Source organism: Mauremys mutica, chromosome 6 (assembly GCF_020497125.1).
Source record: "Mauremys mutica isolate MM-2020 ecotype Southern chromosome 6, ASM2049712v1, whole genome shotgun sequence".
Classification (NCBI taxonomy): Eukaryota; Metazoa; Chordata; order Testudines; family Geoemydidae; genus Mauremys; species Mauremys mutica.
Genome location: NC_059077.1, coordinates 128,550,622 through 128,694,800, shown reverse-complemented (window position 1 = coordinate 128,694,800; position 144,179 = coordinate 128,550,622). Strand labels below are relative to the sequence as shown.

The following is a 144,179-nucleotide window of genomic DNA, read 5'->3' as shown; positions in this document are numbered from 1 at the left end:
AGCTGATGTTGAGATGTTACAATCAGTCTAGCAGGCAGAGGGAATAAAGATTTGTTTTCCTTATATCATCCATTACAAAAGTCGCCAGTAGTGTTATATATGCCAATGCTCACATCAGAATGTGCCTATATGATATTTTATTGACAGTCCCAAAAATATGTTTGGATTTCAAACTTGTTGAGATGCCTGGGATGCAGGGAATACTTTCCCCCGAGGGTGCATGAACAAGACGGATGGGGTAAACTGTGAATTGCTTAATGATCAAAACGCAGGGAAAGCTGTCATAAAAAGGACTGCCCTCATCCTTGCTGACTGTATGAATTCTGCTGAATTACTTCTAGCTTTACTGATTCATGAACTAATTAGTCACTTGGTCCATGTATCTAGTTCTTTGATAGCTGTCTAACATCTACTAGTGGCAAGCTTGCTCCACAACAAAAGCTGGCCAGGAGCATCCTCAAGGAAGCACTAAATGTAATGAATACAGATATACCCAAACCATGGAGTTAGAATCTGGATTTGAATCCAAATCCACACTTCTCCTATGCTTGTGGGGAAAGAAGAAGATGGGATCCCATGCTCCAGCACAGGTCCCAACTGAAGAAGTTTTTATTCAGAGGGCCCAGTAGTTACCTCTATGGTTAGATCGCGGGATCACAATAAAGAATCCTGCCACCCTAGGACAAATGTTGTGTTGCATTTCCATTCATTATATACATCTCTTGCATACAGAATTATTTGGTATTTGTATTGGATATCCAGTGAATGGTAAGGTCAGTATTCCAGGTCCAAAGGCATCCAGAAAGAGATAATGTGTCACATTTCTAATGGTTTCCAGAGTTCTTCTTCAGTAATTCCTTTAGCAATATGCTGGGCAGTCTTGTTCCGCACATTATAGTATTACAGCTACAGTTGGAGTCCATTCCCTTTCAAACAGATGCCAGGTGATCAATTTTCACCTACAGCATTCACTGTAGAAAAAAGGGAAGATGAGATGGACCAGGATAATATCCAACAGCACCTTGATTCATCACTTCCAATGACACAAGGATGCATATATCTCACTCTCAGTGCCTTTTGGTTGTCATCCTCCCCCTCCGTTAAGCCATGCTTCTTCATGTCAGAAGTAAAATAGGTGTCCTTAACTAAAGATGTGATGATTAGGAGTAATAGCAATCTCACAGAGATGATTCTCAAACTATCCCATTTACAACCTGATTCTTCCACTCATTCACCTGGAGTACTTACGTATGAAAGTAATTTGTATTAGCCCTATGTCAGCAGGCCAATTTCTTCCATGAGTTTTTAAATCCCATTGTTTTACACAAATGCTTCCATGGTGAAATCTAGGGGCCAAGTTCTCCTCTCACTTACATCAGTACAACTCTACTGAAGTCAACAGAGTTACTATAGGTTTGCATTGCTGTAATGAGCTCAGAATCAGGACCTTTGAGAAAAATATCATTACTATAAATCTTAAATGAATCAAAACTTTACCATGGAATCTCTATGGATAGAAATTCTGTGCTTGAATAATAAGAGTCTAGCAGTCAGAATATATTACTAATAGGGCTGTCAATTAATCACAGTTAACTCACACAATTAATTTTTTTGAGTTAATCATGATTTAAAAAATTAATCACAATTAATCGCAGTTTTAGTGTCACTGTTAAACAATAGAATACCAACTGAAATTTATTAAATATTTTTGATGTTTTTCTACATTTTCTCATATATTGTATTCTGTGTTGTAACTGAAATCAAAGTGTATATTATTTTTATTACAAATATTTGCACTGTAAAAATGATAAAAGAAATTGTATTTTTCAATTCACCTCATACAAGTACTGTAGTGCAATCTCTTTGTCATGAAAGTGCAATTTACAATTGTAGATTTTTTTTGTTAAATAACTGCACTCAAAACCAAAACAATGTAAAGCTTTAGAGCCTACAAGTCCACTCAGTCCTACTTCTTGTTCAGCCAATCACGAAGACAAACAAGTTTGTTGTTTACATTTACAGGAGGTAATACTGCCCTCTTGCTATGTACAATGTCACCAGAAAGTGAGAACAGGCATTTGCATGGCACTTCTGTAACTGGCACTGCAAGGTATTTACATGCCTGTACCTACTGGGTTCCAGGAAGTGGGCGGGCATGTGCCTGTAGCAGGGTGGTTATATGCTCCTGCCCTGCAGGGCTTAAAACAGCCCAGGCAAGGGCTGGGGCTGGGGCAAGGAGCCTGGGCTGATTGGGGAAAGTAGGCTCAGCTGGGGTCCTGCCCCAATCAGGCCCAGCTGGCCCCTATAAATGGCTGTGAGCCAGAGGCCCAGACAGTCTCTTTCTGTTTGTGGACAGAGAAGGGCCTGGCTGCTTGGGAGTATACCTGGGTACCTAAGGTGGAGCAGGGCTGGAGGAAGGCAAGAGGAGCTGGGGAGCTCTGGCCTGGAAACCCCCCAGGCTGCAGGCCTAGGGTAAGGCCAGCTGGGTACTGGGGTTGCAAAAGGGGCAGCCCATGGGCCAAGGCAGCAGGTCCAAACCCCTTTGCCTGTGATGAGTGGCTGATACACTGCAGTTTGCCCCAGTGAATGGGGGCTAAGTGATGACTGGCAGTAGCCAAGACTGAGGCGAAGTGGGGATAGTGGGTGGGGGTTCTCCTGGGAGACTCAGATCGGTGGGGTACTGCCAGGGGGCAGGACCCCAGTTAAAGGGGCACCGGGGTCCAGGGAGGGACACAGGGGCCAGAGGACAGGTGGATCACCGGCCTACAGAGGGCGCTCCGGAGCTGGAACGAGCTAATTCCTGTAAGTCACCAGCAGAAGGCGCTGCAGGGGTGAGTCCGCACCTCTACAGTGCCTAATATGCTAAACATTCATCTGCCCCTTCATGCTTTGGCCACCATTTCAGAGGACATGCTTCCATGCTGATGACACTCATTAAAAAAATAATGTGTTAATTAAATTTGTGACTGAACTCCTTGGGGGAGAATTGTATGTCCCCTCCTCTGTTTTACCTGCATTCTGCCATATATTTCATGTTATAGTAGTCTTGGATGATGACCCAGCACATGTTGTTCATTTTAAGAACACTTTCATTCCAGATTTGACAAAACACAAAGAAAGTATCAATGTGAGATTTCTATAGATAGCTACACCACTTAACCCAAAGTTTAAGAATCTGAAGTGCCTTCCAAAATCTGAGAGGGAGGAGGTGTGGAACATGCTTTCAAAAATCTTAAAAGAGAACATTCCGATGCAGAAATTACAGAATCCAAGCCACCAAAAAAGAAAATCAAGCTTCTGCTGGTGCCATCTGACCCAGATAATGAAAATGAACATGCGTCGATCCACACAGCTATGGATTATTATTGAGCAGAACCTGTCATCAGCATGGATGCATGTCCACTGGAATGGTGGTTGAAGCATGAAGGGACATATGAATCTTTAGCACATCTGGCATATCAATATCTTGCGACACCGGCTACAATAGTGGCATGAGAATGCCTGTTCTCACTTTCAGGTGACATTATAAACAAGAAGCGGGCAGCATTATCTCCTGCAAATGTAAACAAACTTGTTTATCTGAGCAATTGGCTGAACAAGAAGTACGACTGAGTGGACTTTCAGGCTCTAACATTTTACATTGTTTTATTTTTGAATGCAGTTATTTTTCTACATAATTCTACATTTGTAAGTTCAACTTTCATGATAAAGAGATTGCACTACAGTACTTGTATTAGGTGAATTGAAAAATACTATTTATTTTGTTTTTTGTACAGTGCAAATACTTGTAATAACAAATAAATATAGAGTGAGCACTGTACACTTTGTATTCTGTGTTGTAATTGAAATCAATATATTTGAAAATGTAGAAAACATCCAAAAATATTTAAATAAATGGTATTCTATTATTGTTTAACAGTGCAATTATTTTTTTTAATCACGTAACGGCCCTAATTACTAACCACATGGTCAGGTTTGTGATGGTGACTGAAATGCTCAGGGAGATTAGAGAGGCTACAACAAACAGAAAACCCAGTAATAACTGAGGATTTCAACTGCCCAATATTGACTGGGTATATGTCACTTCAAGATGGGATGCAAAGATAAAATTTCTGTACACCATTAATGACTGCTTCTTGCAGCATCTAGTCCTGGAACCCACAAGGGGAGAGGCAATTCTTGATTTAGTCCTAAGTGGAACACAGAAGGTGGTCCAATGGGTGAATATAACTTAACCACTCCATAATTGTGACCATAATTTAATTAATGTAACATCCTTTTATGGCAGGGGGGGATGACCGGAGACTCAGGGGGCCACACTAGAGTTACTCAATTAGGTTGAACTGCAAAGAATGGAGCAGACAATCCCCAAAGCTGCCAGATATTCCAATACTTAAATTTACCAAACCAGCACCAAACAGCTCCTATAATACCTTACTGGTTACCCAGAAGCCAACAACACAGTTCCCTTAAAGGAACCCAGCCTTAGACCTCCACCCAGACAGCCAAGTCAAATAAGATTTTCAGTGATCCTCATCACAGTCATCATGTAAGAAAGTTCTACCAATCCCAAAGGATCAGACTTCTCAGGTTAATGAATATTCCAGATCTTACCCAAATACACGCTTACAGCCAATTCTTATTAACAAAACTAAAATTTATTAAAAAAAAGAAAAGAGCGAGAGTATTGGTTAAAAGATCAGTATACATACAGACATGAGTACAGTTCTAAGATTAGATTCATAGTAGAGATAGTGAGCTTCTGTGACGATGCGGTTCTGGCGAGACCCAACTGAGAGTGCCAATACAGGACAAATTGCTTAAACAGGGCAGTTACAGCCCAAGGCTGGGGGTTTTCCACCTCTAGGCAAACCAAACCAGCCAGTCAGAGAGGACTTAGGTCTCACCCCACTGGCTAACCACAAGTCACACAAGCAATTCCCTTAGACACTCCAGTTTCCCAGTATCCCCACCAGTGCCACTCGTCATGGGGATGAATGGTTATGAAAACCAAGACCCAAATAAAAGAAAAAGGTTCTCTTGATCCCAAAGAATCAAGCCCCAGACCCAGGTCAGTATACAAATCAGATCTTACCCACAAATCACGCTGTTGCAAATCCTTTAGAATCTAAAATCTAAAGGTTTATTCATAAAAGGAAAAAGATATAGATGAGAGCTAGAATTGGTTAAATGGAATCAATTACATACAGTAATGGCAAAGTTCTTAGTTCAGGCTTGTAGCAGTGATGGAGTAATCTGCAGGTTCAAATCAAGTCGCTGGAGTACATCCCCCGCTGGGATGGGTCATTCAGTCCTTTGTTCAGAACTTCAGTTTGTTGCAAAGTCCCTCCAGAGGTAAGAAGCAGGATTGAAGACCAGATGTAGATGAGGCATCAGCCTATTATAGTCTTTTCCAGGTGTAAGAACCTCTTTGTCCTTACTGTGGAAAATTACAGCAAAATGGAGTCTGGAGTCACATGGGCAAGTCCCTGCACACTTTGCTGAGTTACAAGGCGTAACTGCCTTCTCTCCATGGGTCAATGGTATAGCTGATGGTCCTTAATGGGCCATCAAGCAGGCTAGGCAGAGCTAACACCAACTTGTCTGGGATGTCACCCAGAAGCACAGCACACGTTTGAAGTACAGACAATACAGAGCCAATATTCATAACTTCAACTACAAAATGACACATGCATACAGACAGCATAATCATAACCAGCAACCCAGAACCTGGTCAGGGCCAGCTCTAACATTTTTGCTGCCCCAAGCAAAAAAAAAAAGAGCGCCGCCCTGCCGTAATACCCCCGCCCGGCGCGAGCGCCGTGCCGCCCAAGTCCCCGCCGCCCTGAGCGTCGCATCGCGCCACCCAATTCCCTGCCCCCCCAAGCGCCGCCCTCCACCCCCTCTGAGTGCCACACCGCCCAAGTCCCCGCCCCCGAGCACCGCACTGCGCCTCCCAAGCCCCCGCCCCCACCCCCAGAGCGCCATGCCGCCCAAGTCCCCACCCCCCCGAGCACTGCGTTGCACCACCCAAGTCCCTGCCCCCCTGAGCACCATGCTGCCAAATCCCGCCCCCTCGAGCGCCGCTCTGCCCAAGCTCCCACCCCCCCGAGTGCCTCACCACCCAAGCCCCCACCCCCCCAAGCACCACGCCGCCCAAGTCCCTGCCCCCCCGAGAACCACACCGCACCACCCAAGCCCCTGCTCCCCCCAAGCGCCACGCCGCCCATGTCCCCACCACCCCGAGTGTCGTGCCGCTGAAGCCCTCCCCCGCCGAGCGCCGCTCTGCCCAAGCTCCCACCCCCCCGAGTGCCTCACCACCCAAGCCCCCACTCCCCCAAGCACCGCACCGCCCAAGTCCCTGCCCCCCCGAGAACCACACCGTGCCACCCAAGCCCCCGCTCCCCCCAAGCGCCGCGCCGCCCATGTCCCCACCACCCCGAGTGTCGTGCCGCTGAAGCCCTCCCCCGCCGAGCGCCACGCTGCCCAAGTCTCCACCCCCCACCAGCGCCACACCGCTCAAGCCCTCCCATCCCCCAGCACCGCCCAGCCGAACCAAAAAACAAACAAATCCCGAGCACCGCCCCACCCCAAGGTGCCACCCCAAGCACGTGCTTGGTCAGCTGGTGTCTGGAGCCAGCCCTGAACCTGGTCTTAGACACCTTATGTGACCCCCTTTACATAAGATTTGGTGCCACTACAGGACCTTGGTTGCAACCCTGTTCTATATGGTCCCAGATTATATCAATAACGTCACAGCTTTGTAGTTGCAAGTTCTTTCAGAATTAGTCCATAGGTTATAGTGCAATGTTCATATTCAGGGTGATCCAGATGGGACTGGAGATCTCAGCCTTATGGCTTAAGCCTCCCCTGCATGAAGCATCAAGCAGATCTGAGATAAAAAGGATCAGGAGCCAAGGGATTTTTATACAGTTCCAGGTCTTCTTTGACAGCTCAGAGTCCTTTGGCAAACAATAGGCAATCATGGAGACTTTGAAGTAGACCTATTTCCTAAGCATCACCGGTAATTAGCTACACAGATTAACGTAAGGCAATTGCCCATTTTTCACCATTCTCAGGTAATTTGCTATACATTTCAAAGAGAGATGAATACAGCGATATCCTATGTTTACAGTTCATCTAAATGTTAATATGTCCTTTTGATCTCTGAATTAACAGAATACAGCATATACTGGGACTGTTTAATCACATTGTTAACCTCTACCAGTATATATGTAAACTCACGAAAACACAAACATTATCTACCAATATGTCCCTAAAGGTTGAATCTGGGTCAATTAGCCTGCAAGCTGCTTAACCCTTTCTGGCCATGCGTCACACTTTGTATAAGATTCGTTGCAATTATATAACAGTGGTAGCCACAATGATTTGCATGGTCAGACTCTAATCAGATAACATCACAGGGAGAAATGCCAAAATACTCACCATAGTAGCATTTAACTTCAAAAAGGTGAACTACACAAAAATGAGGAAGCCAGGTAAACAAAAATTAAAAAGAACAGTCACAACAGTGAAATGCCTGCAAGCTGCATGGAAACTATTTAAAAAACCCATAATAGAGGTTCAAACTAAATGTATAACCCCTAAGAAAGAAAAAAAACAGTAAAAAAGACAAAAAATGCCACTACAATGCCAGAGTAAAAGCGACCATTAGAGGTAAAAGGCATTCTTTAAAAATTGGAAGTCAAATCCTACTGCAGAAAATAAAAGGGAGCATAAACTCTGGCAAGTCAAGTGTAAAATATAATTAGGCAGCCCCAAAAGAATTTGAAGGGCAAATAGCAAAAGAAACTAACAGCAAAAAAATTAAGTACATCAGAAGCAGGAAGCCTGCCAAATAATCAGTGGGGCCACTGGATGATCAGGGTGCTAAAGGAGCACTCAAGGAAGACAACCCCATTGTGGAGAAGCTAAGTGAATTATTTGTGTCGGTCTTCACTTCAGAGGATGTGATGGAGATTCCCACACCTGAGCCTTTCTGTTTAAGGTGACAAATCTGAAGAATTGTCCCAGACTGAGGAGTCAGTAGAGGTGGTTTGGAATAAATTGATAAATTAAACAGTACTAAGTCACCAGGACCAGATGGGATTAACCCAAGAGTTCTGCAATTTCGTATTTGAGTTCTTTCAGAACTCCTAACTGTGATATGTAACCTATCACTTAAATCAGTCTCTGTACCAGATGACTGGAGGATAGCTAATTTAACAGATTTTTTTTAAAGGCTCCAGGGGTGATCCTAGCAAATACAGCATTACTAAGCCTAACTTCAGTACCAGACAAACTGGTTGAAACTATAATAAAGAACAGAACATGATATGTTGGGGAAGAGTGAAAACAGTTTTTGTAAAGGGAAATCATGGCTCACCAAATCTTTGAGGATGTCAAACATGTGATCAAGTATGATCCAGATCCTACAATGTACATGGATTTTTATTAAAACCTTTGACAAAGTCCCTCACCAAAGGCTCTTAAGCAAAGTAAGCAGTCCTGGGACGGTCCGCTCAGGGATCAGTAACTGGTTAAAAGACAGGAAATAAAGGGTAGAAATAAATGCTTGGTTTTCACAGAAGAGAAAGGTAAATGGTGCGGTCCTCCAAGAATCTGTACCGAGACCTGTGCTGTTCAGCATATTCATAAATGATCTGGGAAAGGGAGTAAAAGAGTGAGGTGGCAAAGTTTGGAGATAACACAAAATTACTCAAGATAGTTAAGTCTGAAGCTGAATAACAAGAGCTAAAAAGGGATCTCTCAAAACTGGGTGACTCGGCAACAAAATTGCAGATGAAATTCAATGTTGATAAGTTCAAAGTAATACACATTGGTAAACCATCTCAACTATACATATAAAATGATGGGGTCTAAATTAGCTGTTACCACTCAAGAAAGTTCTCAGAGTCGTCATGGATAGGTCTCTGAAAACATCTGTTCAATATGTAGCAGCAGTCAAAAAAGCTATCAGAGTGTTAGGAACCATTAGGATAGGGATAGATAATAAGACAGAAAATATTGTGCCACTATATAAACCCATGGTACGCCCACATCTTGAATACTATGTGCGGTTCCAGTTTCCCCATCTCAAAACAGATCTATTAGAACAGGAAAAAGTACAGAGAAGGGCAACAAAAATTATTAGGGGTATGGAACAGCTTCTGTACAAAGAGATTAATAAGACTGGGACTGTTCAGCATAGACAAGATACTAAGGGGAGATATGATCGAGGCAGGGCCAGCTCCAGGCACCAGCCAAGCAAGCTCGTGCTTGGGGTGGCAGATTCTAAGGGGCGGCTTCCGTCCAATCCTAGGGCCCTTTTTTTTTTTTTTTTTGCCTCTGGGTCCGGCCGCCCTGTGCCCTGGGGTTTATTTATTTATGTGCTTTGCCTCCGGGTCCAGGCGCCCTGCACCCAGGGTTTGGGGGGGGTTTTTTTGCTTTGCTTCCGGGTCCGGCCGCCCTGCGCCCTAGTTTTTTGTTGTTGCTTTTTTTTTTTCCTTGGGGTGGCAAAAAAGTCAGAGCCGGCCCTGGATCAAGGTCTATGAAATCATGCCTGTGGTGGAGAAAGTGAATAAGGAAGTGTTATTCACCCCTTCACCTAACACCAGAACCAGAGGCCACCCAATGGAATTAATAGGCAGCAGATTTAAAAACAAAGGGAAGCACTTTCCACAGGTTAACTGTGTGTTGGGTGAACCCATTGTGAGGGGATATTGTGAAGGACAACACTATAACTGCATTCAGAAAAGAATGAGATAAGTTCATAGAGGATCAGTCCATCAATGGCTGTTAGCCAAGATGGTCAAGAATGCAATTCCATGCTCCAGGTGTCCCCAAACCTCTGACTGCCAGAAGCTGAGACTGGATGACTGGGGATAGATCAGAACAGGGCAATCATCAAGTGGTCATTCCCTCTGAAGCACTTGGCAACGTTAACTGTCAGAAGACAGGATACAGGGCTCGAAGGACCATTGGTCTGACTCAGTATGGCCGTTCTTACATGCACTGGCTTTTCACATCTTTTGGGATGCTTGTTCAGATGTGTTGCTAAATCAAGCACAATTTGCTCTGTGTTTACTAGGAACAGTCCAGTGGAAGAAGTGTTCAGTATGAACAGTACTTAGACTGAAGAGAGCACACAAAAAAATCACAGTCACCGTCAGAGCTGTTTCTCTGCTCAAAGTAGGAAATGCTTCATGATAAACTCTTTGTAACCAATCTTGCCATGAGCTCTACATGGGCCCAGGTGGGCTGCCCACAAGAGGTCAGTGTAAGATGAAGTCCCAGGTTACTGGAAGGAATTCTCCCCTCTGGGCAATATGCACATGTTTTGAGCAGTCGTGACACCCGCACTCTTGGTTTTTTGCATTAGGACTTTCCAACCCTAAAAAAAAAAAAAAAGTTTCCACAAGAGCATCCTAGTTTTATATTTTGAAAACATGGTGGTTGTAACTTGTGGAATAACAGCAGGTGAGGTGGTTGCCACAATACATCCTTCCACTGCTACTGAGCATATTTCAACAGGGCTCAAGTAGGAGACTTTCTTTCCCCTTCCTTCATTCCACAAAAAGCAATTTTCTGTCCCTTTGGCCTGGAACCTCTGAGCAAGACATATTCCAGACAGCCAGCATATAACATTCTTCCCACCTATCCTAGTCACTTCTTAGTAGCCCAGCTTGAATGTTTGCGATATGTTCAGATCCTATGTTGATAAGGACCATATACACAGATAATAGACTGGAGAGGGGGAGTGAGAGAGCTTCCTTAACAGTTACTAGGTTACTCCTAGTAATTGGTAATCCAAGTAATTGGATTAAATCACATTTCAGAATGGCAGGGCACTAAGAGGAAATGGCCATGTGATACATTTCAAACACTGCAGTCAATGTTTTCAAACCAAAGCCTGTTCCAGTCACGCATCCGACGAAGTGGGTATTCACCCACGAAAGCTCATGCTCCAAAACGTCTGTTAATCTATAAGGTGCCACAGGAATCTTTGCTGCTTTTACAGATCCAGACTAACACGGCTCCCCCTCTGATACTTGATCCAGAGAGTGAGTGAAAGGGCCTCGTTTTGTGGGTTCCTGCTGCACTCAGCATAAATCACCCAGAACTCTGGCCAAGGATTCCAGACAGTGCATTCTGCAGCCCCACTATTGTTCTGCTCTGCTGGCCCAGTACAGATGGGTGCAGGGACATGGCCCAATCCTCTCCTCATCTATTTCTGCACACCGAGGGTGGCGGCTAAGCTGTATTCCCAAGGGGTTGTGTGTCCAGCCCCTACGTCAAGACACAAGGGGAAAGGAGGCACTTCCTGCTTCTCCTTGCTTTGGCCATGCACATAGCCAGGCACAACTGAGCCCTTAGTGACAACACAGAGCGGATCTCAGAAGCATTTTGTAAGTGTCTTAAACAGGACTGGGGAAGGGTAATTAGCATTCCATTAGCAAACAGCCATCTTAACAGGTTGACTGCATAGAGCCGGACTCAGGGCACTGGCTTGCTAGGTGAATCCAGGAGAACTCAGACTCTCGTGGTGGAATTGCCAGCCCTCAGCATTGACCTAACCGTTCACCAACTGAAGTCCAACATCTGAAAATCCCACCCATAAAGCTGTTGTAAGATCCTAATCTGTCATTTAACCACAGAAAATAAAGAGCAGAATGTACCTTAGGAGAGCTTTGGCAAATCAGTAAGAGACTCATTCTCAATTAATGTGCTGATTCTCCAACACCTACTCTACATAATCAGATTGGACTTCCTGCTGGGAAGTACAGAATGCCAGCTCCTACTAAGGCTGTCACGCACACACTCCTACCATCATTCACACTGACGGGAAAAGTTGAGACCGTGGCAGGTTTTTCTACAAACTGTTTTCAACATTCACTTTGCACACAGACAGGTATCTGGCAGTTTAGTTTAGCTCCCTAAGTGCTAGCTTCCCTCATCCTTGCTCATGCTGAGTAGTAGTTTATTCCATGACTAGGCCCACTGAGACAAACTGGCTAGATGAAGACTTCAGGCTCTGCTGCATGTAGGCCGTGGCACATAATAATTGTTCTCTCCCCCACCCCACCCCCAAAGAACAGCCCTGGGAAACAACTGAAGTTCAGAGTGTCATGATGTTTCCCCTGCTTCCCTCTTGCTCCGGGGAGCTAATAACTCCCTGCAGCCTTTTTAAGGGTGTCGCTCACTTTCCTTATTGCACCTGGCTAGCAAGCAGGGAGGTAGAGAGAGGCTACCCCTTGCCTTCCTCCACCCACTTGCTCAGAGAGAGGAGCAGGGTAAGGGACAGGGGGGGGGGTTGCCCCCCTTACTCTTCTGCTCAGATGAGTAAGACAAGGGCACAGTCTAGCCCACTAAGACTGCTCAAGGAGTAAGCCCCACTCACTGTAAGGATGGCAGAATCTAGCCCCTCAGATAGTACAAGGAACCAGTGAGGTTTCCCTTTCAGGTGGCACCTAAACCCCTTATCTGTCCAGAGCAAGTATTCTAAAGCCCACGCATTAACTCCTGAGAGAGAGAGCACGGCTGTTCAGCCTTAACTCTAGCAGCACGACTGGGGGTTGCTAGCATTGTTAGCTAGTTGTGGTAGCCTGATGCAACCAAATGGCTGTATCAGATCCGGATATCAAACTTCAGGCTAGTTAGCTTCCTCTTTGTGGTTTGTAGGGCTCATTGTGCCTATCTATGACACACAGTGACTGTTGGAAGGATCCATTTTGACAGCAAAGGGGGCGTCCATCCACTCCACATGAATAATTAGAAAAATCCGGGTGCGGGTAAGAAGATGGTTACATTGTTAAAGTGAAATAAATACATTTCTTAGCAGCCAATATGGTGCATTTACAAAAGGTCAAAGCAAAACCTGAAACAAATTAGCTAGCTGATTCTGCAAACATGTAGAGGGGGAATTATAGGATTCAGGGTAGGGAGCTCTGAGAATTAGAGACTAGTAGAGATATGCATTATTCAGCTCGGTTCTGTTCCGAATACTTGTTCAGCTTGATGGGTGTATTGCAAAAGGTAAACAGGTTTCTCGCCATAATCTTTTCTGTGAGCAGCAACCCATCTGTCTCTCATTTATAATATTGTCTGGTGGTGTCTCTTCTAGTCAGGTGACACCTCCTTCAGATACTATTTCAGCACCTTTGAAGAGCCTCTAAAAAACAGATTGGAACTCCAGCTTTGCCTAAATGAATTTGCAAACGCTATTTATAGATAAAGACACAGCAAACTTGAGGTAATATGGTGAAGATCCCTCAGGAGGTGTATCAATCTGAGAAATTATTGGGAAGGAAAATGATTCACTAGATTCCATATCAAAAGCACTAGCAGGTGATATGAAGGAGCAGCTCCTAGCCAGATGAATACAGTGATGGTTACAGACATATTCGGATACTTTGCTGTTTCAATTTTGTTTCTTAAAAAGTTTAAGCCCAATTATGGTCTATACAAGGCTTTATTGTAGTCTTATATAAGAATATAAAATGCCCAGTTTAGAACTGCCCAGGAGACTGAAGTTTGCTGTCATTACACTGAACAACAGCATGAAGTCCTTATACTTCATGAATGAGAGGGAGTGTTGTGTAATGAACAGGGCACTGGAGAGGGACTCAGGAGACCTGGGTACTAATCTTTGCTCTGCCACTGCCCTGCTGTGTGATGTGGAGCAGGTCTCGGTCACAAGACATCCTGGCAGGCAATGACCTGGCCTTAGTAATGCAGACCCTCCTCACCTCCCAGTAATGAAACATACCCGAGACAAAGTCATCAGCATTTAGGATACACCATCTAATGCAGAACACAGACGCACATCTCAGCAACACAGGCTACCTGAAGTACCTCAGACCTGTCCTCTGCTCTCTACAGTGGCTTCTCTTCTCACAGACTATTAAGTCAGATTCAAGGTCTCTGTCCTTATCTTCAAGGCAGCCAGTGGTCTGGGGCCAGGGTCTCTAACGGATTGCCTGACGCTCCAGGCTGAGGACCAGGGCCAACTTCACTCCTCCTCTTTGCAGGAGACAGAGCTCTCTGGAGCCAGCCACAGGTGATAGAACAAACTCCTACAGGGAGTAAAGACTGCCTCCAACCTCACCACTCCCCCTGCCACTGCCGGGCACACTTTTCTGACCTTGACTTCAACACACACACACCCTCCACAGTAATAACCAAATACATAAATACGTTTAAAAGCTAAACCAAACATCACATCATTTTCTCTTTGGAAAGAAAAAGAAGGCAGAGAGAGAGACTCATGCACAAAAAAATGAGTCATGTCCCAATGGATTTCTGGAGCATACCACAATGCATGAGGGCAGCATAAAAAACTGAACAGAATGAACCTCTGTGTTTGTTTCCCCTCCCACCCTTCGCCTGCTCTGTCTATTTAGACTGTAAGATCTTAGGGACAGGAAACATTTCTGCCGGCATCTTGTACAGCACCCAGCACAGTAGAACCCATATCTCCGTCAGAGCCACCTGGCACTACCACAATGCCAGTAACAACAATTTCACCAGGAGCTAGATATGTGAAACAGCCTATCATCCTTCCTCACAGACAATCTCAGTTCATTTTATTTTTATTTTGAAATGCCAATATGTGTTGAGCTTCCCTCACTGCAAAATTATATTGGCATTGCTTTTTAAAACAATTAAAGTGAAATGGAACAAACTAACCGTTTGTACCATGCTCTGGGGCAGCAACTGTGAGGTAATGGAACAATCATGCAGTGCTAAGAGGACTGACAAAGATTTTCAAAAGCGACTAGTAATTTGGGGTCCCCAAAGTGAGATTAGAGCTGGTCAGGAAAATTCCTGACAAAACGCTTTTTCATCAGAAAACGATGATTAGTCTAAACCAAATCTTTCTGCAGAAGTTTGTCTGTGATGCTGCAATTTTCATCAAAAAAGGTTTTTCAGCCTAGATGAGTGCCAAAACCACCAGACTATTTTGGGAACTCCTTTTCCTCACTAAAAATTTCTAATGGCCTTGTTTTCACTTTGATGGGGAACAAAACCAAATTACAAAACCTCAATATTATTCACAAAATGAAATTCTTGTTTCCCAACCAGCCCTACTTGATAGACCTTAAAAGGGCCTGATTTTCAGAGATCAGCTGCTCAGCAGTTTTAGAAAATCAGGCCCCTTTGGGGTGTCTGACATTTGACATCTCAAAACTGAGGTCCCCAAAATCACTAACTTTTGAAAGTCTTGGGCACTGTTTTCTGTTCTTTTGACCAATAAAACTGGAAGAGTAGACGAGGGTTTAAACCCATTTACACACAAGTAAATAACTGCAGATGTTTATTTTTAAAACAAACTATTATTTTGGAAGGCTTCATGCAACCTTAGAGAGGGTTAATTGCTTTTTTTTAAATATACCGTTCTCTGGGGGGTTGGACTACTCAAAAATGGGTATTTCTTTATAATCAGTCATTTTGTCCAGAGAAATCCCTTGCCATGAAGAATCACCCAGTTTTAGAACTGGCCACATGGATTGGCTGATGGCTCAATCTTCAACCATGTGGTGAAACAGAGGGGATGTTCTTCATTTTCTTTGGCTGGGGGCTAAGGAGGAAGAGTACATAGCCAGCAATGGAGTAGAACTGAAATCTTGGAGACATGTGTTTGCCCTCTAAATAGGGTAGATATGGAATTTGGAGACAGTATATGTGCAACTCTGATATATGAGAAGTGGACTAGGAGAAAAGGGACACACTAAATTCTCCATCACCTGGAGCTTTCACGTTAAAATTGGATGTCTTTCTAACAGATACTCTAGTTCAACCACTAATAGTTGGGCTAGATGCATGAATCACCAAGTGAAATGCTATGGCCTGTGTCATGGGGGGAGGCCAGACTAGAGGAGCAAAATGGCCCCTTCTGGCCTGGAACATCTATTAAATACTTGCAGTGTATGAACCATGGGAGTAAAAGGTGATCCAGAATAAATGGGGAGCATAACAGGTTTCACTACTCTCTGCTTGTGCCTCCACGTGGCTCATCTGGGGATTAACTCACCACTGGTCAGACACCCCTTCCTGCGGTCACTCAGCCTGTCATCTCCATCGCACCCTCCAGGACTCAGGGTAATCTTCTTCTTTGATGACTCAGCTCTCTGGTCAGGTCACTGTAGCTCTCCCCTTTCAGGGATCTGTCACTGTCTCTCAGGTCAAGCTGTCCGTCTGCTGGTCCAGGCAATCCTACTTCTATGTCCAAAGCTGTGTCACTTCCACAGGAACCCTCTACTGCAGCTTCCAGCCCAGAGGCCCTATGCTCCACAACTATGGCCTACTTACTCCCAGAGCTGGTTGATACTTCCCTAAGCTCTGTCCTTCTTCCTACTTCTGTCCTCTAGCACCGCAGGGTTTAGTGCAGGAGTTCTCGCAACAAATTTTTGGTAGCCTCAGAGTGTGGCCACCAACTCTTGCTGGTGGCTGCACTTACACTTTTTCCTAAAATTATTTATTTTTCCTAAAGTTAATAAAGTAACATGCACATATATACATCCAAATCATTGTAATTTATTTATGTAAGGTTTGGTCTTTTTTTGCAGACTCGATAATAAAAGTCATGCACAGTTATCTCTATTCTTTAATGGACCTAACAGAATAAAAACACAAATAAGGTGCTTTGCACATTCTTGTCTTTCTTATGATTGTTTCTTTTGCTTTTTTGGTAAAAGTGGTTGTCTGTATAACAATTCTGAAGTACATTTAAAAATGCTTTTAGTTAATAGAAGTCTAAATAATAATGAAAAACATCTCTGGGTAGCTTGAGTCTGAGGAGGGGAGGGGAAGGGAGGCACGGCTGTGGTTGTGGCTGGCCCGGGGCTCTTCCGGGCAGGTGTGGGGTTTCAGGGCTGTGGCCAACCCGGGGCTTCTCTGGATGAGGGGGCAGGGGGCACTCGGGGCTTCGGCCAGTCCGGGGCTCCTCCAGGCAGGTGGGTCTCACAGCTTTGGCCAGCCCAGGGCTCCTCTGGCCTTGAGGGGGTGCTAGGGGCTTCTCCGGGTGGGGGCTTGTGGCTCCAGACGCAGGGGATCTCGGGGCTCCAGCTGCCGGGGGCGGGAGCACAGGCAGAGAGGATGCAGTCGGGGGCTAACCTCCCCAAAGGGGAGCTCCACCCACTGCCCATGCGCCTGCCACTCGCCTCCTGTATTCCTCCTCACTCCCCCACCCACGGCTCACCTCCTCACTCCCCTGCCACAGACATCCCCCTGCCCGTCACGAGAACTCCTGCTCACTGGTGGCTCACCGACCACTCACCTCCTCAACCCCCCACTCGCAGCAAGACCCTCGCTGCTCGCCTCCTCCCCCCATCCGCCCGCCTCCTCACTCCACCCCGGCTCACCTCCCGCCTTCTCACCCCTGTCCGCCCCCTTACCCCCTGCTTCCACCTGCCGCTCAGCTCCTCACCCGCCCGCTCACCGCTCACCTCCTCACTCCACCCTGCTCACTGCTCGCCTCCTCACTCCCCCGCCTCCTCACCCCCCCTCCACCCCCTTACCCCCTGCCGCTCACCTCCTCACCACCCCTCACTCACTGCTCACCTCCTCACTCCCCCACTCACAGCAAGACCCTCAGTGCTCACCCGCCTCCTGCCTCCTCACCCCCCATCCGCCCGCTGCTTGCCTCCTCACTCCACCCTGGCTCGCCTCCTCACCCCCCATCCGCCTCCTTACCCACTGCTTCCGCCTGCCGCTCAGCTCCTCACCCGCCCGCTCACCGCTCGCCTCCCCCGCATCCGCCCGCCGCTCACCTCCTCACTCCACCCTGACTCACTTCCTCACCCCCCGTCTGCCCCCTTACCCCCTGCTTCCACGCACCTCCCGCCTCCTCAGTCCACCCTGGCTCACAGCCAGACCCCCACCCGCCCTCCTCACCCTGCTGCTGGCTCACCACTCACCTCCTTACTCCTCTGGCAGCCCCCCCCCACTGCTGATTGCCTCCAGTCCTCACCCCTCCCGCTTGTCTCCTCACCGCCCCCCCCCCACAACACCCTTGGAGGGTAGGGTTAGAGTCCAGAGGGACCTAGACAAATTACAGGATTGGGCCAAAAGAAACCTGATGAGGTTCAACAAGGACAAGTGCAGAGTCTTGCACTTAGGACGGAAGAATCCCATTCACTGTTACAGACTAGGGACCGAATGGCTGGGCAGCAGTTCTGCAGAAAAGGACCTAGGGGTTACAGTGGATGAGAAGCTGGATATGAATCAACAATGCATTCAGTTTTGGTCCCCCCCACTACAGTAAGGATGAGGAGAAATTGGAGAGAGTCCAGCGGCAACGAAAATGATTAGGGGGCTGGAGCACATTACTTACGAGGAGAGGATGAGGGAACTGAGGTTATTTAGTCAGCAGAAGAGAAGAGTGACAGGGGATTTGATAGCAGCCTTCAACTACCTGAAAGGGGGTTCCAAAGAGGATGGAGCTCGGCTGTTCTCAGTGGTAGCAGATGACAGAACAAGGAGCAATGGTCTCAAGTTGCAGTGGAAGAGGTCTAGGTTGGATATTAGGAAACACTATTTCACTAGAAGGGTGGTGAAGCACTGGAATGGGTTACCTAGGGAGGTGGTGGAATCTCCTTCCTTAGAGGTTTTTAAGGCCTTGCTTGACAAAGCCCTGGCTGGGATGATTTAGTTGGGGTTGGTCCTGCTTTGAGCAGGGGGTTGGACTAGATGACCTCCTGAGGTCCCTTCCAACCCTGAGATTCTATGATTCTGCCAGGTACTATAAAGAGCGCCATCCATTCCAGTAGAAATCAATGGGAGCTGAGGCCTCACACTACCTTGCAGGTTTGAGCATTGATTGGCTTAGCTTTCTTAACCTCCAGTTATGGTAGTGGCATATTGTGGGTGCAGGGAGGAAGTTATCATTACTTTTGCCTGTTCTGCAGATAAACAGAGAACTTAGTCTCCAATGCTGTCAGGCTAAAGCCTTTACAAGAAAAGAATTCAAGTGGGGTTTTTTCGACCTGTAGAAGAATTGTGGTTCCAAATTACTGTGATAACAACCTCGGTGCCTTCTAATGTCATTACAAGCAGGCCTGTACAATTTATCCTTTTCCAAGTGCTTATTAAGGAAAAAAAATACATAGGAGATTTTGATATATATACACATTCACAAAGACATACAGAATCAGATTTCTATAAGTATCACATTTTAATTTTATATTATTTGTATTTAAATACATAAGTAACTAATTATTAGGCAAAGGAAAAAATAAGTAACATAAATATCATAACACAAATATCATAAACCACAGTCAACCAAGGTTTTCCTAATGTCTAATTCTTAAAGAAAGTGTTACAGAATGCAGTTGTGGTTTAATATCTTCTCTCACAGTAGCTGTGGTTTAAATTCCTGAGTAGGAAAGGAATTTTTATGGACAGTTAATGCTTCCTGTAACATTTATCCTGGACAGTGAGGCTTCTCAAATAATTTTGTGGGCTTTATTGCCTGCATTGTTATAAAGCTTTATCTTTGCTGTAATAGCTTTACAAATACCACATCTTCTACCTATGTAAAGACAGCATTTATTTCTCAGTCCCACCGCACAAGTTAATTAAACACAAAATCTGTGTTAACATAACATTGTAGTAGAGACACCAAATCCAAAGAGCAAGGAAATGCCCCTCACAGGCTGTACTCACACAGCCAAACACTGCCCTCAGTTATACCAGTTAGATTTGGAGTAACACCCTTTATTCCAGGCCTGATTTTCCACTCACTTACATTACTGTAAATCAGTATTAACTCCACTGAAGTTAACAGCATTACACTGGTGTAAAATGTAAGTGGCTGGATTGTGAAGCACCACAGATTATATTGGGCCAAATTCACTTGTAGCATAAGTGGGGATGCCTAGTTCCACACTGGGCAGACATTGGTCAAAAACAGGTGTAAATGGTAAAGTGATGTAATTTGTACTACTTGGGGATTCAGGGGGTGTGTAAATAAGTACAGTGGACTGCTGAGAGGTCAGACGGGTGTAGCAAAAACAGTAACTAACAAGGGGGGTGTAAAATATAGCAGGAAATTGTAGAATCATAGAGTAGCAGGGTCGGAAGGGACCTCAGGAGGGGGACCTTGGAAGCAGGGGGCTCATAGCAGGGCCAATCCCCAACTAAATCATCCCAGCCAGGGCTTTGTCAAGCCTGACCTTAAAAACCTCTAAGGAAGGAGATTCCACCACCTCCCTAGGTAACCCACTCCAGTGCTTCACCACCTTCTATGCACAGAGACCATTCTATCTTCCATTGTCATGTTAGCTGCTATGGGAAGCTGGGTAAATAATTTGTAAAAGAATTCACCACCATTTTAACTAATAGAACTGACAACCTCAATTAGCTGTGGGGTCTTATTAGTCATAACGCCACAGGAAGTGCCATACCAGAACAGATCAAGTGTGCATCTAGTCCAACATCCATGTCTGACCAGATGCTTCAGAGGAAGGTGAAAAAAATGCCTATAATGGATCATTATGGAATAACCACCCTGTAGAGGAAATCTTTTGTCATGTGAATGATGGGAGGGTTCGGACAGTATGTTTAAATCAAATAAATAAGCAAGAGACACTTTGTGTCTACGTTCTAAAATGGTTTGCGGGAACTTAAGTGTTTCTCTATTTCCATTATTCCAGGGATTCCGATATTTCCCTAATATTTTTTGTCTTAATTCAAGTTTGGTTATTGAGAAGTTCCATACAGAAGGGATACCTTCCCCTCTCAAATTCACACAGTGAATATTAACTCTAATATTACAGTAGAAGCTCAGAGTTACAAACACCAGAGTTACGTACTGACCAGTCAACCACACACCTCATTTGGAAATGGAAGTGCACAGTCAGGCAGCAGCAGAGCCACACACACACACAAAACAACAAATCCAGTACAGTACTGTGTTAAACGTAAACTACTAAAAAAAGGGAAAGTTTAAAAAAAGTTTTGACAAGGTAAGGAAACTGTTTCTGCGCTTGTTTCATTTCATCAAATTAAGATGGTTAAAAGCAGCATTTTTCTTCTGCATAGTAAAGTTTCAAAGCTGTATTAAGTCAATGTTCAGTTGTAAACTTTTGTGAGAACAACCATAACATTTTGTTCAGAATTTTGAACATTTCAGAGTTATGAACAACCTCCATTCCCGAGGTATTTGTAATTCTGAGGTTCAGTGCATATTCAATCTACATCATTATTTAATGTTTACTGAGCACGGATCAGGGCCCTGTAGTCCTTGGGACTGTACAGACTGGAAGTAGGCTTAGTCCCTGACCCAATGCATTTACAATCAATGCCCCCACCCACACAATTTAGCAAAGCACCTAAGCGTCTGTTTAACTTTAAGCATGCACTTAAATTCCAATTACTTAAAATTAAGCGCACACACAAGTGTTTTTCTGAAAGAGGGCTTAAGGCTCTTAAGGCTTAAGGTTGGAGAAAGAGGGACGATCCATTTTATATACATCCAAATTTGTTTTGTAATTACATAAGTATAGACTTCCCTAACTGCCCCTAATCCTAGTCATAGTACATATGTTGATTTGTTTATTTATTTTGTAGGCAGAGCAGCAAAAGTTGGCCTTGAGAAGGGATTTGAGAGAGGATGGTACATATCAACTCATATATTAATAGGTAATAATTGGAGATATACCAATCTCCTAGAACTGGAAGGGACCTTGAAAGGTCATCAAGTCCAGCCCCCTGCCTTCACTAGCAGGACCAATTTTTGCCCCAGATCCCTAAGTGGCCCCCTCAAGGATTGAACTCACAACTCTGGGTTTAGCAAGCCAATGCTCAAACTACTGAGTTTTCCCTCCCCCCACTCCTCTTGCTGAAAAGAGCATCTGTTTTCCAGGGCTTTGGAGGCTGACCTGGATTGGTTGGAAAAAGCGGGAAACAAGAGGACAATGGATGTCCTGTGAGTACGACTGATTATCTCTCTGAATGTATCAAGAGATTGTATGTGATCCTGTATGTTGTAATGTACTGTCAGGGTGCCCAGAGTATGGGATGCTCGCCTATTATTATTATTCCCTAAATCCAAATAAATAAATACATGGAGTGCACTAGTTCTGCCCATGCGAGCGAAGCAGAATATTGGAGCTGAGCCCTGGCATATGGTTATTAGAGAAGAATTATGCCCATTAAAAATACATTTATACACTTACTGCTGTTAACTGGCAACAAAAAGAAAAAACCTGGGCCAAATTCTTTTCTTATTTACACTCATGCTGTACTCCTGGGATCCATAGAATCACACCAGTGTGACTGGGGGCAGAATTAGGCCTTCTCTATCTAATGCAGAAGTATAAGGGAAATCATTGTCCCATATATACAGCCGGATTTGGTGACAAATCTTGCAGACACTGGTCCTGCTTATTTTTCATGCTGTCCTGAGATTTCCAGATAACCTCAGCGTAGGCTAGCAGGTGACTCATCGGACCAGCATCCCAGGAAGGAAATATTGCTTCACATCAGGTTACAGTCACATTCCTAAGATTCACCACATTTCAAGCACTCCCCCCCTCATGTTTTAGATATTAGTCTCTTGTTAGAAGGGGGGAAGGAAACAGTCTGCTGTACCATTTTATAACAATCTCTGCAATAGCCTTAGCCAGCAGAGGTTTAATCTTTCGCTTCTATTAAGTCAAGAATGTTATTCTGCAAAGAACCCGGTTTTGACCCAGTTTCAGCAAACATAACAGCAACCTGTGTTGATTTAGATTAAACAAGAGGTCATTGTTTTGAAAGTAAAATGGCACAGCACAGCGGTGAGTAATGCCATGTATAGTGCCATAAAAGAGGAGTACAAATGACCTAATAGCAGCACAAAACAGGTGCCAGCTAAGGGGTGTCTCAATTTGTTGCCGTCAGTGATAGTGAAGACCCAAGGTTGCGGGAAGGGGCACCTCTTAGGGTTGCTACAAAGTCGGCTTTACTGCCAGTGCCTTTATGACAACAATATAAAGTAACTCCCACAACACGGCGAAGATAAGCTCTTTAAAGAAAATATAAAAGCATTAGCTTGGCAATTCATCCAAACCTCATCATGCACCGTAGACATTTTTGAAGTTTAACAAAGAAAAGCACATCATTAAAGAATACTGCTCTATCACCATTCTTATGCAAATCCTTCCAGATACTTGGGTGGAAAATTCCATCTAACACACAGTGAGAAATAAATGTTGCAGGGTAGAAATTTCAGCTATACCGAGTGCATCTATCACTTGTATAATCCAAACTACTGTATGTGCTCTGACTACAGAATTAGTATTGATCCATTCACCATGTAAACATCAAGTACTTTCTATTATTACTTGAAATAGCATGCTATCACAATTTCTATTTCCTCCCTCTATCTTAAATAGAAGTATTGCACATTAGCTCTTCTCTTCATGTACTTTTTTGCACAGCTATCTAACTACAGTGTTCAAGGCTATGCTGGGTTTCCTGCAGACATCTGCAGTATTACCATCAAAGCACTTTATTTTCAAGTCATCTCTGATGGAAGGCAATGTAAGTCTCATTTACACTGAAACCTGTTACTGTGACTTTCTCTTGGTAAAAACATACACAGGCCTTTGTTTTTAGACCTCTTCTGCTGTGACTACCATTAAAACAGCGTACATGAAACAGCTCTCCCAACACTCACAGGCCTCTCAAGATTACCACTAAAGTAAGAGCGGCCTGCAAGTGTCTACACACCTATTTCATCTGAGCACATATAGATGGACAAACTTATAGGGTTTGATTCATGTTTCTCAAAAAATTCTACGTGTGCTTAAAATGTTGCTTTGGAAAATGCAATGCAACATTTGGAAATATAAAATATATATGATTCATGCACTATAATTTTTCCCATCTCTTCGAGTACAATTAGATGCACTCAAGTGGGATGTACAGGGAAATTTGAACTTGGCTTCAGAAAAACTCCAAGAAATTTAGACATGGTATGAACATTTGATCTAGCACCTGGGGAGGCAAGCTAGAGACCAATATATTTAGTGCTGGATAGCGTATGCTGTGCATGTTTGGATGTGTGTGGTTATTTCTCCTGTTTCATATGCATCTTGCATTCTGTTGCTTGTGCCACGCTATCCACAGTATGCAGTCAATATTATTCAGTGTGAATTCAAGTGTGTTTAGTCCAAACAGCTGTTGCAGTCAAAACACCGAGTTCCATTTAAGTCAATAGTAGTTTATGTACTGCAGCTGGAACCATTTCCAAGAAAGCCTGAGGGACTTAGGCACCCAAATCTTATTGAAATGCAATGGGAGCTGGGTGTCTAATTCTCTTGGGCCCCTTTGAAAATCCCAGTCTACAGGCTTTGGCTCTTATCCGAGCCCTAACAATTAATCAAAATGGCAGAAAGCATGTAGGATTTCCACTGTTCATACCTCCTTCCCCCACTCTGCTCCCCCAGCACACTGCTCAGCCCTGGAGACCCCACTCACCAGCTCTCTCTTCTATTATTATTTTATTATCACAGCACATAGAACCACTAGTCAAGGACCAGGATCCCAAACACAGAACAAAAAGACTGTCGCTGCCCCAAAGAGCTTCCAGTCTAAGCATAAAGACAAGAGGGTGCTGGGGGGAGGACAAGGAAACCACGAGGCAGTATTGGTCTGCATGACAGGCTGTGGTCTCAGCACACCAGCAGCCCGGCCATTGTCAAGAATGGGGAAGCGTCCCTCAGACCCACCCGTTCCTTGCAAGGTACTCAGAGGATGCCAGCTGGTAGTGCACTACCACCCTTCAATAAACGACCCTGCAGTGGCATTATTGTAACGGCCAATGAAGGGCAGAGGTCCCCCATTCCCAGAGCTGAGCAACATGGTGATCTAAGCACAGAACTCCTCCTGAGCTGATTTCTCCCAAAGACAACATCAACATGATGAACCCTCTCTCCGAGCCGAGGCCCAGGGCCAAGTCTGTTTGTCTCTGCAGCCTGTACCAAACACGTGCCCAACAGCGCACAGCAGTCATTATTTATTATGTATGTCTGTGGATAAATACACCTAGCTGACCCTCCCACCACATGTATGAACTATATAGCATCACTCTGTCCACGCTAAACACACCAAAATTAAAATTTTCCCAGCTGCCTGAAGGAAAGCTTTGCAACAGGGCATGAAGGCCAACAAACACAAGATCTTTCAGTTGTGGCCCCTTCACTCATAACACCCTTTGAACCCTGGGGGACACCGCTTCAAGCACCTTGTCTGAGCTCAACTGCTGCAGTGTCATATGACTGAGAGGTGATCGCCAAGAAATCAGGACCATTTACAGCTTGATGTGTCAAAGCCAAAGCCTTAAATTGCATATGGAAACAAACAGGAAGCAAGTGCAAATTTACAGAGCAAAGGCTCAATGTGATGGGCGCCACTCACCACAATGGCCCCTCTTGTGGCCACCACGGGGATTAGCTCTGCCAGCCGGTGCACCCTCTCCTGGTAGTGCCTCTCCCGTCATCTTCTCTGCCTGCAGATCTGCCTAAGTCCAAGTACAGCAGCATCTCTTCATGACTCAGCCCTCTGGCCAGGTCACCATCAGCACTGTCCCTTTCCAGGGGTTAAGTATCACTGTCCACCTATCAAGCCACTTCCTCTGAGGCTAATGGGTGGGCTCAGGTCCCCCGATTACTCCAGGTCCTAAGCCAAGGACCCTGTAGATAGCAGCCTCCTGCTGCATCTCCTTAATTTCATTGAATGCTGCTTCAATTCCTTGGGCCACTTCCCCACAGCCCCAGCACCTTCTTTGCCCTCTTCTCAGTGCCTTTAGCCAGCAAGTCCCAGCAGCCAGCCTGCAGCCCCCCCTTGCTCCCCTGGTCCCTGCCAGCAGCTGCTCAGTCCAAGGTTCTACCCTTGCTGCAGCCTGCTAGGTACACAGTCCTCACTCCTTGGGCTTCCCGCAGCTACTGATCCTGCTCTGCCCTGCAGCTCCTTTTGTAGTAGCCCACTGGGCCATGATTGGCTGCTCCGTGCAGCATCTCCCCAAATGGCTACTTGGAGGACTCCCCTCTGCGCTCCTTTCTGGGACAAGGTGTGAAAGGCCCATGAGGCCTCTATTAACTCATTCCTCTCCGGTGTGGGGTAAACACCCCATCAAACTCAACAGATTCGGCAGAGGAAACACCCGTGGGAAAATCATGTCACTGCTCTGTGCCTCAGTTTCCCCATCTATAAAATGATAGTAATGATACTGCTCTCCTTTATAAAGCACTTTGAGATCTACTGATGAAAAGCACTATCTAAGAGCTAAGTGTTATTATATGAGCAAGCTGCCTCTTTCTGCACTAGCTGAAATTGCCAAATGGTTTTCAGATGTAGCCTCAAGTAGAGCACATATCAGCAATCCAAGCCTGAAGTACAAAAATCATAGATCACTGTGGTGAGGTCTGCACTGGGGAAGAATGGCTGCAGTCTTCTACTCAAATGCAGATAGAAAAAGCAATTTTGTGCACTGTCATTGGTCTAGATAGACATGGAGAAGGATGGAAATAGCTCTCTATTGAGCGTGAAGGCTCCCCCATTACTTCACTCCCCCAAAGTGGCAGCCAAGCTCTACCCTGTGTAAAAAGAGCCATACACAATATTAAGGGCAAGCAAAAAGGCAAAGCTCTTTATTGCACCCAAGTTTGACAGGCAGAATCATGCCCAGAGGATGAAAATCTTACCGGTATATTGAGGCCAAAGCCCATTCTCACTGGCAAGCGGGCATCACTGGAACACATATTTAGCACTGATAAAACTCTTTATTTTAAAGAGACCAACACTCGATCTTTGAGTTAGTCTCTCTCAAATCTCCCGCTGTCAGCACAAGGAGTCTCTCAGCCTTTTACTTCTCCAGCATTAGAGGTTACGTGACACTCTTTCCCCACATGCTGTTAAACTCTACAAGCCCCTTTCACTGCACAACAGTATCATCTGTAATCATCAGCATTCCACAGCATCTGAGTCCAGACGCATCAGGGCAGCCTCAAACCGCGTGAAAATGACAGAACAAGCCCAGGAGAAAGCAGAAGAGAGCCGGGATATTCACTGCTGCAACACATGCTAGCACCCTCCATTAGCCTGTTCACTTCGCTCAGCTAGCCTGTTACACGGGGTGAGTTGGCATTGACCTCAATGGAGTAACACAGATTTACACCAGCTGAGGATCTGGCCCAGCTTTTTCCAAAGCCAGGTAATAAGGAATCTGGGGCAAAGTACATTTGCTGTAATGCTCGGAGCACGGCACTTTTTTTTGTGTTTGTACAGCATTGCGTAAACCAATGGAGTTAAATGACTGTTGATGATCTTCAGCATTTGTTTCCCTATTGTTTCTTCTCAGGCAAGAATGAACACTTCACCTCAAGCAAACAAACCCAAACTAACAGAATTTAGGAGAGCATACAGTCCAGCATATATCATTATAGGTGAACCCAAATTAGCAGACTGAACCCAAACCAATCCAAATTTGGATTTTGGAGCTATTCATCTCTTGATATGAATTTCTCAACTTGAGCCTCCACATTTTACTACTGATATCTCAGGGATGGGTCCTTCAGCATCGTATCTGTGTACTACATACTCAGCTGCAATCCAGTCCATGTATTTTAGATAGAAATGCGGTGTTAAATACCTTCTACTTTCTCCAACAGACTCCATTGCAGCAGGTGACCACCATGCAAAGTAGGGAAGGTGAGGTTGGACCCCTGGAAATTCCACCCCACAACCCAGCAGGGGCATAGAGAGGAAAAACCCAGAGGCGCTTAACGACTTAGGCTGGGTTTTTCAAACACATTGAAATTCACTGGTAGCTGGGGTGCCTAATTCCCTTTAGGCTCCTTTGAAAATGCCCATGCTCAGGAAGGAGACGATCAGAGATAAAATGTTCTTAGAAGTGCAGCAGGAGATGAGGAAGGAGTTGGAAATGAAGCAGCAGCTGGAGGAGGAAAGAGTGCAGGAGAAGACGCTGAGCATGTAGAGGGAATTGTAGGATGCACAAGGGAGGCAAAGACTGAGGCTGCAGATGGACAAAAAGGCCCCAAACCAAAGCAAACATATGGAGCACAAGATCTGTATGAGGTGCATAACAGAGCTGGAATGCCAGATCAGCATCTCAGACAGAAAGCTCTGGGCTTCACTGCCATCAGACAAACACAAACAGAAAGACTAGACTAAGGCTTGGCAGCCTAACACCCCTTTATCCACTTCCCATCCTAGTATCCTCTCCCTAACCCGCTCCATACTATGCTACCCCATTGCTCTGCTAAATCAGATACTACGCACTGCAGTCTGCAGCCCTATCGACAGCGCCCTCAACTTACATTGGTTTGATTGTTTATTTAAAGCTTAGTTATAAAATATGCTGGAGTGGGGTTTTTTTATTAGGCAACGAAAAGAGGAAACTGTGCTGCCAGAAGTGATTTAATGAGTCTCTGTGTTAGAGAAATCTCACCCGACTGATAATTATACTTCATAAAATCATCCTCATTTCCCTCATCCCCCACCTCTCCACTTAGGATGAAATAATCAAGTACTGCACATAATCAGGAAGCAGGTATCTAAAAATCAATTAATACACAGCTTCATGTATAGTCCATCATTACCAATATTTGCTATTTGATTCCAGTTCAAGTTTCTCTCTCTTCCTGTTGCTGCACTTGCTGAGAAATGCCAGAGAGAACCTTGTACGACCAAGCTAGCACTCCGAACATCACTGCTAGACAATGGCACCCCACAAGCTAGGCGAGAAAACCTTCCCTCTCACAAACGTTGTGCAAACAATACTCTGGAATAAGATCAGAGATGCAATCAATGGGCTTCACTTTGCTATGATGGCCCACGTTCTTGGCTTGCTCACACTGAATACATGCTAGTGCTACATTATATTTGCCACCAGTTCCCATAACCACTGGCTATTACTCGCCCATGGAGAACTGAGCACTCTTCCAGATAGATTCTTGTTCTAATGTAGGGTCATCCTCCATACAGAGCTAATAACAGAGCTGTCCTCATTCAGACATTCTTTAGCTGCTCCCTGCAACCCACATTTCCTGCATAAGTGGATTTGGGGGCATGCTCCCAAATCTGTGCAACACTTGGACAAGAATGATAGCTGTAGAGCAGGCCAAATGGGTGATAACATCAGGCTGCTGGAATTGTTGCTTATCTCAGGGCTTGTCCTGAGACTGTGCCATAAGCCTCATGCCCTGAAATTCCATTCCCCCCGGCCCCACCTCTAGTGCCCTAGCAAACTCCACTCTCAGCAGCCAGGTGACTCTCTCCCTTGCCACCCAAGTGCATTTGAAATTGGAGGCCATTATACAAAGTATTCATGGCTGCATTGCAGTGATCTACTCACTTAGCCCTTGATCCTGCAAGCTATTCTGCAGTGAAAAAGAGAGACAGTGCACAGCTGTTCTGCTCCAGAGTCGGTGCAAGTGGAGGCCACACTGAACACAAGTAAGGTTAAACAGCAAGGCCCAGATCCTCAAAGGTATTTAGGCACTAATTCCCATTGAAATCAATGGGAGCTAGGTGCCTAAATGCCTTTGAGTAGCTGAGCCTAAGTGTAAGCCTCTGTACAGGGCAGATGTATCCAGGCTCTAATAAGCCTGCTCCTTGATGGAAAATGGTGTGCACGAGGATGCCTGGGTTTAAGCCATAGACTTAAAAAGGCCTTAGCTGTGCACTCCGCTCTTTAGCTTATAGGCAGTAATTATAGGCATTACAGCAGTTTTCTCCGTAAGTTCTCCAGTGCGCTCTACCCTGCTCTTCACTTTCTGCCTCATCTTTATACACACAGCACGCTGCACCTGTGCTCTGAAAATGTAAGCCTTTCCTGGAGATGGAGCCTATGGGTGAAATTGTGCTTCAACCCCCAAATCACTCAACCTTTCTTGACTACCAAATAATGGTCAGTGATGGTGACTTCTGTCACATGGATGCATGTCCACTAAGGGTATGTCTACACAATGGCTTCCCCTAGGGTTAACCTCAGACAGACAGATCAAGGCAGAAGGTGCATCTACACTAAGATAAAAGTCAGGATTAGGACAAGAATAGCTCTGACATGTTAGCTAACCTCAACCACTTTTCCTAGCATAGAAAAACCTTAAGAAATGCACTTTTGCCAATTTATTCCACAGAAGCCACTGAACAGTCAAAAGATAATAATTACATACTAGCCTGGGCTTTGGAGTCTTTAAAAAGTCACCAAAGAACAGATTTCATGTTAATGTCTAACCTCCTGCCAATTTTCATTAGTAAAAACAAAGCCAATAAGCCACATTCTTGCCTGGTGTTGCTCTGCCCATTGGTTAGTGTGAGTTATAGCATATGAAAGAAAACAAAAAAAGGTCTGGAGCCCCTCTAAATCCTATTTGCTTTAATCACCTCCAATTAAAAATGTCCAAATGGATTTCAATCAGATTTTAACAAAACTACTAATCTCAAGTAGTGACAAGCTTCAAACTGAAACAACTTTTAACAGCTAATGTATACTGTTGAAAACCCAATAAGCAAAATATTTGAGGATGAGGGAATGAGGGAAGGTTATATAAATGGCAATCACTGACACAGCCCTTGCTGTGGTCACCTTCATTCACAAATAACACAACAGTTTTCCCGTGGCGATTTAAGGCCTTGCCTGCACTGAAGTCCAATGACAAGTGGTCTTTGATAACACCAAAGCAAGCAACACTGGTGGGGTTAACCTTGATAATCACTGATGAGGATTTCTTTTTTTCCAAACAGAAGCATAATAATTTTCATTGCTGATTCTGCCACTCATTAAATTAATACCACATAGACAGATACTGGATCCGATGGAAGAAGAAAGTTATGCTTGGCACCCACTGCATTACAGATTGCTCTGGTGAAATGTACAGTTACGCGATAAGTCCAGAGAGCATGGTAAAAGCAGGCAGCTGCTGAGAGAAGATATTTAACTTTATTAATCATTTGGAATTAGGAATAAGCAAAGACTGCTCTGTGACTATCAGGGACCTCCTTCCTGAACAGCTGTGTTCATTGTGCACCATAAAAGCAGAACTCAGGGTATGAATACATTGCAAGCTCTTTGGGGCAGGTGCTGTCATTTACTATGTGTTCGTATAGTGCCTAGAACAGTGGCGGACAGCCTGATTGGCCTCTAGATGCTACCACAATATAAATGTTCAGTAATAATAAATTATTTACAGAGGGCTGTGTTGCTAGAGATGTGTAAAACCAGCAGTGGTTTTGTTTTTACTTTTGCAAAACATCAGCTGTCAAGTTTTGGTTTTGCAAAAAGAAAAATCATGAACATGGGTGGCCTGGAATGAGCTTCCTCCATCTGAACTCCCAGAAAGTTTAGGGAGCTTTGGACGTATGTTTACTGTTTTGTCCCTTCTCTATTTACTGCACAGAATTGCTTCCAAAATGTCTAATTACTGTATAGTTGAATGTCTATTACTATATTAAGTTGTTAGGACTATACATAGCTAACCAGAAGAACAGCGGGGTGAGGTGGGGGTGAGGTGGAAGGGGCTGGAGGGGAGAGAGAAAGTGATAATATCTATTGTTGGAAGCATGGGTGTGAGAGGCTTGTGTATGTAATGATTTACAAATTTCAAAACCTGCTCTTTTTGTGTGTAACTCAAATTTGTATAGCATATGATGCGATCAGATGGAAAAAGGACAACAGGCAGTATTTCAAGAAACTAAAAGCAAAATGAGTTAAAAAAAATCACCTCACAATGTTGTATTCAGTGTTACCAACTCTTGCCATAGCTTTTCCTTAAACACTGCAGTTCCTGGAGTCATGTGATTATGTGATAATATCAGCTTTTATTTTAAAAAGTAAGTTTCTTGTCTTCATGCTTGCAGAGAAAAGCTTGAAAACATGAACCCTCTGGTTCAGAAAGCAGAAGACAAATTTTTAAAAATGCAAATTTAATTATTTTGTAAAATCTATTGATATTTAAGCCAATCTCATGATGCTGGGGCTCAAACACGTGATTTTTTGAACATTTCAGATTGGCAATAATGTATACCAAAGAGTCATCAAGTCTAAGGCCAGAGGAGACCATTGGGATCATCTAGTCTGACCTCCTGTACAGCATAGGCCAGAGACCTGCCCCACAATAATTCTAGAGCAGAGCTCTTAGAAAAACATCCCAACCTGATTTAAAAACCGTCAGTGATGGAGAATCCACCATAACCCTTGGTAAATTGTTCCAATGCTTAATTATCCTGTCAAAAAATTACACCCTATTTCCAAACTGAATTTGTCTAGCTCCAATTTCCAGCCTTCTCTTCTGAACTGAAGAGCCTATTATTAGATATTTGTTCCCCGTGTAGGTACTTATAGACTGCAATTAAGTCACCCCTTAACCTTCTCTTTGTTAAACTTAAATAGATTGATTTATTTGAGTCTATCACTATACCGCATGTTTTCTAGTCCTTTGATCATTCTCGTGGCTCTTCTCTGAACCCTCTCCCATTTATCAACATCCTTCTTGAATTGTGGACATTGGATCTGGACTCCGTATTCCAGCAGTGGTCACATCAGTGCCAAATATAGAGACCAGAACATAAGAAAATAACTTCTTTATTCCTACTCAAGATTCCCCTCTTTAGCTCTATTCATTAGCTCATTTGGCTGCAGCATCACACTGGGAGCTCATGTTCAGTTGATTATCCACCATGACCCCCAAATCTTTTTCAAGTCATTCTTTGTTCTCAGATGCTATATTTACATCTAGCCATATTAAAACTCATATCGTTCACTTGTGCCCTGCAGATTGCTTCGAATCAGTGACCTGTCCTCTTCATTATTTGCCACTTCCCCCATTTGTCATGATATATGCAAACTTTTGCAATGATGATTTTATGTCTTCTTCCAGGTCATTGACAAAAATGTTAAATAGCGAAGGGCCCAGAACTGATCCCTGAGGGACCCCACTGGAAACACACCTGCTTGATGATGATTTGCCATTTACAATTACATTTTGAGACCTATCAATTAGCCAGTTTTTAATCCATTTAGTGTGTGCCATTTTAATTGTATATTGTAACAGTTTTTTAATCAAAACGTTGTAAGATAGCAAGTCCAAGCAGAAGTCTAAGTCATGACAAGACTATTATTTTTATCAACCAAACTCATAAGCTCATCAAAAAAGATACCAAGTTAGTTGACAGGATCAGTTTTCCACAAACTCATGTTGATTTGCATTAATTACATTTCCCTCCATTAGTTCTTAAAATAATCAAGTCCTCTAATAGCCACTCCATTTTCTAGCCCAGGTTTGATGTCAGGCTGACAGGCCTATAATTACCCAGGTCATCCCATTTACTCTTTTTAAAAATTGGCACATTAGCTTTGTTCCAGTCTTCTGGAACTTCTCCAGTGCTCCAAGGCTTATCCAAAATCAGCATTAACAGTCCAGTCAGCTCCTCAGACAGCTCTTGTAAACTCCTGGACCTGTTGATATTAAAATGTCTAACTTTAATAGCTGCTGTGTAACATCCTCCTAGGAAACACCATATGACACTATGGCATCTGATCCTTCCCGAAATCCAGAACAGAAATCTTTATGGAACACATCTGCCTTTTCTTTATTATTACTGGCAATTCTACCATTTCCAACTAGTAAAGGACCAGTACCATTGTCAGGATTCTGTTTGTTCCTGCATGTCTGTATCACAGTGCATGAGACTTTGCATAAGTATTGCTCCAAAACATACTTTTAATCTGATCAAATGCATTTTAGTAGCTCTTGATTGCTTATGGGGCATTAGGTAATAAAAAAGGAATGTGTCTTATCTACAAGATGGGTGGTCACCTGCTCGGAAGCCCGTGGGCATTTACAGTGATGTTCACGAATTGCCTGTGTAAGCCTATGTGCATGTACACAGTATTACCAACCCCTTGAGTTCAAAAACCAAGAATCAGGCTTCATAAAACACATGGGACTTGCTTTAAAACCATGAGATTTAAAAAAGATATAAATGTGGGGTTCTCTTTATTTGCTGTAGTGTTTGAACCTTCAGGGTGCACGAGTCACTTTTTCAAGCTTTTCTCCCCAACCAGGCGGGAAGGCTGGAAATTGTGTTTCCAAAGTACTCAATTGACCCCAGCAAATAGGGCTTTAAATAAAACAACTATCATGACACCCGTGACAGAAAGCGCAAGAGTTGGTTACACACTTGGGAGAGTGTGGGTGCACGTGTGTGTGTGTGTTCACACACCTGGACGCTTCCTGTGCGCAAGCCGCAGGTTCCCTGCCCGGCAGAGGGCGCTGTGGAGCGGACACCGCTGCGCACAGAATTAAAGCCGTGCAGAGGCCCGCAGAGGAACAAAGGGAGCAGGATCCATTCCTGAGCTCTTTGTGCAGCTGCAGCTGCTTCTCCAGGCCCTCGGAGAAGGGCCTGCGAGGGCTGCAGGTCTCAGCACCGCCCAGCCGGGGGGCTGCATTTGACACCTGCAAAACCCGCAGCAGCAGGAGCTCGGGAGCCGCCGGCCCCGCTCTCCGTTTGCATTGCAATGTGCAAGGTCGACCGGCTTTTGCAGCCGCCTGGCTGAGGCGGGGCGCGTGACGCTGCGGCGCGAGCTGCCGCCCGGGAGAACCAGCGACGCGCCGGGGCCGCCACCTGCCGGCAGACACCGGCCCGGCAGCTCCGGGGGAGGAAGTGGGAGGCCCGCGGGGAGCAGCCCGGCCACGTGGCTCCGTCCTGCTGCGGGGGAGAGCGCGGCCGGCAGCGCGCGCCTGGGTTGCTGCGCTGCTGCAAGGTGGATGCGCGGCCTGGCCGCTGCCTGGCCCCGTGCCCGGCCCCGTGCCCTGCCCGGCCTGAGCGCTGCTGGGTTCGTGCCCTGCCCGGCCCCGTGCCCTGCCCGGCCTGAGCGCTGCTGGGTTCGTGCCCTGCTCCGTGCCCTGCCCCGTGCCCTGCCCTGCCCCGTGCCCTGCCTCAGCGCTGCTGGGTTCGTGCCCTGCTCCGTGCCCTGCCTGGCCTGAGCGCTGCTGGGTTCGTGCCCTGCCCGGCCCCGTGCCCTGCCTGGCCTGAGCGCTGCTGGGTTCGTGCCCTGCCCGGCCCCGTGCCCTGCCCCGTGCCCTGCTCCGTGCCCTGCCTCAGCGCTGCTGGGTTCGTGCCCTGCTCCGTGCCCTGCCTCAGCGCTGCTGGGTTCGTGCCCTACCCGGCCCCGTGCCCTGCCTGGCCTGAGCGCTGCTGGGTTCGTGCCCTGCCTCAGCGCTGCTGGGTTCGTGCCCTACCCGGCCCCGTGCCCTGCCTGGCCTGAGCGCTGCTGGGTTCGTGCCCTGCCTGGCCCCGTGCCCAGCCCTGCTCCGTGTCCTGCCTGGCCTGAGCGCTGCTGGGTTCGTGCCCTGCCCGGCCCCGTGCCCTGCCCGGCCCCGTGCCCTGCCCGGCCTGAGCGCTGCTGGGTTCGTGCCCTGCCCGGCCCCGTGCCCTGCCTGGCCTGAGCGCTGCTGGGTTCGTGCCCTGCCCGGCCCCGTGCCCTGCCCGGCCTGAGCGCTGCTGGGTTCGTGCCCTGCCTGGCCCCGTGCCCAGCCCTGCTCCGTGTCCTGCCTGGCCCCAGCTCTGTTGGGTTCGTGCCCTGCCCGGCCCCGTGCCCTGCCTGGCCTGAGCGCTGCTGGGTTCGTGCCCTGCTCCGTGCCCTGCCTGGCCTGAGCGCTGCTGGGTTCGTGCCCTGCCTGGCCCCGTGCCCAGCCCTGCTCCGTGTCCTGCCTGGCCCCAGCTCTGTTGGGTTCGTGCCCTGCCCGGCCCCGTGCCCTGCCTGGCCTGAGCGCTGCTGGGTTCGTGCCCTGCTCCGTGCCCTGCCCTGCCCCGTGCCCTGCCTGGCCTGAGCGCTGCTGGGTTCGTGCCCGGCCCCGTGCCCTGCCTGGCCTGAGCGCTGCTGGGTTCGTGCCCTGCTCCGTGCCCAGCCCTGCTCCATGCCCTGCTCCGTGCCCTGCCCGGCCCCGTGCCTTGCCCGAGCGCTGCTGGGTTCGTGCCCTGCCCGGCCCCGTGCCCGGCCCCGTGCCCTGCCTGGCCTGAGCGCTGCTGGGTTCGTGCCCTGCCCCGTGCCCTGCCTCAGCGCTGCTGGGTTCGTGCCCTGCCCGGCCCCATGCCCTGCTCCGTGCCCTGCCTGGCCTGAGCGCTGCTGGGTTCGTGCCCGGCCCCGTGCCCTGCCTGGCCTGAGCGCTGCTGGGTTCGTGCCCGGCCCCGTGCCCTGCCTGGCCGCTGCTGGGTTCGTGCCCGGCCCCGTGCCCTGCCTGGCCTGAGCGCTGCTGGGTTCGTGCCCTGCTCGCTGCTCCGTGCCCTGCTCCGTGCCCTGCCTGGCCGCTGCTGGGTTCGTGCCCTGCTCCGTGCCCTGCCCTGCCCCGTGCCCTGCCTCAGCGCTGCTGGGTTCGTGCCCTGCCCGGCCCCATGCCCTGCTCCGTGCCCTGCCTGGCCTGAGCGCTGCTGGGTTCGTGCCATGCCTGGCCCTGTGCCCAGCCCTGCTCCGTGTCCTGCCTGGCCCCAGCTCTGTTGGGTTCGTGCCCTGCCTGGCCCCGTGCCCTGCCTGGCCTGAGCGCTGCTGGGTTCGTGCCCTGCCCGGCCCCGTGCCCTGCCCTGCTCCGTGTCCTGCCTGGCCCCAGCTCTGTTGGGTTCGTGCCCTGCCCGGCCCCGTGCCCTGCCTGGCCTGAGCGCTGCTGGGTTCGTGCCCTGCCCGGCCCCGTGCCCTGCCTGGCCTGAGCGCTGCTGGGTTCGTGCCCTGCTCCGTGCCCTGCCTGGCCTGAGCGCTGCTGGGTTCGTGCCCTGCTCCGTGCCCTGCCTGCCTGAGCGCTGCTGGGTTCGTGCCCTGCTCCGTGCCCTGCCTGGCCTGAGCGCTGCTGGGTTCGTGCCCGGCCCCGTGCCCTGCCTGGCCGCTGCTGGGTTCGTGCCCTGCTCCGTGCCCTGCTCCGTGCCCTGCCTGGCCTGAGCGCTGCTGGGTTCGTGCCCTGCTCGCTGCTCCGTGCCCTGCTCCGTGCCCTGCCTGGCCTGAGCGCTGCTGGGTTCGTGCCCTGCCCGGCCCCGTGCCCTGCCCGGCCTGAGCGCTGCTGGGTTCGTGCCCTGCCCGGCCCCGTGCCCTGCCTGGCCTTAGGTCTGCTGGGTCTCTCCCCTGCCTGGCCCCGTGCCCAGCCCTGCCCAGCCCCGTGCCCTGCCTGGCCTTAGCTCTGCTGGGTTCGTACCCTGCCCGGCCCTGGGCCCAGTACTGCTCCATGCCCGGCCTGGCCTTAGCTCTGCTGGATCTGTGCCCTGCCTGGTCATAGCTCTACTGGGTTCGTGCCCTGCCTGAGCCTGTGCCCACCCTGGCTCTGGGCCGTGCCTGGTCACAGCTCTGCTGGGTCTGTGAGCTCTCTGGCCCTTTACCCAGCCCTGCTCCGTGTTGTGCCTGGCCACGACCCTGCTGGGTTCATGCTCTGCCGGGCTCTATGCCCAGCCTTGCTCGGTTCCATGCCCAGGCTAGCCCATGCAGCTGGGTGTGTGCCCTGCCAGCTCCATGCCCTTGCTGGCCATAGTTCGGCTGGGCCCGTGCTCTAACTGGCTCCTGCTGCTGAATCTATTCCCTGCCCAGCCAGGGCTCTGCTAGGTCTCTATTGTAGCTGGTCCCTGCTGCTGCTGGGACAATGCCCTGCCTGGCCCCTGCTGCTACTGGAGGGACAGTGCTGTGCTCTGAGCTCAATTTCCACCTCAATTCTGCACTCATAGTTCCACATGGTGCTAGCCGGGGGAGGGGGGAGAGTTTACACTTGTCCCCATAGGCCACTTTGATTTTACCTTTGTGAAACATTTAAAAATAGATTTTTTTGTGTGGAACATTTTGGGGGTCTGTGCAAGGGCCATGAGGTCTGACGTAGCAGATCCTGATTCTGGATCAGGGCTGGTGCAGGTAGCAGCGGGCTCAAATGTAGGGCAGCTAGCCCCCGTCACTTAGTTTAAACCTACCCCAGAAAGGTCTAGTTTCCAAAATAAACTTAAGTGTTTCCCCCACCCTCTTCTCTTTGAGGAGGAGAGGCAGGAAGCCAGGCAATTACAGACCATATCATAGAATCATAGAATCTCAGGGTTGGAAGGGACCTCAGGAGGTCATCTAGTCCAACCCCCTGCTCAAAGCAGGACCAAACACAACTAAATCATCCCAGCCAGGGCTTTGTCAAGCCTGACCTTAAAAACCTCTAAGGAAGGAGATTCCACCAACTCCCTAGGTAACCCATTCCAGTGCTTCACCACCCTCCTAGTGAAACATTGTTTCCTAATATCCAACCTAAACCTCCCCCTCTGCAACTTGAGACCATTACTCCTTGTTCTGTCATCTTCTACCACTGAGAACAGTCTAGATCCATCCTCTTTGGAACCCCCTTTCAGGTAGTTGAAAGCAGCTATCAAATCCCCCCTCATTCTTCTCTTCTGCAGACTAAACAATCCCAGTTCCCTCAGCCTCTCCTCATAAGTCATGTGCTCCAGCCCCCTAATCATTTTTGTTGCCCTCCGCTGGACTCTCTTCAATTTATCCACATCCTTCTTGTAGTGTGGGGCCCAAAACTGGACACGGTACTCCAGATGAGGCCTCACCAGTGCTGAGTAGAGGGGAATGATCACATCCCTCGATCTGCTGGAAATGCCCCTACTTATACAACCCAAAATGCCATTAGCCTTCTTGGCAACAAGGGCACACTGTTGACTCGTATTCAGCTTTTCATCCACCGTAACCCCTAGGTCCTTTTCTGCAGAACTGCTGCCCAGCCATTCGGTCCCTAGTCTGTAGCAGTGCATGGGATTCTTCCGTCCTAAGTGCACAAAACACACAACAACCCACCAACTGGAATCCAAGAGGATAACTCGTTTTTCTAAACTCTCCTAGGGAGCTTGGAGTATAGGCATGCTCTGACAGATACAGTGGAATCTCCTCCTCTCCCCTCTGTTGCTTCCCTAGAACAACCCATATCAACCCTTGTGTTGGAATACACAGGCAGGAACAGCAAAACAGGAGTTGAGGAGAAAAGAACACGACTCAGGACTCCCTACAGCTCCACGGTTAGGACCCAATCCTCTAAAGTGCTGACGGAAACCAGTGCAAGTGGAGGCTTCTCAGAGCTATACAAGATCAGGCCCTAGAAGCAGCTTATCTGAGTCTACACCAGATGCCAAGCTCTGGCACAGATACCCCTGCCTCTGTCCAGCAAATCTTACTGCAGTGCTGAGTTCCAATCCCAGAAAAGAAAGGCTTGGGCCTAAATAGTCCTTTACATTAAGGTGCAAAGAGGCTTTAAAGTGCATGTAAATGTACCTTATACCCACTTTAAGGTTCCTTTAGTTGTTGAGCAGTACAAAGAAACCTTAGTGTACATGAGAATCAGACCCTTAATTGTCAGGTAGCACACAGTTTGGCCAAGGACAAGAGGAGAAATGTCCACACTTTCCGCTTGCTGTCACTTCTTCAAAGCAACATGCTCCCATCATCCTGTCTGTGGCCTAGTGCTAAGGTGAAGACAAATGTGTGTTTGCTCACCTTCATATCACAGATCACTTCCAGCCCCTTTCTGCTGCAACATTTTCTCCTTGTCTCGCATGCCAAAGAGCCACAATTAACGTGCCATTGTTTCCAGCAGTACATTGTCCCAGCCAGGAGAGAATTATGTAGACTTTTCCCATGAACAGAGGGATTTCTTGGTATTCAGGTGGATTAGCGTAGCCAAAAAAAAAAAAATATTCCAGAAAGTCCACAGGGGTCAGGAACTTTCTCCACCTCTCTCCCCCAAAGTTGCTTATATTCCAAACCCAAACTTGGTTTTCGAGTTGTTCTTTATGTTTTGTATTGCAACCTTGGCTAATGCTTTAATATGTGCTGCAATTTCTTTCATTCTTTTTCCCACGCTTTCTTTCTCTCGGAAAGTCTCTAATATATGTAGTCCCTTTTCATTCTTGGCCACCTAGGTTTCCAGTTCAGCTTTGCCATCCAGGGTCATCAAAGCCTTTGCCAGCCTGTTCTACTGAGGCTATCTTCAAACATTTGTAATCACAGGGTCCTTAGTTTCAGCATCTGAAATCAGGTTGATAGACCAAAGATGGCATTGGTTGTACTCTAAAATCCTCTCCTCATTGGCTTTGGGTTTATTTTCTGGCACTGGTTTTTCTTTGTAGGTGTAAGCTCTGGGCTTCAAAAGTACATAAATCCTGAAGTCTCTCTTTACTTTTTCTTTTCTTCAAGTATTAAATGATCACTGAGCATGAGCAGGTCTGGAGCAGATCCTCCTCCATGGCAGATGTTGAGCTCTCTCTCTCTTTTAGTAATAAACATTTTGGACTTACTTTTAAACAAACAAAACAAATATTTAAAGCATTTTGTTTTCATTCCAGTGATTTATAATCAAACCAAATTCTATAAAACTAAGCCAAAACTAGGTGAGAACTAAGCATGAGGAAATTTCAGCAAAAATAGATTATTTCTGCCAAATTTATAACTGACTGATAGAAACGCCATCTATGAAGAACCTCTGTAAAGCCTTAGCCTTAATTACTGTAGCACTAGTGCAATGCCAAAACAAATAAGAAATTAATTTAATGGGGGGGGGGGCAGATTCTCAACTGGTGTCAATCAGCCTAGCTCCTTCATCAGCTAAGGATCTGGCCTTATGAATTTTAGAGCACATCCTTCATTATTCTGTTAACACTTTATTTTTATGTTTTATACTATTCTTCCTGATAGTACAGTATAGGCTTTTGAGATCCCTCCTACATGCTGGTTTGGCAGTAATACATTACAAAATATTCCAGTGCAGAATCATTTCTAGAAACAATTATTTCATGCCACCATCTACATTCTTGGAACTTATAATGTGTATTTGTTTCCTTACAGGCATGGCAGAACAGATGAGGATACAGCCAATGCAGTCTTCTTCAGGTGTACAGTTCCAACTGGATAGTTGTGGAAGGCACGGAGTTAGCCAAAACATTGTGATATTGTTCTTAATCTTCTGTCTTCCAGATGTGACCTGAAAAACACACCCATGCACAGTGGGCACCAACTGTAAATACTCAGCATTTGCCTCTCCAAAATGATTGGGGTACTACTATGGTACCTCCTAGTTCTAGGTACAGAAAGATACCATGGTTACTGCAGGCATCTGTGATAGAAAAGGTTGAATCTTTAATGGCACCCACTCTACAGTGTCTAATATTTACAAATGTGTTAGCCATTGCGTGTAGAGCATCCATAATAATGGATTACCCTCGGTGAGTGTTTCAGTAGCAATGTCTGTTCTTTTCAGAGCTGAGATAACACAGTAATGGGCACTGTATAATGATCTAGATTAGATAGGTTCATTGAATGTACAGGACCGCTACATCCAGGTGGACTGAAGAATGCTGCTAAGGATTATATTTTTAAATGTATTAGAGGATTGTGAGTACGCTGGGGCAGGGGAACAGAAGTAAATATCCCTTTGTGAGATAACTAAGTTTGAAGGAACAGCTAATGAGTGGTGGGGGGTCAAGCATATTTTGATAGAAGTGAAGCAAAGAGGCACAGAAGCAGTGGTTTAGCCATGTGGAGACCTGGGAGAACCTTGGATATTCTGTTTCCTGTGATTGCAGAAACCAAAGGCACCACCCGAGCTCATGTGTTTAGGGATTACTTACTGAATAGGATCATCATTAGGCATAACCATCATGGGAAACAGCACTTGAATCAAAGGAACTCATCCCAGAATGCTGCTGTCTCCCGTCAACTATAGTAGCAGTGTGTCCTTATCATGGTGTAATGTTACACTTGTAACATACTATAGTAATAAGATTTCCTTGTACTAATACCGCCTAGGTTTTATATAATGCTTTTATCATAGAAGATTAGGGTTGGAAGGGACCTCAGAGGTCATCTAGTCCAACCCCCTGCTCAAACCACTGATCTATCCCTCCCCACCATAATACAGATATTTTACCCAAACGGGAGACACAAACTTTGGGGCAATTGTATAAATTTGCCAGGTGCAAATATCAATTTAATCACTCAGTGATTTCATGTCATACTTTGAACTTTGGGGTACAGATGTGGGTACCCACATTAAAGACCCCCTAAGCTTATTTTTACCAGCTTAAGTTAAAAACCTTAAGGCACAAATTTTATTTTGCCTTGAACAGTATGCTGCTACCACCAAGTGATTTAGACAAAGAATTAGGGAAAGGACCACTTGGAGTTTTATTTCCCCAAAATATTTCCCGCAAGTCCTGCACCTCCTTTTTGGGGGAAGGCTTGAGAATAATATTTTTACCAATTGGTACAGGTGAACACAGACCCAAACCCTTGGATTTTAAGAACAATGAAAATTAATTGGGTTTTTAAAAAGAATTTTAATTAAAGAAAAGGTAAAAAGAATTACTATCCTAATTTTACAAAGGTAAGTACTTTACAGAATAAACAAAAGATTTAAAAACACAGAGGATTTTTTTTTTTTAGGTAAAATTTTAAAGTTACAAAAACAGGGATAAACTTTTTATTTTTTAGCACAGGGAAAATTTACAAGCTAAATTTGGAGGATGGTGTGGACTGCACCCTTAGCAAGTTTGCAGATGACACTAAACTGGGAGGAGTGGTTGATACGCTGGAGGGTAGGGATAGGATACAGAGGGACCTAGACAAATTAGAGGATTGGGCCAAAAGAAAAAGACGGTTACTCACCTGTAGTAACTGGTGTTCTTCGAGATGTGTTGCTCCTATCCATTCCATGTAGGTGTGCGCGCCGCGCGTGCACGGCTCTTCGGAACATTTTTAGCCTAGCAACTCCGGCGGGCCGGCTGGCGCCCCCTGGAGTGGCGCCGCCACGGTGGCGGATATATACCCCAGCCGGCCCGTCCGCTCCTCAGTTCCTTCTTGCCGGCTATTCCGACAGTGGGGAAGGAGGGCGGGATTGGAATGGATAGGAGCAACACATCTCGAAGAACACCAGTTACTACAGGTGAGTAACCGTCTTTTCTTCTTCGAGTGATTGCTCCTATCCATTCCATGTAGGTGATTCCCAAGCCTTACCTAGGCGGTGGGGTCGGAATGAGACGTGGCGGAGTGTAATACCGCAGAGCCGAAGGCTGCGTCGTCTCGAGACTGGTGCACCAACGCATAGTGGGACGCGAAGGTATGGACTGAAGACCAGGTGGCCGCTCTACAGATGTCCTGGATGGGGACATGGGCCAGGAAAGCGGCCGATGAGGCGTGTGCCCTTGTCGAGTGTGCGGTGAGTCGGCACGGGGGAACGCGAGCAAGCTCGTAACACGTTCTGATGCAGGACGTCACCCAGGAAGAAATCCGTTGCGAGGAAACTGGCTCGCCTTTCATGCGGTCAGCTATTGCCACGAACAGCTGGGACGAACGCCGAAAAGGCTTCGTGTGGTCGATGTAGAACGCGAGTGCTCTGCGGACGTCGAGGGTATGCAGCTGCTGTTCCCGAGGCGAGGCATGCGGCTTCGGGAAGAAGACCGGGAGGAAGATCTCCTGGTTGAGATGGAAGGCCGACACCACCTTGGGGAGGAAGGCCGGGTGTGGTCGGAGCTGCACCTTGTCCCCGTGGAAGACGGTATACGGGGGACCCGCCGTCAGGGCGCGGAGCTCTGAGACCCGTCTGGCGGATGTGATTGCCACTAGGAAGGCCACCTTCCAGGTAAGATGGAGGAGAGAGCACGTAGCGAGGGGCTCGAAGGGTGGGCCCATGAGCTGGGCGAGGACCAGGTTCAGATCCCATGTCGGAGCAGGAGGACGCACCTGCGGGTAGAGACGGTCTAACCCTTTAAGGAATCGTGATACCATCGGGTTGGAGAAGATCGAGCGACCTCCTATAGCTGGTCGAAATGCTGACAGCGCCGCCAGGTGCACCCTGAGGGACGAGATTGCAAGACCTTGACCTTTTAGGTACCAAAGGTAGTCGAGGACAGTTTGGATGGGGGCCGAGAAAGGGTTGATACCTCTCTGGTCGCACCAGAGGGCAAAGCGCTTCCACTTGGCGAGGTAAGTAGTTCGCGTTGAAGGTTTCCTGCTTTCGAGCAGAACTTGCTGCACCGCTGCGGAGCAATCTCTCTCTGCGTCGGTTAACCACTCAGGAACCAAGCTGTAAGATGCAGCGATTGCAGGTTCGGGTGACGAAGCCTGCCGAGGTCCTGGGTTATGAGGTCCGGCCACAGCGAAAGGGGAACGGGTTCCCGAACCGACAGCTCGAGTAGCAGGGTATACCAGTGCTGCCTCGGCCAGGCCGGAGCGACGAGTATGATGCGGGCGCTGTCTCTCCGGATCTTGAGCAACACTCGGTGGACGAGCGGAAACGGAGGAAACGCGTAGAGAAGAGGCTCTGTCCATGACAGGAGAAACGCATCCGAGAGGGAGCCTGGAGCTTGACCTTGGAAGGAGCAGAACCTGTGGCATTTGCGGTTGGTCCGTGAAGCAAAGAGGTCTATCTGGGGAAAGCCCCACCTCTGGAAGATGGAATAAGCCACATCTGGGCGAAGGGACCACTCGTGAGAGGCGAAGGACCTGCTGAGGCGGTCGGCCAACGTGTTCTGCGCTCCCGGCAGAAAAAACGCTTCGAGGCGAATCGAGTGGGCTACGCAGAAATCCCAGAGGAGCAATGCCTCGTTGCAAAGTGGGGAGGACTGCGCTCCGCCCTGCCTGTTGACATAAAACATGGCTGTGGTGTTGTCCGTGTAGACCGCTACACAGCGGTTCTGCAGGTGAGCCCGAAAGGCGAGACAAGCTAAGCGGATGGCTCTCAGCTCCCGGACGTTGATATGGAGGGAGAGCTCCTGGGGTGACCAGAGACCCTGGGTGTGTCGGTCTCCTACGTGAGCCCCCCAGCCCAGCGCCGAGGCGTCCGTCGTCAGGGTGATTGACGGGCGAGGCGGGCGGAACGGAACTCCCTCGCAGACCGTTTCCGGGTCCAGCCACCAGGTGAGCGTCTGGAGAGCGGGCCTTGCCACCGTTACCACCATGTCTAGGGGATCGCGATGAGGGCGGTACACCGACGCCAGCCACATTTGGAATGGGCGAAGTCGCAGCCTGGCGTGTGCGGTCACAAATGTGGACGCTGCCATGTGACCCAGGAGGCGGAGGCAGGATCGCACCGTTGTAGTCGGAAAGGCCCGCAGTGCCCGAATGAGGGAGGCCAACGTCTCGTGCCGAGTGCGCGGGAGGGACGCTCTGGCCAGATTGGAGTCGAGGACCGCTCCTATAAACTCCACTCTTTGCGCTGGAACTAAGAGGGACTTCTCGGTGTTGACAAGCAGGCCGAGAGACCGGAACAGATGTAGAATCTCGGTCACCTGATTCGCCACCAGCTCGTGGGAGCGGCCCCGAATGAGCCAGTCGTCGAGATATGGGTAGACATGGATGCGACGACGGCGGAGGGCTGCGGTGATGACCGCCATGCACTTGGTGAATACCCTCGGCGCGGTGGAGAGGCCGAAGGGGAGCACTGTGAACTGGTAATGAGCTCCGTTGACCATGAAGCGCAGGAAGCGTCTGTGGGGGGGGTAGATTGCCACATGAAAGTAGGCATCCCTCATGTCGAGGGCCGCAAACCAGTCTCCCGGATCCAGGGAAGGGATAATGGACCGCAAGGTTACCATTCGAAACTTGAGCTTGCACAGGTATCTGTTGAGCTCCCAGAGGTCTAAGATGGGACGAAGGCCTCCTTTCGCCTTGGGGATGAGGAAGTATCTGGAATAGAATCCCCTGCCTCGCCTGCTGGGAGGCACCTCCTCGATGGCACCCACGCTCAACAGAGATTGGACCTCCTGTAAGAGGACTTGCTCGTGAGAGGGGTCCCTGACGAGGGACAGGGAGGGTGGGTGGGAGGGAGGGGGCGAGATGAACTGTAGGCGGTAGCCGTATTGGACAGTGCTGAGGACCCAGCTGTCTGATGTTACAGATGACCACGCCCGGAGGAAGCGGGAAAGGCGATCGGAAAACAGAAGGGGTGGATCCTGATTGGAGAGAGGTGGGCGGCCCTCGGGCGTCCCATCAAAAGGTCGTCTTTGGGCCTTGAGGGGCCTTGGACGATCCCTGGGCTTGGTTACGCCGCCCGCCCGATGGTCTGCGGCGGAAGGGGGCTGAGCGCCGATTGTTAGGCGGACGAGGTCTGTTGTATTGATAGGGCCGATAAGGTTGACGCCGGAAGGAACGCCTTTGGGTGGCCGGCGTGTGCATTCCTAATGTGCGGATCGCCACTCTGCCGTCCTTTAGGGTCTGAATGCGGGTATCAGTTTTTTCTGAGAATAGACCCTGCGTCTCAAAAGGAAGGTCCTGGAGCGTATATTGGACCTCCGGCGGCAGAGTAGAGGACTGGAGCCATGCAATGCGTCGCATGGTTACCCCTGATGCTATGGTCCTGGCCCCCGAGTCCGCTGCATCTACCGCCGCCTTAATCAAGGTTCGGGAAGCCAGCTTTCCTTCCTCCAGCAGTGCCGAGAATTCTCGGCGGGAATCCTGCGGGGTGAGCTCTGTAAATTTCCCTAGGCAGCCCAAGATGTTGAATGTATATCTTGAGAGCAGGGCCATTTGATTGGCTATGCGGAGTTGTAGTCCGCCCGCTGAGTAAATTTTCCGGCCTAACAAGTCCATGCGCTTGGACTCTTTCGACTTTGGCGCAGCGGCTGTCCGTGCCGCTCCCGGTCATTGACAGAGTGGACAACGAGAGAGTCCGGAGCCGGGTGAACGTAAAGGTATTCGTACCCCCTCGGGGGGACCGAGTACTTCCTCTCAACTCCGCGTGCTGTAGGCGGGACGGAGGAGGGCGACTGCCAGATAGCGGCATTGTTCTTTTGTATTGTCCGGATGAAGGGGAGCGCTACCCTCACGGGGGCCTCCGCTCCCACCACATCCGTGATGGGGTCATCGACCTCCTGGACTTCTTCCACGGGTAGGTTGATGGCCTTAGCCACCCTTCTGAGAAGGTCCTGGTGCGCCTTGATGTCGATCGGCGGAGGTTCCGACGGTGCCGCCCCTGCCACCGCCTCATCGGGGGAGGAGGATGAGGAAGGACCCGGTAGGACTTCTTCCGGTGCCTGCTCCGTGTCTGCGGGAATAGGTGCCCGCGTTTCATGCCCCAAGTGCGTGCCGTGAGCGGCGGCCTGTGGAGTGGGGGACGGAGGTGCCCTGCTGACAGTGGCTACCGGTACCGACCGCACCGAGCCTGGCTGCCGCGGCGGAAGAGGAGGCCCCTGTTCATGTTCGGCCCAAGGCACCCAAAATCCCCATTGCTGAGGTCCATGCGCTGGTGGGAGGGACCCCGCCCGGAAGTCAATTGCGCTGCCCTCAGGGGAAGCGACTGAGGGCTCCCTTGATGGCCAGGGGGGAGCCGAAGCGGTGGTCGGCCGGACGTCCGGTGCCGGAGTAAAGTGCCCCCGCGGTGCCGACGGACGGTGCCGGTCGTCACGTGGTCTAGCCGGCGAACGGGACCTGCGCGTGGCGCGGTGCTGGGAGCTCGACCGGCGGTGCCGGGAGCTCGACCTTCGGCCCCGGGAGCTGGACCGGCGGCCCCGGGAGCTCGACCTGCGGCGTCGGGAGCTCGACCGACGGTGCCGGGATGCGGATCTGGACCGCGTGCGGCGGCGCCTGGAGCGGCTACATGACTCTCGACGCCTCTCGCGGTGCCTGGAGCCGGACCTGGTGCGGTGCCGGCGACTCGGCGACCGGGACTTGGAACGTCGTCGGGAGTGCGACCGGTACCGCGACTGGGAGCGGTACCGGGACTGCGACCGGCGAGGAGACGGGGAGCGTCGTCTTGACGTGGATCGTCGTGCCCGGTGCGGTGGAGAGCGGTGCCGTGAGCGAGATCGGGATCGAGATCTGGCGGCGGTGCTGCAATCAGCTCGGTCGGCCGGGGACGGGGGGCGCATCATAAGTGGCTTCCCAATAGATTTGAGAGTCCGCACCGGTGGCAACGGCAGCTGAGCGCTTGTATCAGCGGTAAGGTCAATCAAGTGTCTTGCCGTCGCGAACGCCTCGGGCGTGGACGGCAGCCTCAGCTCCTCCTCAGTAGGTGCCGGGGAGCTGGGCGGTGCCGGAGTCAACGGGCCTTGCGGCGCCGGAGTCAACGGCACGGTGCACGTTTTGTGCACAGCCTCAGCCTGCACCGTTACAGTCGGAGGCGGCTGGGCTAACGGTCTCTTGTGCTTCTCAGAGACCGTCTTCGGCACTTTGCGCTTCTTTCCCAGGGAGAGGGAGCGGTGCCGGGTCTTCGGTGCCGGGTGCCGAGGTGCATTGGCACCGGGGCGGCTGGGTGCGGTCGGCGCGCTGCTAGCTGAGGCAGTCTTTGGCGCCGCCGGTGCCGGCGGTTGGAGGGCTGACTCCATGAGGAGTTGTTTCAACCGTGAGTCCCGCTCCTTCCTCGTGCGAGGCCTGAAAGCGATGCAGATGGGGCACTTGTCCGACCGGTGCGACTCTCCAAGACAGCGGAGGCAGGAGTCGTGCGGGTCACTCACCGGCATAGACCGCTGGCAAGCCGCGCAGGGCTTGAAACCCGCCGGTCCGGGCATAAGCCCGCACCGGGGCGGAAGAAGAGGGCTAACCCCTCTAATTCCCTAATGACTATCGTAACACTAACTATAGAACTATTAACAAGACTTAACAACTATGATAACTATATACACTAACGATCGGAGAACGCTAAGGCTGTGGAGGAAAGCAGATCACTCCACTGTTCCTACTAGCCGTCACGGGCGGAAAGAATGAACTGAGGAGCGGACGGGCCGGCTGGGGTATATATCCGCCGCCATGGCGGCGCCACTCCAGGGGGCGCCAGCCGGCCCGCCGGAGTTGCTAGGCTAAAAATGTTCCGAAGAGCCGTGCACGCGCGGCGCGCACACCTACATGGAATGGATAGGAGCAATCACTCGAAGAAGAACCTGATGAGGTTCAACAAGGACAAGTGCAGAGTCCTGCACTTAGGACGGAAGAATCCCATGCACTGCTATAGACTAGGGACCGAATGGCTGGGCAGCAGTTCTGCAGAAAAGGACCTAGGGGTTACGGTGGACAAAAAGCTGAACATGAGTCAACAGTGTGCCCTTGTTGCCAAGAAGGCTAATGGCATTTTGGGTTGTATAAGTAGGGGCATTTCCAGCAGATCGAGGGATGTGATCATTCCCCTCTATTCAGCACTGGTGAGGCCTCATTTGGAGTACTGTGTCCAGTTTTGGGCCCCACACTACAAGAAGGATGTGGATAAATTGGAGAGTCCAGCGGAGGGCAACAAAAATGATTAGGGGGCTGGAGCACATGACTTATGAGGAGAGGCTGAGGGAACTGGGATTGTTGAGCCTGCAGAAGAGAAGAATGAGGGGGGATTTGATAGCTGCTTTCAACTACCTGAAAGGGGGTTCCAAAGAGGATGGATCTAGACTGTTCTCAGTGGTAGAAGATGACAGAACAAGGAGTAATGGTCTCAAGTTGCAGAGGGGGAGGTTTAGGTTGGACATTAGGAAAAACTTTTTCACTAGGGAGGATGGTGAAGCACTGGAATGGGTTACCTAGGGAGGTAGTGGAATCTCCTTCCTTAGAGGTTTTTAAGGTCAGGCTTGACAAAGCCCTGGCTGGGATGATTTAGTTGGGTTTGGTCCTGCTTTGAGCAGGGGGTTGGACTAGATGACCTCCTGAGGTCCCTTCCAACCCTGAGATTCTATGATTCTATGATTAAAACAAAAGATAATCTAACACTTTTTTTTTGCTATTACTTACTATTTTTGCAATATTAGATGTTTAGCTTAGAGATGCATTTTTTTTACCCTGGTTTCTTGTTGACTTTGGGAGACAGACAAAAAACCTTTCCCCACAGACTTGAAAGTATTATTTCCCCTTATTGGTCCTTTTGGTTAGGTGCCACACAGGTTATCTGAGCTTTTTAACCCTTTACAGGGTAAAGAGGGATTTTATGCTACCCTCAGCTGTATGTTTATAACACACCCCCAAATTGTAGACCAGGGGTAGGCAACCTATGGCATGCATGCCAAAGGCAGCACACGAGCTGATTTTCAGTGGCACTCACACTGCCTGGGTCCTGACCACTGGTCTGGGGGGCTCTGCATTTTAATTTAATTTTAAATGAAGCTTCTTAGACATTTTAAAAACTTTATTTACTTTACATACAACAATAGTTTAGTTATATATTATAGACATAGAAAGAGACCTTCTAAAAATGTTAAAATGTATGACCGACACACGAAACCTTAAATTAGAGTGAATAAATGAAGACTTGGCACACCACTGCTGAAAGGTTGCCGACCCCAGTTGTAGACAGTGCTGGACAGCCTGCTTTACACTGGCTGTGATTTTTTTTTTTTTGGAGCTTTAGGAGAACGCAGAATTAATAAGACACGTGCACCTTTAGATATACTACTGATTATGTAAAAACTAACTATTTTTTACATTTTAAGGACAATTTTAACCAGTTGATTTTGGGAAACTTTATGGGAGAGTGCATTAGCCACTTCTTTAGAAGCTTTTGAAATGTGTTGCATTTTAAAATTAAAATTTTGGAGAGCTAAACTTTACCAAAGACATTTTTTGTTATTGTTTTTGATGGTATGAAGCCACTTTAGTGCAGCATGGTTGGTTTGCAGGTGGAAACGCCGTTTTTAAACATATGGGCATAGCTTTTTTAGCATATATACAATAGCGTAATTTTTTTTTTCTGACTGACCAGTGGCTTTTTTTTTTTAAGGAAGTTTTTTGCTGAGAAACACAACAGGATGGAAATTTTGATTTTTTTTTTTTGGCATTAAAACTGCTTTTACACCATGCTTGGACGCATTTGTGGTTCCTAGGAAAGGTTTGTTAAAATTTGGGGCCCTTAGCACAGGGTTAGACATGGGTGTTGCTTTAAGCTGCTTAAAGGCCTTTTGATGCTTTTTAGTTTATTGAACTGCATTTGGCTGGGTTTGTTTGGTTAGATTTGTTAATGGGGCAGCAATTTGGCTGTAGTGTGGTACAAATCACCTGTAATGTCTGGCCAAGCCTAAGAAGGAGTGGACCTATTTCTTTGCTATCCAAAAGTGGCCTGTCCCAAAGTCAGTTACTTTGGCCTGTAGGAGGTTGATAGTTTTTTGACCCACCTGGGTTTAAGGTAAGTTATTTGGTTTAGGCCTATTTGACACTTTTTAGCCTTAACAGTTAGTTCTGCCTCTCTTATGCGCTTGAAGACTTTTTGCAGATGCTTTAGGTGTTTTGCCCATGAATTAGAAAAAATGGCCACATAATTAAGGTAGGTGTCTGCAGATTTTTTTTTAATTTCGCTAGGAAATCATTTACAAGTTTTTGGAAGGTGGCGGGTGCATTTTGCAGCATGAAAGGGAGCACATTAAATTTATACGGCCCTGCATGGGTGATGAAAGCTGACCTTTTTTTGGTGGGTTTATTTAGCGGTACTTGCCAGTACCCCTTGGTTAAGTTTAAGGTAGAGATGAACTGGGCATGTCCCAGTTTTTTTAATAGCTTATTTGTGCATGGCATTGGATAGTTGTTTGGGCGAGTTACAGCATTTAGCTTACGGTAGTTCATGCAAAAGCCTATTTTTCCATTTGATTTGGGAACTAGAACCACTGGAGATGCCCATGCACTGTTAGAGGGGTGGATTACGCCCATTTGTAGCATGTTTTAGATTTTTTGTTTTATAGCAGTTTTGGCTTGAGGAGACACCCGGTAAGGTTGGCCTTTAATTGGGTGAGCATTACCTGTGTCAATGGAGTGGTATTCCCGTTTGGTCTGTCCTGGGGTGGCTGAGAACATTGGCGCGAAGCTAGTGCATGGCTCCTTGATCTGCTGTTGCTGCATACATTCAAGGCTTATTGAGAGGTTTCCCTTTTTTACGCCACCGTTACTTTTTTTCTTTCTTTTTTTTTGGGGGGGTAGTAGACACCTTTAGACCACTTACCGTTATTTTCTTCCTGAGCTGTAAACTGGAAAACCTTTAATTCTTTGCAATAAAAGGCCTTTAGAGAATTAACATGGTATACCTTAGGCTTTAGGTTTCAGGTGGGGGCTGCTATGAGATAGTTAACAGGTCCCAGGTGCTTTTGGACTGTGAATGGCCCTTTCCACGACGTTTTTATTTTATGGGCCTGGAGCGCTTTTAAGACCATGACTTGGTTTCCTACTTTGAAGGAATGCTCTCTGGCATGTTTATTATACCAGGCCTTTTGCTTTTTTTGAGCATTTTTAAAGGTTTTTTTAGCACGGGCTAAAGAGTTTTGGAGGGTGTTTTGTAGGTTGCTTACAAAGTTCAGAATGTTAGTTTTGGAGAAGGTGTAAACCCCTCCCATTGCTGCTTTACCAACTGTAATGGCCCCTTAACCTTGCGGCCGTACACAAGTTTAAATGGTGAAAACCCTAAACTCGGATGTGGTACAGCCTGGTAGGCAAAGAGCAACTGTTGCAACACTTGGTCCCAATTATGGGAGTGCTCATTTACGAATTTATGTATCATGGCCCCCAAAGTGCCATTAAACTTTTCCACCAGGCCATTTGTTTGACGGTGGTAAGGGGTGGCAACCAAGTGGTTCACCACATGAGCTTCCCATAGGTTTTTTATGGTCCCTGCCAGGAAATTAGTTCCCAAATCTGTGAGGATATCAGAGGACCAACCTACCATGGCAAAAATGTTTGTTAATGCCTGGCACACACTTTTAGCCCCGGTGTTGCTTAAAGCTACTGCTTCCGGCCATTGGGTGGCAAAATTAATGAATGTCAGTATGTACTGGGGGTTTTGGGGTGTCTTTTTTGGAAAATGACCCAGAATATTTACAGCTACTTGCTGAAATGGAACCTTAATTATGGGGAGTGGCTGGAGAGGTGCTTTGACCTGATCTGGGTTGTTGTTTTTTTTTTTTAACTTTTTGGCACTCCTCAAGACCGGACACAAGTAGAAATGTTCTTGCCCATTTCCTCCCAGTGGAAGGACTTTCCCAAATGGTTTTTGGTCCTGTTTACCCCAGCATGGCAACTAGGATGATCATGGGCTGAGCTGAAGAGCTTTACCCGGTACTTAGTTGGAACTACCAACTGTCTCTGAGGATGCCAGTCCTCCTTGTGCCCACCAGAAAGAAAGAGGGGTTTTTTTTTGGTTTTTTTTTAACCCAACAAACCGGGATCAGTTAGAAGAGCTGAGAGGCAGTGGGTTGCTTTGTGCCACCGCCCAAGCTTCCTGGACTCTGTTATTTGCTTCCTGCTTGGCCTGGAACTGTTTTCTTGATGCTGGAGACACCAGTTCCTTATTGAATTGTGGAGTTGGGCTTGGTTCCTTTGGAAGCGATGTAGGTGATGGGGCTGTTTTTGTTGACTGTGAACTGCTTTTTGCTGGCGCGCTATGTTGTATTTTAGGCTTGTCATAAACAGATAGTTAAGGGTTAATGTCTCTTTTACCTGTAAAGGGTTAAGAAGCTCAGTAAACCTGGCTGACACCTGACCAGAGGACCAATGAAGGGACAAGATATTTTCAAATCTTGTTGGAGGGAAGTCTTTGTTTGTGTTCTTTGTTTGGGGGTTGTTCGATCTCGGGACATGAGAGGGACCAGACGTCCATCCAGGCTCTCCAAATCTTTCTGAATCAGTCTCATGTTTTAATTTTGTAAGTACCCAGCCAGGAAAGCGTGTAGTCTTATGTTTGTTTTCTCAACCTGTAAATGTTTCTTTTGCTGGAAGGATTTTTTTACCTCTGTTTGCTGTAACTTTGAAACTTAGAAGGGGGGAGGGAGTCCCTCTAGGTTATATGAACTGAATACCCTGTAAGCATTTTTCATCCTGATTTTACAGAGATAATTCTTACCTTTTCTTTTCTTTAATTAAAAGCTTTCTTTTTAAGAACCTGATTGATTTTCTTTGTTTTAAGATCCAAGGAGTTGGGTCTGGACTCACCAGGAGTTGGTGGGGGGGAAAAAGGAGGGGGGATGGTTAATTCCTCTTTGTTTTAAGATCCAAGGAGTTTGGATCTGTGTAAAGCCTCTCAAGGCAACCAGGGAGGGGAAAGTCTGGGGGGAAAGGTGGGGGAATGGTTTATTTCCCCTTGTGTTAAGACCCAAGGGGTTTGGGTCTTGGGTTCCCCAGGGAAGGTTTGTGGGGATTGGAAAGTGTACCAAAACACTATATTTTTGGTTGGTGGCAGCGCTATCAGATCTAAGCTAGGAATTAAGCTTAGAAGGGTACATGCAGGTCCCCACCTTTTGGACGCTAAAGTTCAGAGTGGGGAACAAACCCTTGACAAGGCTTCTGCTGAGTTTTTTGCTTAGGTTTATTTTCTGCTACCAGTGCAGGCTTGCTGGTGCCCTCTGGCATTGGAGTTGTAGATGGGGTTGCAAGTCCTGGATTCAGGGCTGGCAATGATTTTGGTACTCATTGCTCCGCCAGTTCTGGCTCCGGGACTGGCTCGGTCTGGGTCTCTGTGGCTGGATCCACTACTGTTGTTGCCAGATGTTGGCATGGGGTTCGGTTCCATCACCTCAGTCTGGGTTTTTGGTAACACAGACTGGGCCCTTGTAGAAGACGCAGGAATGGAGCTAGGTGTAAAGGTTTGCTTAGCCTGGCTGCGATGACCATTCCCACCCTCTTGGCTAGCTTTACATGGTTGGCCAAGTCTCCCCCCAGCAGCATGGGAATGGGATAATGATTATATACTGCAAAAGTTCACATTTCTGATCAGCTCTTGTACTGGACAGGCAACTTGGCTGTAGGCAAGTCAAAAAATGTTGACTTGAAGGGTTTAATCATCACTTGGATTTTTGGGTCGATGAATTTGGGGTCCACTAAGGATTGGTATGGATAGCTGACACCTGTGCTTCAGTGTTCCTCCATGCTGTAACCTTTTTCCCGCCCACACTCACAGTTTTCCTTCGCTTTGAGGGTATTTGGGAGGCATTTGGGCCTGAGGACCTTTGGTGTGACCCCGGTGTAATAACCTGTAATTTGTTGGGGTTCTTGGGGCAGTTGGCCTTTACATGCTCGTTACATTTAAAAAAATCGCCCAGCTGACTGGTCACTGGGGTGAGGTGGGTTGCTGGAAAATGGTGTGGTGGGACAATAAGGTGTCTGGGGGTTTTGAGGGGGTGTAGGTGGGGCCTTGGGTTAACCCCAGTGGTATGGTGTGGTCTTGGGATGTCCCTTTTGGTATCTGCCCAAACTGCGACCAGGGTTGTTCCCCACTACTACCTCCACCGGTTTGGTTTTGATTTTCCCCACCTCTTTGGTGGTCTGGGACTGCTCATATTGATTAGCATAAGAAGCAAGACTTTCTGCTGAGTCCATTTTCTTATCCCATAACCACTGTTTTATATTATGGGTCATAGTTAGGAACTGCTTCTGTACAACCAAATTACACATTCCATCAAAGCTAATTACATCCCTTCCTTTGACCCATTTATTTAACAGATCCTTCATCTGGTTTACATAAGCCACATTACTTAGTCCAGCCCCTCTTTTAAGGGCTCTAAATTTTACTCTGTAAGTTTCAGGGGTCATTTGAAATTGTTATAAAACCAAATCCTTAAATTTACCATAGTCAGAAGCATTATCAATAGGCATCTTATTGAATATGTCCAGAGCTCTTTCAGTCAATTTTGCTAACAATGTGGTCATTTTGTGATTGTCAGGAATTGCATGGAGAGTGCAGTCTTTTAAAGATGATGAAATATTCAGCAATATTCCTGGATTCATTATACTGCGGACATAGTCATTCCCATTTGTGGATTTTTGGGGAAGTGGAGCCAGCGGGTGGAAGGTTTTGGTTTTTTTGACTTCATTACAGCCAGTTCACGCTTCTGGGTCTCTCTCTAGGCCTCCACAGCTCTCTTGTGGGCAGTTTCCTCTGCCTCCACCCTGGCTTTTTCTGCCTCCAGAGCTCTTTTGTGGGCATTTTTTTCTCCCTTCACCCTGGCTTTTTCTGCCTCCAGAGCTCTCTTGTGGGCAGCTTCTTTCCTGGCCATGTGTTTATCATGTTCTTTTATTCTTTCCTCAGCTTCAAATCTGGCTAATTCCAGTTTTTTCTGGATGTCACTTTCTGTCATCGTAGCCTCTCTGTGCTTAACCTAGCTTAACCCGAGAGCTAGAAAGAAAAGGAAAAAAACCCACTTGTGAATTCCCTTGCAGGAAGTTAACTACCCTGCCATCAGGCAGAGAAAAAAACTCCAGCTGCTCACAGCTTAAAAAAAAACTCTCTGCTTGTTAAGCAGTCAAAAAGGGGGAAGGGGGGAATTGTCCTTTTAAAATCCTAGTGGGCTTTTGGTTCAAAATGATCCCACCACGCTGCCACCATGTCAAGGTTCCTTCCTCACGCTGAATTCTGGGGTACAGCTGTGGGGACCTGCATGAAAGACCCCCTAAGCTTATTTTTACCAGCTTAAGTTAAAAATTTTCCCAAGGCACAAATTCCACCTTGAACAGTATGCTGCCACCACCAAGTGATTTAGACAAAGAATCAGTGAAAGGACCACTTGGAGTCCTATTCCCACAAAATATTTCCCCAAGCCCTGAACCCCCTTTCCTGGGGAAGGCTTGAGAATAATATCCTCACCAATTGGTACAGGTGAACACAGACCCAAACCCTTGGATCAATGAAAAATCAATTGGGTTCTTAAAAGAAGAATTGTAATTAAAGAAAAGGTAAAAGAATCACCTCTGTAAAATCAGGACGGTAAGCACTTTACAGAATAACAAAAGATTCAAAAACAGAGGATTTCCCCTCTAGGCAAAACTTTGACGTTACAAAAATAGGGATAAACCTCCCACTTAGCACAGGGAAAATTTACAAGCTAAAACAAAAGAACCTAACGCATTTTTTTGCTATTACTTACTATTTTTGCAATATTAGATGCTTAGCTTAGAGAGATATATTTTCCCTGCCCTGGTTCCTTGTTGACTCTGGGAGACACAGACAAAAAACCTTCCCCTACAGATTTGAAAGTGTCCTCTCCCCTTATTGGTCCTTTCGGTTAGATGCCACACAGATTATCTGAGCTTCTTAACCCTTTACAGGGTAAAGAGAGCTTTTATGCTACCCTTAGCTGTATGCTTATGACACATGTCAAGTTGTACCTGTGCTCTCAGGCTATGTCTACACTCGGAGCTAGGGGTGTAATTCCCCTGCTCATATACACACATTCGTGCTAGCTCTCATTGAGCTAGCATGAGTATAAACAGCTGTGATGCCACAGTAGCACTGGTAGTGGCAGCGAAGGCACAGCTGAGCTAATGTACTTAATGCTTTTTTTGCCTCTGTTTTCACTAACAAGGTCAGGTCCCAGACTACTGCACTGGGCAACACAGCATGGGGAGGAGGTGACCAGCCCTCTGTGGAGAAAGAAGTGGCTCAGGATTATTTAGAAAAGCTGGACGAGCACAAGTCCATGGGGCCGGATGCGCTGCATCCGAGGGTGCTAAAGGAGTTGGCCGATGAGATTGCAGAGCCATTGGCCATTATCTTTGAAAACTCATGGCGATCAGGGGAGGTCCCAGATGACTGGAAAAAGGCTAATGTAGTGCCCATCTTTAAAAAAGGGAAGGAGGAGGATCCTGGGAACTACAGGCCAGTCAGCCTCACCTCAGTCCCTGGATAAATCATGGAGCAGGTCCTCAAGGAATCAATTCTGAAGCACTTAGAGGAGAGGAAAGTGATCAGGAACAGTCAGCATGGATTCACCAAGGGCAAGTCATGCCTGACTAACCTAATTGCCTTCTATGAAGAGATAACTGGGTCTGTGGATGAGGGGAAAGCAGTGGACGTGTTATTCCTTGACTTTAGCAAAGCTTTTGATACGGTCTCCCACAGTATTCTTGCCAGCAAGTTCAAGTAGTGTGGGCTGGATGAATGGATGGTAAGGTGGATAGAAAACTGGCTAGATGGTCGGGCTCAACGGGTAGTGATCAATGGCTCCATGTCTAGTTGGCAGCCGGTTTCAAGTGGAGTGCCCCAAGGGTTAGTCCTGGGGCGGGTTTTGTTCAATATCTTCATTAATGACCTGGAGGATAGTGTGGACTGCACCCTCAGCAAGTTTGCAGATGACGCTAAGCTGGGAGGAGTGGTAGATACGCTGGAGGGTAGGAATAGCATACAGGGGGACCTTGACAAAATTAGAAGATTGGGCCAAAAGAAACCTGATGAGGTTCAACAAGGACAAGTGCAGAGTCCTGCACTTAGGACGGAAGAATCCCATTCACTGTTACAGACTAGGGACCGAGTGGCTAGGCAGCAGTTCTGCAGAAAAGGACCTAGGAGTTACAGTGGACAAGAAGCTGGATATGAGTCAGTGTGCCCTTGTTGCCAGGAAGGCTAACAGCATTTTGGGCTGTATAAGTAGGGGCATTGCCAGCAGATCGAGGGATGTGATCATTCCCCTCTATTCGACATGGGTGAGGTCTTATCTGGAGTACTGTGTCCAATTTTGGGCCCCACACTACAAGGAGGATGTGGAAAAATTGGAAAGAGTCCAGCAGAGGGCAACAAAAATGATTAGGGGGCTGGAGCACATGACTTATGAGGAGAGGCTGAGGGAACTGGGATTGTTTAGTCTGCAGAAGAGAAGAATGAGGGGGGATTTGATAGCTGCTTTCAACTACCTGAAAAGGGGGTTCCAAAAAGGATGGAGCTAGGCTATTCTCAGTGGTGGCAGATGACAGAACAAGGAGTAATGGTCTCAAGTTGCAGTGGGGAGGTTTAGGTAGGATATTAGGGAAAACTTTTTCACTAGGAGGGTGGTGAAATACTGGAATGGGTTACCTAGGGAGGTGGTGGAATCCCCTTCCTTAAAGGTTTTTAAGGTCAGGCTTGACAAAGCCCTGGCTGGGATGATTTAATTTAACTGCTTTGAGTAGGGGGTTGGACTAGATGACCTCCTGAGGTCCCTTCCAACCCTGATATTCTATTCTAATCAGTGTGAATAAGGGTTGCTGAGTTTGGCCCAAAATGTCTCTATTTATTGTGGGACTTTTTCTTTTACATAATACAGCATCCCGTTTCTCCTGACACAGATTGTAAGAGAGGGGTCCATCGTATCTTCGGGTCTGACGTCCGGTGTAACACAGGAAATACCTTTCAGGCATGATGAAATTCTATCTTCCAGTCAGGCATCCAGTCTTGATTTGAACCCTTTAGGAGATGGAGATCCACCATATCCCTGGATAGTTTCTTCAAATCACCCACTATTAAAAAATGGTGTCCTAAATGCATCACATGGCTTTCTCCCAGGGCTTCCCCACTGTGCCGCCCATTTGTTATTCTTTCTAATATTTTCATCAACAGCAGCTCAGCCCTATGCAGAACAAAATATTTGAGCTTAAAATCTTAAACCTGTTCCTCCTCCCTGGCCTCTGGCACATATTTTCCAGCACTTGAATGTTATAAATAGGGGCAGATAGAGAGGAAAAATAGGAACATGTGAATTTTTAGTCCATTTAAATTAATCTAACTAAGAAAGCTTTCAGGTAGAGCAAAGTGGAAGAATGAGTGTTATTTTGCTTTAAAAACAGGGACTTGCTCCTCCTAAACAAGAACTGTTGATATGTAAGGCAGTCAGGTATTTAAATACCATTTTGGAATTAGCCAAGGAGCTGCTGAAATGCTAATGTCTTGTCAGGAGCCCTCTAAAATAGCTCTAGTTACCACTGGAACTTCCCAAATGCCAGGCTTCATCCGTGGCACATATTGTCTATATGAAGACACAGAGAAGTGGGCCTGATGTCTGAATAATATTGCCGCTTAAAGGCTCACAATTGGCACATGCAAACAGGTTCTGACAAGGCAATGATCAACATGCTCACTTGGCCAAATTCTTTCAGTCATACCAGAGCTATTCCATTGAAATCCATGAGGGCTGCATGGGTATAATCCTTATGGAAAAAATCCTGTGGAATTTAATAGGGACGAGACTAATAGGGCTCAGATTGAATAAAAATCATTCTGAGGGTCTCTAGACTGTCATAGAAAATTCTCCTTTCTATGATCCTAATCCTTCATCCAGACCTGCTAGTGCACTCATCTGCACCTGAATGGAATCCCACTGAAGTCAAGGAGATTTTGCGTGAATGCTCAGCTGATCCAATGCCACATTGGGCCTATTAAACTGGGGGATTTTTGTTCATTTTTAAACCATCAGATAGATCAATAGAAGGGATATAGTTCAAGGATTGTTCAAAAAAAACGATAGAAAGGGTTGTGGTTTCCCATTAAATTCTAGAACGCTAGTCCATGCTTATTTTCCCCCTCCTACAGTTCTTCACATCTTCTTGTCAATTGCTGGAAATGGGCCATTTTCATTACCACTACAGACAGTTCTTTTCCTCTCCTGCTGATAATAGCTCACCATAACTGATTGCTCTCCTTAGAGTGTGTATGGTAACACTCATTGTTTCAGTGTGTGTGTGTGTGTCTTCCTACTGTATTTTCCACTGCATGCATCCGATGAAGTGGGCTGTAGCCCACAAAAGCTTATGCTCAAATAAATTTATTAGTCTCTAAGGTGCCACAAGTACTCCTGTTCTTTTTGCAGATACAGACTAACAGGGCTGCTACTCTGAAACCTATTTCAGAAAGGTAACAGAGCAGAATCTGGCCCATTGTATCTCCAGGGGAAATTGCTATGGGAAAAATAGATGAAATGCATGTTTGCTGCTAAATGAGATGGGCACTAACACTGAGCCATCCATTTTTATGCCAAACTCCTCATTGAAATCAATGGTGAAAAGAGCTTTAAAATCAACCAGCATATCTGTCTGGTTGTTGAGACTTTCTGCTTTGCCTGTTGCATAGCAATGCAACAGACACATCCTAAGTGTGCGAAGCTGAATGTCAGATTTCTATTCCCCATCATTTAAGAGCTTCTCTTGCTATAGGAACTTTATCAGTTCCTGGTTCAGGGAAAAAACAAAAGACAAAATGGTTTTTCCCAAATACTTCAGCTGAGATCATTAGCTGGTGTGCTTTGGCACTGCTCCACTGAAGTCTAAGTTGGTTTGCATTTCACTTTAGAAAGAAGAATAAGCATGAATTCATCTTTGATCACATCAAAGGAAAGAATATATAGAAAGTTTAATAAAATTATATCTGTATGGGATTTGAGCTCACTATCTTTTACAGTACGCATCTGGCATTTGGGGACAAACTTTCCAGCAGCAGCTTTTCATTGTCTGATCATGGAGTTAAATGTGCACAAGTCTGCATCTGTATATTCCCTTTTATGAATATAGGTATGGTAATTGTGTGCATTCAAGCTGCATGTGCACAATTAGAGACCGGGTTAAGGTGTGTTGAATATCTTCTCACACCTGCTACTCTCTCTCTATAGTACCACCTTCTAGGGTGAGAGATGGATAATACAAAACTAGCAATAGCCACGCAATATTTTTCACAACGGTAATTTTCAACAGCGGAGGGCTCCCATAGACTCATAGACTTTAAGGTCAGAAGGGACCATTATGATCATCTAGTCTGACCTCCTGCAAAATGCAGGCCACAGAATCTCACCCACCCACTCCTGTAACAAACCCCTAACCTATGTCTGAGTTATTGAAGTCCTCAAATTGTGGTTTGAAGACCTCAAGCTGCAGAGAATCCTCCAGCAAGTGACCCGTGCCCCACGCTGCAGAGGAAGGCGAAAAACCTCCAGGGCCTCTGCCAATCTGCCCAGGAGGAAAATTCCTTCCCGACCCCAAATATGGTGATCAGCTAAACCCTGAGCATGTGGACAAGACTTACCAGCCAGCACCCAGGAAAGAATTCTCTGTAGTAACTCAGATCCCACCCCATCTAACACCCCATCACAGAACACTGGGCATACTTACTCCCAATACGGTTCCAGTTTTGATAATTAGTTTTAAAACCCCAAAGACAAAAAACAATACTGACTAAGTGCTATTGGGGCGCGATGGGGTTCAGCCAGACCAGGAAGGGGTTGTGTAACTTTGGGTACTTCTGTGTTGTGCAGCTTTGGCTCGGAGGCCTGACACCAGCAGCCTGCTCAGAGCACAGTGACTTCACCCTGGCTTCCACCAGCCTGGTCACTCCATGCAGGGTGATACTAACTGCCCCTCTGGCCCTGTGTCTACTCAAAACTGTCTCCCATGCAGTGCTCAGCCCTTCAAAACCTTATCAAGTTTGCTTCTCCTTTAGACACACAGTACACAGCATCAGCCTGTTAGTTTGGCTGAGGATTTTACTCTTCAGTTTGAAACACTCCAATAAAACAAGATTAAGTTTATTAACAGAGAACAGATATTTAAATGATCCCAAGTAGAAGGAACTGGGATCGAAATGGTTGCAAACAAACAAAACTAAAAAATATACTTATAAAAGACTAAAACCTGACTTAGGAAACTAGAGTTCTTTTGTTCAAACTAATTTTCTTACCACAGTCAATCTTCCAGCATGGCTGGCCAGTCCTTCGCCAGGATCCAACACAGAGCAGGAGGAACCAGGCTCCAGGGGGAGGTCACTGCTGTAAGCAGGCTGCTGGTATTGGGTTTTGAGCCAAAGCTGCAAAGCACAGAAGCATCCAAGGTTACAGGGCACGCTGTGACAACCCCGGACTGAGAACCCCCAAAGCATCCCAGCTATAAACGTGTGAAAAATGTTATGATAATCAGACTGTTTATTTCGATAAAAATACGAAGTGTTGAAGAGAATATTGTCCATAAATGCCTCTATACACAACACCTACCCTGTTAAAATGATCTTTATTGTGTATTACATTGGTCAGGTCAATATTAATGCACAAAGAAAAAAGGTTGTAATAGTTAATATTGTCAGAACAAATGCCCCATTCCTTTCAGGCATGTCTAGATAATAAGACAACGGTTCTTTTTGTGACTTGGAGTTGAGTCACTCCAGTACTAGGATTCTTTCTAATTATGTATTATATAGGCTTAATAGATTTTATAATTTTTCCTCAATGTACAGAGGCAAATTCCTCCATTGACTCAACTGGAGCTGCACCAGGGCTAAATTTGGCCCATTGTCTTTAATATTAGTAAATCAGCAGCATCTCTCTCATTACTACGTATAAAATATGTAGTAGGAAGGCTACAACTGGTTGGGGATTTTTTGTTGTTGAGAAATATTGATTCAGCTAAACTAAAACTGTAAGAAAGGGTCTTGATGAATTTCCCATTTTGAATTTTTTTTTAAAAAAAGGAGTCAAAATTGTCATTCTATTCTGACATTTTCTGAATGAAAAAGCTCCTATTTTGGGTTGAAACTTTTCACTGTAAAGTTTAAGTTAATTTGTTTTAAAATGTAAAAAAAAGTCAAAAATCAAAACAAAAATGTTTCAAAATGATTGAAAGAAATATTTCAGTTGACCCAATCTGATTTTATTTTATTTTGAGTTCACGAAGTATTTCAAGATTTCGACTTCTTGTCCTATTGCAGGAAAAATGTTGAAAATATCTCAAAACTTTTTGCAGGACAGGAAAACTGTTTGCTGCCCAGCTTTACTTGGGAGACACTATGACTTTCCACATAGCAACACTGCTCTCCAGCCCTTTCTCATACCAATAGTCCTAATTCATGGAATTGCCCCCATTGACTTCAGTGAGACTGCTAACATGGGGAAGGATGGGGATCAGGCCCAGCTCCAGTCCATTACATCTTCCTCGCCCCTTAAGCCAGCACTGAGTACATCTCACTGCCTAATACACATTGCCAGGACAATTGTACTAGGAAGGCTCAACATGATGGTGAGGAAACATACAATATGGCAGAACTGTTGAGGCTCTGAAAACCCAAATCGAGCTCTCTTAAGACAGATGAAAAACTTCCATTGAACTCAATAGCAGGAGCAGAACTCGCAGGAATAGATAAGCCACAGTCAATGTAATTCACCCCACTGGAATGCTCCGACTATGGGGCTCAGAGTGAATGGAACATAGGGAGTTGAAATTATAATATACAACACACACACACACACACGGCACCCCAGAGCCGAGCTGCAAGCCCTTCACCCCTACAGGTGTGGGTTACTCGCTGTGCATGAACACAAATCCTCAGCTCCTCTTAGAATCAGAAGATTAGGGTTGGAAGAGACCTCAGGAGGTCATCTAGTCCAACCCCCTGCTCAAAGCAAGACCAATCCCCAACTAAATCATCCCAGCCAGGGCTTTGTCAAGCCAGGCCTTATAAACCTCCGAGGATGGAGATTCCACCACCTCCCTAGGTAACCCACTCCAGTGCTTCACCGCCCTCCTAGTGAAATAGTGTTTCCTAATATCCAACCTAGACCTCCCCCATTGCAACTTGAGACCATTGCTCCTTGTTCAGTCATCTGCCCCCAAGAACAGCTGAGCTCCATCCTCTTTGGAATCCCCTTCAGGTGGTTGAAGGCTGCTATCAAATCCCCTCTCGCTCTTCTCTTCTGCAGATTAAACAAGCCCAGTTCCCTCAGCCTCTCCTCACAAATCATGTGCCCCAGCTCCCTGATCATTTTCGTCCGCTGGACTCTCTCCAATTTGTGCACATCTCTTCTGCAGTGTGGGGCCCAAAACTGGATGCAATACTCCAGCTGTGGCCTCACCAATGTCGAATAGAGAGGAATAATCACTTCCCTCGATCTGCTGGCAATGCTCCTACTAAGGCAGCCCAATATGCCGTTAGCCTTCTTGGCAACAAGGGCACACTGCTGACTCATATCTAGCTTCTCATCCACTGTAACCCCCAGCTCCTTTTCCACAGAACTGCTGCTTAGCCAGTCAGACCCCAGCCTATAGCAGTGCATAGGATTCTTCTGACTTAAGTGCAGGACTCCGCACTTGTCCTTGTTGAACCCCACCAGATTTCTTTTGGTCCGATCCTTCAACTTGTCTAGGTCACTCTGGACCCTATCCCTTCCAAACAGGGGTGGCTCCAGACCCCAGCACGTGCTTGGGGCGGCATGCCATGGGGGGCGCTCTACCGGTCACCAGGAGGGCGGCAGGCAGCTCCGGTGGACCTCCTGCAGGCGTGCCTGCGGAGGGTGCGCTGGTCCCGTGGCCCTCCTGCAGGCGTGCCTGCGGTGGGTCCGCTGGTGGCCGCATGGGACCAGCACACCCTCCGCAGGCTCGCCTGCGGGAGGTCCACCGGAGCCACGGGACCAGCGACCGGCAGAGCGCTTGGGGCGGCGAAATATCTAGAGCCGCCCCTGCTTCCAAAGTGGTCTAGTGAGAAGAGAAATTCAGCAACACAGAGTGTACATAGCCTGTTGATGCCTTGCACATCTTATCCGCAGGGTTTACAAAATACACAGGACTTTGCACCAGCAGGCAAATTTCACCCAACATGCTTTGCAGCAAAATGAATTAACCTATGTACCAGAACCCTTTTTAGCTGCTCAATTTCAGCAACGCCTGCTATCTTTTTTATTATTAGCAAATACCAGAGACTTTTTAAAATCCCAAATGTTAAAAATGTGAAACATCTAATTCCAGAAAATGGTTAAGAAGTGCAAAGAATATACCCTTTAAAACAAAGAAGAGGTGGTTCTAAAGGACTCTGATGTCACAGTAATGGAGTCAGAGCAGAATGGAGAGAAAGGAAATGATGCAAAAAGAAAATACAAAACAAAAGTGTTTGCATTATATTATTCCTGTCTGTGCCATGGACTTCTTGTCTGACCTTAGGCTGAGTCACTTGGACAACTTACAGCTGCCCAGGCAAAGGTGTTTGGCAGATGGGGGAAAAAAAGGGAAAGGTGTAGGGACTTCCTTCTACCACTAGTATTTATGCACAGGGGGCAGCTGCATTTGAGTGCCAAAGACATCTAAGGGATGCTGTATTAACGGTGCCAAAGAGGTGCCATGGGTTGGAGCAGGGGTCGGCAGCCTTTCAGCAGTGGTGTGCCGAGTCCTCATGTATACACTCTAATTTAAGGCTTCGCGTGCCAGTAATACATTTTAACGTATTTTAGAAGGTCTCTCTATAAGTCTATACTATATAACCAAACTACTGTTATATGTAAAGTAAACAAGGTTTTCAAAATGTTTCAGAAGCTTTATTTAAAATTAAAATGCAGATCTTATTAGTTTAGTGTGATCCTTGCCCTTGCTTTTCCTTGCTGAGTATTCCGATGTCTGGTGGCACATATTTGGATACTTTAAGCTGCACACAGGCTTCTGAGTGATCAGTTGTTAACCGGCTGGAACCCCAGATTGGCAGCTGAGGTGAGTGGAGCTGGTGGCTGGTAGGGCTGAGCAGGGCAGGAGGCCTGGATCCTGTCTGGCAGGGGCCTGCGCTGGAAGCAAGGTGAGTGGGGCTGCGGCGGGGACCCCGGCTGGCAAGGGGCCAGCAGCCGGAACCCCAGCCCACCCAGCTCTGGGGTTTCAGGGGTGGGCTGAGCGTCTCCGCCTGCCCCTGCTCTGGGGTTTCAGCCACCAGCTCCTGCCAGCCGGGGTCTCAGCCCACTGCCAGCCTGGGGTTACCTCACCCAGGCTGGCAGTGGGCGCTGAGTGGGACCGGCGGTGGGACCCCGGCTGGCAAGGGGCCAGCAGTGGGAACCCCAGAGCGGCGCTCAGCCCACCCCACTCGGGTTTCGGCCACCGGCTCCTGCCAGCCAGACTCTCACCCCCTGCCAGCATGGGGGAAGGAACCCCAGGCCGGCAGTGGGACCCCTGCTGGAAAGGGGCCAGCAGCAGGAATCCCAGAGCGTCTCCGCCCGCCCCGCGTGCCATCAAAAATCGGTTTGCATGCCACCTTTGGTGTGCGTGCTGTAGGTTGCCGACCCCTGGGTTGGAGGGATGGGAACATGCAGCTGGGATGGGAACATGTTCCCAAATATATAGATATGCCTGCCAGGGTGTGCAGGGCAAGTAATGGAGCTAGACAATGTCTCTGTCTGCAGGCATAGTGCCTTCCTTTTACCCCCACTGCACCTGGCCCTTCTCCCCAGGATGGCTTCAGCTCTAGGAACCTTAGGCCTCAATCTTTCAAACTTATGCATCACTTTCCTTCAGTTGGACTACTAACGTGCTTAGTGTGTTTGCAGGATCAGGGCCTTCACATGGCCTTTACTGTCTCTGCACCTCAGTTCCTCATGTTACACAATAACACCTAGCTCCCGAGGTCAATTTGAGGCTTAGTTCACTGAAATTTGTAAAACTCAGATCCACAGAGGGGAAGGCGCTGTAGAAGGGCAAAGTGATTTTGTTTTGTTATGTAATAAACATTTTAAAACAGATTATTATTGTCAAAAGACTGAGCCAAGAAAATTGAGAAAAAGAATCCTAGAAAGGCAGAAAAACCATGGTGTGTTAGGGGAACAAAAGCCGTATCTACCCCCAAGGGAAGTGAGCAGAGATACAAATGACGGCCTGGGTTGAGGGAATAAGAGCAGCGTGGCTCAGGTACCAGAGCAGTAGGGCTTTATATCATATACTAAATGGGAGGATTTCCAAAGAGAGTCAGGCACCCAACTTTGATCCAGGTCAATGGGAACTGGGAATCTGATTTCAATTTGTGCCTTTGAAAATCTTCCTTTCAATCGCTACAAGCAGCAAGATGTGGAGCCAGGAGTCACTGCAGCAGGGCCTTCCCTCCAGCTGGAGCCCCAGCATGCCCATATGGGCTTGTAAATATATGCTGGAAAAGCTCTAAGTAGAATGTTTGAGCACTTACAGTCTGTCTCGTAAAGAAAACTCCTCACTGGAGAAATAAAGGCTTCTAAAATGTGCATTTACACAATAGGCTCTAATGGCTTCACGCACACGCACGAGCTGGCTCCCCTTATAAACTAGTACAATAAAAAAAGAGGCCTGTACATACGTACTTAGGGCCAGATCCTGCAAGGTGCTGAGCACTCTCAAATCATTGGGAGCAGAAGGTGGTCAGCACCTTGGGATGCGTTCAGGATTAGATCTTCAGTCAGATTTCCAAAGCTTCCTAGGGCAGTGCTTCTCAAAGCCAGTCCGCCGCTTGTTCAGGGAAAGCCCCTGGCTGTCCGGGCCAGTTTGTTTACCTGCCGCGTCCGCAGGTTCGGCTGATCGCAGCTCCCACTGGCCGCGGTTTGCCGCTCCAGGCCAATGGAGGCTGCAGGAAGTGGCACGGGCCGAGGGATGTGCTGGCTGCCCTTCCTGCAGCCCCCATTGGCCTGGAGCACCAAACTGCGGCCAGTGGGAGCTGTGATCGGCCGAACCTGCGGACGCGGCAGGTAAACAAAGCGGCCCGGACCGCCAGGTGCTTTCCCTGAACAAGCAGCGGACTGGCTTTGAGAAGCACTGCCCTAGGAAGCTTTGGAAATCTGACTAAAGATCTAATCCTGAACGCACTGTCCTAGGGGATTTGGATGGACACCCAATGAGAATTGGGTATTGAAATCCCTTAGATGTCTTTGAAAAATCTCGCCTTTAGTGTTCAGATTAAAACCCCACTGAGCTTTGGTATGTCTGAGGTCTTCAGTACAGCACAATGCCTAGACACTAAGGAGTGTAATTAAGAGGGAGATTCATCTTTTGCTTTGATTTTTACACTTTTCATAGTTTTAAGACATCTTAAATATAATTTGATAACAGGGGACCAAATTCTTTGCTAGCATAACTATTAAAGTCAATGGGTCACACCAACAGAGAATGTAACCCTGGGCTTTTTTTGTGGTTTAGTACTGTAATGCCATTGGTGAAAAGCCTGAGCAACTGTTGCAAGAATTTGCAGTGCGAGCTCTACAAAGAACTCAGAAACACTGTCAATGTTGTTCTGCAAACTACGGTACTGGGGACCAATGTCAACGTTTTATATTTAAGTGTCCTACTGCTTATACTCTGTATAAAAATAGTAAATTAATTTGTAGGATAGAAGAGGATTTTGAGAAGCTTTTAGCCAGAGAAACTATTGCATATCTACAAATCAAGTGCAACTATACAGGCAAAAGACATCAGCAAGATACAGAAATATAGTTATCGTTTAGATTCTGTACAATGAACCATCTATCCTATTTTTCTGCAGGTTATGTATAGCTCTTGGGATGGACTGAAATGGGCAGCTCTTAATAGGGACCAGGAGGTTATAGTTCCATAGGACACTGGATGGCTTAGAGCTTTTCTCCAGTTTGAATCCAGACCAGGCAACTGATCCATCTCCCACTGAATGTAAAGGCCCGCACTGACTCCAATGGAAAACAGATTGGGCCCCAGTCATTAGCAACTTAAAGTGATTATAATCTGCAGGTTGTTCATGGGTCTATGTAAAAAGTTGATCATATTAGTCTAGTTTCCAGTGTTCAGATCTCAAAGCACAGTCACAATGGTCAGCAGTTAGCACTGCCAACAGAGGCACCAAGAGTTGAATAGACAAGACGACTAACCTACCTTCAGTCTCACCCTACAAATGATCCTTTCAGGTTCTTGTAAAGGCACATTATTGGGGCAGAAGCTTGCACTGTGGTTGCTGCTTACTTCATACATGTTTGTGGCTTGTTTGTGGTTAAAGGATTTTGTCTTGAGGCCTTGGTGTTGTGTAGCCAACAACCTTCGTATTTCACTTCCAATTGGTCTTTCAAACATGTCTGGTTTAAACCACTAGCCTCTTCCTCCTGCTCAGGAGTCAGATTGCTGCCACTCTTGCACAGTGGAAAGAATCATGAGATTAGTATGCATAAGCGTACTAACATCAACTCCCAGGCATTGATTAAAACAATGTGAAATAAACTGATTATGTGGATCTGAATCCAGCACATTCTACTTTAGCATCAGATTAGGGTGAGAAGGAATAGGGGCAGAATGATTTATAAAATACTAAGGGCGTGTCTAGATGGAGACAAAGCATGAGGCAAGCTGGAGCATGAGTCTACATCACCCAAGTCTGCTGCACACTAACTGGCGATACGGACCTTGCTGCCATGCTCCATGGGGAGCTTTGACATACTACTATAAATAAGCCTTAAGGATAAAAATACTCCATTATGTTCCTGGCAGTGATGCTCCATACACTTGTTTTTACTGTGGTCATGGAGCTTTCTGCTGCCTAACAGTGTAGTTACTATCTTTGTTTTCATGCACCACAGTATTTTTAAAATTAGAATGCAGTTAAAGGATTTTGTTTTTTAATTCAAGCCATCAATAATATTGCCAATGTAATCAAATTTAGCTGGTCAGAAAATGAGTTTTTCTTCCTGCAGAATATTTTGATTAAAAACAAAAACAAACAAAAAAACCAACAACATTCACTGAAATTTTTCACAAAATCTTGAATTTATGGCAAAAAATCAAAAACCGAAATATTTAGTCTGAAACACAAATTTATTATTTTACAAAAGAAATCAAAAATTTTCCACAGAAAGCAGATAGTTAAAAATTGTTTTTTTAAATTGAACTGTAAAATAGCTTCACAATGAACAATTTTCTACCAGCCCTAATCAAAAGCATTCAATTTAATAATAATTAGTGCTAGTTGAAAATACCAATTTTTCCATGATAAATTTTTTAAAAATTGGATTCCACCCTCTCCCCCAAATCTCACACATCTTTTTGGTTGTGGATGCAAAAAATCAAACCAAATAACTATTTTCTAAAGCTATATTTTGGTTCAGAAAAATCAGTATTTATTTTTAAACAAAGTTTTCAAAAACCAAAAGATATAGTTTTACTGAAAAAAATTTCAGTTTTCAGTTTCTGGGGTTTTTTTTTGTTTGTTTGGAGGGGGAAAAATCCAAAAAAAAGTTTTGTTTTGGTCAGAAATCCACTTTCAGTTGAAAAAAAGACAGTGAAAAATATTTGGCAAGTTCTAGTAATAACACTTCACATTTCTAATAGTACCTTTCATGTCAGGATCTGAAAGCATTTCACAAACAATTCATTAAGTTACACAATACCCCTGTGAGGTTAAAAAGGAATGGCACCCATTTTACAGATGAGAAAACAGAACAAAGAGGTTGATAGCCTCATTTTTAGAAGTGCTGAGCACTTTCAACTTGCTCTGGCTTCAAGGAGTTATGTGATGCTGGCTGGCACTTTGCACAGGGATAAATTTCATTCCAAGCACATAATTTAAGCTGTTTTTCTGTTTCCTGTATGTTAGTAAGCATGACAAGCACAAATCCATTTTTTAAGTCATTTCAGCCTGGTTCTTAACACCAGGGGGTAAAAAATTCAGCATGATGGAGGGGATTTTTGAAACACATCTTATTAATAATGTGATACGCTTGATTGCATTCCTGCACATCACACTGAACATTTATCCCCAGGGGTCTTGCCCTGCTTGACCTCCTTAATTGGTGCTTTGACTCATAATATTTTGATGTGTTCATTTCAGGAACATCTACACAGACCAGATTCACATTAAATGAGAAGTGTAGCATCTTCATCTAGGTCAGTAGAGGTAAGATTGTGCAACAAGCATTAGGGTCCAACTAGGGGAAAAGCTCTTCTTGACCTGCTGCTCACAAACAGGGAAGAAATAGTAGAGGAAGCAATAGTGGATGGGAACCTGGGAGGCAGTGACCATGAGATGGTCGAGTTCAGGATCCTGATACAAGGAAGAAAGGAGAGCAGTAGAACAGAGACCCTGGACTTCAGAAAAGCAGACTTCGACTCCCTCAGGGAACTGATGGGCAAGGTCCCCTGGGATAACATGACGGGGAAAGGAGTCGAGGAAAGCTGGCTGTATTTTAAAGAAACCTTATTGAGGTTGCAGGAACAAACCATCCCGATGTGTAGGAACAAAAGTAAATATGGCAGGCGACCAGCTTGGCTCAACAGTGAAATCCTTGCTCGTCTTAAACACAAAAAAAACAGCTTACAAGAAGTGGAAGATTGGACAAATAACCAGGGAGGAGTATAAAAGTATTGCTCAGGCATGCAGGAGTGAAATTAGGAAGGCCAAATCACACTTGGAGTTGCAGCTAGCCGGAGATGTTAGGAGTAACAAGAAGGGTTTCTTCAGGTATGTTAGCAACAAGAAGAAAGTCAAGGAAAAACTGTGGGCCCCTTGCTGAATGAGGGAGGGAACCTAGTGACAGAGGATGTGGAGAAAGCTAGTGTACTCAATGCTTTTTTTGCCTCCATCTTCACAGACAAGGTCAGCTCCCAGACAGCTGCACTCTGCAGCATGGTATGGGGAGGAGGTGACCAGCTCTCTGTAGAGAAAGAAGTAGTTCGGGGCTATTTAGGAAAGTTGGACGAGCACAAGTCCATGGGGCCGGATGCGCTGCATCCGAGGGTGCTAAAGGAGTTGGCCGATGGGATTGCAGAGCCATTGGCCATTATCTTTGAAAAATCATGGCGATCGGGGGAGGTCCCGGATGACTGGAAAAAGGCTAATGTAGTGCCCATCTTTAAAAAAGGGAAGAAGGAAGATCCAGGGAACTACAGGCCAGTCAGTCTCACCTCAGTCCCTGGAAAAATCATGGAACAGGTCCTCAAGGAATCAATTCTGAACCACTTAAAGGAGGGAAAAGTGATCAGGAACAGTCAGCATGGATTCACCAAGGGCAAGTCATGCCTGACTAATCTAATTGCCTTCTATGATAACCGGCTCTGTGGATGACGGGAAAGCAGTGGATGTGCTATTTCTGGACTTTAGCAAAGCTTTTGATACAGTCTCCCACAGTATTCTTGCCAGCAAGTTAAAGAAGTATGGGCTGGATGAATGGACGGTAAGGTGGATAGAAAACTGGCTAGACGGTCGGGCTCAACGGGTAGTGATCAATGGTTCCATGTCTAGTTGGCAGCCGGTATCAAGTGGAGTGCCCCAAGAGTCGGTGCTGGGTCCGGTTTTATTCAATATCTTCATTAACGATCTGGAGGATGGTGTGGACTGCACCCTTAGCAAGTTTGCAGATGACACTAAACTGGGAGGAGTGGTTGATACGCTGGAGGGTAGGGATAGGATACAGAGGGACCTAGACAAATTAGAGGATTGGGCCAAAAGAAATATGATGAGGTTCAACAAGGACAAGTGCAGAGTCCTGCACTTAGGACGGAAGAATCCCATGCACTGCTACAGACTAGGGACCGAATGGCTGGGCAGCAGTTCTGCAGAAAAGGACCTAGGGGTTACGGTGGATGAAAAGCTGAATATGAGTCAACAGTGTGCCCTTGTTGCCAAGAAGGCTAATGGCATTTTGGGTTGTATAAATAGGGGCATTTCCAGCAGATCGAGGGATGTGATCATTCCCCTCTACTCAGCACTGGTGAGGCCTCATCTGGAGTACTGTGTCCAGTTTTGGGCCCCACACTACAAGAAGGATGTGGATAAATTGGAGAGAGTCCAGTGGAGGGCAACAAAAATGATTAGGGGGCTAGAGCACATGACTTATGAGGAGAGGCTGAGGAAACTGGGATTGTTTAGTCTGCAGAAGAGAAGAATGAGGGGGGATTTGATAGCTGCTTTCAACTACCTGAAAGGGGGTTCCAAAGAGGATGGATCTAGACTGTTCTCAGTGGTAGAAGATGACAGAACAAGGAGTAATGGTCTCAAGTTGCAGCGGGGGAGGTTTAGGTTGGAGATTAGGAAAAACTTTTTCACTAGTAGGGTGGTGAAGAACTGGAATGGGTTACCTAGGGAGGTGGTGGAATCTCTTTCCTTAGAGGTTTTTAAGGTCAGGCTTGACAAAGCCCTGGCTGGGATGATTTAGTTGGGTTTGGTCCTGCTTTGAGCAGGGGGTTGGACTAGATGTCCTCCTGAGGTCCCTTCCAACCCTGAGAATCTATGATTCTATGATTCTTAGTTTGTTCCTGATCACACCTGCTAGGTTCCCCCTCTTACATAGAGAGCACATGCTGTTACTGAAGTGAAACATGTCTATCGGCAATTTCACTTGCTGTTCATCTTTCTTTGTCCTCATTCCTTGCATGCTTTCAATTTGTTTCACTTTGGCTTGAACCTTGTTATCCTTATGTTCTGTATAGTTTGCATTCAAGGCGAGAGATTGTTCATACAGCAAATTGCAGTTTTGGCGTGCCTGTTTCACCTAGCTTCGTATGGTAACTTCTCTCAGTAAGATGAGTAGCTTTGTTTGTTGTCTACTTTTTAGTGGCTATCTTGAGTGACCATTTAGCGTTTATTCATATCTGCTAGATTCTTCATTCAATAAAACTTCCACTGTTTAATATGTGTGACTTATTCAAGAACAGGAGAGACAGACTTTTTTTTTTTTAAATCCTAATGTCTTTCTTGTTTGTTCAGCTTATCAAAATTAGGGGACTTGTCTGGCAGTCTTTACTCAGGGAAAACACCCATTTGAGATCAACAGATGTTTAGTTTAAGTAAGAACTGGGCACCCAAATTAGGTTTTATTTAGGGGGGTTCATTTAAAGAACTGGCCTGGAACCAAAACCCAAATACAAACATGTGAACTGAAGTTTGGATTCCACGTTCAGAACCAGTATTGGTCTGGATCAGAACTCTGGGTCCTATATCTGTGTTGGGTGAAATCAAAGCCTTGGGTTGTGAAACCCACCCCCAAAATTTTGAGGGAAGGGAACTTCTAAAATCTGGACCTGAATTTTGGGGTTCAGGCTAATCCCTGTATTTTTCCATGCACTCAGACTTCTAAGTCCAAATCCAGACCCCAAAAGAGTTCATAAGAGAAGTTATACCTATAAAGACATCAAATTCTACAAGGAGGATGGCAGAGCTATAAACTATAAGGTTGTAACTCAAAAGAAGAAATAAAACTAAACAGTGGAAATGGATAGGAGTAGGAAAATGGAGGATGTATTAAATGTTGGTCTAAATGGTTTTTAAAAAGCTTAACTATGGTTAAAAAGTCATTGGATCACCTGCTATGCCTTCATGCATTTCCCACATAAGGGCATGAAACTGCAGGTATCTGCTGATGGATTCACTGGTTCCTAAACTGTGGCCCACGGAGCACTTGTTGGTGGGACCACTGTGAGCTGGCAGATCATATGATGCTGGCTCTCTTCATTTCCAGCTGCTACATCACATTAGAGAGCACTAAAAATACATTAAATACCATCCTAATAAATTGAAGCCACACAGCCTGAAAGCTAGTTCAAAAACACAGCAGCCCATCTGCTCAGCAACACAGGTCTATGAGAATACACCACCTCAGAAACTCTCTTCTAGTCATTGGCTTGACATCTGAATACCAGTTCAAGGTCTCCCCTCTGCTGTTCAAAGTCTTTCACAGGATAGAACCTAGCTACGTAAGAAAACCCTTCTCACTTGCAACCAATCTTCCACTGGAACAATGGAACTAATGGCCAATAAGGGGAGGCTTGTAAATTCAGAAGGTAAAGCTCTTGCAGGAGCAGGACCTATAAATCAAAAGTTTTCAGCTGACAGTATCAAAGTGGGTTGCAGGAGCAGGACCTAGACTATGGAACTCACTTCAGCAGGAAATGAGAGCAACCATGAAACTAAATGCTTTCAGAAGAAATGCAAAACTCCTTGGATATTGCTTCCCTCAATATTTCCTTCTCACAAGCAAACAAGAACTCTGTTGACCGAACTAATGATTTCCACAACCTGAGAAAGATTATTTCTATTTTTAAATACTTGGAAGGCACATAGATACTATAGGGATGGGGACCATATATATCAAATAGGAGTTCCACCAGCATCTTGAACAAAATTTGGCCTTTTTACAAATAAATTCTCCTTGACTGACAAAATGTACCACAGCGCACCATCTCCTGGTGGTAAATTCTTCCCAGTTACTTACCTGATTTTCAACCAACTCCCATGAAAATCTATGCACTATTTCATTTTTGGAAGCCTTTTAAAAGTACAGTACCAAGTGCCACTGGAATTGCGTTTCCAACATTAAGAATCCCAGTATAAGTAATTGTTAGGTTTATGATTTAATGAACTGCTTCTCTGATCACAGAACATTCTCTGAATTCGTGATTCCCTCAAGCAAACAGACTTGACTTTCTTTGCAAGATTGGCGGCTCATCTGATGGTCTCTCCATAGAAGCTGTACACACATCAGACTTGGTGGAAGCAGAGAGCTAGGTTAGGATGCTGGTTGTGTTTCTGATATGCTGTTCTATGCAGACTACATTCTTCTAATATATTAGTGTTCACAAAAGCCACATGATCCATTTTCGAAGCAAAATACAGGAATGGCAACATATTATTCTTGAGAATATTTGTGTGTTCCTTCTGTACATCATTTTAAACAATTTACCCTCATGATGGTACCTACCTTTTGATGGGTGTCTCCTTGTCCTTGCTGTGGGTAGGCTTGCAATAAAGGCCTTTGCCTGTATGTAGTGGCCATTTTACGAACAGAAACAATTCCAAGCATTTTGTTTCACATCACATTTTCTGATTGTTGTTATGCTATTAAATGCTATTTTAGCTGCTGGCTATTTGTTTGGTTTGTTTAGAATCTAGTTAGAGGGATTTATTTTACTCTCCAGCTTCAATTTTTGTTCATAAACCTTGAATTTGTATTTACATATTAGTAATGGGCAGGACTCAGGGGTTCTATTTATGTATCACGGTGATGAATACAGAACCTAGATTATTCAGACCTACTTAACCTTAACCTGGTAACAGAGGCTGGAATTCTTGAGAGATCACATATACACTATTCCCACTAGTTTCTAGTTTTAGCCAAATTAGAAATAGCAGGTATGGGCTTTCACTAGACTCAGACTTTAAGACTTTAAGGTCAGAAGGGACCATTATGATCATCTAGTCTGACCTGCACAATGCAGGCCACAGAATCTCACCCATCCACTTCTATAACAAACCCCTAACCTACGTCTGAGTTATTGAAGTCCTCAAATTGCAGTTTGAAGACCTCAAGCTGCAGAGAATCCTCTAGCAAGTGACCTGTGCCCCATGCTGCAGAGGAAGGTGAAAAACCTCCTCTGCACCTACAATTATAGCCAGATTTTTCAAGAGTGCTCAGCATCCAGAACCTGAGAACAATGGGAGCTGCTGGATATTGGGCATTTTTGGAGTGGCCAGATTTTCATTTAGGTGGAAGGGAAGCTGTTGTATGCTGAGTTTTTAGAATGTCCTGCAAGATCATTCTCTAAAGTATTTTAATATGAAGTAGTTTCAAAGTTCCTCTGGAATGGGAACACAATTTATTACGTTTTTCAAAAAGATTATACCGTATTTCCATTTGAAAGTAACATTAAGAACATAAAATCCAAAGCCTGTATATTTGTCTAAAACATCTAAATAAGATAATCAGGAAAAACACAACTGTTTCCACTTATTTTATTAATAATGTAATTTTTATAAATCCACACTGAGTATAACACACCACATTTTCTGCTTCAAATTATTGTAAACAAAGATATTTTCACATTTCCACTTGGGCTAAAAATAGTGATATTGGCCAGTATTTCACAGTAGTACAATATAGTTACCTGGGGGGGAAAAGTGTCTCATACTCAATGTACCAAGTCTAGTACTATAAAGTATTCGAACACTTGTTCACAATCTTAATACACCTCTTAGGGACTTAAGAGTTACCTGAAAGTTTTACATGTGCAGGAAGTACTGCAGTTACTGGTGTCTCATTTTTAGCTCCCTGTTAACCAGGTAACTAGTAGTTACTTTTAATGGCATCCAAATACCTCTTTATAACCGAAAATCATATGGGTACTTAATATTCTGGTATGAGGTGATTCAATGCTCCTACCACTTATTACTGGAAAACAAACTGAGCCCCAAGGTTATAAGACAAGAATCTGACATTTTGTCCTTTAGGCACTAGACTCTTAAGACTTTTGCCCAATGATGAGATGGATTTCATGTATTTGTTTCCATGTTGAAGTAGGTTGCTGTTTTAGTTAACGAGACCTGAAATACATGGCCAGTTACCTGGACACTGCCTAAAATCTAAGGTTTACTATAAAGTTGGGTTCTCATCTGAGAAGAGACTTGAAGTAGCATCATGGAATTCTATCTGCATCTTTATTTCCCTATCAGAGGTTCTCAGTGCATAGGTGAAGAGGTTTTTTCTAGCTGCCAACCCTGCAAATACATCAAATAGATTCAGCATTCTCTCTCAGCTATGTTGGATGGGACTAACAGGAAGAAAAAGCAGTAAAAAAAAAATTTTGGCTACAAGAATGAGTATATATTACTATGAATACACAGAAAAGCTTTGTTGAGTTAGATGCCATATTTGCACATATCTGAACTCAGATTATCTCAAATTCCAGTTGCAAGGTACACTTCTGAATTTCATTTTCAGATTTTAGATCTGACCCCGGAGCTATTTGGATAACTGTTTACCCACAATCATTTTTCAGAGGTGAACTGCAGTCTGAGGAGAAATGTACATTTTCTCTCCCCCTTGCCATTTTCACATGGAGGTAACTGGTTTAATTTAGCTACAGAAATGCTTCAGAAGTGCTCACTGTCAGACAAAAGTTAGGCTTGTGCAGACTGGTGTTGACAGAAGAAACACAGAAGAAAATAGTTTTGATGACAAAATGAATGACAGGCCAAATGAAAGATGTTGCATTTTGTGAGTGACATCTCTGAAACACTAATTACATCTTCTAAAATTGAGAGACTTTCACTAAGGCAATAGCTGCTAGAAATGAGTTACCAAACTGGTGTGCAACGTACGCAAGGAACAGAAGAGGCATTTCAGCAAAAGCTGATGGACAATTACAGTGCATCTTACACTAGAAGTACTCTTACTCATTACGACCAGCAAATAACTGCTCCACCAATGCTAGTACCAGCATAAGTGGTGGAATAGACAGGGCACAAGTATTTTTATTACCACATCATATGACTCTAATCTAAACAGGGTTAAATGACAGAGGTATGAACACAGTTTTTGCACCAGTGCTATTGCCATTGGTGCAGCTTAACCGGTAGTAGCAAAATGATGGGAGATTTTAATAAAAACACTAGTGCAGAAAAGGTGTGTGTGGGAGGAAGTAAAATACATGTATTTATCCTACAATCAGGGAGAAGGTTAAGGTGATAAACATTTGGGTTGGGAAAATGGATATTACTTGCAACATGTAATTCTCTGAGTTCCTTTCACAATGACAGTCTACCTTAGAAAGCAGGAGAAGATGTTAGATATTTGGGATAAGATGCCATGCTAGAACACAGCCAGTCACAGTGAAATGAAAATGGAAGAAATACTAAAAACCATATGCTTCAATACAAATGCACATTAGCAATTTAACAACAGTAATATTACGTTACTATCTGATTTACTGCATACAGAACAGCAAACACATAAATCAAAAGTTTTCAGCTGACAGTATCAAAGTGGGTTGGCTGGATAAATGTTAGTACTGAAAATTTTCTATTTGCTAACTATATCATCTTTTTTTTTAAAAATGCAAGAGAATTTACTGTTATTCTGGAAAGTAGAAAATGAAAAACATTCTCTAGTTTGTGACTAAGCAGAATCAAGATCAGTGCAACGTGAATTATGGTAGTAATTCAGATATTTTTCTAGGGAACAAAGGCCTTGGTTTTGGCACATTTCCACAGTTTTGCAGTGCAAACTATTTACAGTGGAAATGTGAACGTTTGCACTGCAAAACTAAATAATGTGAACGTTTGGTAAAATTTTACTCTAACTCCATTGCTCATTTGAACAAGACTACAGGAGCTTTTCATACCTTGGAATATGCTACTGTGTATAAGTATCCATTTTATTCAGCTGAAAAACAAGAATCAAAACAGAAAATATATGCAAAAATAAATGATAAAGAAAAAGGAAAAATAGTCAAATCTGATTGTCTCATTTTGTTACTAACTTCAGGGTAAACTACATTTAAAAGTTAGTTTTTTATATTTATAAAAACAAAATCACAATAAATCTCTCATTTAATAAAATCATCATCACTATAAAAATCTCTTTTTAGTACCATTTAAGTTAGAAACGTCTACCATGATACACACATTCCCGGCATTTGAATTACAATTTACAAAATATACTTTAAAGGCTAACTACATTACAGTAGTACACAAAGCTCATCACTGCTGCCAGTCTGTCACATGTATTTCCTTTTTCCCATCATTTGAAATAGAAATGTTTTAAAGTGTTACGGCCACATGTAACAAGATAATTTTTTTGGCCACTTATTCTGTTTTCTTTGCCTGTCCTTTCTTAATACTTTCACTAGCCTCTCCAGCAGAACGGTCACAGACTGAAGAGGTCCCGTTGGAAGATACTCTGGCCTCACCCTTTACTTTAGACGGAGTTTGTTGCCAACCAAAGAGCATACGGCCCAGCACAGACTCGAAAGGAGCAAATGGAGAAACTGCAGATTGTGTCAACATCATGGTTACCTATAAAGAAAGTGGTCAAATGTAAGTTAGAAAGCCTTAGCTCTCCAAATAAAAAAAAGGCTATTTAAGAAGAATTATCAGCACATATGGGCTGGTGTGCACATAAAAGCACGCACTGAAATATCTAAACCAGTTTTAATTCACACTTTTGTTATTTCAGCACAAGTCTGCGTGTGGCCACTCCTCTAACAGAAGCTCCTATTTCAATTTTACATTAAACTCTCATCTGCTAAATCACACAGACCTGCACTGAAATAACAAAAGATACAAATGAAACTTACGTAGTTATTTTGGTGCAAGTTTATGTAGACCATCTGTAAGCTTTCAGCACTCTGAATTCCATATATCCCTAATTTGAAGACAGTGTTGTATTTTACATGTTATAAATATAGGGCATTTCTAGCCTCTGGTGCAAATCTTTGTCCAAATTTACTTCTATTTTTAGTTGAAATGCAGTTAACAATCCTAAAGTGTAACATTGTTGCAAAAAAAGCAAACATCATTCTGGGGTGTATTAGCAGGAGTGTTGTAAGCAAGACGCGAGAAGTAATTCTTCTGCTCTGCTCTGCGCTATTAGGCCTCAACTGGAGTATTGTGTCCAGTTCTGGGCACGTTATTTCAGGAAAGATGTGGACAAATTGGAGAAAGTCCAGAGAACACCACCACAAGTTATTACAGATCTAGAAAACCTGACCTATGAGGGAAGATTGAAAAAACTGGGTTTGTTTAGTCTAGAGAAGAGAAGACAGAGGGGGGACATAACAGTTTTCAAGTACATCAAATGTTGTTACAAGGAGGAGGGAGATAAATTGTTCTCCTTAACCTTTGAGGATAGGACAAGAAGCAATGGGTTTAAATTGCAGCAAGGGCAGTTTAGGTTGGAGCCCCCTGTCCTGAGCCCTCTGCTGCACCCTGCACTCCTCCTGCACACCAACCCCCTGCCCTGAGCCCCCTGCCACACCCTGCACCCCAATCCCCTGTACTGAGCCCCCTGCCACACCCTGTACCTCTCTACACCCCAACCCCCTGCCACACTCCTCCTATACCCCAACCCCCTGCCCTGAACCCCCACTGCACCCCGACCCCCTGCTGAGCCCCCTGCTGCACCCCAACCCCCTGCCCTGAGCCCCCTGCTGCACTCATCTTTGCATCCCTGCCCTAAACCTCCTCCCGCACTCCTCCTCTGCCCCAACCCCTTGCCCTGAGCCCCTTCCTGTACATCACACCCCAACCCCCTGCCCCAGCCCTACATTCGTGGCCCTGCATGCAATTTCTGCACCCAGATGTGGCCCTCGGGCCAAAAAATTTGTGCACCTCTAATCTATATAATACTTAGTCCTGTCATGAGTGCAGGGGACCGGACTAGATGATCTCTCGAGATCCCTTCCAGTCCTATGATTTTATTTCAACTTAGACTGAAATACAAATAAACCTAAGTGTACACACAGAAAATAAAACTAAGCTTAAGAAAGATGAAACAGCTCTCTGTAGATTTATCAAATTTATCTTGACCACTGAAATAAAGTATCTTTAAAAAAGTGACATGTATAAAACAAAGCAATAAAGTTACTGTAAAATACTCTAGAGCCTTGTCTACACTTGAATTCTTAGTCATGTTTTGTGCTAATTGGCAACTAACTAATGTCTTAACTATTATGATTTTTAAATACTAATACAGATTCTTCATAAATATTTGTTCCAGCACGAATATTAGTTCCTGGTTGCAGCTTTCATCCTAAGGTTCAGCCATTCCTCCCCTTCCTGCTCGCAACACTGCCACTGTGCCAGAGGCTATGGGGAATGAGGCTATGCTGGTTCTACACCACTGAAGACTCCAGGCACTGGGGTAAATCCCCAGAGGGGGCCTGTGGCTGAATTCCACTCCCTTTGCACTACTTGAGCGGATCGGAAGGAAAGAATGAATCTGCCCCAGAGTGTTGTTTGTGGCCCCTTGACCTTCAATTGCCCCCAAGCTGTAAAGGTTGAACATCACTGATTTAGGTAGACGTATCCTAAAAAACACACCCCTACGTTAAAACAAACTTATTGGGAGAACTTCCTCCAGGACTAAGGGAAAAGGACCTGCTTAACAGACCCAATATGGTATTTATAACCCAACACTAAAGACTAGAGTAATACCCTGATTCTGAGAGCGGTTTCAGAAGTGTCTGGAAAGCAAGACACTACTTCATAAGTCGGTTGCAGACTTGCATGACCGGTGTCAATTTAGCAGTACATTACAGTTACTAGCGGACTTGAAGCTCCTAACAAGTCACCAATGCAGAACTGGTGCCACAAAGTTGTGTGTTACTGTACTACGGGCTTCAGCAATACAGGGAGTCTGAGGCTGCAGACCCCTTCCCCCACACCTATCTCCTAACACCACACCCGTGGTATCCTGAGTGTCTCTGATGTTTAGATGTTTTAAGAAAAGATAAGTCTGGAGAATTAAAGATAAGGATTCATTGCATTACTGTAGCACCCAGGAGACCCAATATCTCGGTCAGATTTTAGAAATAATGTTTCTAGGGATGCCCTGGGGGAGGCAGGCAGTTCTTTTTAAACCCTCCTCCTTAGTTCACCCACTTTTTAACATCTTCTCAAGAACAGAGGGGTCACCTTCAAGATTGTTACAGCTCAGATGATACTGAGATTCCAACTTTGCCTTTTTTAGGGTTAACACAGTCCTGAATATAGCCCAACTTTCCAGAAGGAGATAAATGCAGAATGGGATAGATTAGAGTTCAACCATAAGAAGATTAAAGGGAAGAACAATAATGTGCATATATCTTGCATGTTGTACACATGCATGTGTGCGGATATACATATCCACACTTTTTATAAACAAAAGTGATCGTAAACACTTTTCACATTATTTTTCTCTTCTCCTTCACCATTATTTTCTATATAGTTGAAAGATGTGTCCAAAACCACGAACTGTTTAAAAAAAAAAGCACAACGACAAACAGAGCATGTTCTATCAACTTATAAATGTATCTGGTGACTAGAAACACTTGGCCTTTGGCTGCAGTTCATTTTTGCTCCACATGTATTAACAGGTTGGCAAGGCAACCTGTTGTGTCTTAATTGTATCTCTCTCTCAAATAATTTAGTAACTTGAAATATCAACTCCCTGTGCCAAATTTCTGAAATATTCTTTTAATACAACTAGCAAAGGTCACAATGCAGTTTCCTGTCGGTCTGCTTCACATATGGAAGAGTTACTTAAGGCTCATGGGGGTCAGATCTTCCACAAGTATTAGGGTAGCTCCACTGACTTCAACTGAGCTATGCCATTTTCACCTATTGAGTTTGACCAGATCTCTCCAGAAAGAGAAAACTGAAATTAGTATTCTGGTGGGGAATATAAAGAGAAATATTCAACAACATGCATCTTGCTTTAGAAAGTACAGTGAGAAATACTGCTGTATTGCATATGTTTAAATAATTATACATTTCCAAATTCTTACCTTTGTGACCACTAGAAAGGTGGTATAAAAGAACATAAGGTTGTGTCTTGCTATCGGTAGGTTCTGGGCATGTTGCAATGTGAAGAGTACTGCACCTACCAGAGCCACTTTTACGGGGCTGGAAACCAAACAAAGTAAAGACAAGTGTGTGAATTTTCTCTCCTCCCCCTCCTATGCTGATAGAAATTCTGATCTGGAAAGTAATAGCATACAACAAATATAACTATAATATTTGCTTGGCTGAAAGTAAATGATAAAAAGCTTGTGGTAACAATATGGCAATTACATGTTTAGTTAAAAAAAATACTTCTACCAGTTTTTAGTTTGCAAGCTTTCCATTTCTTAGATCTTTGTTCCTGAATTTAAAGAACTCCACCCAATTTGCCTTCTCCATACCATTATTTAATTTATATATCTGATATATCCCTTTATTGGTCACCTCTAAACTAAACTGTGCCAATATTTGCACTCAGTCTTCTTACGGAAGTTTTTGCCACGCCTCTAATCATTTAGTGGTACTTTCTTCCCCCTGAGGATTTTCAGCTTAATTTTACTGTAGTTACCATTACTTAGTGGTTCAACTTAACTTATTACTTCAGTCAACTCTTACATGTTACTTGGGACTGAGTTAAGAATAAGCTCTCCTCATTGTGTGCTCTAGAACAAGCTGTTCTAAGAACCAAGCATTTAAGGTGTCAAGAAACTGCTTGTCTAAATCTTATACCGCTGCGTCATTTGACCACTTTATAGGAGACTGGAATTATCCATGATTACTGTTTATTAGACTTAGTTCCCTCTGTTCACCCTCAACTTTGTGCACTCAGTATCTTTCCCCTGATCAGGAAGCCAGTAGTACAACTCTACTTGTATACTTATATTCTTATTATTTGGGATTTGTCAAGTTTCATTTCTTATCACACCTTTAATTAAATTCATGCATTTAGCTTTACAACCAAAGGAGAACATTTGAAAAAAATTGTCAAGCGAATTTTTAACCAAAATAATTTCAGGATGTGAGGACAGTGATCTGTGTCCAACACCTCTCTGTTCCGGCACATTGCAATCTCAGCTTTTATCCTTCATAAGATGATGCAATACAACATTTAACATTTAAAACTCATTCTTCCTTCAGCTAGCACATTTTTTAAAGAAGAACGTGACTGCAGTATTTTAAACTAGCACAAATTACTTGTTTCACTAAGTCTGAAGTATTTAGGTGCAGCTGACACCATTAGCCCCACAATCCTTCCTTTTGGAAATAGTGCTGCTCATAATTTTTGTATTTCTCTTCTGTCATTCTTTATTACGCAGGACAGTTACATGAAAACAGCATCCCTAAATGTTTATCACATCAAAAGTCATAACTGTTTTTGAAATAATCATTTCCACAGAAACCAGCTGGGAAGTCACATGGGAGGGCAAAGTGGGCCTTTTAAATCCCCTATGAGCTTGTCTCCCTTTACAACAGTAGTTTGTGGCCTGCCAGCCAGTTCCAATTCTCTCTTTTGCAGAAGCTAAACTGGGTGCTATGTAACACTCCCAATTTAGCTTCTGCGAGACAAAGAACTGAAAGCTGAAACTCAAGTAGCATCTTCTATCTTGCAATGCACCAGAGGCATGTGTTGATGTGTTTTAATGCTATATATTTAACACATGGGTTGAAAGTGTATTCAGAAGAGTGCAACTGGTTTTTTTGTTTGGTTTTTTGTTGTTGTTGTTTTTAAAATAAAGTATTTAGCATTGGTGGAATATATCTACTAGACTGGCAGACCTAAAATCATCTAACTACCTTCAGAATATGTACCAGCATTCACATAACCCTGCCACAACGTGCTTCATTTCTGACTTGGATGAACCACAGGTCTGGAAGAGAAGGTTAATTTTTCTTGCCCATTCAAATGATTGTCCTCTCTACACAAGCCAACATGTTTACCAGTTAGTTCCAATTCTGTGGCAATTTTGTAGTGGAGATAATTATTCATGAGGAAATCATTTGAGACTAACAACTCATTGCACATAGGTCAGGCCAGCCAACACATAGTAAAGATTTGGTCCCACTTACTTTGAATTTATAAGCAGTCTACTAGCACCTGTTTTTAAACGTTGCACCAAGAAAATTACTCATGTAGGTCTTTGAATGTGAGAGCCAAAGAGAACAAAGTTATTACAATTATTCCAGTTGTACTATGGTTTACACAAACTTACTAGGACATCTTCAGAAGTTCATTGCTTTCAGGTTTCCAAACACCTCTCACCAACTGCTCAAAGTTAGAGATTAAGCCACCACCAGCTCCTGAAAATCCAATAAATTATAACATGTCTCAGTGGTATGATCTCTTAGTGACTAAGGCCATGTCTACACTGGCAATTGAACAACAAAACTTTTGTCTTTCAGAGGCATTAAACACCCGCCCCTCCCCCGAAAGACAAAAGGTTTTGCTGCAACAAGTGCCAGTGTGAACAGTGTGTTGTTGGCAGGAGAGCCAACAAACAGCAGGTACACTGCCCGACTTTAGTGGCACAACTGTAGCAACACAGCCATGTCACTAAAAGCTATGTAGTGCAGACAAGGTGGATAAAAAAACGATTTAAAAACATATTAAAAAATCTGATTTTTTTGATAAAATGGTTTTTGAGGAAAAACCTATCTAAAAAGATAGTTTTAATTAAGATATCTTTGAGCTATAATGTATCTCATCATGGAATAAGGATTACAAATTCTAAGTCTATAGAATGAGACAGTGTATTCATGTAATGTTTAAGAAAAGTTTTGTAAATGAGTTCCAATAGTTCATGGATTAGGGACCCAATCTTATGGGGTTCCCAGGGCTTCTGTATAGAATATTTAGGTTAATCTTTCTATCTACCCAATGGGACTCACAGCTCAGTCTAGAAGATACCATCAGAGATGCTTAGTTTTGCAGTTTTCAAACTCTGGATTTGTGTCTCCAGAGATAACATGCTTGTTAACAGCAAAAAATATGTTTTAAAATAAATAAAGGTGAGAAACAACAGACCTCAACCCTATTGTCCCTCTGCAAATTTGTGTACACAGAGTCAATCCCTTGCCTCTCTCTAAAAGTGAAAAGCTTCAAAAAGTTCAATGACTAGAAGATAGTTGGGGGCAGAATAGATTTGGACAAGGAGAAGTCTGGAGATCAATGTGAGAAGGGAGGGACAGGCAGTACAAACAAAACTGAAACTGTTTGAGCAACATACAGTAACTCCTCACTTAACGTTGTAGTGATGTTCCTGAAAAATGCAACTAAGTAAAACCATGTTAAGCGAATCCAATTTCCCCATAAGAATGAATGTAAATAGGGGGTTAGGTTCCAGGGAAAAAATTTTTTGCCATACAATACAGTACAGTACTCTAGTTGGGAGATGCCTCCACCTTACCCCACAGAGGCCCAGCCCACTGGCACTGCAGACAATGAGGCAGACAAGGAGGCTGAAGGCGCTGTAGGCTAGGAGAAGCACGTTGCGCAACAGTAGCAGTAGCTTCCCCTACTCTGCAAGCACGGGGCGGGGGGCTCAACCTTCAGCCTGCCCACGCCACCCCTTCCTCCAAGCCCCCACACCCTTATCCCACCTCTTCTTCTCCCCCTCCCCGTTTACTCTGCACGCCGCATCCTAGCGCCTTCCCACTCCCTCCCCTGCCTGTGGCAATCAGATGGTTTGCGGTGTTCAGGAGGCAGGGGAGGGAGCGGGAGCCTGTGCGCCAAGTCCTCGCTCCTCCCCCTTCCCTCCTGAACACCGCAAGCCAGCTGACTGCTGCGGGCAGCAAGCGTATCCAAGATGAGAAGAAATTATTTAGAAGAGAGTCTCAAGCTAACATATGGTTGCAGTGCTCATTTGATGCATCTCCTAGCCAAAGACTTCAGTGTTTCAGAAATAAAGGCTAATGTTGTTAAAATTGCAAAATACTTCCGTAACAATCACTTTGCAGCAGCTGCTCTGAAAAAAGTGGGAGGAACCAAGCTAATGCTCCCACAAGACGTGCAATGGAACTCAGTAGTGGACTATTTGGGGACCTATATCAAGAACTGGCCTAAGCTGCATGGAAACCCCTAATTAAAAAAAAATATATAGTAAGGTGATCCAAAAAGTGCCATTATGGCTAAACAGAGTAAAAGAGATTAGAAGCAAAAAGACATCCTTTAAAAATTGGAAGTCAAATCCTACTGAGGAAAACAGAAATGAGCATAAAGTCTGGCAAATCGAGTGTGGAAGTATAATTAGTCAAGCCAAAAAGATTTTGAAGAGCTACTTGCAAAAGATCAAATATTTTTTGTTGTTAGTTTTTGTAAGAACATCAGAAGCAAGAAGTCTGCCAAACAACCAATCGGTGAAGCCACTGGACAATCGAGGAGCTAAAGGAAGACAAGACCATTACAGAGAAGCTACATTAATTCTTTGCATCAGTCTTCACTGCAGAGGATGTGTGGGAGATTCCCACACTCGAGCTCTTCTTTGTAGGTGACCGATCTGAGGAACTGTCCCAGATTGAGGTATCTATAGAGGTGGTTTTGGACCAAACTGAAAAATTAAACCCTAATAAGTCACCAGGATCAGACGGTATTTATTCAATAGTTCTGAAGGAACTCAAATATGAAATTGCAGAGCTACTAACTGTGGTACATAATCACTTAAAACAGCTTCTGTACCAGATGGCTGGAGGATAGCTAATATGATGCCAATTTTTAAAAAGGCTCCAGAGGTAATCCTGGCAATTACAGGCCGGTAAGCCTAACTTCAGTACCAGGCAAACTGGTTGAAACTATAGTAAAGAACAGAATTACCAGACACATAGATGAACACAATTTGTTAGGGAAGGGTCAATATGGCTTTATTAAAGGGAAATCATGCCTCACTACTCTATTAGAATTTTTGAAGGGGTCATTGGACTTTCAGAAAGTCTTTGACAAGGCCCCTCACCAAAGGCTCTTAAGCAAAGTAAGCAGTCATGGGATAAGAGGGAAGGTCCTGTCATGTATCAGTAACTGGTTAAAAGACAGGGAACAAAGGAAAGGAATAAATGGTTAGTTTTCAGAATGGAGAGAGGTAAATAGTGGGATCCCCCAAGGGTCTGTACCGGGCCCAGTGCTATTCAACGTATTCACAAATTATCTGGAAAAAAGGGGTAAACAGGGGGATGGCAAAATTTTCAGACAATAACTATCTTGAGTAATTTTGTAAGTCCAAAACAGACTGCAAATAGTTACAAAAGGTTATCACAAAACTGGGTGACTGGGCAACAAAATGGCAGATGAAATTCAGTGTTGATAAATGCAAAGTAATGTGTGTTGGAAAACGTAATCCCAACTATACATACAAAATGATAGGGTCTAAATTAGCTGTTAGCACTAAGGAAGAGATCCTGGAGTCTTTGTAGATAGTTCTTTGGAAACATCTGCTCAATGTGCAGTGGCACTCAAAAAAAAATCTAACGGAATGTTAGGAACCATTAGGAAAGGGATAGATAAGAAGACAGAAAAATATCATAATGACACTATATAAATCCATGGTATGCTAAACCTTGAATACTGTGTGCAGTTCTGGTCACCCCACCTCAAAAAAGATATATCAGAATTGGAATAGGTACAGAGAAGGGCAACAAAAATTATTAAGGGTATGGAACAACTTCCATATGAGGAGAGATTAATAAGACTGGGACTTTTCAGCATGGAAAAGAGACGACTAAGGAAGGGATATGATAGAGGTCTATAAAATCGTGACTGGTGTAGAGAAAGTGAATAAGGTGGTGTTATTTACCCCTTCACATAACACAAGAACCAGGGGTCACCCAATGAAATTAATAGGCAGCAGGATTTAAAACAAACAAAAGGAAGTTCTACTTCACACAACGCACAGTCAAGCTTTGGAACTTGTTGCCAGGGGATATTGTGAAGGCCAAAACTGTAACTGGGTTCAAAAAAGAATTGGGCAAGTTCATGGAGGATAGGTCCATCTATGGATATTAGCCAAAATGGTCAGGGATGAAACCCCATGCTCTGAGTGTTTTAAGCCTCTAGCTGCCAGACGCTGGGATTGGATAATAGGGGATGGAGCAGTCAATAAGTTGCCCTGTTCTGTTCATTGCCTCTGAAGCATCTGGCACTGGCCACTGTCAGAAGACAGGACACTGGGCTAGAAGGACCACTGGTCTGACCCATTATGGCCATTCTTATGAGAATCCATTTTCTTCCAGGATCACAGATGGCAATTTATATATAGGCATACAAATATGGGGGAGAGCGCAAGCATGCGTGCACACATCCCAGTACAAAATCTAGAAGATTTCCATAATAGGGAAAATAATCAAAGATTACTAGAAGAATATGTGTGCGTGCATGTAGAGGAAATAAGGCATAAGAAGAATGTGGCACTATCTGTTCAGTAAACACTGTAACAAATCCAACACAAGTCAGAATTACTTTTGTTAACGTGTCTGTGGGCTCCCAAGCAGAGTAGAAATAAACTACAATGCAGAACTAAAAGAATAAAGCCAGAGTTGAGCCAGTGGTCTCTCTACTGGAGTGGGATATAAAGTACAAGAGTAAAGCAAACACTGCTGCTCTGAAGTGTACAATACATTTCTAGATTTACTATGCGGTGGTTATTTAATTTAGGAGACAACTCGATTAGATGAGATAAAATGCCTCTAGTGTGTTCAATCTGATTAAAGTATGGGGACAGACAAAAAATTTAGAAAAGTAACAGTCCTGCTATTTAGAAGTGCAACTTCTGTAAGAACAGTTTCATTGAAAAGTTTATGATTATAATGATCAAGTTATATATAGCTTTGTTGATTCCTTGCCATCAATCATCAAATCCTAAAGATCCTTAAATGAGGACAGGCATCTTCCCTTCTAAGGGCTCTCTATGGTTCCCTCCAAAGCCAGTCAATGCCATCCCTCATCTGACCAGAGAAATTGCTGCACAGACACACGGGCTTTCCCTTCATGAGGGAAAACAGTTTGAATTTAAGGCTGCCATTCCCACATAGTAGATCATGGCGTTATCATTAAGACCACATGGTTCACAATTTAAATATCACTTTAAACTTCATAATTCAACAGAACATGAGATTTTACACATTACCTCTGGCCCAACCAACAGCTACCATGATAAGCCAGGCATTTTTGTAGTGACTGTTTGCATGTGCAACTCCAGCTGTTATTTTCCAAGTCCTAGTCACTTCTTTCATTCCTGCAATCATCAGTCGAAGAGGCAGAAAGGAAAAGCATCGGTAGATTATGTCATGTGGACAAAAAAATACAAGATACCTGAAATTTAGAAGAAAATTTCTACTTAAAATCTCTTGGCAACAAAGTTACTCTCCTAAAGCATCTTTTAAAAATAAAATTTGGACCATCACTAAGAGTTCTTTAATATTATCCCTATACACCATATATATCCTTTAGTGTTTTAGTTCCAAACTGAAAATTAGAATAGTCCCTTTTTAGAATTTACCTAATTAAATCTCTTTCCAGGTATTTATACTGCACCCATCACCTGATATTTGAGCACCTAAAATATAAGGTCATTACACAAAGTATATTCCCAAACACATCATAAATAGTTTATATAAAGGCTTCCTTAAAGTGCAATAGAACAAATTGAACCCATCCTTGGAATGGAACACATTTCTTAAAGCTTATAGACCACCAAGATTCCTCTCTCAAGTTGCTATCCAGCTTGAATGCTGGTTTATTGTTTAAAAAAGTAAACTTTGTGTAAACATTTGAGCTTCTTTGGATTGTTAAAATAGTATTAGAGAAGAATGGGAATTCACTTATATTCTGACACAGGGCTCTCACTGCCAGTGACACAAAATTATATAACTTTAGCAAGACTGCCGTCCCTTGTTAAAGTCAATGCCAGTTGTGATTTAAAGCTATTTTCACATACATTTCACTTCTTACAGTGAGCAGGGCTTTCAGCTTTTTGAACTTTCAGAATATGGGGCTAAGCAAACTGTTGCAGTTTTCTTTAAAGAAGAACACTGGTATGCAGTGTTCCAAATTTAAGGACTCTACAGCCACGAGCTTCAATTTATCCAAAATGGGCTCTTTTACCCCACTTGCCACTTCCATCACAAGCGGGCTGGACTTCAGGATGGTCCTTTGTAGTCTCATGGTTTAACAATTCAAGGACACTCATATGTTCAAACAATTTACTTTTTATAACAATACCAAAATGTAACAAAAACCTTACATATTTTACTTTCATAGCCTTTTCATTTTTAGATTACACTACCATTTTTTTATTTAACTGGGTTTGATTCACAGTCATGGGACAAATGTGTTAAACCGAGAGCACTATTGTTGGGGACTGTACTTAAATCAGTTTTTACAGTTTCATTGCTACCCAAGATGGGAAAATCACATGCTAGATGCGAACTGCAGCCCCTTAGCCCAGCCCCAGCCCTTTGGAAATCAGTACAGCTGCTCCAGCACAATAGGACAAGAAGCAGTTGGTGTATGGAGCTCTATTTTGTCCCTACTCAGTTCTTCTGGGGAGCAAGTCTCTTGGCTAGGCCTTGAAAGGAGAAAGTAGCCTCCTTGCAAAGCCTGAGATCTAGCATGTCTTCCTATTTATTGAGACCTATGTGACTCTCTAGTACCACTGACTGACTATTCTGAAGACAAAACGCCACATGAAAGCTGTGTTCAGTACTTGCTGGCAGAGGAGCAGGTCTTTGCAGGAATTAAACCCATGCCCTTGAAATCCCAAGAGGGGAGAAGGAGAGGAATAAAAGGGAGGAAACAGTGATGGGGAAGTTGAAACTGTTGAAGCACATATTCAAAAAATTTGGATCTGTCCCCCAGAGTTTTGAATGCCTTCCTCCAGTGCAAGGGTAGATGCCCTTTCCCAAACAGAATTGAAGTTCTGGATTCAATAATTATGACTGTGACTGTATGCAATCATTGAGATTTGAGGACTTCAATAACTCAGACATAGCTTAGGGGTTTGTTACAGGAGTGGGTGGGTGAGATTCTGTGGCCTGCATTGTGCAGGGGGTCAGACTAGATGATCATAATGGTCCCTTCTGACCTTAAAGTCTATGAGAATATATCTGTGAATAGCAACATAGGCTTGAGGATACCTTAGCATAATCTAAACCTTTAAAAATTAGAAGTGAAGTCATACAAATTATTTTACTCACTCCTTTCATCTGCACTTGCATCTGACAAAGTGGGTATTCACCCACGAAAGCTCATGCTCCAATACGTCTGTTAGTCTATAAGGTGCCACAGGACACTTTGCTACTTTCATCTGCACAATAACCCATTTCTTATGTGCAACAGATGTCACAAGTTGCATTACTGAATGATTAGTGTTCAAATAAGAGCACATCCACTTTTTTCTTTTGCACTGACTAGTGATCTGTTCCCCCCGCCCCCATATATGAAAGCAATTATTGAACTTAATTGTTCCATGGATGATGAGAAAAAAAGTGATCACGCATCAGTGCATGATAGTGTGGATGCAAACTGTATTGTGCAACTGCTATTTACTATAGACAATTAAACCTCTGGATATTGAGCATATTAACTCTGCCCATTGGTAAATCGTAGTCACATACTCGGGGGTAAGTGTTCGATCCAGTGCTAAGGCTTTTTTACCCTGAAGCGTTCTGCAAGAGGCTGCAACTCTGCATGCTACTATAGTCAGTCATGCAAAATAAAAATCACAACTGAACTTAAATACTGAAGTTAAGAATGTTAAATGGTTAGTGAACAACTGAAAAACAAGGAGTTCTGCTCAGATTAGTATTCAGTTTCACAAAACGGTTATCTTTTTAAAATCAAATTAATAATTCAGTGACACTTGATATGCATTTGTGTGTATGTTTAAGTATCTGTTCATTAATAAGTCAAGCACTACCTAGTGCAAGTGTTATAGATATTTTTAATCCATTCTATAAAATTTATAGTTGCCTCCATCCAGCTCAAGGGAACATTTTAATATTTTGTTTCACTATGCAATTTGTATGTGATTGGTGTAATAATTACAGACAACTACATATGCAAAGTATTTGTGGCTGAATATTGAATTGCTAACATTTACTTTCACAGCACTCTCCCATGCTAGTGGTTCCTTCATATAAATGCTACTGCAGAGTGACAATATCTACATTGGACAAAATTAATTCTTGTGTAAGCAGGTGCTGCAGTAAATGGAGTTTCACCTCCCTACTCCAAGGGATTAATTTGCCTTAATATTTTTGTACTACTCGGCCTACTTAATAATGAACTTAATAGAAAAGTTATTAAAAAGCCCATAAATTGTGGGGGAAATTCAAATGGATTTTACCAGTTTCAGTGTTTTGTGTTGGTGCTGTAATTAGGAAGCATAGTATTTTCTTTTTCAATATCAAAAACAGAATAAAATAGTTTACTGAAAAACTAGACCATCCACAGCATTCTGTTGAACAATGGCAGAATCATCCACAGTTCTCTATTTTTTGTTATTTTCAATGCAACTACCAACAGCTACCAGTAGATGTTGCTATTCCACATAATGTTTTAAAATGTTATTGATGCTGAATTACGAGATAGAGAAAACCAAGTGTCACATTAACCAGTTTATCTATGAGGGTATGAATTATGCTTTATTTACTCTAAGACCAAATAGGAATCATAAGATAAGTCAATGTAACGTTCTAGTAGTGAGCAAGAACAACAGGTTTTTACATAACTAATAGTTCTAAAGGTTTCATAATGTTTGTACTGGGTCATGAACAATACACACCATTTTCACTTAAGTCTGATTTAACAGTACGTTTGGTTTATATACTGTCTTTGCTTTTTCACATCTTTTGGTGCGTTATCAAAACAGACTCCAACAAGAAACTGCTGAGCTTGAATTAATATGCAAACTAGATACCATTAACTTGGGTTTGAATAGAGAGAGTAGCTGAGTCATTACCCATATTGAATCTATTTCCCCATGTTAAGTATCCTCACACTTCTTGTTAACTGTCTAAAATGGGCTATCTTGATTATCACAACAATTTTTTTTTCCTCCTGCTGCTAATACCTCAACCTCATCTTAATGAATTAGCCTCTTACAGTTGGTATGGCTACTTCCACCTTTTCATGTTTTCTGTATGTGTATATGTTCCATTCTATGGATCTGATGAAGTGGGCTGTAGCCCAAGACAGCTTATGCTCAAATAAATTTGTTAGTCTCTAAGGTGTCACAAGTCCTCCTGTTCTTTCTGCGGATACAGACTAACATGGCTGCTATTCTGAAACCTAACATTCATAGACTCATATAGACTTTAAGGTCAGAAGGGACCATTATGATCATCTAGTCTGACCCCCTGCACAGTGCAGGGCACAGAATCTCACCTACCCACTCTTGTAACAAGCCCCTAAGCCATGTCTGAGTTATTGAAATCCTCAAATCCCCAAGGTCCAGAGAATCCACCAGCAAGTGACCCGTGCCCCACACTGCAGAGGAAAGCGAAAAACCTCCAGAGCCTCTGCCAATCTGCCCTGGAGGAAAATTCCTTCCAGACCCCAAATATGGTGACCATTTAAACCCTGAGTATATGGGCAAGACTCACCAGCCAGCACCCAAGAAAGAATTCTCTGCAGTAACTCAGATCCCACCCCATCTAACATCCCATCACAGACCATTGATTATTAGCAGGTAAATATGCCCAAAGATCAATTAATTGCCAAAATTAGGCTATCCAATCATACCATCCCCTCCATAAACTTATCAACCTTAGTCTCGAAGCCAGATGCATCTTTTGCCCCCACTACTCCCCTTGGAAGGCTGTTCCAGAACTTCACTCCTCTAATGGTTTGAAACCTTCGTCTAATTTCAAAGTCTAAAAAAGTCACTTGTGAAAACGGTATACCTATTCCAGTTACATGTAACACTCAAGAACACAGAATATATATTTCTCTTTTTTCCCAGTTTGCATATCATTTTACTGTTTTCCCTGGATGCACCCAAACAGGAATCTGTCCTTTGCACATCTCATTCAGCAAGAGTACAATTTTTTTAAAATAAAAATGTGATTTTATAACAGGCTACAATTATAAAGCCAGGAGGAGGACTGAGGGGGACACACAGTACCTGATACTATTTAGTCTTTTATAATTGACTAGATTTCAAGGAGACCGTGTCCTTAAAGAAATCAAATGGTTAACTTTCTTGTAACTGGTTTCTAAAAGTAAAATCTAAATAGGGATTTGTGAGTTTGAAGTTTTGTTCAGAAAATATATTTTAAAGCAAATTAAACCAACAACTATTAGAAGACCACATTCAGAAAGTAGCTTTCATCTCTTCCACCTGAGTACGTCAATGAACAAACTCATTTCATTTAACAAAACAAGAGTATAAAATAGAATCGTAGGACTTGAAGGGACCTCAAGAGGTCTAATCCAGTTCCCTGCACTCATGGCAGGACTAAGTATTATCTAGACCATCCCTGAGAGGTGTGTGTCTAACCTGCTCTTAAAAATCTCCAAGGAGGGAGATTCCACAGCCTCCCTAGGCAATTTATTTCAGTGCTTAACTACCCTGACCCTTGCTTCAATTTAAGCCCACTGCTTCTTGTCCTATCCTCAGAGATTAAGGAGAACAATTTATCTCCCTCCTCCTTGTAACAACCTTTTATGAACTTGAAAACTTATGTCACCTTTCAGTCTTCTCTTCTCCAGACTAAACAAACTCAGTTTTTTCAATCTTCCCTCATAGATCATGTTTTCTAGACCTTTAATTATTTTTGTTGCTCTTCTCTGGACTTTCTCAAATTTGTCCACATCTTTCCTGAAATGTGGCACCCAGAACTGGACACAATACTCCAGCTGAGGCCTAATCAGCGCGGAGTAGAGCTGAAGAATTACTTCTCGTTTCTTGCTTACAACACTCCTGCTAATACATCCCACAATGACGTTCGCTTTTTCTTGCAACAGTGTTCACTGTTGACTCATATTTAGCTTGTGGTCCACTTTGACTCCCAGATCCCTTTCCGCAGTACTCCTTCCTAGGCAGTCATTTTCCATTTTGTATGTATGCAACTGATTGTTCCTTCCTAAGTGGAGTACTTTGCATCTGTCCTTATTGAATATCATCCTATTTCCTTCATACCACTTCTCCAGTTTAATCCAGATCATTTTGAATTATAATCCTATCCTCCAAAGCACTTGCAACCCCTCCCATCTTAGTATCATCCACAAAACTTAAAGTGTTCTCTTTATGCCATTATCGAAATCATTGAAGAAGATATTGAATAGAACCAGACCTAGAACTGGTCTCTGTGGAACTGCTTTTGATATACCCTTCCAGCTTGACTATGAATCACTGATAACTACTCTCTGGGAACGGTTTTCCAAATAGTTATGCATGCACCTTATAGTAATTTCATCTGGGTTGTACTCCCCTTGTTTGTTTATGAGAAAGTCATGTGAGAAAGTATCAAAAGCCTTACTAAAGCCAAGATATAATCACATATATCACTTCCCCTCATCCACAAAGCTTGTTACCCTATAAAAAGAAAGCTATCAGGTTGGTCTGACATGATCTCTTCTTGACAAATCCATGCTGGCTGTTACTTATCACTTTACAGACAACGAGAAGATAATAAAGTGACTGCTTAATTATTTGCTCCATTATCTTTCCGGATACAGAAGTTAAGCTGACTGACTAATTCCCCAGGTTGTCCTCATTTCCTGTACTTGCCCTTCTCTAGTCCTCTGGAATCTCTCCTGCCTTCAATAATTTTTCGAAGATAATTGCTAATGGCTCAAATATCTCTTCTGTCAGCTCCTTGAGTATTCTAGGATGTATTTCATCAGGCTCGGGTGACTTGAAGACATCTAACTTGTCTAGGTAATTTTAACTTGTTCTTTCCTTATTTTAGCCTCTGATCCTACCTCATTTTAGCTGGCATTCACTATGTTAGACTTCCAAATCACTAACCAACCTTTTTGGTGAAAGCAAACAAAAAAGTCATTTAGCACGTCTGCCATTTCCATATTTTCTGTTATGGGCCTGCCCTGTCCTTGGTCTTCCTCTTGCTTTTAATGTATTTGTACAATATTTTCTTGTGATCCTTTATGTCTCTAGCTAGTTTAAATCTCGTGTTGTGCCTTGGCCTTTCTAATTTTGTCCCTACATACTTGTAGTATTTGTTTATATTCATACTTTGTAATTTGACCTTGTTTCCACTTTTTTTTAGGACTCTTTTTTGAGTTTCAGATCACTGAAGAACTCCTGGTTAAGCCAGGGTGGTCTCTTGCCATACTTCCTATCTTTCCTAGGCAGTGGGATAGTTTGCTCTTGTGCCCTTAACAATGTCTCTCTGAAAAATGGCCAACTCTCTTGAACTGTTTTTCCCCTTGGACTTGCTTCCCAAGCAGTCTTAACTACCAACTCCCTGAGTTTGCAAAAGTTGCCTTCTTGAAACCCATTATCTTTATTGTGCTGTTTTCCCTTCTACAATTCCTTAGAATCATGAAGTCTACCATTTCATAAGCACTTTTACCTAAGCTGCCTTCCACTTTCAAATTCTCAGCCAGTTCCTCCCTTTTTGTCAAAATCATATCTAGAACAATCCCTCCCCTTGTTGCTTTCTCCGCCTTCTGAAATAAAAAGTTATCTCCAATACATTCCAAGAACTTGCTGGATAATCTGGGCTCTGCTGTATTATTTTCCCAACAGATGCCTGGGTAGTTGAAGTCCCCCATCACCACCAAGTCCTGCGCTTTGGATGATTTTGTTAGTTGTTTAAAAAAAGCCTCATTCAAGTAAGTATATGAGACAAAGTTTCACTACATCTTATGGTAGTTAAAGAAAGCCACAGGTAAACAAAAACAAAAAGACTTCTCAGAAGCCAGCACAAACCCCATTAAATTGATTTCAAGGGTCATCTGGCACTTTGGTTGTGAAGTAGCCAAACCATGTTAATTAAATCTGACTCTAAATATTCCCCAGGTTTTGAAGTTCTCCAGAAAGCAGGATTAGGATTTAAATTTTTGCTGTCTAGTAGCAGTTTATCATTTCCATACACAAATATTGTGTTTTCCAAGTTCTTTGCTTTTTTAAAAAAAAAAATTGAGAAAGCACACTTTTCTTAAAGCAACTAGTGCCATTTTATAATTTGTGAAAGGTTCCGATCCATTTCTTGTTCCAAAGTTTAAGTGAAATTTGCATTAGACCCCCAGAAAATTAAGTGTATTTTGCTGATGATTGCCTGCAATGTCAACTATAAGGAACAGAAATTGATGCTATAAGATAAGGTTTAGTTTTTGCAAAAATCCAAACAAGTAAAGGATACTCTCTCTTAATTTGAGTTTAACTGCTTCCATTTTTTGCTTCCTTGAAGTGATCCAGTAAGGTCTGCATTCCTCAACAACAAAATTGTTCAAACCCCATATCTGATAATGGTGTATCTCACAGCAATTTAGATATACAATATAGGTTAACTACTGGAAAACTGAAGAATTGGGTTCTGAACTGACGTACTAAAGAAGAGTACATCCTCTGCTCTCCCCTCTCTACTGGAACTCTGCCTTCGTCCCAGCAGCCACTCTTTGGGTATACCACAAATAAAAGGTACATTCTTAGCTTTGGTTAGCAAACCTTTGTTAGTGAACTTGGGTTAAAATAGCAGTAAGACACTGCAACTCTTCTTTTAACTTGAACTAGCAGTTTAAATTCAACCCCAGACTGCCCTAAAGGCTTTAATTTGAGCTGCTAACACAAATTAAAAGCTGATTTGCCATGTCTTCAATGCTATTTTAACCGGAACAAGCTAACCTGAGTTGAACACACTTTTTTTGCAGCATAGACAGACGCTTGGGAACAAAACAAGCTCTCCTTCAACCTTCAACTCCAAGCTCTTGAACCTATCCCTTTCCCACAGCAAGCCAATTCACTGCCTCTTTCTCACCTGCCTTCCCATTAAACTTGCTGCTGACTTCCATGTAATTTTTTCCCCTCACCTTCGTTCCCAAAATGACTCCCATCTCCTGTTAGTTTCAGAACGTCAAGCTGGGAGCTGGCAGTAAATAAAGGAGGTCATTGCCAAGAAGCACAAGCTGAACAAGAGGGGGTAGTGGAATCAGTCCCAGCAAACCCTCCTTTCTAGCAGCAGAAAAACACCTACCTCTTGGTAGTATCTGGATGCCCAATAGCTACCCCAAAATCCTTTAAACTTAAACAGACCCCATGTGTCATCCTTCTAGGAATTAGCTTACTTCTTAAAAAGTAACGATGATAAACTCTGCCTTGGACAAACTTACCCCTCTAGTTTCTTTACAAAACTTTGAAGAGACTGACTTATCCACTGACCCACTTGCCAATAATAAATAGAAAACGCTTTAAGTCAAATGAATGGCCCTACATAAGACAGCCTTCCAAAGACAGAGAATGAAAGATAATCTTGCTCCTTCAAGAGAGTCAAGCTGCTTCCATTAATTCCAATCAGCATTAACTCTGAAGACTCTCTGCCTGTGTCCACACCAAGGGTTTTGTATCTCGGGAGGTTTTTTGCTACAGTTGCCCCATTGTCGCTTACTATCAGGGGAGCTCTAGCAGCTGCATAAGCACTACACTTTATAAGTGTGCACACAGTACGAGTTCACTAATACAAAAAACAAAGGTACTTATTTTATACTCTTGTGCATGCTTACCAGACTGAAGATGCCAGGAAGATATTAGTGCTGTTTGCAAGGAACCCTACAGGAGGCTCTGCAAGCATCAAGGAAGACAGAATAGACCCACCAAAGCAGTAAAGCATAGCACTAAACCAACATGCAATCGGACTCTGGCGTGACACTTCCACTGCTCCTGAAATAAAACAAAGTAAAAAGGCAGCATGTAAATGACATATTTGTACAAGACAAGTCAGAAGGTATCAAACATACCAAATTTTAAAACGTTTTAAAATATCAGTAACATGCAAATAATTTAGTCACGGGCTTGGTTTGTTTGATAAGATTACACATCACTGAAGATAAGCACTGAATATCAGGTAATATGACCGATGATGCAAAATTTTACACATCAATCCCCTGAAAAAGACAAACATGTTAATGAAAGATCAGGAAAAGAAAAACACCTATGCATGAGAACTTGATTGCCAAAATATTGCTATGAAATCTACTAGCAACAACAAAGCTCTATACTGCACTCAACAATGCCTTTCATAAGAAGACCCCAAAACACTTTACAATAGGTAGTATCTTCACTATGCAAATGAGTGACTTACAGTAACATTGGACTGACCTAGTACATCAAGTTTTATCAGGCTAGATGGATCACATCTAATCTTTCAGTGGCTAGTACCAGATGTTTCAGGGCAAGGTGAAAGAAAAGTTATCCCTTAAAAATATTTATCCTATTTAATATTACTGTGGATGTTACTATTCATATAAATAGCTAATCCTTGGCTTCAAAGGTCTCTTGAATCTACAAGTTCCATAGGTTAATTAGATGTTGCATAAAAGGGGTTTAATCATCAGTTTAAAATCTTCCAAAGCCTTTTGTGTGTCCCTTTATTCTATTATAATGGATAAAAATGACTACTCTTTTACACATCATTTATTCTTTTATATCGGACGTCCTCACATTCATCTCCTCTATGAACTCCTGTATAAACTCGATCATAAGCCGGTTCGTTTATAAGCCGACTCCCCCCACCTACTCCGATGGATAAGTAAAAATGGAAAATGTTTATGACTCATTCATAAGCCAACCCTATAATTCAGGGGTCAGCAAACTTTGGCTCCCGGGCCATCAGAATAAGCCGCTAGTGGGCTGAGAGGGTTTGTTTACCTCGAGCGTCCGCAGGCACAGAGGTAAACCTAAGTAAACAAAGTGTCCCGGCACGCCAGTTGCTTACCCTGACGGGTTGGGACAGCAACTGGGGGGGAAATTTCTTTGAGGGGTGAGAAGCTGGGGTTCAGGGGAGTAACCCCTGTGACCACCCCCCACATGACCCCAGCCCTGGCCCAGGACACCCCACACTCTCCCCATCCCATCCCTTCCCACCTTATCTGGAGAGGGCCAGGGGAGGATCGCTCTGACCTGGCTGGAGCTGCTCTGGCAGGCCGGGCGGCGCGGCCGCAGCCTGCTCCGGTGGGCCAGGCCAGGCGGCGCGGCCGCAGCCTGCCAGCCCCAGAGCTGCAGCTGCTTTGGAGGCTGGGGGGAGAGCAGCGTGGTCGGAAGCAGAGAGACTCTGGCCCCACCTCTTCCCTTCTGGCTCTGCTGCCTTTCCTTGCTCCCTCTGTTGTGGGGAGGAACTGTGTCCCACCTCTCCTTCTCTATACCCGTTCATAAGCCAACCCCCTTCTCTGGTCCTTCCCTTTTTTACTAAAAAAATTCGGCTTATGAACGAGTGTATATGGTATATACTTTTTAAAAACTCTGAGAAACCTTGCAATGCCTCTAATCCAGGGGTTCTCAAACTGGGCATTGTGACTCCTTAGGGAGTCATGAGGTTATTACATGGGGGGGGGGGGGAGGTTTGCAAGCTGTCTGGCTCCACCCCAAACCCCACTTCACCTCCAGCATTTATAATAGTGTTAAATATATATTTTACAAGTGTTTTTAATTTATAAGGGAGGGGGTCACACTTAGAGGTTTGCTGTGTGAAAGGGGTCACCAATACAAAAGTTTGAGAACCATTGCTCTAATCATTATCATTCTCCCCTCTTCCCCCCAGACCCCTTCTATTTCTGATGTATCTAGAGCTGGCCAAATTTTCCAAAATGTAGCACTGTTTTGCATTTTCAACCAGTTCTAATTATATACTTTTTAAAACAAGGTGACCAGAATCGAACAATACACACCAGTAATTTATATAATTGGATCAGAATATTTTCAATAGATACACTATACTCGCGTCTTAATACAACCTAACATTGCCTGTTTTTCTGACTCCTGCTGAGCATGGAGCAGATGTTTTCACTGAACTATCCACAATGACAAAGATCTTTTTTCCTGAGTAGCTAGAGTTCATTTAGAATTTATTACTGAGATTAGTTCAAATTATTACTTTCAACATGCACCACCCCACACTTAACTACACTGAATATCATATGGCATCATGTCACCAAATTGCCTAGGTAAGATAGGCCATTCATTAATTCCTCATTGAATTCTTGTCACGAATTAGCTAAATAACGTTATGCCTCCTTATATGCTGACTTAGACTGGATTTATGAGCAGCTCCAATGGAAACAAAATTAAACTTAATGTGCCCTCTTGCCAGGTCAAACATAAAAAGGTCGGATACACCTTCAAACCTCACAGCAGCCAGACATAATAGTTTAATCCAGACAGCAAAAAAGCAATTAGGAACCTCTTATGATGGCTTCAAACATTTCTTTAGTGGCTAAGATGACATCTGCAAGCAAATCTAACATTCCTGCACAACATGGTCTACTAAAGGGAGATACCATAACCAACATGGTTGCCCTTCATAGATATAGTTCACTGTCATAATTTGAACCCATGAGCAGCATTCTTTCTGCCCCCTGAAGACAATAGATGTGTGCCAAGACAAAAGAGTTACCCAGCACCAAAGTGCAGGGCAGATCCTGAAGCATCAAGAATACCTGCTGAAACAAGACACTAAAGCACATTACCTCAGGCATTGATACTCTGATAAAATAGTCTCCCAACCTCTCCTCCAGATGCTGAAATATTCAGGGACCAGTAATCTGGTAACATTGACATTTTAATGAATGCATACCATCATTTCCCTCTCCTGATACTTTCCAAACTGCTGACGTCATGGAGTTTTTCTTCCAGATCCTGGAATGCCTGACATCTGAGTGGTGCAGGATTCCTAATAAAGGAATCCTTAATCTACTGAAATTTAGTTCTAGTGGTCCCACCTCAAAAAAGATACAGTATATTATAATTGGGAAAAGTACAGAGAAAGGCATAAAAAATTAAGGGTATGAAACAGCTTCCATACAAGGAGAGATTAAGATGACAGACTTTTCAGCATCGAAGAGAGATGGCTAAGGGGAGATTTTATAGACCTCTAACATATCATGAATGGTGGAGAGAAAGTAAATAAGGAAGTATTATTTACTCCTTCACATAACACAAGAACCAGGAGTCACCCAATGAAATTAATAGGTAGCAGGTTTATAACAAACAAAAGGAAACACTTCTTCACACAACACAGTCACCTTGTGGAACTCATTCCATGGGATGTTCTGAAGGCCAAAACTATAACGGGGTTCAAAAAAGAATAAGTTCATGGAGGATAGGTCCATCAATGGGTATTAGCCAAGTTTGCAGGGCTGCAATCCCATGCTCTGGGTGTCCCTAGAGTCTGACTGCAGAAGCTGGGAGTGGATGACAGGAGATGGATCACTCAATGATTGCCTGTTCTGTTCATTCCCTCTGAAGCACCTGGCATTGGCCACTCTCAGAAGACAGGATACTGAGCTAGATGGACCATCGGTCTGATCCAGCATGGTTGTTCTTCTGTTCTTAAAGTCTGCCACTTCCAAAGTATAAGACAGCACGTGAAACCTATTTTGCTCCCATAAGCCCCACTAAATTCACACCCTCTAGCTCAAGTAAACCCTAGAAAGCATTCACCAATCTCCCCCCCCCCCATCCTCACAAACACACAGCTGGTGTCTGGCAAGTTTACACACATATAATTGACACTAAATCACTCTTCCCAACCAGTTGTCTGCCTGCAGCCTATACAGATGCACAACGGGTGACAGACCACCAGCTAGCTATATCACTTTCAAGACAGCATGAACTGCAATGAGTAACTGACAGAGATGCACTTTCAGTTGCTGATCCTACAGATATCCCAAAGCAAAATAAGCAGCAGGAAAAGGGAGAAAAAGAATGCGAAGTGGAAAAGACAAAAAGGATGCAGAGAAGAAAAAACAACATGCGCCAAGACAAAGCAGAAATATCAGTTGCGGTGGTAGGTGTTGTGATGGAGCAAGGTCGGATGGCTACAGGAAAGTACTCAGGAACAGGTATGTTAGCCCCAGACTAAGCAAATCCCTAGTACCATGGGAACCAAAATGGCAGTTGCTCCAGGATAATTAAGGCACCTGGGGCCAATTAAGAACTTTCAGAAAGGCATCAGAGAGCTACATTGATTGGAGCACCTGCAGCCAATCAGGACAGGCTAATCAGGGCACCTGATATAAAAAGGGGAACTCACGCCAGTCAGGGGTGGAGGAGCCAGAGGAAGGAAGTGCGTATGAGGAGCTGGGAGTCAGAAACACAAGGAACTAAGAACTGAGAGGTACTACTGGAGGATTGAGGAAACACCATACAATCAAGCAGTATCAGACACCAGGAGGATCCTATGGTGAGGATAAAGAAGGTGTTTGAAGGAGGCTATGGGGAAGTAGCCCAGGGAGCTGTAGCAGTCAAGCAGCGGTTACAAGTAGCACTATAGAGACTGCTGCAATTCACAGGGCCCTGGGCTGGAACCCGGAGTAGAGGGTGGGACCGGGTTCCCCCCAAGTCTCGCTACTCCTAAACAGACATAGGAGGAGTTGATCCAGACTGTGGGTTTTATCCAAGGGGAAGACCACTGAGGGGAGAAAAATCCGCCAATAAGCACAGGACCTACTAGGGGAGAGGAGGAACTTTGCCACACTTCAACAATGAAAGTGATCTGATAAATGCAACCTGCCATACAACAGTTTGTTCAGAACTGCAATCTAATCTAAAAGTACATTTGGAATAAAGGAGGCCTGGAGAGGGAAAAAGAAGCAGCGATGGACTGGGAGAGAGAGCTCAGTGGTTTGCATTGGCCTGCTAAACCCAGGGTTCTGAGTTCAATCCTTGAGGGTGCTACTTAGGGATCTGGGGCAAAATCAGTACTTGGTCCTGCTATGAAGGCGGAGGGCTGGACTCAATGACCTTTCAGGGTCCCATCCAGTTCTATGAAATAGGTATATCTCCAGATATTTTTTATATTATTTAATCCTCTCCATCCTACTACATAATTTTGCACTTTTGAAGCTGTTTACTCCCACTTTCCTAAAACCCTGAGGGAAACAAAGCTTCATTTGTATAGGGGACTACAGAGCAGTCTATCTGAACTAGTATTTCTTGTATTGTTAGAATTCATTGCATGCACTAGACTTTTCTGACCACTATTATTTCTAAGAAAGTAGTAAGTAGAACAATGTCTTTCTGAAGACTGCTATACTTGCGCTATGTCCTCCCCTAGAAAACATCCGCCACTGAAATCTGTGGTCAGAGTTTTGGAATACTTGCTTTAAACACTGATATTGCCCAGATCATACATTCATTTGTTTCTTCTTAAAAATAGAGCTCATTTGGTATGAACTCATACCCACAGCAGGTCTACGCATTACAACAAGAGATTCAGCTGATAGAAACATTCAGCTATTGACATTGGATTTACTCTTATTGCTTGTACTTTTGCTCTATAATGGCTTTGCCTAGTTTTGTATTTAAAAATAGGCTTAAATGTATATCAGCCTTGTATAAAGCCTTGGATGGGATGATTTAGTTGGTGGTGTTCCTGTTCTGAGCAGGGTTTTGGAATAGATGACCTTCTGAGGTCTCTTCCAACCCTGATATTTTATGATTTATTATTAGTCCCAGATTATGAAACAATAAATTACTCTGATTATTACAGCTCCTGAGTGTTGTGAGAACCATCCCAATCAATAATCCAGTTCTGACAGCTATACTCTATATCATAATGGCAGTCAGCCTAAGGACAGTAGTTTGGTAAATACTCAATATGTGGATACTGGACTTAATGGAAATTCTTGATATTGCAGGTATGTAACTAACAGGAAAAAAGATGAAGGCATCTTTGATTAAAAGGATCAATAAGTATATGGAAATAAGCACCCTGCATATCTACGGATGTGATAAAATCTTTTTGATTGCTAGAAAGACACATGGATTTTTATCAATCCTACTTTGAAGCATTCCTAGCTCACACCTTGGTTTAGTCACATTAGCCCTAAAAGGACAAAAACAATCACTCCCATCCTGCCCCATTTTTGTAATCAAGTTTAAGGGCATTCATGCATTGCACTCTCACAGCCTGAAATGTTGGGACTACTGCCCTCTATTACATACTAAGGTATTCTCTCCCCCCTTCCTAGTTTCTAGAGAAGGGAGGCAAACATTTAATCCCACCTTCAGATCCTGAAATCTTCCCTATAGAGATGCATGACCATTCATGGAGAAAGTTTTAAAACTGCTTTCCCTGCAATTATATGGACTTAATTTGTCTGCAGGGATAGGGGAGTTCTGACATTTTTCAGGGGGTGATCCAACTTAAACGTGTATCTGACTACCAGGTGATGGGAGGGAGACAGGAAGAAGAGTATATTTTTGGGATGGGGGAGGAGACTAATCTCACTCTCAACAAGTCTCAGATGGTCAGGATTCAAAGGTACTTTCAAGTTATTATTCAAAAGATTGCTTTGTTGAACTGGACAGATGAGATTACTGGAAAGTTATACCCCATATTCTTCATAGAAATATGGTTATGATATGAATATGGCATAACTAAGATGTACTTTATGCAAGATGACTCATGTAAGATATGATTGGAAAGGCTATGATTTACTGAACGTGAATATCCAATTAGTATGCATGTATCATTTCTGTAATTAAAGTTCAGAATACTGACTATATAACAATTACAACTGTGTGTACTTGGGGAAATGCCCACCAGACAGTAAGCAATCCGACGTAATGGGCCATTAGAAAAAGACAATGAGTCTTTGAAGATGTGGATCTCCCATCTGCCTGGAGTTCCTTCCTGTGGACATTGCAAATAAACATGGTTTCATAGCTGCTTTGACACTGCAAGGACAGGTGATAAGTTCACCTGATCCAAAATACTACCTTGAACACTGCTGGTACTTTTCCTCTGTAGGGGAATAGGGATCAAACAAAGGTTTCCTGCCTTAGGTAAATCCTTTTTAAGGCTGGCGAGGGGGTTAATCTAGACTCTCCTCCATTGCCTACCCAAGAAGGACTGCTGAAAGTACCTGAAAGGACAAAGGAATCAACCTGAGGGGAAAGATAGGGATGAGTCCAGACTGAGAAAGGGGACCAGTCTGTAAGAAGAAATAACGAACTCCAAGCTACAGAAACTCTGCAACTTGCCTAAAACTACATTTAGAATGAGAAATTACTTCTTAAAAACAGTCTTTTTAAGATCTTAAGCTTAGTATGCATGTTTTCTTTTATTTGCTCAGTAATCTGCTTTGTTCTAAGTCCTCGCCCACAGACAACCCGCCAACCTTAAGCATTTTCTCACCAGCAAACACACACCGCACCATAATAACTCTAACTCAGGAACCAATCCATGCAATAAACCTCGATGCCAACTCTGCCCACATATCTACACCAGCGACACCATCACAGGACCTAACCAGATCAGCCACATCATCACTGGCTTATTCACCTGCACATCCACCAATGTAATATACACCATCATGTACATAGCAGAGGCGCATTGCTGGCACATCGGCCAAACTGGACAGTCCCTACGTAAAAGGATAAATGGACACAAGTCAGATATTAGGAATGGCAATATACAAAAACCTGTAGGAGAACACTTCAGTCTCCCTGGACACACAATAGCAGATTTAAAGGTAGCCATCCTGCAGCAAAAAAACTTCAGGACCAGACTTCAAAGAGAAACTGCTGAGCTTCAGTTCATCTGCAAATTTGACACCATCCGCTCAGAATTAAACAAAGACTGAATGGCTTGCCAACTACAAAAGCAGTTTCTTCTCCCTTGGTGTTCTCACCTCAACTGCTAGAAGAGGACCTCATCCTCCCTGATTGAACTAACCTCGTTATCTCTAAACTGATTCTTGCCTACATATTTATACCTGCCTCTGGAAGTTTCCACTACATGCATCTGACGAAGTGGGTGTTCACCCACAAAAGCTTATGCTCCAATACGTCTGTTAGTCTATAAAGGTGCCACAGGACTCTGTCGCTTTTTACAGATCCAGACTAACATGGCTACCCCTCTGATACTGCTTTGTTCTGTTTGCTATCCCTTATAATCACTTAAAATCTGCCTTTTATAGTTAATACATTTGTTTTATTAAACCCAGTTTGTGCACTTTCTAACGGGGGGCAAGAAATTGTGCATCTCTCTCTTCACATTGAGGGAGAGGGAGAATTTTTATGAGCTTGTGCTGTGCAGATCTTTCTATACAGCGCAAGACAGCATTATTTTGGGTTTATTCCCCAAAGGGGGTGTGCATGTGAGTGCTGGGTGAATCCTCTCACAGAGCTGACTTCAGTCTGTGTCTGCAGCTGTGTGTGGCCCTACCTGTGTGTGTATGCTACAAGAGGCTGGAGAGCCTAATTCAGCAAAACAGGGTGAAGGAATCCAGGTTGGTGGAGCAGGAGGGGCTCAGTGAAACTTCAATACATCAGGTGTCATCCCAGAAGGGGGGTCCAACCCATCCCAATTACCACATTTTACCTTTTTAAGTGAGTCTACAGTTTCCATTGCAGCTTCTAAATATTTTTTTAATTAAAATCAAGTTTTGTTTTTTTCCTTTCCTCCTCTTATAAGCCCTAAACTACATTTAGTAAAGTGGAAGTGTCCCTAGAGATGTACAAACAAGAAAGCAAGCAATATTAAATTTAATCTCTGCTCTAAGCATAGGAAAAGGAATAGTTGCCAAAGGGAGAGAGAAGAGTTATACTAAGAGGAAAGTACATTTCCAGCCCACAGGTTATTACAAGCAAAGATGCCCTCTAATTATCCTTTTTAAACTACCCTTGAACCATGAGAAGACACCTATTGACACAGTGGGTCAAAGGCTACACACAGCCCTTATGTATTCACTCAATTGGAATATTCACAAGAGGCTGCATTTCTAATCATAGATACAAGCAAATATCCGGTAAAGTCAGCTATTATATCTGTGAACTCCAGCACAAAAGCCAACTTTACAGAACAGACACCCCTAGTATCTTGGAGTTTCAAATTTAAACAAAATACAGACTGTAAAGATTTAATATGTATTGCATGATTTGTTTTACAATACTGCAATAATTATTAGTGTTCAAAATCAGAGGGTATCTGTTCATCTTGAATACTATTATCACTGCTTTGGGCATTAAAGTTGCAGTTAAGTTTAATTGTAATTGACAAGGTTAACAAAGGAGACAATGATCTGGGTGAACTATCAGGTTCACTTAATGACATGTGACGTGTATAAAAAGGTCATTAGATCCAGATCCTATATAATAAAAAGGACAATACACATACAGGAGGGGAAGACATGCAGAATATGGGGTAGTTTCGGTTTTTTAAATATTTATTTGGATTTCTACTATAATAAAAGGGGCATCTATCCAGAGCTCTGCCACCCCCACCCACCTCCCATTACAAAGCCAGAAATAAATTAAACAGCAGCTTACCCCTCCCCTCTGCCAGCCACCAGGACTAAACCTCCAGCAAAACAATTTCCCTCCCCCGCATTAAATGGCACAAATAGATTAACCTTGCAGCATGTCATTCACACTAGAACTTGAGGAAAGGAACTTATAACAGAAACTGAGGGACCCTCACAGAGAATACACTATCATCTCTTTTAACCATGCTCCACCTCTTAAATTAAGGAGGATCCACCTAGCACACCTTCACTAATCACAACTGTGGCAATAGGGCACAAGGAGAGAGACAGTATCTCAAGCAGCAAGTTCCCAAGCTATTTAGGGCTTTATAGATCAAACACATTTAAAATTCAATCAGAAAACCAAAAGGTAGCCCATGTAAATCACTGAGTACAGGTATAATGTGCTTCAACTGGGAAGTATCATTTAATAGGCAGACTGCTGCATTCTGTACTAGCCTTAGTTTCCGGACTGATTAAAGTTACAGCCCTATGCAGAATGTATTGTACTTATCCAGTCTTGGAGTGACAAAAGTATGTATCACAATAACAGGGTTCACATTAAAAAAAAAACAGTTTTCCAGCCAGGTGCAGACAGTAAAGAAGCATTCCTGGACACTGCTGCCATATGATCATCTAACAGTACCTGGGGATGCAGTAACACACCACTTCACAAGTGGCAGGCACACCTCTCAAAACATAGGTGTAGAAATAATCCTTGCAATATCTTCCAATAGAGTCCTCCAACCTACCAACATCCCTTCAGTTTTATCCAGATAGGGGCATGGATAAGAGCTAGCAATCTCCCTCAGACACTGGACCAGGTATCAACAGTCATGTCTGGGCCAGGTGCAAACTCAAATGTATATAGAAGGTACATTATAGTAGATGTACTAAAAGATCTAAGATATGACCCATTCAGCTGTCAAACAGAGATCAGAGTTTAGTAGCTGGGCTCCTTTCCTCATTCCTGGGCTGGAAGGGAAAGTTTTCCAGCTGATACCGTGTCTTAGATTTTTATAAACTTTTGCTTTTTATATTTTGTACCTGCACCTAGACATAGTGATAGAAGTGATTAATAAAAATAAATAAATAAATAAAAAACCAACAAAACAAGCCTATACAGAAAGACTGTCTGCAGTAGGCAGCAGCAATAGTTTTTGGGGTATGGTGGGGGTGTCACCAAAATTAATCACATTTCTGACAAAAAATTGTGCTATTTGTTACTGTAAACAAATATTATAACTGAAAGCTTAGATAAACATTTTTTCTAGTTTGTTTACTTTATGCATTTCTGACAGCATTTTCCAAGTAAAATAATTCACTCACTCTTTTATAGTCTAAGGCCTTGGCTACACTGGCGCTTTACAGCACTGCAAGTAAAAACACCCCCCTGAGCGCTGCAAGATACAGCGCTGTAAAGTGTCAGTGTAAACAGTGCCGCAGCGCTGGCAGCGCGGCTCCCAGCGCTGCAAGCTAATCCCCATGGGGAGGTGGAGTACATGCAGCACTGGGAGAGCTCTCTCCCAGCGCTGGCACTGCAGCCACACACACACACTTCAAAGTGCTGCCGCGGCAGCGCTTTGAAGTTTCGAGTGTAGCCAAGCCCTCAGTTTTCTGTTTGGCAGGTTTTCCAACAGCAACAGGAAGGCAGAAAACATTTGAGGGTTGTGACGGGTTGGATCACAGAACCCTCCTTGGGAGGTGTCACCTGATGTGCCAAGACTACTTCTGCCCCCTGCTTTCCCTGCCAGCTCGGGACCCCAGCACCCTGTCTTGCTGAGTCAGACATACCCGTCTGCTCAAACAAAGACCCAGGGTCTGAATTACTTGCCCCAAAGCTGCAGGTTTACCTGAAAGCAGCTAACAGAAGTATTCCTGTCTTTAACACTCAGATCCAATGGGGTCTAAACCTAAATAAATCCGTTTTACGGTAAACTCATAAATTGTTCACCCTCTATAACACTGATCAAGAGATATGCACAGCTATTTGCTCCCCCGGGTACTAATACAGACTCTGAGTTAATTAATAAGTCAAAAGTGATTTTATTAGATACAGAAAGTAGGATTTAAGTGGTTCAAAGTAGTAACAGACAGAACAAAGTAAGTCACCAAGCAAAATAAAATAAAATGTGCAAATCTATGTCTAATCAAACTGAATACAGATAAGATCCTTACCAGTTCCAGAATGCTCCCTTTTACAGTGTAATCTCCTTTTAGCCTGGGTCCAGCAATCAATCACTCACACCCCTTTGTTTCTGTATGTATAAATATCTCCTGTGTGTTCCATTCTATGCATCCGAAGAAGTGAGCTTTAGCTCACGAAAGCTCATGCTAAAATAAATTTGTTAGTCTTTAAGGTGCCACAAGTACTCCTGTTCCCTTTGTTTCAGTTTCTTTCAAGTAGGGGAGCGCGGGGGGGGGGGGGGGAGAGATAATCCCTCTTTAGCCATCTGAAGACCAAATGGAGGGGTCTCCCAAGGGTTTAAACAGACTCTCTCTTTTGGGTAGACACCCCTCCCTCCCCCTGTGTAGAATCCAGACACACTCAGGTAGACTTCTTATGTGGATTGGAGTCTTGCAAGTTCTTTTGTCTGTTAAGTGCTTCCTGATTGAGCACTTAACTTGCACATTCCTTTCCCAAGAAGTGACCAAATGTTCGAATTAAGGTTATTTAGAAATCAAGTATACAGCCAATGTTCATAACTTTGAACACACAAATGGTACCTACATACAACTAGGATGAACATAACCAGTAGATCATAACCTTTACATAGATGCGTTACATGGCATATGGAGCAAAACTCTACTCCAGTTATATCATACATACATTTATAAGCACACACACCCCATAAAGCCTTATGGGGTACACTGTCACATGGGTATTTCTAGCTTTCTAATGCAGTAAGTGTTGTGTTTGTTTGGGGTTTCCTTTTGTTTTTTTAAGAAGTTAATCACACTCCCTCTTTTGTTCCTCTTTCCCAACCCCCTCCATATGCTTCTCTGACAACTGGCTGCATTCTCCATGGGCTTGTCCACACTGGCACTTTACAGTGCTGCAACTTTCTCGCTCAGGGGTGTGAAAAAACACACCCCTGAGCGATGAAACTTACAGCGCTCTAAAGTGCCAGTATAGACAGTGCACCAGCGCTGGGAACTGCGCTAGGAGCTACGCCCCTCATTTTTTAGAGCATTGGGAGAGCTCTCCCCCAGCGCTGTGCTGCGACTACACAAGCCATGGCAGAGCTTTAAGGTTGCCAGCGTAGACAAGCCCCATGACATACCGTATATACTTGTTCATAAGCCAAATATTTTTGGTAAAAAGTGATGCATCAAAGAGCGGAGGTTGGGTTATAAAACAGGTCTACACCAACATCTGATGATTTTAAAAATTCTATGGAATCATTTAATTGAATATTTGATACAGGGATCGGCAACCTTTGGCCCGCGGCCTGCCAGGTTTGTTTACCTGCCGCGTCCGCAGGTTCGTCCAATCGCGGCTCCCACTGGCCACGGTTCACTGCCCCAGGCCAATGAGGGTGGCAGGAAGCAGTGGCCAGCACATCCCTCAGCCCACGCCGCTTCCTGCCGCCCCCATTGGCCTGTGCTTAGTCCACCTTGGGGGGAGGAGAGCCCAGAGCCAGGGCCCTAGCCCTCCCCCTGCATCCCAAGCCAGCCAAGACTGATTCACTTCCAGCTGCCTGGCCCCTGTCCTGCCTGTTGCTCCTCCTCCAGCCTTTGTCTCTCTTCCCTGCCAAGAATCACCTGGTCGCATCCCCCTCCTGGGTCTCAGGTTAAGAAGGGACAGCCATAGCATCTGTGCAGGCAGCTGGGGCAGCCCCCACTGAAGTCACGCACCCTTATTCACAGCACCTAGACACTGGTGCAATACTGAGGCCCGCACAGCATTCATGCAAAACAGTAAGACTCACATACAGCATAAGGGAAAATCCATACTACTTCACATCTCTCCCGCCTTTGAGACTGAACTGAGCGAGGTCACTTTGGCCAGTGACCTGGGGAAGTTCAGGCCTCCCTCTTTGGGACAAAGCATCAGCTATAACATTTGCACTCCCCTTAATGTGGGCCACCTCCATCCCATAATCCTGGAAGGACAGACTCCATCTCAGGAGCTTGGCATTTGCCCCTCTCATCTGGTGCAGCCACAGCAGGGCAAGCGGTCTGGATACACTGTGAAATGCCGCCCAAATAGATCCAGCTGCAGCCTTTTAAGAGCCCACTCCCTGGTCAGGCATTCTTTCTCTATGGCCCCATAGCCCTGCTCCCGAGGCAGCAGCTTCCTGCTCAGCTACATGATGGGGTGTTTCTCCCCCTTTGCATTGGCCCGCCTCGCCACCGCACCCAGCCCTGTGTCTGGGGCATCGGTGAACACCATAAAGGGCTTGTCAGAGTCTGGGTTTCCCAGCACCAGGCCCTTGACCAGATCCTCCTTCAGCATGCAGAGAACCCTCTGGCACTGCCCAGTCCATACCAGCTTGCCTGGCTTAGCCTTCTTGCTTAGCTCAGTGATGGGAGCTGACACAGAGCTAAAGTGGGGCAAAAACCTCCCGAAGTGCCCCACCATCCCAATAAAGGCCTGGGCCTGTTTCTTAGTCTGGGGAGCAGCTCAGTCTCTGATTGCCCCCCCCCTTGGCCAGCTCTGGCTTCAGGCAGCCACTCCCCACTTTGTGGCCCAGGTACGACACCTCTGCCATCTCCACCTTGCATGTCCCAGCTTTTACAGTCAGCCCTGCATCCAGGCGGTGACTCCGCTCCCTCTTCACCTGGCACACATGGTCCTCCCAGGTCTGGCTAATGGCACAAATATCATCAAAGTACAGTAGGGTAAAATTCTCCATCCCCCTCAGTAACTGATCCACCTGGCGCTGGTAGGTGACCAGCACCTCCTTGAGCCTGAAAGGTAGGACCAGGGACTTGTACAGCCCTAAAGGGGTGACAAAAGCCGGCTTCAACCTGGTATCTGGATCCAAAGGCACCTGCCAGTAGCCTCTGGTGACATCCCTGGTCATGGGGTACCAAGTCCCCCGCAACTTGTCTAGGATCTCATCAGGCCCAGGCATGGGCAGGCACCAGACATGGTGATGGCACTGAGCTTCCAATAGGCCACACAGAATCCCATCAACCCATTTTTCCTGGGGTCCAGCACCACGGGAGACACCCCTGGGGCTGGATCACCCCTAACGCTAACATGTCTCTGACCTCTCCCTCCAGGGCCTGGGCTGTGTTCCCAGTTACTGTACTCTGAATGGGGCACACCTGATGGGAGGGCTGGCTCCCCCCAGTGGACAGCTCCAGCTCTAAGTGAGCCCAAGCCAGTTGGAAAACAGCTGTTGGTAGGAATGCAGCATCTTTCTGATCTCTACCTGCTGGGCAGGGGTTAGCTGGTCAGAGGGGAATTGATTCCAGCAAGGGGCCAGCTCTTCCCGCTTCTCCCATTGGCCACACACGGCCAGTACCAGCCTCCTCTCCCTGTCACAGTACAGTTCCATCATGTTGACCTGGTACGCTCTGTGGCCGAGCCTGGTTAGGCAGTTCTACCAAATTATGTCAACCTACAGCCAACGCAGTTATTAAATCACTTGTGTGCGCACACACTTGGCTTCTTGTGTCAGCACTGCACATCCTCACCAGGACAGTGTGGGGCATTGTGGAATGGCTCCTGAAGGCCAGTAACAGTCAATGTAAGCAACACAGTGTCTACATTGACACTACCTCAACCTAATTACATAAACCATGACTCTTCACCACTCAGATCGGTGGTGTCACTAAATTGGCATAGTGAGGCACTTACATTGGCTGGAGTCAAATTTAAGTGAAGACACTTGTACAGCTAAGTGAACACAAGGCAGCTTACATCCACCTAACCGTTTAGTGCAGACCAGGCCTAAGGATGGCTCCTATTTAGTCTCCTCCTCATCCACAGCAGCAGTCTCTAGTAGAGGTAGATAAGATGACTGCTTCTTCCTTGTTTCTACCTGCTTTTTCATACTTCCAGGCTCTTCTTAGCAATTTTTGATGACGGAAAAACAGCTGGAAACTAAATATCACCACATGACCAGCCTGCTCTCCAAAAGCCAGCAGAGATCAAAGTTCGGGAATCTCTTGCACTAAGCAATAAAAAAGTTAGTTTAAGTATCACAAACAAATCAAAACTATAAGGTAGCCTAACAAAGATTATGCTAAGGCATCATTAGACGTCTCTGGGCTCTAGTCACTGGTGTTTTGCAATTCAATCACTGTTTTCTTGCTATAGAAAGCTTGTTGCTTCATTGCTTTTCTATTTTAACTGTCCTCTAGTATTACTATTGCTAACAACATTATGGGTGGAATAAAACCTTTCAAAACACAGAAATTCAATTTCAAGTAGGTCATTCACTTACAAATAAACTGTCATTTATGTTTGTCCCATGAAGCATCCTTTAACACTAATGAGGCATCATGAAATCATGCAGAATGTGATTTGAGCAAAGCCAACTAGTCTACAAATGCCGTAGTTTAGGTGTGAAGTTAAGGTTTCAAAAGCAGTGGCCGTTGCTGAGTTGGTTTTTAAAAATTGTTTGACATTAAATAACTATTCTTGTAAAAAAGCGTGACAAAGCCCTGCTTTTTAATGCTCTCCCCTGTCATTTTTTCCTCACTGTCCTCCTCCAACCTACAAAATAAATGATTAATATTAATCACACACCATGGTTGTCTTGGTTATTCACCTAAAGAGTGAAATAAAAAGCCCTTTTAAAATAAAATGCTTTTAAACACTATTCAAGATTACTTAGTTTCCATATCAGTAACAATATAGTTACTAACAATAACACATTAGCACTAAAAAAACAGAATCAGATTCACTTATCAAAATCCTATGCCAAGGATTCTATAATTCTCCTGAAAAAAAAAATTAGCTTATGTGGAAAAGCCTACAAATAAAACCTCTACATTAAACATGACTAACAAGTGGCACCAGTACCTCACTCATTAAAACTAAATTTCCCTTCACAATTTATAGAAAATGTTTCTTATGTCACAAAGTGTATAGTAAATAAAGTTTTTTTTCCCTCTTAAAAACCTCACACTTTAACAGATGACCATAACATTACTAAAAAAAAGATAGTTTCCACAACTACAGAGTAGTTAGAAAAAAATAAATTTGGAGTCCTATAAATGATACATGGTCCAAAGTTTAAGTTATGAAAACAAAGGAATCATTTCAAAAAAGGAAAGTCCTTTTCTAAAAAGAATGCAGAAAAACCTCAATGTAATAAAATATGATGCTAAATGCAGGCTGCTGACTGACTATGCTCTGACACAATGAGACACCGCCTATACTGCAAGTCTACTGACTGAGTTACAGCTGGAATGATTTTGGCCCATTCGCAACTCCAATATTTATGTTATTCTTTTTTTGGGGGGCGGGGGGGGGGGAGATTAGCCTCAACACTCCTTTCCCTACCAAATATATATATATATATATATATATAGATATATAGATATATATATATATATATATATATATATTAATTCCATGCTCAAGTTAGAAAATGAGCTATATTAAACCGAGATAAATATTACAAAAACAAATTTAAGTGAATTCAATATGTGCTCAAACCAATTCTATGGTCATTTACAGCATTGCTGTTTGTTGATAGGAGTATGTATAGAAGCAACAAAAAAAATTAAGCAAATGAAAATAAATTTTGAATACATATACATAAGTATTCCTACCAGAAACCTGATTCTAAAATGGGAATGATGATCTTGCTGTATTTAAAATAGTGGACTGAGGACACAGGAGATCAGGGCTCTATTTCTGGCTCTTCCACATACTTCCTGTGTGACCTTGCAACAATCTTTAATCACTGAATCAGATCATCTATCTGTAAAACATGGGCATTTTATTAATGTTTGTGAGATGCACAGATACTAAAGTGAAGCATGCAAAAGAAAAGCAAGTCAGACAAAAAATTACAATCAGAGAACAAAAATATACCGTAAGACCAAAGTACCCAATATACTCAACAGCTTAAACTTTCAATATCAAATAGCCACAATGAACTGCTTGTAAATGAGTAACAGACAAAGATTAAGGCCTGGTCTACACTACGCGTTTAAACCGAATTTAGCAGCGTTAAACCAATTTAACCCTGCACCCGTCCACACAACCAGGCCCTTTATATCAATATAAAGGGCTCTTTAAATCGATTTCTGTACTCCTCCCCGACGAGAGGAGTAGCGCTGAAATCGGTATTGCCGTGTCGGATTAGGGTTAGTGTGGCTGCAAATCGACGGTATTGGCCTCCGGGCGGTATCCCACAGTGCACCATTGTGACCGCTCTGGAAAGCAATCTGAACTCGGATGCACTGGCCAGGTAGACAGGAAAAGCCCCGCAAACTTTTGAATTTCATTTCCTGTTTGCCCAGCGTGGAGCTCTGATTAGCACGGGTGGTGATGCAGTCCCAAATCCAAAAAGAGCTCCAGCATGGACCATATGGGAGATACTAGATCTGATCGCTGTATGGGGAGACAAATCTGTTCTATCAGAGCTCTGTTACAGAAGACGAAATGACAAAGCATTTGAAAAAATCTCCAGGCTATGACAGACAGAGGCCACAGCACAGTGCTGTGTGACAAGCGTAACGGAAAGCCAAAGAATCAAATGGACGCTCATGGAGGGAGGGAGAGGGGACTGAGCACTCCAGCTATCCCACAGTCCCCGCAGTCTCCGAAAAGCATTTGCATTCTTGGCTGAGCTCCCAATGCCTGAAGGGTCAAAAACATTTTCCCGGGTGTTTCAGGGTATATGTCGTCAATTTACAACCTTCTCCCCCCCGCCCCCCAAAAGAAAAGGGAAAAAAACGTTTCTCGCCCAGCAGATGGTACAGAAGGGCTGCTAACCGTCTTCATCATAGCAATTGGAGGCTGAGCTCCATCAGACCCCCCCTTTCATGTCTAAAGAAAAGATTCTGTACTGCCTGGACTATCATAGCAGCGGGAGGCTGGGCTCCTCTCCCCCCCGTCCACCCTTTAATGTCCTGCCTGGACTATCATAGCAGCTGGAGGCTTCCTCCCCCTCATTTTCATCTCACTAAAAAGTCAGTGTTTCTTATTCCTGCATTCTTTATTACTTCATCACACAAATGGGGGGATACTGCCACGGTAGCCCAGGACGGTTGGAGGAGGAGAGAAGCAACGGGTGGGCTTCTCAGGGCAATCCAGGGAAAAAGGGCGCAAAATGATTGTCTGCCATTGCTTTCACGGACAAAGGATTGAGTGACGACATTTACCCAGAATCACCTGCGACACTGTTTTTGCATTGGGATCTCAACCCAGAATTCCAATGGGCGGGGGAGACTGTGGGAACTATGGGATAGCTACGGGATAGTTACCCACAGTGCAACGCTCCGGAAATCGACGATAGCCTCGGTACATGGACGCACACTGCTGAATTAATGTGCTTAGTGTGGCTGCGTGCACTCGACTTTATACAATCTGTTTTACAAAACCGGTTTATGTAAAATCGGAATAATCCCGTAGTGTAGACATACCCTTATTCACTGAAATTTGGCCAACAGTTCTAAATATTTTTTTTAAATCAAGCTCTGTTCAAGCCTGACAAAACAGAACTACTCATTTGACATTTTATCTTTATTAATTATTTGTCCAGCTCTAGCCAGAGCTAGGGAACTTTCTAAAATGCAACATTTTACTAAAGCCACACTGAAGATGTGCAATGGGCGGGGGGGGAGAAGTATGTCCTTTCTTCACTAATGTTCATCTCCAATTTGGACCCAATTCTGAAGCTGAGAGGAATTTGGAACTTGAAAATAATGCAACATCTTCTCCATTATCTATAAACAGATTTCTCATTTTTAATCTGCTTGTTCATTCAATAATGTCATAAGCCAATATTTGTGACATCACAATCACTTTTACAGTAGGGAATTTACTACCACAACTGGTTTACGAAGAGATGTTACAATCCATCAGGAGAAGCAAAAGGTTTAAAAAAAAAAGGGGGGGGGGGAACAAGCTTCTATTAACATTGCCATTAGAGTAATCAGCATAGATTAGTATCCGTGGAAGACAGAAATGTGTGGTTTAGGTATTTTTAATGCATCTGCCTACCATACTTTGATATTATGCAAATAACTGACACTGTATATATTTAGTCTTTAGATTTTTTCAGTTATTTTACCTAGATCATGACATTAGAGCAATTTCAAATACTGTCGGACACTATGTTAGTAATAAGCAAGCCTTGACAAATCCAGTTGCCAATGGCAAACAGTAAAACTTCTCTTGGTGAATTTACTCATCAGTTATTACAGAAGTAAGCTTTCATTTAAACAAAAATAGTGTCTAGCCCTTCAGGTAGCAAATAGCCTTCAGAACATGAAGTAAACAGAGTAATGCAATGGCCTTCCTAAATCTGCATATGTCTGATAAAACATTCATGAACTGCCAAAGACCCAAATATAGAGAAGTTACTCTGGAGCAGTTACTCTTTTACAGAAAGAATTAAGTCACTCCAAAGTAGCTATTCCAGTCTCAAGGCTGGATTAATCTATACAACACTTGACCCAACTCTATGAGAGGTGAAGGCTAGTTGATAGCCCCAAATCCATAGTGCACAAGCAGCCCCACAGAGCTTGCACCCCAACACAGACTTTCCAGATACTGCCCCAACACCTATACAGAAGAAAAATGTTGGAAATGCTACAACACAGCTTTCCATAACAGGGAAGGATTTACTCTTATAACAGTTGAATTAGCTTCTATATGCCTGAGGCCTTGGCTACCCTTGAGAGTTACAGCGCTGTTGGTGGCTTTATAGCACTGTAACTCACTCTCCGTCCACATTGGCAAGGCACATACAGCGCTATATCTCCGTGGCTACAGCGCTGCTTGTACTCCACCTCCCCGAGAGGAATAAAGAGTATAGCACTGCTGCTGCAGCGCTGAGGCACCAGTGTAAATAGGGAATAATCTTAATATGCTGTGACTGACCTCCAGAAGCTTCCCATAATCCTTTTAAGTGAAGGTCCCGCTCTTTGTTTTGTTGTGAACTCCGGCTCCCAGAGCTGCTTATCAAAAAAACAAACACAGCTACTGTTTGCTGTGAATGAGCGGAGGCAGGGGAGCTCCCTTTGAAACGCCCACAGATAGTGTTTGCTTGAAGAGAGGGGGAGGGAGGGGGCTTGAGGAGAGAAGCAGCGCAGCGGGGGGTCTATTTTGGAGCGACTGCTTATCTGGTCTGTGAGGAAAAAAAACAGCTGCTGAGAGAGGGGTGTGGGAGGGGGTTGGAACTTGCAAGGCAGCGTGCTGACAGTGTCGGCTCCAAAAATCCACTCTCTCTCTCCCCCCAACGCTCCCTGTCACACTCCACCCCACCTCCCCCTTTTGAAAAGCACGTTGCAGCCACTTGAACGCTGGGATAACTGCCCAAAATGCACCGCTCCCAATGCAGCTGCAGATGCTGCAAGTGTGGCCATGACAGTGCGCTGGTAGCTGTCAGTGTGGACAGACTGCAGCGCTTTCCCTACTCAGCTGTATGAAGACAGGTTTAACTCCCAGTGCTGTACAGCTGCAAGTGTAGCCATACCCTGAGCATCATGTTGACTCTGGAGAGTTTCTGGGCCCATCTTTGTTCAATCCCTCAAAAATGCTATGTTTTGAATTTCCAAGGAACTTGAACCACTCATCCCTTCTGTCCAAAGCCATGCAGGAAAAAAATAAATAAAAAAAATCAAGCACCAATAGCAAGGCTTTCAACCACCAAGTTACTGGATGATGTGTCAATTTATTTTCCCTAGCTTGAGAAAATGGGAGAGCATGGCATTGGTAGGAGATCATAACTATGTCGATTTTGTTGTTGATTTATTGCTATTTGTTGTCAATATGCTGATTAATGAAGGGGTCCTTTTCACTATTGTATATTTCAAAATTGTCAAAAAGAACCTGAATAAAAGGATGTGTATAATTTTGTGTAGTAAGTAAAAGAATAGCAGCAAGAGCACAATCACCTGACTTGAACTGTACAAATATCAAATCAATAAGGAGAGACATCCCTACAAATCCATATATAACATTAGAGACTCCCTGCTTGGGGACACTCATTTCAAAGTTTTTTTACTGAAAGTTTTCCAGTAATTTGCCACTAAGTTAGTCAGGACATACACCACTTGAAAATTGTATTGGAACAGACATGAGAAAACTAAAGCTTCAGGAATATAGACATAAGAGAACTGAAGTTCCAAGTTATCATGATCAGTTGCAATATCATCACATTCTGAAGTTCAGAACATTTTAGAAAAGTGTAAGAACGTAACTTTTTCAGAATAATTTTACAGTTCTAACACCATTCATCCCTAATTATTTTGCAACCTGTATGTACTACAACTGAAGTGCAGCTACCTCTGGGGTGGACAGCAGCAACCAGCTGATGCACAGAACATGCATAAATAGGAATGATTATCTAAGGCCACCAAAGCAAGCCTCGATTCCTCTGAAAACGAACACAAGTTCTTTAAGATCTCTTGTGTCTGCAGTGACAATAGCAAAAAAGGGAACATAGTTTTTCAAAGTTTGTAGCAATAGTAGAAGCTATAGTGTAGACAAGGGTCAAGATTGTTTGCCATTATATTATCTAACCCTGCTTAATGTTACCTATTCCCTACCGCCTGCAAATATTCACAACCCCACTCACCAACAGAGCTTATGTATATCATTCCCCCAGTGCTGGCATGGAAGGGGTTTGGAGGAGCAGTAAAAGGTACATCAAGCAACAGATTCAGACCCTCCACTCCACACGCACCGAGATTCAATTTCTGGGGCTGAAATCAGGGGCAATTTTAAATGCATACAATTCACAGATTATAAAGCCAGAAGGGTCCACTGTGATTATGTAATCAAACCTCCTGAACAACAGAAGTCATGGAACTTCCCTGCATTATTTCCTGCTTGAAGTAGAGCATATCTTTTAGGGGGGGAAATCTTCACAGTCATGTCGAACCTACCATTTAAGTCTGTGCCCCATGCACACATTTAACTGCCAAGAGCACCAGTCTCCATTTCCTATCCATGGTCTGATACATACAGGCTTGGCAGAACTCAATTTTTTTAAATAAAATTTCAATAGAAAAATTAGCTGTTTATTCTTAAGCATTTTTTCAGTGTTTACTGACGTAAATTTTCAGTTGTGCAACATTATGGGTTTAAACATTGTTCCCATTGTTATCTATTTAAATTTTCACAGCAGGGACAAATTATGGGGGGAAAGGGGTCTGAATTATTTAACAGCAGATGCTGCGATTCACAAAGGTAAAGCTTAAATTCCCAACATAACACGTCAAAACATACACAGTAAATACCCTTAAATCACACTGTGGTTCTCAAGCAGCACTTCGTTTTTTAGAGATGGAAATATTGTTTTCTCCAGTTTGCCTGTGTACGCCGCAATGGGTGTTCACCGACATTTCCAGATACAAATTAACCCTTCCAAGCCCATGCAGGTCACAGGTGCCAACAGGCTGTGGCCGATGTTTAATTCCTAGACACCCTCCCTCCTGCTCTGAGGGACTCAGTTGTGTTTCAGCAGAGAGATGGGTGGGTGGCAGGGAGACGCACCCAGGACTGGGAAGGTCGGGGGGGGGGAGGGGGAGGCTGGATGGGGGTGGATGTGGGGGCCCCCATACCGCCCCATGTACCGCCCCACAAAGCCCAGGGCCGGCGTTACCAGAGACAGGTGGGGGGGGGGGACGGACACCATATACTTTACCCACCCCCCGCGGCAGGGCCGGCTTTAGGAAGTGCGGGGCCCAATTCGAACATTTTCGGTGGGGCCCCGGCAGGGATGACTTTAAAAAAAAAACGTAAAAAAAAGCCTTTCATTTCTTAGCAACTGGTTCCCTGTAAAAAGTTCTGCTTTAAGGGATGTGCCACAGTATGTATTTTTTGTACCAATAGGGTTACCATACGTCCGTATTTTTAAAAATTCCTCCCGGATGGCGATTTAAGAACCAAAAAGCTGGACGTGTCTGGGAAAATACGGATGTACGTTAACCCTACCTAAAGTTCTTTTTTAAAAAGATGAGCCTGAACTAGAAATGAGCTCTGTTTCACATGTGTGGGTCCCCACCACTCCCTGGGGGTGTGCTAGGGTGACCAGATGTCCAGATTTTATAGGGACAGTCCCGATTTGGGGGTCTTTTTCTTATATAGGATCCTACTACCCCCCACCCCTGTTCCAATTTTTCACACTTGCTGTCTGGTCACCCTAGGGTGTGCACAGGTGTGGGTCCCAGCTGTTCCCTGCCCCTCTCATTGAAGCAGGTGTGCAGGGTTACTGCCCTGGGAACTGCAGGGCACCAGTGGACATGGGGCTGGCTGGAGGCAGAGCAGGGGCTGACTGGAGGTAGGGTCTGGCTGCAAGCAGGGCAAGGGGTGTGGGGCTGGCTTCAGGCAGGGTCGCAGGGGGGTGCGGCAAGGCTTGGCAGGCCTGGAGACAGAGGAGTGCTGGACTGGCTGGCTTCAGGCAGGGGGGTGCAGCAGGGGTTGTCTGGAGACAGGGCAGGAGGTGCGGGGCTGGTGCGGGCAGGGGCGGGCTGCAGGCAGGGCAGGGAGTGTGGGGCTGGCTGCAGGCAGGGGGTGTGGGTACAGGGGGTACAGCCCACCCTGTATGGTGAGAGCCTCCTCCTCCTCCCTCCCCCACTAGGGTAGCAGCAGCAGCCCGGGGCTCGGGGGCTATTTAAAGGGCCTGTGGCTCCCCTGCTTCCACCGCCCCAGCCCTGTAAATAGCAATGGGAGCCCTGGGGAAGCGGCGGGGCTCCGGGGGCTATTTAAAGGGCCGGGGCAGCAGAGGCAGCTGGAGCCCCCTGCTACCCCAGGACTCTGGGGGTTATTTAAAGGGCCTGGGGCTCCCCTGCTTCTACCACCCCGGCCCTTTAAATAGCCACAGGAGCCCTGGGGAAGCGACGGGGTTCCAGGGGCTATTTAAAGGGCCGGGGCAGTAGAAGCAAGGGGAGCCCCAGACTTTTTAAATAGCCCCCAGGGCTCCAGCAGTGGGGCTCTGGTGGCAATTTAAAGGGCCTGAGGCTTCAGTCCCTGCTGGGAGCCCCAGGCCCTTTAAATTGCCCCCTGCGGAAGCTGGGCCACCCCGGTACAGCGCACTGGCAGGGCTTGGGTGCGGGGCCCTCTTAGGCGCGGGGCCCGATTCGGGGGAATTGGTTGAATTGGCCTAAAGCCGGCCCTGCCCCGCGGCTGCCGGGGTCTCCACCGGGCGGGCGAGTGTCCCTCCCCCGGCCCTGCTGGGGCACCCGTGTCCCCGGGGGGCTCCTGCCTGAGGGGGAGTCGGGGCAGCCCAAGAACCAGGGCTCCTGGCTGGGGAAGGCGCCGGGCTCCCCGGGGGATGGAAGCGGCAGTTGCGGGGCCCCGGGCCAGGCGGTGCCCAGGGGAGGGGGTGGGGGCGAGCTCACCCCGCTGCTCCTTCAGCGCCATGACGGAGGCCAGGTAATGGGCCGCGTCGAAGAAGGGGAACATGGGCAGGCGGGAGAAGAGCAGCGGCACCTGCCCCAGCTCCATGGCGGCGGCAGCGGCGGCAGCTTCCCCTCGGCCTGGGCCTGGGCCCGGCTCACGCACCGCCCAAACAGCTGCGGGGCGGGGCTGAGTGTTAATTGGTGGGACCAGCACGGGGGGCGGGCGGTTGCTAGGGCCGGGGGGCGTTATTATCTCTATGGCCACGGGAGCAGGGCCGTCCGGCACTGGGGGGCAAGTGGGGCAATTTGCCCCAGCGGCGGGTCCGGGTCTTCGGCGGCGGCGGCGGCGGCGGCGGCGGGGGCCCTTCAGTGCTGCCGAGGACGCGGCCCGCCCCGGTGAGTACAAGCGCTGCCGCTCCCCCGCTTTGCCCCAGGCAGCCCCCCGAACCCTCCGGGCGGCCCCGCGCGGGAGGGCTCAGGTACCACCGGGGTGGTCCGCTCAGGGCAGGGAGTGGAGGGCCGAGGAGGGCACGAGGGGAACAGCTGCTTGGGGGAATTACAGAACCAGTATGTGGGGAGTGGGAATTAGGGACCCGAATGGGAATGGGGGGGTTGGTGGGGGGATTATGTTAGGGGGAGGGATAGCTCAGTGGTTTGAGCATTGGCCTGCTAAACCCAGGGTTGATCTGGGGCAAAAATCAGTACTTGGTCCTGCTAGTGAAGGCAGGGGACTGGACTCAATGACCTTTCAAGGTCTGTTCTAGGAGTTTGGTATATCTCCAATTATTATATTATATTATGTGTATGGAGTGGGAGGGTGTATGAAGTCTGATGGATGCAGAGGATTAGGAACTGGTATGAGGACTGGGGGTGAGGTTCTACTGGTGAAAGAGGATTTGAGACCTGTACTGAGATGAACACTGTGAATTCCTTAAACAGCTTTTGCTTTAATCACAGGTCTTGAATCCTACATCACTTTAGAAAAACCTCTTGAAATTCTACCAGTAAATAAAGTGGTTAGAGGAACAGGGGAGTTCTCTGCCCTGTGTAACAAAGCTTTCCTGCTCCTACTATACTGATGGTTTATTTACATTACTACTACCACCATCCTCTCTCCCTCCACATGCACAACAACAGAAGGCACAGTGTGTTTTCTTCTTTTAGCAGCCTTGCCTAATGTTTTGACCCTTTAAAATCTAAGTATGTTTACAAAAAAAGGTGCCTCTTCAGAGAAGTTAACTCAAATTATGTGCACTTGACTTATTTCTTCTTCGAGTGATTGCTCCAATGCATTCCAGTTAGGTGTGCGCGCCGCGCGTGCACGGCTTCTCCGGAACTTTTTCCCTAGCAACCCCGGCGGGCCGGCTGGCGCCCCCTGGAGTGGCGCCGCCATGGCGCTAAATATATACCCCAGCCGGCCCGTCCGCTCCTCAGTTCCTTCTTACCGCCCGTGACGGCAGTTGGAACTGTGGAGTGCTTGATAGCTCTTCACGTCCCTAGCTTTCTCTAGTTCATTGTTGTACATAGTTAGCATAGTTAGTTATAGTTGTTCAGTTAGCATAGTTAGTGTTAGTTAGTTAGGCTAAAAAAGGGGGGGTTCCCCCTTTTTTTGCCTTAGCCGGTGCGGGCTCATGCCCAAAGCACCGGGCTTTAAGCCCTGCACGGGGTGCCAGAAACCGATGCCCGTAGGAGACCCGCACGACGCGTGTCTCCGCTGCTTAGGCGAAGGGCACCGAACTGACAAGTGCCAGATCTGTTTAAAATTCAAGCCGCGGACCCGCAAGGATCGAGATAGCCGCTTAAAACAGATCCTCATGGAGGAGTCCCTCCAACCACCGGCACCGCCCGCGCCGCCTCCGCGGCCTCCTCCCGTGCAGGACACACCGCCGGCACCGACTGCGGCACCGCCGGCGAAGAAAGCGGCTGCGAAAACTCGGCACCGCTCCCTCTCGCCCGCCAGGAAGCAAAGACTGGCGAAGGCTTTGGCTCAGGCGCGCGTGCAGGACTCCGCCAAGGCGACTCCGCAGCCTGCAGCCCCTGTGGTGCCTCTGCACAAACAGTGCATTGCACCTGTGACTCCGGCGCCGCAAGGGCCGTCGAGTCCGGCGCCGCCTCGCTCCCCGGTGCCGTCCGTGGTCGAGCTTCGGCGGCCGTCGACGCCGGAGACGTTCGCCTCTGCGCGAGAGCTGATACAGCTCATAGAGGCTCCAGGCCTCCGGCCCCCGGCACCGCCGGCGCGGGCTGTAGTCTCCAGGGGAAAACCGGCGGCAATGGTCCGGCCACCCTCCATGGAATCGAGGCGTGGACGTCGGTCACGGTCCCGGTCTCGCTCCCGCACCGTCGACAGCTTGCCGTCTCGCAGATCGCGCTCCCGGCACCGCACCCCATCGCGGCACCGATCGCAGTCTCCTCGTCGGTCGAAGTCCCGGTACCGCTCCGTTTCGCGGTACCGGTCGCACTCCCGACGTCGCACCAGATCGAGGTCGCCACCAGCTAGGCACCGCCGGTCTCAGTCCCGGCACCGTTCCCGGCACCGAGACTCCCGCGGACGCTCCAGGCGTCGCAGTTCGCACTCTCGGTCGAGCTCCCGGCACCGGTCGAGCTCCCGGCACCGGTCGAGCTCCTGGCACCGCGGTGATCATGGTCGGTCTCGGCATCGGAGATCTTACTCCCGGTCGAGCTCCCGGCACCGGACCAGCCCCCGGCACCGGCGCAGCTCCCGGCACCGGTCGAGCTCCCGGCACCGGTCGAGCTCCCGGCACCGTGAAGACCGTCGAGCGAGGTCGCCTTCCCAGAGCCGAGGGGAAGAGCATCCCCCGGCGGTGTGCCCTGGACCCTCTTTGGCACCTCCCTGGCCTTCCCGCCCTGAGTCGGTCGCCTCCGGCGCAGAAGCCTATGGGCTCCCGCCTCCAACGCCGCCAGCCCAGCCTCGCGGGGCCCAGCAGTGGGGTTTTTGGGTCCCATGGGCACAATATGAGTCGGACGCTATGCCGGCTCCGCCGAGGCCTCCAGCGGCCCACCGCAGAGTCCCAGAGGCATCGATATCCCGACCACCGCCATCTCCACCACCAGCCGTTCCGGTGGTGCCAGAGTGCCCCTCCGAACCCCCAGCCCACCACGCGGTGGACCCCTCTTCGGCTGAGGTCGTTCAGGAGTTATCCTCCTCATCCTCTCCCGATGAGGCAGTGGCCGGCGCGGCATCAAGGGAGCCGCCCCCCGTTGATGCGAAGGCGCACCAAGACTTACTCCGCCGGGTGGCGACGGCTATGGACCTCCCTATAGAGGAAGTAAAAGAGGACGAGGACCCCATCACAAACGTGGTGGGGTCAGACGTGCCACTCCGGGTTGCGTTACCTTTTGTGCGCACGGTCCAACGAAACGCCACCACCATTTGGCAAACGCCCGCTTCCGTGCCTCCCACAGCCAGGGGAGTGGAAAGGAAGTACTCAGTCCCTCCATCGGGCTATGAGTACCTGTACGTGCATCCAACTCCGGACTCCCTGGTGGTACAGTCAGTTAACGATAGGGAGCGTAACGGCCAGCCGGCCGCTGCCCCAAAGGCGAAAGAGGCAAGACGGATGGACCTTCTCGGCCGAAAGGTCTATTCGGCAGGGGGCCTGCAGATGAGGATCGGTAACCAACAGGTCCTCCTGGCCAGATACGTGTTCGATATACTCACGTCTCTGGCCAAGTTCACTGACCTCCTGCCGTCAACATCCCGCCAGGACTTCACCACAATGTTGGAGGAAGGGAGGCGGTCCTCTCGCTCCTCCATTACAGCCGGCCTAGACGCGGCGGACTCAGGGGCACGGACCTTAGCAACAGGGGTCACGATGCGGCGCATCGCCTGGCTCCAATCTTCCACCCTGCCTCCAGAAGTCCAGTTTACTCTCCAGGATCTGCCCTTTGACACCAAGGGATTGTTTTCGGAGAAGACGGATTCACGTATCCAGTCGCTCAAGGACGGCCGGGTGGCGATCCGGACACTCGGGATGCATACGCCGGTTACGCAACGTAGACCTTTCCGCCCGCAGCCCTCCCGCTATCAGTCGCGGTACCGACCCTACCCGGCTCGGCGACCGGCCCAAAATCGCCGTCGCCCGTCGGGCAACCGCCGAAACCGGGGCCAGGCCGCTTCCAAAGCCCCACAGGCAGCGAAGCAACCCTTTTGATGGGACGCACGAGGGCTGTACATCACTCTCCCCTACGGATCCTCCTCGTTTATTTCACAACCGCCTCGCCCGTTTTTTCTTGGAGTGGTCCCGAGTAACGTCGGACGGCTGGGTGCTCAGCACGGTCCACTCGGGATACCGTCTTCAGTTTGTTTCTCCACCTCCTTCCCACCCACCTTCCCTGTCCCTCTTCAGGGACCCCTCTCACGAGCAAGTCCTCCTACAAGAGGTCCAGACTCTGTTGAGCGTGGGTGCCATAGAGGAGGTGCCTCCCTCCAGGCGGGGCAGGGGATTTTACTCCAGATATTTCCTCATCCCCAAGGCAAAAGGCGGGCTACGTCCTATCCTGGACCTTCGCGGGCTGAACAGATACCTACTCAAGCCCAAGTTCCGCATGGTCACCTTGGGGACCATCATTCCCTCCCTGGATCCGGGAGACTGGTTTGCGGCCCTCGACATGAAGGATGCCTACTTCCATGTCGCTATTTACCCCCCTCATCGGCGCTACCTTCGGTTTGTGGCCAACGACGCCCACTACCAATTCGCCGTGTTGCCATTCGGCCTTTCGACCGCCCCCAGAGTATTCACCAAATGCATGGCGGTCGTCGCCGCAGCACTGCGACGGAACCAGATACACGTATACCCGTACCTGGACGACTGGCTGATTCGCGGTCTGTCCAGACAGCTCGTGGAGAGTCAGATAATAGAGGTCCTGGCCCTCTTTCGGCGCCTCGGTCTTCTTGTCAACACCGAGAAGTCAACTTTGATTCCGACGCAGCGAGTCGAATTCATTGGGGCGGTCCTCGACTCCACGATGGCCAGAGCCTGTCTCCCTCGCGCTCGACACCAGGCGATGGTCTCCATCATCCGAGACCTCGTCAGTTTCCCAACCACGACGGTGCGGTCATGCCTCCGCCTCCTGGGCCACATGGCATCGTGTACGTACATCACCGCGTACGCACGACTTCACCTTCGTCCGTTTCAGTCCTGGCTCGCGACGGTGTACCGCCCGCATCGCGACGCCATCGACATGGTAGTCACAGTCAACAGGACGGCTCTCGACTCCCTCCGCTGGTGGCTCGACCCGGAGGTCGTGTGCGCCGGAGTTCCGTTCCACCCTCCCCGGCCATCGGCAACGTTGACCACGGACGCCTCTGCGCTCGGATGGGGGGCTCACCTGGGAGACCTCCACACTCAAGGCCTCTGGTCAGCAAGCGAGCTCACACTCCACATCAATGTCCGCGAGCTCCGAGCAATCCGTTTTGCGTGTCACACCTTTCGGACCAACCTGCAAGGCCGCTGTGTGACAGTATTCACGGACAACACAACAGCAATGTTCTACGTGAACAAGCAGGGCGGAGCCCGCTCGTCCCCCCTCTGCAGGGAAGCGATCCTCCTGTGGGAATTCTGTGTGGCACACTCCATTCACCTGGAAGCGTCCTTTCTTCCGGGAGTGCAGAACACGCTGGCCGACCATCTCAGCAGGTCGTTTCTCTCCCACGAGTGGTCCCTCCGTCCCGACGTTGCACACACGATCTTCCAGAGGTGGGGGTTTCCCCGGGTCGACCTCTTCGCCGCCAAGGCGAACAGGAAGTGTCTCCAGTTCTGCTCGTTCCGGGGGCACTCGCCGGGCTCTCTGTCGGACGCTTTCCTGTATCCGTGGCAGATTCACCTCCTCTATGCCTTCCCTCCGTTTCCACTCGTGCACAGAGTGCTCCAGAAGCTTCGGAGGGATCGAGCCACCATGATACTCGTGGCTCCGGCCTGGCCGAGGCAGCATTGGTACACCCTGCTGCTCGAGCTCTCCGTTCGGGAGCCCATCACCCTCCCGTTGTGGCCGGACCTCATCACCCAGGACTTCGGCAGACTCCGCCATCCGAACCTGCAGTCCCTCCATCTTACAGCCTGGTACCTGCGTGGTTGACCCACTCAGAAAGGGACTGTTCGGCGGCGGTGCAGCAAGTCCTGCTTGAGAGCAGAAAGCCGTCCACTCGTGCCACCTATATGGCAAAATGGAAGAGGTTCGCGCTCTGGTGTGACCAGCAAGGGCTCAACCCATTCATGGTACCGGTCCCTACCATCCTAGATTACCTATGGTACCTTAAGGAACAGGGTCTGGCGGTTTCCTCCTTGCGGGTCCACCTCGCATCGCTGTCCGCCTTTCGTCCGTCGGTGGAGGGTCGAACCATCTTTTCCAATCCGATGGTCTCCCGCTTCCTGAAGGGCCTCGACCGCTTGTACCCACCAGTACGTCGCCCTGCCCCGACCTGGGACTTGAACCTCGTCCTGGCCAGGCTCATGTGTCCGCCATTCGAGCCTATGGCCACGTGTTCTCTCCTCTACCTCTCCTATAAAACGGCATTCCTGGTTGCCATAACGTCTGCAAGGAGAGTCTCGGAGCTCCGAGCGTTGACGGTGGGCCCCCCCTACACTGTCTTTCACGCTGATAAGGTGCAGCTTCGTCCTCACCCGGCCTTCCTACCAAAGGTGGTCTCGGCCTTCCACCTTAATCAGGACATCTTTCTCCCGGTTTTCTTTCCGAAGCCCCATGCTTCGTCCCGGGAGCAACAGCTCCACACTCTCGACGTCCGTCGGGCGCTGGCGTTTTACATCGACCGGACAAGGTCCTTTCGGCGTTCCACCCAACTCTTCATCGCAGTCGCGGATCGCATGAAGGGCGAACCGGTCTCTACCCAGCGCATTTCCTCCTGGGTGACTCAATGCATCAGGTCATGCTACGAGCTTGCTCACGTGACACCATGCCGACTCACCGCTCACTCTACAAGGGCACACGCCTCGTCAGCCGCCTTCCTGAACCATGTCCCCATCCAGGACATCTGCAGAGCGGCCACCTGGTCTTCGGTCCACACCTTCGCCTCCCACTACGCGTTGGTGCAGCAGTCTAGAGACGATGCAGCCTTCGGCTCTGCGGTATTGCATTCCGCCACGTCTCACTCCGACCCCACCGCCTAGGTAAGGCTTGGGAATCACCTAACTGGAATGCATTGGAGCAATCACTCGAAGAAGAAAGAACGGTTACTCACCTGTAGTAACTGTTGTTCTTCGAGATGTGTTGCTCCAATCCATTCCAGACCCGCCCTCCTTCCCCACTGTCGGAGTAGCCGGCAAGAAGGAACTGAGGAGCGGACGGGCCGGCTGGGGTATATATTTAGCGCCATGGCGGCGCCACTCCAGGGGGCGCCAGCCGGCCCGCCGGGGTTGCTAGGGAAAAAGTTCCGGAGAAGCCGTGCACGCGCGGCGCGCACACCTAACTGGAATGGATTGGAGCAACACATCTCGAAGAACAACAGTTACTACAGGTGAGTAACCGTTCTTTCTGTTGTGTTAGCCTATCCAAGGTGACGACAAATATGCTGCTCTCCCACACTGTTTCCACTGTAATGCCTCAATGCTGCATTCAGATCCTTGCAGACCCAAGGGTCAAACCATACAGATGTGACTGAAACATCAGGGCACACATGTGCTCCATTTACAAGTTAAAAAAAAACACATCTAACTGACACCCCAAACTCAGCCTGGGCTCCAAGAGTCAAGCTGGTTTCTGTCCATCTCATCCACCATCACTAGTCATAGGGACAAAGATATCAGCACTTAAACAGTTCTGCTGATGATGCTACAGGAACCAGAAGAAAAACTGGCTCATTTTGCCATAGCTGTATTGGCTAAATTCATGCAGATCTGCCTCAAAACCAGATGGTTATACTGCTTAAGGTGTCATTTTTACACTCAGTTTTTAAAAATGTAAATAGGGCATAAAAAGTTATGTTGTATGTATAACCAATCTTCTCTCTTCATTCCAGAAAATGACATTAATGATGCTTGTGTGAAGTTACCTGTTCCTAACAGGTCATTTGACAATTCATGCCACTATGAGTCATTTGGAGCAAGACTTAGAGAGTCCCTCCATGTGCACAGTCACTCAATTTTTATTTTTATTTTTCATTTTTTTGCCTTCCACCAAAGGATCTTAAGGTATTTGGTCTTTGTCTTAATGCTTGTGTTTTGTATGGGGCTGAGCAAGCTCTGTGCTTAATAAATAAGTGACTACATAAAGCTAAAATATCCCAGCCTTTAACAAAACTGCTTGATTCCTATAGGATGATAGAAATTAGAGAGGATGTAGATATATTAAATGACAATCCATCCTGAAAGCATAGGAGGTAATCTCCCCATTGAAGACATACCACTTTAATTGATACTGAATTTGGAACAAATTTCAGTGCTGGAGTAAGCAGGATTATGCCTGTGGTGTTGTACTCTATATGATTTTATGAAAATATGCTAATGAGTGTGAATATAATGTAACTGGAAGATGCTTCATGCAAAAAGTCTCTTGTAAGGTATCATTGCAAAGCTTATAATCTACTGAGTGTGGTCATCCTCTTTGTATAAATGTATCACTCTTGTATCTGAAACTAGAATTATGAAATATAACTCTGAGGTCCTATTGTAGTTGTGCAAAGTGTGGGCCATTAATGGTGGTTTGGAATCTTGATGGTTCCCATTAACCAGGACAATTGAGTATGGATGGCTCTGTTTCCTTGCAGGCCTTCCTATGAGTCAGGCTGGGAGGAATGAGGGTTTGGAGTCTTACAGTGACATGTGATCACGTCACCTGAACTGGAATCCATCTTTAACCTGGAGCTTTATACAGGGTAAAACAGATTTATTTGGGGTTTGAACCCCATTGGGAGCTGGGTATCTGAGTGTTGGAGACAGGAGCACTTCTTAAGCTGTTTTCAGTTAAGCCTGCAGCTCTTGGGGGATGTGGTTCAGACCTGGGTCTGTGTTTGTAGCAGGCTAGCGTGTCTAGCTCAAACCAGCGCAGGGCACTGAAGCCTGAAGCTGCCAGGGAAAACGGGCTCAGAGGTAGTCTCGACACATCAGGTGGCAGTTCCCAAAGGGGATTCTGTGACCCAACCCATCACAATGCCCTATTGAAGTCTGTAGGAATTGATTCTGGTTACACCAGTACACATCACTGTTTCTCTCTACTTTGTGTTTTTCTGAGCCCAAAACTACAGAAAAATTACTTGAACTGCTTCTCCAATGAACATGCATCCTAAACACTGAAGTCAATGGAGTTACCTTAAGGAAAATAATAGTTGAATCTTATCAAATAATGTCAGAATTTAACAAGAAAATCTCTGTGTGAGCGGAAATAACTAAAGTACAATAAGCTCCCTTCCAAGACAGAAGGCATCCACCAGACTGCTGTTCCATCACCATATCATAGACTTTAATAATAGAATCATAGACTTTAAAGTCAGAAGGGACCATTATGATCATCTAGTCTGACACAACACAGGCCACAGAATTTCACCTATCCACTCCTGTATCAAACCCCTAACCTATGTCTGAGCTATTGAAGTTCTCAAATCATGATTTAAAGACTTCAAGGTGCAGAGAATCCACCAGCAAGTGACCCATGCTGCAGAGGAAGGCGAAAAACCCCCAGGGCCTCTGCCAATCTGCCCTGGAGGAAAATTCCTTCCCGACCCCAAATATGGCGATCAGCTAAACCCTGAGCATGTGGGCAAGACTCATCAGCCAGACACCCAGGAAAGAATTCTCTGTAGTAACTCAGATCCCACCCCATCTAATATCCCATCACAGACCATTGGGCATATTTACCACTGATAGTCTAATTTTGGCAATTAATTGGTCTTTGACTATCCCATCATACCATTCCCTCCATAAACTTATCAAGCTTAGTCTTGAAGCCAGATATGTCTTTTGCCCCCATTACTCCCCTTGGAAGGCTGTTCCAGAACTTCACTCCTCTGATGGTTAGAAACCTTCATCTAATTTCAAGTCTAAACTTCCTGATGGCCAGTTTATATCCATTTGTTCTTGTGTCCACATTGGTACTGAGTTTAAATAATTCCTCTCCCTCCCTAATATTTATCCCTCTGATATATTTATAAAGAGCAACCATATCCCCCCTCAACCTTCTTTTGGTTAGGCTAAACAAGCCAAGGTCTTTGAGTCTCCTTTCATAAGACAGCAAAGAATCCTGTGGCACCTTATAGACTAACAGATGTTTTTGCAGCATGAGCTTTCGTGGGTGAATACCCACTTCTTCGGATGCAGAAGTGGGTATTCACCCACGAAAGCTCATGCTGCAAAAACATCTGTTAGTCTATAAGGTGCCACAGGATTCTTTGCTGCTTCTACAGAACCAGACTAACACGGCTACCCCTCTGATACTTTCATAAGACAGGTTTTCCATTCCTCAAATCATCCTAGTGGTCCTTCTCTGTACCTGTTCCAGTTTGAATTAATTCTTCTTAAACATGGGAGACCAGAACTGCACACAATATTCCAGATGAGGTCTCACCAGTGCCTTGTATTATGGTACTAACACCTCCTTATCTTGGCTGGAAATACCTCACCTGATGCATCCCAAGAGCACATTAGCTTTTTTCACAGCCATATCACATTGGCGGCTCATAGTCATCCTGTGATCAACCAATACTCCGAGGTCCTTCTCCTCCTGTGTTACTTCCAACTGATATGCCCCAAGCTTATAACAAAAATTCTTGTTATTAATCCCTAAATGCATGACCTTGCACTTTTCACTGTTAAATTTCATCCTATTACTATTACTCTAGTTTACAAGGTCATCCAGATCTTCCTGTATGATATCCCAATCCTTCTCTGTATTGGCAATACCTCCCAGCTTTGTGTCATCCGCAAACTTTATTCACCCATTCCCACTTTTTGTGCCAAAGTCAGTAATAAAAGATTAAATAAAATTGGTCCCAAAACTGATCTCTGAGGAACTCCACTAGTAACCTCCCTCCAGCCTGACAGTTCACCTTTCAGTATGACCCGTTGTAGTCTCCCCTTTAACCAGTTCCTTAACCATCTTTCAGTTTTCATATTGATCCCCATCTTTTCCAATTTAGCTAATAATTCCCCATGTGGAACCATATCAAATGCCTTACTGAAATCAAGGTAAATTAGATCCATTGCATTTCCTTGGTCTAAAAAATCTGTTACAGTCTCAAAGAAGGAGATCAGGTTGGTTTGGCATGATCTACCTTTTGTAAAACCGTGTTGTATTTTGTCCCAATTACCATTGACCTCAATGTCCTTAACTTCTGTTTGGTTGTTTGAGGGTGTTTGGTTGTTTGAGGGACCGTGTGCTCTGGCTGGCAGTTGGAGGCAGGTTTGAAAGCTCGAAGCCTCTGGTAATTGGCTGAGCCTTAATCAGTGGGCGGGGCATTCACTCAGGCCAGGGCTTTATAAAGCCGCGCACAAGCGACCAGGGGCTGCTAACAGGGAGTTTCACAAGGGAGTTTAGAAGGGGAGTGGGAAGGGAGTGGGAGCCCCTCGCCAGCCCTAACCCCTTCCCCGTGGCCCCCCCCTAAAACCTATAAACCGAACCACATTCAAAAACTACTTTCCGTAAACCACCCTTTCACTAACTAGGAGACAATGCAGGCAGAAGCCCAGCAGCAGAGTGGGGGCTATCCAGTTTATTGCACTGACTGTCGCATGTATGATTACCTGCCCTGTGGGCGGGTGGCGTATGTGTGCAGTCGGTGCAAGGAGCTCCTGGCCCTCAGAGACCATGTACGGGCTTTGGAGGCCAGGGTGGCGGAACTGGAGGAGCTAAGAGAGGCAGAGAGGTATGTTGATGAGGCTTTCCGGGACACTGTAGAATTGTCCCACCTCCGCTTAGACAGCTCCTGCGCTGTTGAGGAGGAAGAAGGGCCCAGGGAAGTAGAGCAGTCAATGGGAGCAGAGGGAAACCTTCCCGTAGTTGGGACCCTCCTTCCAGATGGTACTGGCCTCTCTGGGGGAGGGAACTCCAGTTTCTAGGAAAAGGCAGGTGTTGGTAATGGGAGATTCGATTATTAGAAACGTAGATAGCTGGGTCTGTGATGACCGGGAGAACCGTATGGTGACTTGCCTGCCTGGTGCGAAGGTTGCGGATCTCTCGAGGCATCTAGATAGACTTATGTGTAGTGCTGGGGAGGAGCCGGTGGTCATGGTACATGTAGGTACCAATGACATAGGGAAGGGTAGGAGAGATGTCCTGGAAGCCAAATTTAGGCTGCTAGGGAAGAGACTGAAATCCAGGACCTCTATGGTGGCATTTTCAGAAATGCTCCCAGTTCCACGCGCAGGGCCAGGTAGGCAGGCAGAGCTTCAGAGTCTCAATGCGTGGATGAGACGATGGTGTAGAGAGGAGGGGTTCACGTTCATTAGGAACTGGGGAAACTTCTGGGCTGGGAGGAGCCTATACAGGAGAGATGGGCTCCACCTAAACCAAAGTGGAACCAGACTGCTGGCACTAAACATTAAAAAGGTTGTAGAGCAGTTTTTAAACTAGGAGATGGGGGAAAGCCGATTGCTGCAGAGGAGCGTGTGGATCGGACACAGACTTCTCTTAGGGGAGAGTCTGATGATAGAGAATCTCCAGGTTATAGTCAGGAGCAGAGGAATGAGAAGTATAATGTAAGGGCCGGATCAGATGATAAACAGTCACATAAAAAAGAATCTGGCACATCAGAAAAAGGCAGGCTAATAAACAGGGACAAGTTTTTAAAGTGCTTGTACACAAATGCCAGAAGTCTTAATAATAAGATGGGTGAACTAGAGTGCCTTGTGATAAAGGAGGATATAGATATAATAGGCATCACAGAAACCTGGTGGACTGAGAGCAATCAATGGGACGCAATCATTCCGGGGTACAAAATATATCGGAAGGACAGAACAGGCCGTGCAGGGGGAGGAGTGGCACTATATGTTAAAGAAAGTGTAGATTCAAATGAAGTAAAAATCTTAAGCGAATCCACAGGTTCCATAGAGTCTCTATGGATAGAAATTTCATGCTCTAGTAAAAATATAACAGTAGGGATCTATTATCGACCACCTGACCAGGACAGTAATAGTGATGATGAAATGCTAAGGGAAATTAGAGAGGCTATCAAAATTAAGAACCCAATAATAGTGGGGGATTTCAATTATCCCCATATTGACTGGGAACATTTCACTTCAGGACGAAATGCAGAGATAAAATTTCTCGATACTTTAAATGACTGCTTCATGGAACAGCTGGTACGGGAACCCACAAGGGGAGAGGCGACTCTAGATTTAATCCTGAGTGGAGCACAGGAGCTGGTCCAAGAGGTAACTATAGCAGGACCGCTTGGAAATAGTGACCATAATACAATAGCATTCAACATCCCTGTGGTGGGAAGAACATCTCAACTGCCCAACACTGTGGCCTTTAATTTCAAAAGGGGGAACTATACAAAAATGAGGGGGTTAGTTAGACAAAAGTTAAAAGGTACAGTGACTAAAGTGAAATCCCTGCAAGTTGCGTGGACCCTTTTTAAAGACACCATAATAGAGGCCCAACTTCAATGTATACCCCAAATTAAGAAAAACAGTAAAAGAACTAAAAAAGAGCCACTGTGGCTTAAAAACCATGTAAAAGTTGTCTAAACAAAGACTGGGAATGGTTGGGTCATTACACCAATTGAATCTATTTCCCTATGTTAAGTTCTCCTCACACCTTCTATGGGCCATCTTAATTATCACTTCAAAAAGTTTTTTTTCCTCCTGCTAACGATAGCTCATCTCAATTGATTAGACTCTGCCTGTTGGTATGCATACTTCCACCTTTTCATGTTCTCTGTATGTATAAATATCTCCTGTCTGTGTGTTCCATTCTATGCATCCGAAGAAGTGAGCTTTAGCTCACGAAAGCTCATGCTAAAATAAATTTGTTAGTCTTTAAGGTGCCACAAGTACTCCTGGTTTTTTTGTAAAAGAAGCAGTGAGAGATAAAAAGACTTCCTTTAAAAAGTGGAAGTCAAATCCTAGTGAGGCAAATAGAAAGGAGCACAAACACTGCCAACTTAAGTGCAAGAGTGTAATAAGAAAAGCCAAAGAGGAGTTTGAAGAACGGCTAGCCAAAAACTCCAAAGGTAATAACAAAATGTTTTTTAAGTACATCAGAAGCAGGAAGCCTGCTAAACAACCAGTGGGGCCCCTTGACGATCAAAATTCAAAAGGAGCGCTTAAAGATGATAAAGTCATTGCAGAGAAACAAAATGGATTCTTTGCTTCAGTCTTCACGGCTGAGGATGTTAGGGAGAGTCACGGAGTGTGGGGGAGCCAGGCCCTGCACCCCCGGTCTCCCTGCCGATTCACCAGGACTCTCAGCCAGCCAGTAAAGCAGAAGGTTTATTTAGACGACAGGAACACAGTCCAACACAGGTCTTGTAGGCACAGATAACCGGATTCCCTCGGTTAGCCCCATCTTGGGGGGCCTCACAGCCCCCCCCCCCTCCCCGAGCATCAGAGTTCGGTCTCCCTGCCTCCCCTCTCTTCTTCAGCCAACTTCAGTCTGTCAGTCCCCTCCGGCCCCTCCTCTCTCCTCAGCCTCCTTCCTTTGTGTCTGCCCTGGCCAGAGGTGTCACCTCCCCTCCCCCAGGCCCAGTTCAGCTCACAGTTTGAATTCCTGCATCTCACCTAAACCTCTGGCTCTCCCCTCCCCCACACAGACAGTCTGTGCTTCCTACTCCATTACACCTCTCCCCCCTCCGAGACTGAACTGAGCGGGGTCACTCCAGCCAGTGACCCGGGGAAGTTCGAACCCACCTACAACCTTATGCCGCCCGCGCCCTCTCCCCACCCCAGTACCCCTGGGGTGCATGCGGGGCTGGGGCCTTCTCCCCACGTTCCAGTCTGTGGGGCTGTGATTCGGGTTGTCTCGGTTCAGAGCCCCCCTTCTGCCCCTGGCCCCCCTCTGGACAGGCTCCTCAGGGTGGGGCAAGGGCCTTACAGCCATCTTCCTCCTGTCCCGGGCCTTCCTCCCCCTCTGGCAGACGTCACAGGAACGGCAGTGCTGCCGGACATGGGCAAAGACCCCAGGCCAGTAATAGTTCTGCAGCAGCCTCTGCTGGGTACGCCAGGCTCCCTGGTGCCCTGAGGGGGGAATGTCATGGGCCCGGCGCAGCAGCTGGTGGCGATACTCCTGGGGTACCACCAGCTGCCTCCTGATCCCCCCTGACTCCATCTTCCCTGGGGGAGCCCATTCTCGGTACAGGAGCCCCTTCTCCCACAGGAACCTTTTCCGGCCACCTCGTCCCATGGTCTGTCCCCCCCCGAGGTTGGCCAGGTCCCCTATCCTCCGCAAGGAGGGGTCTTCCCGCACCGCGGCCTGGTACTCAGCCGCTGGGGCAGGGGCGGGAATCTGCTCTCTCTCACCGGCTGGGTCTGGGGCCACAGCCTCTCTGAGCCCTGTCCCTGGGCGTTTCCTCCCCACCAGGTCAGGGTCCGGTGCCCCGGGAAGAGTGCCTTCCCCGGTGTCAGGGTGCAGAGCCCTGCGTCGACTCTGACTACGGTCCACGGCCAGGGCACCCTGTGTGTTCCTGGGCCAGTCCTCGAGATCCCCGCCCATTAACACCTCCGTGGGCAAATGCGGGTGCACCCCCACGTCCTTGAGGCCCTCCTTGTCCCCCCACTTTAGGTGTACCCTCGCCACAGGTACCCTGAATGGGGTCCCGATCACACCCCTCAGGTTCAGGTAGGTGTTGGGCACCATCCGATCTAGGCCCACCACCTCGGGCCGGGCCAGCGTCACCTCTGCGCCCGTATCCCAGTACCCAGTGGCCTCCTTCCCGTCTACCTCCAGGGGAACAAGGCACTCGCTCCGGAGGGGCAGCCCCGTGCCCACCCTGTAAACCCAAAACTCAGGGTTGGGAGCATCCAGCCCCTCGGAGGGGACAGCCCGGGGCCCCCCTCCCTCCTTCGCAGGGGGTACGCGGCCAGCCCCCCTTCCCTGCGAACACTGCCCCTCATCCTGCTGGGTCTCTACCAAGTTGACCCGGTGTGGGGCTGGTCTGCTCAGTTTGTCCCGAAGCTTGGGGCACTGGGCCCGTATGTGGCCCGGTTGGCCACATTGATAGCAGCCCATGTCTCGCTGGTCCCCTCGAGTGGGACGGCTGGACCTGACGCCAGATGTTTCCCTTTGGTGGGGGTCCTCCCTCGGCCCCGTCTGGGAGGTTCCCTGGTGAGTCTCCCTCTGCGTTGAGGCCGACCGGCTACTTTGAGACGCCTCCCTATTATCCCCTGCCCGACTGTCCATGTATTGGTCGGCCAGCTGGCCTGCATGCTGCGGGTTCTCCGGCTTTTGGTCCATCAACCACAGCTTCAGGTCGGATGGGCACTGCTCATATAGGTGCTCCAGTACGAATAGGTCAAGCAGGTCCTCTCTAGTTTGGGCTCCAGCTGTCCACTTGCGGGCGTACCCCTGCGCCCGGTTGACCAGTTGCAGGTATGTGCCCTCCCGGGTCTTACGTTGACTCCGGAACCTCTTCCGGTACATCTCCGGGGTCAGCCCAAACTCGCGGAGTAGGGCCTCTTTGAACAGGTTGTAGTCCCGCGCCTCCGCCCCTTTCATTCGGCTGTACACCTCCACAGCGGTGGAGTCCAGTAAGGGGGTGAGGCACCGGATCCTGTCTGTGGGGTCAACCTGGTGCAGCTCACAGGCATTCTCAAAGGCCGTCAGGAAGGTGTCTATGTCCTCCCCCTCCTTGCGCCGGGCCAGGAAGTTCTTATCAAAGCTCTTTGTAGGCTTGGGCCCCCCCTCACTCACCGCAGCCGGGGCCTCCCTGCTTTTCAGCTGGGCCATGGCCAGCTCATGGTTGCGTTGTTTCTCCTTCTCCCTTTCCTCGAATTCACGCTGCTTCTGCTTCTCCTCCAGCTCACGCTGGCTTTGTCTTTCCTCATATGCCCTCTGTTCCTTACGCTCCTCCATCTCTTTCAGTTTGATCTCTCTCTCCAAGTCCAGCCGCCTGCGCTCCCCGGAGGCTGAGCGTCACCGGGACGATCCTCTGCTGGCCGGGGGGGTCACGGTGCCCTCGGTAGCTGGGCTCCTCCTCCCCCTCCCCCTACGCCTAGGGGTGGGGGGTCTCGGGGAGCCCTCAGCAGCCGGCTGACCACTCCCAGCGGGGACAGACACTGGTGCCTGCGCTGCATCTGCCCGGCTGCTTCCCTCAGAGACAGGGACCGGTTCATTCCTGCGATCTCTCTCCTCCAGCCGGGCAATCAGCTGGGCCTTGGTGAGCTTCCCACAGCGCAGCCCCCTCTGCTTGCACTGCTCCACCAGCTCACACTTGCGCTGCGTGGCATACATCTTCCTGCTGGCCGCTCGCAGGCCGGGGTGCTCGCCGCTCCCCACGGGTTCCAGGGGGACCCCTAGTGTGCCAGTCCTTGAGGTCACCACTTCTTTGCCAGGGTCGAGCTGCAGACTCCTCCGCCCCTGGGATCGCTCGCTGTGATCCCCCGGGGGACCCTGTTACTGCAAAGTCCTTCTCTCTGGTCACACTCTCCCTGGGGTTAATCGCCCCTTCGTTTTACTGCTCCCCAGTCACTTACTGCAGGAAGCGCCGTCCGCGGGGTGCAGTCGATCCCACCGCTGCCACCAGTTGTCACGGAGTGTGGGGGAACCAGGCCCTGCACCCCCGGGCTCCCTGCGATTCACCAGGACTCTCAGCCAGCCAGTTAAGCAGAAGGTTTATTTAGACGACAGGAACACAGTCCAACACAGGTCTTGCAGGCACAGATAACCGGATTCCCTCGGTTAGCCCCATCTTGGGGGGCCTCACAGCCCCCCCCCCCGAGGATCAGAGTTCGGTCTCCCTGCCTCCCCTCTCTTCTTCAGCCAACTTCAGTCTGTCAGTCCCCTCCGGCCCCTCCTCTCTCCTCAGCCTCCTTCCTTTGTGTCTGCCCTGGCCAGAGGTGTCACCTCCCCTCCCCCAGGCCCAGTTCAGCTCACAGTTTGAATTCCTGCATCTCACCTAAACCTCTGGCTCTCCCCTCCCCCACACAGACAGTCTGTGCTTCCTACTCCATTACAGGGAGATTCCCAAACCTGAGCTGGCTTTTGTAGGTGACAAATCTGAGGAACTGTCACAGATTGAAGTATCACTAGAGGAGGTTTTGGAATTAATTGATAAACTCAACATTAACAAGTCACCGGGACCAGATGGCATTCACCCAAGAGTTCTGAAAGAACTCAAATGTGAAGTTGCGGAACTATTAACTAAGGTTTGTAACCTGTCCTTTAAATCGGCTTCGGTACCCAGTGACTGGAAGTTAGCTAATGTAACGCCAATATTTAAAAAGGGCTCTAGGGGTGATCCCGGCAATTACAGACTGGTAAGTCTAACGTCGGTACCGGGCAAATTAGTTGAAACAATAGTAAAGAATAAAATTGTCAGACACATAGAAAAACATAAACTCTTGAGCAATAGTCAACATGGTTTCTGTAAAGGGAAATCGTGTCTTACTAATCTATTAGAGTTCTTTGAAGAGGTCAACAAACATGTGGACAAGGGGGATCCGGTGGACATAGTGTACTTAGATTTCCAGAAAGCCTTTGACAAGGTCCCTCACCAAAGGCTCTTACGTAAATTAAGCTGTCAT

General features: G+C 46.0%; 1 protein-coding gene across 2 annotated transcripts; it reads right to left on the bottom strand.

Annotated features, from left to right (window-relative positions):
• Nucleotides 1-40,448: 40,448 nt before the first annotated feature.
• Nucleotides 40,449-125,659, bottom strand: TMEM38B (transmembrane protein 38B). 2 transcript variants are annotated; one of them, XR_006580490.1, is made up of 8 exons: nucleotides 125,533-125,659; nucleotides 100,306-100,462; nucleotides 90,746-90,930; nucleotides 85,847-85,934; nucleotides 83,642-83,759; nucleotides 80,066-80,171; nucleotides 62,358-62,483; nucleotides 40,449-40,994 (listed from the first exon to the last, which is right to left on the bottom strand). XR_006580490.1 is itself a non-coding variant. In XM_045021637.1 (6 exons), the coding sequence occupies exons 1-6, from the start codon at nucleotides 125,636-125,638 to the stop codon at nucleotides 79,962-79,964; spliced, it is 864 nt and encodes a 287-aa protein (XP_044877572.1). In that variant the 5' UTR covers nucleotides 125,639-125,659; the 3' UTR covers nucleotides 77,096-79,961. The 2 variants fall into 2 exon arrangements, 1 of the variants encoding a protein (XP_044877572.1); XM_045021637.1 differs by lacking the exons at nucleotides 40,449-40,994; nucleotides 62,358-62,483 and having other exon boundaries at nucleotides 77,096-80,171.
• Between the last annotated feature and the right edge of the window lie 18,520 nt (nucleotides 125,660-144,179).

Excerpts from the sequence above, each read along its gene's own strand:
- TMEM38B (XM_045021637.1), bottom strand. The coding sequence starts at position 125,638 with ATGGAGCTGGGGCAGGTGCCGCTGCTCTTCTCCCGCCTGCCCATGTTC. Across the intron at positions 85,935-90,745 it reads AGCTGTTGGTTGGGCCAGAG|GAGCTGGTGGTGGCTTAATC; the intron begins GTAATGTGTAAA and ends TTGGATTTTCAG. Across the intron at positions 83,760-85,846 it reads GAACTTCTGAAGATGTCCTA|CCCCGTAAAAGTGGCTCTGG; the intron begins GTAAGTTTGTGT and ends TTTGGTTTCCAG.